The following is a 106713-nucleotide window of genomic DNA, read 5'->3' as shown; positions in this document are numbered from 1 at the left end:
TGCACTGTTGTGTTCGATTTGCTAGTATTTTGTTTAGGATTTTTGCATCTGTACTCATCAGATCTTGGTCTGTATTTTTCTTTTTTGTGTGTTATCTTTGCCAGGTTTTGGTATCAGAGTTAAATTGCCCTCATAGAGCTGTCAATGGAGTATTAAGGTCTCCAACTAGGACTGTGTTTTGATCTGTTTCTCCCTTTAGTTCTGTGAGTAGCTGTTTTGTATATTTTGGTGCTTCCTGGTTGGGTGCATATATATTAAGAAGCCTTATGTTTTCTTGATGTAGTGTCCCCTTTATCATTATAAAGTGTCCATATTTGTCTCTTGTTATCTTTGTTATCTTGAAATCTATTTTGTCAGATATAAGTGTGGCTACACCTGCTTTTCTGTGGATGTTATTTGCTTGGAGAATCATATTCCACCCTTTTATGTTAAATCTACCTTTGTCTTTGCACCTTAGATGTGTCTCTTGTAGGCAGCATGTGGTTGGGTTTTGTTTTATGATCCACTCTGCTACTCTGTGCCTCTTTATTGGTGAATTCAGACCATTTACATTTAGGGTAATTATTGATGTATGAGGCTTTCCTGTAGCCATTTTATCTTTTGTTCCCTGGTGGCTTTGTGCCTCCATTGTTCTTTTCCTTTATGTTTCTGTCTGTTGTTTTTGTTTGGTGGTGTTCCATACATCTTTCCTCTGTTTCCTCTTTTTTTAAGCTATTTGTCCTGGTTTGGGGAATTTTGTGTGTGGTTACCATTAGGTTTATGAAGAATGAAGTTGCATATATACCTTAGGTTTTTCCCTTTTGAGTGCATCTGATCATCTTCCTTTGCCAGTTCAGAACTTTCTCCTTCCCCTTGTGTGTTTTTGTTGTCACAAATTATCAAATTATCCCTGTTTTTTAAAATATATAATTTTATTGATTTCAGAGAGGAAGGGAGAGGAAGAGAGAGAAACATTAATGATGAGAGAGAATTATTGATTGGCTGCCTCCTGCACACCCACTACTCCTTGGCTCTTGGAGAACTTATTCCTCACAAATTATCCCTGTTTTTGCTGTAATTTTTTTTTGGTTATCTTACTTGTAGTGTTGTGACCTTATGTTTTTTGTTTCAGGGAGAATAACTCCCTTGAGAATTTCCTGCAATGGAGGTTTTCTGGTGATAAAATCCCTCGGCTTCTGTATGTCTGGGAATGTCTTTATTTTCTCCTTCATATTTAAAGGATAGTTTTTTCTGGATATATTATTCATGGCTGATAAGTCCTCTCTTTCAGACGTTTGAGTATTTGGTTCCACTCTCTTCTGGCTTGTAGTGTTTCTGCTGAGAAGTTGGAAGAAATTCTGATGGATTTTCCGTCGTAGGTCACTTCCTTCTTTCCCTGACTGCTTGGAAGTTCTCTCTGTCTACACAGACCACTTCCCCCAAAGAGATTTATGTTCTCCTGTCGCCTGGGACTGCCCTCGTGGGCTGTAGATAGCTCCAGAAGACTTGCCACTGTTAGCTTTGCTCTGCTCCTTAGAAAGGCCTGTATTTATTCCCAGCATCCTTGGCTCTTGGAGAACTTATTTCTTAGAGTTGTCCCATTATGGCTGTTATTTCCTCTGCAAATGATTTAGTGTGAAGGGAAGTGCTGGCATGTTTCGTTTCTAACAGTGACTTAGAAACTTCGATGTAGATCACTGGGAGGGAAATAGGCTTTCTACAAATCTGGTATTTTCCTGGTGAGCGAGGGTAACCAGGGACAGGGATTCGCACTACAGAGTGCTGACTCTGTGACTTTAAATGACAGACTTCAGCTCACTCACCTCATCACAGCCTCATGAGGGCGGCCCTGCTACTTGGCTCCCACACAATAGGCAGCAGATCCAGAGAGAAACGTGCTCCACAGAAAGGCAGGCTGGGCAGCTCCTGGTTCAGATTCCACACCTGAGGCTGCTCCCACGGGCCCTGGCCTGGCCTCGTCCCCACATCCCGCACAGAAAACACAGAAGGCAGCAAAGGCCTCCTTGGGGACTTGTGTTGTCATTGCTCGTTTCCTTTGTAGCACCAACAAGAGTGAGCCACTAGCAGTGGTGCCACGAAGCAAAACCTCGCCTTGGACAGTACAATCGAAGGGACCAGAGGACCCCCAGCCCCATGGCACAGATACCCCCACCCTATGGTCAGATTCCTCCTGTGTGGGAGGAAGGTGGGTGGGGAGCAATGGGGCAGCAGGAAGGTGGGCAAGGGGGCCTTTGAGGGACCACATGGTGAGGAGGATGTGGAGTGTGTCACAGAGGTCCCTGCTGTTGTAAATAATTTTATGACATTTGAAAGAATCAATCCCAGAAAATAGCAGACAAAATGGGATTCAACTAAGTGGGATAGGATAAATGCACCTGAACTTGGTTTCTGCAGGGCTCCATGGCAAGGGCTCAGTCAGCAGAGGAAGAAGCCAGAGACAAAGCTAAGTGGGGAGTGACTACTTGTCCTAACTCATCCAATTTGGGAGGGTGGGCTGCCGGAAGGCGATGCTAGCCACACCCTCTCTGGCATCACACACTGCAGTCCGTCAGTGTAGGGATTCCTCAGGAGCTGGAGTCTCTTCCCCGTTCCATGCATGTGCTTGCCAGGGCTAACGGAGGGAGGTCGTCACCAAACGATGAGACAGGTGCTACGAATTGAATTACACTGATCTTAGCTGCAGTAAAACCACAAGTTTTCGGTTGCATGATGAAGAATATGTATCACTTATTAGGTGTGAGGTTAAAGACTCTGGGCACGGACCCTTCTTCACGTCCCTGGGCCTGGCGTGTTGCTCTGGTTTGCAGTCTGTGTCACATGAGGCTGCAGATCAGTCCTCACTCAGGTACTGACAAGTCCCAGTGAGCTTGTGGCCCTTTAGCAGAATGACTTCTCCGGGCACATTTCACCTCCGGGCGCTGTGGTTTCCTTCCCGGACTTGGTGCCTTAGCGAAGGCTTCTTTCTCATGAGCCTCTCCAGGTACTTTTGTCTCGGAGATGCATGATGGGCGGCAACACCCACCCTTTACCTAGCAGATGGAAGATAAGAGCTCTGTTCCTAATATTTAGTTTGTATTTAAAATGTGCTCAATCAATAGTGATAGATTACAATTTAAGACAACCTTAATAATGTAGCCAGAGGACAATAGGCCTCATTCCCCCCCCCCCCACCCCCCCGCCTCGTTCTGTTAGGGACAGAAGTAGAATATTGGAAACTAGTTATAATGATAAAAAATCTTAATCCTGCTCTATTAACCATGGTGGTTCTGTTCTGATTAGAGAAAGCACGTTCTCACCTGGCTGAGAGTGTGCGCCTGGGACATGGGAGTCACATGGGAATGTGGTCCATCCTCCTTCCGAGAACTGCCTGTCATTATGGACAGATTACAGCCTCGTGGCCGAAACAACCTAGTCCGGGAGGCACCTGCTCTTTACCCCCCGCCCCTGTCACCTGTAATCTGGTCCCGGGGCACCTGCCCCTGTGAGACCCCCGCCCCTCCCCCGCAAGCCCACATGACTTGTAACCTGTAATGATTATCCTGTGCCCACTTCCCGTGCCTGTAGTTCCTACTTTCTCACATAACCTTTGCCCTTCTACCCAATATAAGCAGCCTGCTTATGGGGGTGCAGAGCAGATGTTTGTGGCTGACCTGCTGCTCCCCTGCACAGCCGGCAGGATCGGAATAAACGCTCATATATGATCCAACCCTGCCTCTGCTGAATTGGCTCCAGTGGTGACAGGCAGCCCAGACCCCTTGGCTTCCGGTTATACAACCACACCCAGGAACTCATTTTCTGGAGCTTGAGCCTCGCAGGGGAACAGTCAACCAGCAAGCACAGGAGTGGGAATGCGCGCCGGAGCGTGCTTTGGTTCTGGGGGGCACTGGGCCCTGCAGAAGGAGCAGGGCTAACCAGACAGAGTGGGGACGCCTGCTGCAGGCTGAGGGCTGGCTGGGCAGCGTCCAGGGGGCCAAGGCCCCGGAGGACCTGAAAGAAGACAAGCATGGCCGTGCAGCACCCAGACGACAAGCCTGGGGACCCCGGGCCAGAGCTCGGGCCCCCCTCAGCATTGGGAAGGGTCCCTGGGGCTTTTTCAGCACAGGAGTGACCTGGTCACACTCGTGCCAGGAGGGGCCGAGCGGGGTGACAGTGTTAAAACAACATCCGACAGAGTGAATGGGAAGATCTCCTGGCTTTATGGCCCCTCATGAGTCAGGCGGCATCCGGTCCAGCAGCCCGAAGGGTCCTGGGCTGCCCAGAGCTGAAGGTTTACAGGCAGGCCCGCGGGGCCGGGGATTATTAACAAAAGAAAAGAAAGGATTATTTCAGGGCTTGTCATGTTTGGGGGGTGGGTAGAGAAGGGGGGAGATGGGGAGGGAATGGCAGGGGTTTTATCATGCAGATTCCAGACAGTATTGATCAAGAAATTCCAGACTGACTGGTTTAAATTTCCACTCTCGGGACAGCGGAAACTGCGATCCGGTTAGTTACTGAGCTTTGGTTTGGTGACGTGGCTTAGCTCAGTGACTTCATTTTGGCCTGTTGCTGCTTCTTTAATAGCAGTGATGACCGTCTCCATGGGAACCCAGAAAGTACCGCCGCCTTCAGGTCTGTCTCAGCTCTGAGCCACAGCGACTGGCTGTACATTGTGTTCTTTGTCTAGGGATTAGGTTCATAGGAGAGAGTCTGTCCTTCTTTCTCCAGGTGGTAGCTGCTGGGCTGCACCGCTGAGCGCCACAGAAGGGCCCTGGGCCCCCGGACATGCCCTTCCCCTCTGGGGTGGGGGGGGCGCGGAGGGGGTCAGGGTGGCAGGGCTGGTTTCTCCCAGGCCTCTCTCCTGAGCTTGCTGACAGCCGTCTTCTCTATTGTGTTCTAATTTCCTCTTCCTAAGGACGCCAGTCCTATTAGATTAGGGTCACCCATATGATCTCATTTCATTTAATTACCCCAGTAAAGACCCTGTCCCCACGTTCAGTCCCTTCTGCGGTGCTAGCGGGCAGGACTCGGCGCAGGGAACGGAGGGCAGCCGGTGGCACTGCGCTCGGAAAGCCTTCCCACGTGTCACTGCAAAGGGCTCTGAGGAAAGGAACCCTCCCACTTCCTCTCCAGTCAGCCCAGCGCAGCCACCGCATTGGCCAGTGCGGGCCTCTGCACACATGTACCCCCAGCCTAGCGCGGTGATTCTCAGGCAAACGTCAACTAAAGTCTGAAAGGGGTGCCCAGGGTGGTGGGTCCTCTTCCTGCGAGGAGTGGCCACGCCGAGGGACACGTGTCCTGTGTGGCGAGCAGCTGGGAGGCCAGGCACCACAGGCCTTTCACTTCCGATGTCTTAGAATGTCTGTAATTCTACTCACGTGGGACTACAGCTTTATTTTTCATTGTCTCATGACTCATAGAATCTGGGGATTGAAAGAGAACTCAAATGTTATCCAGTGCCACCACCCAGGATTCCATAGCCACACAGTACCTGTGGGGCCGTGTCCTGAGAGCTGTAAGCCATCCTAGGAATAGGTTCCCCGGGGCCCGGACACAGAGTGTGACGGGGGCTGCAAATGACTTGCTCAAGATCTCATCTCAGACATGAGCTAGGACGGGGCACCAGCTTACAACAGGTACTGCCTGAGCTGACATTGTTTTCACTCATTTATCATTCATTGGCTGGAAAGTCTTTATTTGCAATAGCACATGTGTGTTTGTGGCTTCTGCTGGTAACTCATAAAGCAGGACAGCTCTGCACGGACGTAAAGATCACCTCCTGTGCCCACCTCTGTGCTCCTCTGCGCTCCTCTGTACAGCCACACCCCAGTTCCATGAGCCCCCCAACCAGCGGCAAGGGTTTCAGACCCTCACAATCTAGTTGCTTTGCTTGAGACGAGCTTCCTGCCACCAGCCGTGATGCTCTGGATTGGCCTTAACCCTCAAAGGGGAACAATGGGGACCCCAGCACAGGCCCTGGAGGATGGGACGTCGCATAGGATGAGCAGCAGGTGCTAATGGACGGGGCGGTCATCCTGCTCCGCGGGTGTCCCTCTACCCTCAATCCTTTCACTTTGTTTTGGCTCCTGGTTTGGTGGCCTCTGGACCCCACACTTACTCTCTGAGAAGTGGGCTTCCCCATGCCCTCTGCTTGGCGGGAGGTGGGCATCACCATCCTCCCCTGGGATGAGAAGCTTCTGGATCCCTCGGGCGCTACAGAAGGGCTCCCTCAGGGAGCCACGCCCACTGCCCACCACGCATACACTCGGCCACCCTCTCTCCTCACACCTCAGCTTCGTGTTGTGCTGTAAGTTCCCTCCAAGTGCAGGACTTCACACGCACCAGCCACTCCTTCCTCAGACGGCCCTCCTCCTCCTGCAGGGACGGGAGATGCTGTCCTGTCCTCAGGAGCGCTCACCTTCGTCAAAGCTTTTGGTCACTCGTTAAGCTGAATTCCAGTGAAAAGATTTCCTGTGATCTTTCTTATTCTGAGTTTTGAAATGTTTTCTTATCCCCTCTGTGTTCACACGGCCATGAGCTTACCTGTGGCGGCCTTTTACCTCTCCTACATGCACACATGTATGCACACGTGTTTCACGTGGGGGCAGAGTCGGTGCTAAAGGAGGACCAGGAGGCCGAGCCCTGGTCCCGTTTCTCTGGGAAAGGTAGCTCCTCGGTGAAGGCCGGGAGGACCCACTGCAGACCCACCCGGCTCCCAGCCTCCCGCTCCGTCCCGGGGGCCTCAGAGGACAGGAAAGCACGGGGACTCCTCACGTGAAAACGCAGCTCAGAATCAAGGAAGCCATCCCAGGAGTCCCAGCAAAGGTGTAGAGGGCAACACCCCCTGAGCTGGGCTGCACCTGGGGTTCAGCGAAGCACTTACCTTTGTTGCTGAGAAACCTGATGGAGGAGGCACTGCTTGAAGCGTGTTTGGGACTCGCACCGAGCCAGCGGCTCCTGCCCCCGCGGCTCCTGCCCCAAGGGGTCCCAGGAAAGGTCGTGGCTCTCCCAGGACAAAGTGTCTGCTGCTTTCTAAGATGAGTGACACAGATTTAACAAAAGCTTCAACGTTTATTCTAAAATATATTTAAATTCAAGGTTCATGTTGGAGCATTTGACGGAGGTACTTTATCCCTGTTCTGTCTTCACCATGTCACGCGCCTCCTGGGAGGCCCTGGGCACGTGGAGTGAATTCCAGTCCCGTCGGTCAAAGACCCTCAGGGGGCCTGGACCATGGCTAGTCCTCAACCCTTTATAACGTGTTTCTGCCCGTGTACACACACCTGCTCTACAGTTTGACCTGCTCTCGCGCCTGCGGCCATTACTAAGTGAGGTACAGGTGACTGGAACTCAAGCACTGAGACACCAAGAAGCTGATCTGATAACCGAGTTGGCTACTAAGTGGTCAGTGGGCGGGGAGTGAACGCAGAGCGAGACGCTGGACGGAGGTGATTCGCGTCCTGAGAGGCCCAGCGGCAATGCAAGACTTCCTCCTGGTACTCAGAACGGCGCACACGTTAAAACTAACGATTTGCTTATGTTTGGAATTTTCCATTGACTAGTGGTGGCTTCAGTTGATTGCAGGTAATCAAAGGTGAACCGTGGACGCGGAAACCATGAACAAGGAGGGCGACTGTGCCATTTCTGGGTCATTCAGCCACAAACGTGAACGATTCCTAATATTTACCGCATTCTGTAACATACAGTGCACAGCGAAGGGTGACATGTGATGTGACAGAGCAGGGACTGCAAACTGCTCCCATGCGCGGCCGGCCGTCTTTGTAAGGTTTTGTTGGCGCAGACACATTCGTTCCTTCACACAATTCCTGTGCTTCTTCTGCGTGCAGGGACCGGGAGCGGCCACACGGGGGCGTCCTGCAAGCCTAAGAGACTATCTTCCCCTTAGGATAAAGTTTGCCCAATCCAGTAATATATAAGAAATAACAGGTGATATATTAATATATATCACACATCTACAAGTAAACATAATAAGCAGTATGTGACAGTACCTAATCATTATACTTGTCTAAAGTTTGGGGATAAGATATTCAGTAGTTTGTGCAATTCAACTATTAAAGCATCTCTCTAATTTAGAGGTGTGTTTTTTTCTGTTGGAAAATCTAAAAATTGTCCTGTGGGGCTGGTTAGAATACCCAGAAACTGTTCTATCAAAATAATGACCGATACAGCCATCCCATACAATGCTGGGTGAGGGAGTTTCTGTTTCCCAAATACATCGTTAACAGATGAGTAACTTCTAAGGCTGGTCTCCGAGGACGTGGTTCAAATCGGGCGGAGAGACTGGTTCTCAGCCATTCAGAGAAGACGCCCGGCCCCCGGAGGTCACACATGAACATGCATGAACGCACAGGAACTAGGTCACACATGACCATGCATGAACGCACAGGAACTAGATCACACATGACCATGCATGAACGCACAGGAACTAGGTCACACATGACCATGCATGAACGCACAGGAACTAGATCACACATGACCATGCATGAACGCACAGGGACTAGGTCACACATGAACATGCATGAACACACAGGAACTAGGTCACACATGACCATGCATGAATGCACAGGAACTAGATCACACATGACCATACACGAATGCACAGGAACTAGGTCACACATGAACATGCATGAACACACAGGAACTAGGTCACACATGAACATGCATGAACGCACAGGGACTAGGTCACACATGAACATGCATGAACGCACAGGAACTAGGTCACACATGACCATACATGAACGCACAGGCACTAGATCACACATGACCATGCATGAACGCACAGGGACTAGGTCACACATGACCATGCATGAACGCACAGGAACTAGGTCACACATGACCATGCACGAACGCACAGGCACTCGGTCACACATGAACATGCATGCATGCACAGGAACTAGGTCACACATGACCATGCATGAACGCACAGGGACTAGGTCACACATGAACATGCATGAACGCACAGGCACTAGATCACACATGAACATGCATGCATGCACAGGAACTAGGTCACACATGACCATGCACGAACGCACAGGAACTAGGTCACACATGACCAGGCACGAACGCACAGGAACTAGGTCACACATGACCATGCACGAACACACAGGAACTAGGTCACACATGACCATGCACGAACGCACAGGCACTAGGTCACACATGACCATGCATGAATGCACAGGAACTAGATCACACATGACCATGCATGAACGCACAGGGACTAGATCACACATGAACATGCACGAATGCACAGGAACTAGGTTACACATGACCATACACGAATGCACAGGAACTAGGTCACACATGACCATGCATGAACGCACAGGAACTAGATCACACATGACCATGCATGAACGCACAGGGACTAGATCACACATGACCATGCACGAATGCACAGGAACTAGGTTACACATGACCATGCATGAACGCACAGGAACTAGGTCACACATGACCATGCATGAACGCACAGGGACTAGGTCACACATGACCATGCACGAACGCACAGGCACTAGGTCACACATGACCATGCATGAACGCACAGGAACTAGATCACACATGACCATGCATGAACGCACAGGAACTAGATCACACGTGACCATGCACGAACGCACAGGCACTGGGTCATCAAGGCGCCCTCACACCGAGAGGGAGCACTGGCTGCCCTGGGAACTGCTGTGTGTGGGGGGCATGTGCAAGAACCCGCATCTGAATGAGACAAGCCCACCTCTGCGAAACCAGGCCAAGGATGAAGCTCCCTCGGGGTGGAAGTGGGCAGCTGGCAGTCTACACGGTCCCGGCCGGATCAGCAGGGCGGGGCCTGGGAGCTGGCGGTGTTACTGTGCGGTCCCTGCTCACCCACTTACCCACCTCCTTGCTCTTTCCTCCCCTCCTAGACCTCTGCTTCTCCCAGGGGTCAATTCGGAGGGTTGGTGACCGGCGACAGTGGCTTTGGTGGTCCAGGGACAGGAGGGGCAGCGTTAGAGCGCTAACTGGAAACACTTCCTTGCAAGGGCATCGTGTAGGGAGGACGGTGCCCTTCCGCCTCGTGTGCCTGAGCCAGTGGCTCCAAGCGCCTTTCTCCGGGTTTGCGACTGGCCCGCAGCACACGCGCTCTCCACTCGGGGGTGCCGTGCGGGCCTCCCCCAGGCGGTGCTCCGCGAACCTGCAGGTGTGAAAAGCCAGGAATGAGCTTGCAGTGCACCCTCACTTCTTGCCATTGGCACCCGTCCGAGGTTTGAAAACTGCTGCGGCGGCACACCCTCTGGGGGGGGCACCTGCATCCTCAGGAGTCCCTCCGAGAAGGGGCGGGATGGGGGCCACGCAGCCTGGGGAGGGCGGGGGCTTGTCTGTGGGAGCCTGACAGGCGGAGAGGAGACGGCCCTCCAGCTGCCTGCGGACCTGGCGCTTTATTGCTCATTAATTTCCTCCTGACTGGGCAGCCCGGCTCCTGCTGAGCGGGGAGATCCGTGTCTGCCCCCAGGGCCTGGGCCTGCGCTCTCCGGGCACCGGGCACCGGCTCAGAGCTGGCAGTCCTGGCATCAGCCTTGCGAGGCCCTGAAGCTGCTGATGTTTCGAAATCCTCTTGAGCTTTGTTGTTCTGCTGTTACGCCATCACCCCGGGCAGCTCCTCATCTGGAATGATCCCCACTGGCTCATTATGCTCATCCTGCGGGGCGGGGGCGGGGGTGGGGGTGTAAGGCGGCGCGCAGGGGCGGAGGGACCGGTGACCCGCCTGCGGGTCTCCCTCTGTCTCACCGCACTGGGCGCTGTTTGCGGCCTGGTGGGCCCTGGTGGCCGGGAACCCGTGCTCCCTCCGCAGGTGCTGACAGCCGCTGCCCCACGTGAGCGTCTGGGGCAGAGAACTCGGGTCTGGAACAGCGGGGCCGGGTCTCCCCCCCCCCCCCCCCCCCCCGCCCCCCGTGAGGCCTGCTGGCCGGCAGGGACTGTGAGCCTCTGGACGCCCGGCCTGTGCCCGGTCCGCAGCCTCACAGCACCTCCACCTCGGGAAGGTCCTGCTGTGAACACGCGTTCATGGCGTCTCCCCGGCAGGCCCTCTCCCGAGCGGTCCGAGCAGGTGAGCGTTTGGCGGGGGAAACACGAGGGAAGCCAGCCCCGCGCCTGTGCCCTCCACACGCGAGCGCAGCGCCCTCCATCCGCACGCGGCTCCCTCCTGACGCGGGGCTGTGGCCAGGAGGTGCGGGAGGAGCTGCTGGGGTGACAGGTGGGAGGAGCTGCTGGGGTGACAGGTGGGATGGGCTGCTGGGGTGAGAGGTGGGATGGGCTGCTGGGGTGACAGGTGGGAGGAGCTGCTGGGGTGAGAGGTGGGATGGGCTGCTGGGGTGAGAGGTGGGAGGGGCTGCTGGGGGGTGAGAGGTGGGCGGGGCTTCTGGGGTGAGAGGTGGGAGGAGCTACTGGGGTGAGAGGTGGGAGGAGCTGCTGGGGTGAGAGGTGGGAGGAGCTGCTGGGGTGAGAGGTGGGAGGGGCTGCTGGAGGGTGAGAGGTGGGAGGAGCTGCTGGGGTGAGAGGTGGGAGGAGCTGCTGGGGTGAGAGGTGGGAGGGGCTGCTGGGGTGAGAGGTGGGAGGGGCTTCTGGGGTGAGAGGTGGGAGGAGCTGCTGGGGTGAGAGGTGGGAGGGGCTGCTGGGGTGAGAGGTGGGAGGAGCTGCTGGGGTGAGAGGTGGGAGGAGCTGCTGGGGTGAGAGGTGGGCGGGGCTGCTGGAGGGTGAGAGGTGGGCGGGGCTGCTGGGGTGACAGGTGGGAGGGGCTGCTGGGGTGAGAGGTGGGCGGGGCTGCTGGAGGGTGAGAGGTGGGCGGGGCTGCTGGGGTGACAGGTGGGAGGAGCTACTGGGGTGAGAGGTGGGCGGGGCTTCTGGGGTGAGAGGTGGGAGGAGCTACTGGGGTGAGAGGTGGGCGGGGCTTCTGGGGTGAGAGGTGGGCGGGGCTTCTGGGGTGAGAGGTGGGAGGGGCTGCTGGGGTGAGAGGTGGGAGGAGCTACTGGGGGGTGAGAGGTGGGAGGGGCTGCTGGGGGGTGAGAGGTGGGAGGGGCTGCTGGGGTGAGAGGTGGGAGGAGCTGCTGGGGTGAGAGGTGGGAGGAGCTGCTGGGGTGAGAGGTGGGAGGGGCTGCTGGGGTGAGAGGTGGGAGGAGCTGCTGGGGTGAGAGGTGGGAGGGGCTGCTGGGGTGAGAGGTGGGAGGAGCTGCTGGGGTGAGAGGTGGGAGGGGCTGCTGGGGGGTGAGAGGTGGGAGGGGCTGCTGGGGTGAGAGGTGGGAGGAGCTGCTGGGGTGAGAGGTGGGAGGGGCTGCTGGGGTGAGAGGTGGGAGGGGCTGCTGGGGGGTGAGAGGTGGGAGGGGCTGCTGGGGTGAGAGGTGGGAGGAGCTGCTGGGGTGAGAGGTGGGAGGGGCTGCTGGGGGGTGAGAGGTGGGAGGGGCTGCTGGGGTGAGAGGTGGGAGGAGCTGCTGGGGTGAGAGGTGGGAGGAGCTGCTGGGGTGAGAGGTGGGAGGGGCTGCTGGGGGGTGAGAGGTGGGAGGGGCTGCTGGGGTGAGAGGTGGGAGGAGCTGCTGGGGTGAGAGGTGGGAGGGGCTGCTGGGGTGAGAGGTGGGAGGAGCTGCTGGGGTGAGAGGTGGGAGGGGCTGCTGGGGTGAGAGGTGGGATGAGCTGCTGGGGTGAGAGGTGGGAGGGGCTGCTGGGGGGTGAGAGGTGGGAGGGGCTGCTGGGGGGTGAGAGGTGGGATGAGCTGCTGGGGTGAGAGGTGGGAGGGGCTGCTGGGGGGTGAGAGGTGGGATGAGCTGCTGGGGTGAGAGGTGGGAGGGGCTGCTGGGGGGTGAGAGGTGGGATGAGCTGCTGGGGTGAGAGGTGGGAGGGGCTGCTGGGGGGTGAGAGGTGGGAGGAGCTGCTGGGGGGTGACAGGTGGGAGGGGCTGCTGGGGTGACAGGTGGGCGGGGCTGCTGGGGTGAGAGGTGGGAGGAGCTGCTGAGGGGTGAGAGGTGGGAGGGGCTGCTGGGGGGTGAGAGGTGGGAGGGGCTGCTGGGGGGTGAGAGGTGGGAGGAGCTGCTGGGGGGTGACAGGTGGGAGGGGCTGCTGGGGTGACAGGTGGGCGGGGCTGCTGGGGTGAGAGGTGGGAGGAGCTGCTGAGGGGTGAGAGGTGGGAGGGGCTGCTGGGGGGTGAGAGGTGGGAGGGGCTGCTGGGGGGTGAGAGGTGGGAGGGGCTGCGGGGGGGTGAGAGGTGGGAGGGGCTGCTGGGGGGTGAGAGGTGGGATGGGCTGCTGAGGGGTGAGAGGTGGGATGGGCTGCTGGGGGGTGAGAGGTGGGAGGAGCTGCTGGGGTGACAGGTGGGAGGGGCTGCTGGGGGTGAGAGGTGGGAGGAGCTGCTGGGGGGTGAGAGGTGGGAGGGGCTGCTGGGGGGTGAGAGGTGGGAGGAGCTGCTGGGGGGTGAGAGGTGGGAGGAGCTGCTGGGGGGTGAGAGGTGGGAGGGGCTGCTGGGGGGTGAGAGGTGGGAGGGGCTGCTGGAGGGTGAGAGGTGGGCGGGGCTGCTGGAGGGTGAGAGGTGGGAGGAGCTGCTGGGGTGACAGGTGGGAGGGGCTGCTGGAGGGTGAGAGGTGGGATGGGCTGCTGAGGGGTGAGAGGTGGGCGGGGCTGATGGGGTGAGAGAGATGGGAGGAGCTGCTGGGGCTGAGGCTGCTGATGGGAGCAGCAGGGAGCCTGTCCTGCGCGGTGGGCTGACCGCCAGTGTCCAGGTGAGGCCGAGGCTGCGATGCTGGACAGACAGGAGGCTCACAGGCAGAGACAGGCACCCGTCCCCCGCACCACCCTCGAGTCACGGCCTTCAGACGGGGATTCCCAAAGTGGGGTCCCGCCTCGGCCTGGAGGTTCCGACGTGCAAACTCTTGAGTCCACCCGGACCTGCAGTTAGGAACCCAGAGGCCCGGGCCAGGCTTCCTTCCGCGGGCAGCGCTGTGGCTGGGAACCTGCGGGGGTGAAGATGGGGGGGCGCTCTCAAGGGCGCGGTCTCTCCAAAGGCCCGCTCAGCGCGGGAGCTGCTCCGGCCTCCGGGCAGAGGCTGCGGGATCCGAGCTGCCGGCCTTGCTAACTGCCGTCACCTCTTCTCTCGTCCTCTTTCCAGAAACAGCCTCTGTCTCCGTGTCCCCGCGGCCGCCCAGGCCGCGATGGAACCCTCCATGCCCCTCGGGCTGCGGCCCCGTGACCCGCAGAGGGGACTCCCCTGGCTGTGACCTGGCGGACAAGCTGCACCTGGGCCGCCCTCCGCCCTCCGCCCTCCGCGGGCTGTTTTGTGGGGTAGCCTCGCCCTGCCCTGGGGAGGCTGGGGCAGCTCCCCCGACTCCCACCCACTCCCTCCTCCTCCTGAAAGTCAGATGTCCTTTCCAAGACCACGCTAAACCCGGGACCGGACGTGCAGGCGGGCGGGGAGGGCACCCTGGTCCCCGTTTTCTCACTCGCCCAGACACCTGCCACCCCACGAGGCTCCCGCAGGCTGGGGGTGAGGGGGCGGGCGGAGGGCGTTAGAGGTGACCGGGGTCAGTCCGGCTTTGCACTTGAAGTGCTGCCACTGGCCGCGCGGTGCACACCTGGCGCCCCCTCTCCTGCGGGGCCTGAGGGACACGGCTTCCCCGAGGCCCCGCACCCCTGATTTCTCCCGAGGGGAGCAGTCCCTTGGCAGCCACGGCCACCAGCCGGTCCTCCAGCCGTTCATCGCACCCGGCCTGGTCTTGGGGCCCACGGCCCTTCGGGCAGGTTCTTTCGTGCACAGCGGACAATGCCACAGTCGGTATTCTAACTTGAGATTCCCTCTCAGCTTGGGGATCACGCCCCCCCAGAACCGCACCACCCCCTACTCTCAGACACAGGGGGCTCTTGCCTCTCCTCCACCCCCGCCGCTGCGCAGCCGCCTGCCTGCCCGGGTTTCCCTGGGGAGGACCCCGCAGGCCAGCGCCCAGGCCTCACACTCCGCCCCTCACGAAGGAGGCAGGCCCCTCAGCCGCTCCAGGGCTGCTCAGGTTCTGCTCATTGACTCTTTCTCCCCGTCTCCGGCCTCCTTGAAGGAGAGGGCTCAAGAGTTTCAAAACGGGCTCTGAACCAGCTCTTTTGAAAATCTGGATCTGAGTCTGGACCCTGACTTTGGTTTGCTTATCTGTTGTGTCCGGTGCTTCTGTTTTAACATCTCAGTCCAGCGATTTGAGATCTGAGTGTCCTCCAGGCCAACTCTAGCACCTTCCCTTCTGGGCAGGCTGCCTTTTCCAAACTGGCTCTTCTGCAAGGTGACCTTGACACTCCTCCCTCTGAGGGGCTGCCTGCGCCCCTGCCCTGAGGTTTGGTGCAAGGGTGACATCATTCCTACCTGGTCCCCTTAGAGCTCAGAGCTGCCAAGTAAGAAGGCCACGCTCCGTGCTGGAGGAAGGCTGGGCCACATGGAGAAGCCGTGTGTGGTGATGGGGACAGACAGCCCCAGGGATGAGCTGGCAGCTGCATGTCCACTGCTAGGCCTGGTCATGGTCTTGTCTCCAGGTGGTTCTGAGCCCAGTTATGGAGTCACCCCATAACTTTCTGATCCTCCCAGTGGAGGCCCAGAGTTTGATAATTTAATCATTCCAATCTGTCCCCTTATTCCCAGTCCGAGGACTGGACAAGTTCCTTTGTGACACCTTAGATCTCTCTTTGCCTTTTCAGTTGTGTAGTTAATAACGTCTAACTTACTCAGGAGGTTTTTATACCGAGCTCTCTCTATTCCAGCAGCGGCTCTGGCTGTGTTCTGACGTGCTGATGGACAGTAAGATTAGTGGATGTCTTTGTTATACTGGGTAAAGGAAATGTAATCACTTCATTAAAACGTTTAAACAATCTCAAACATACAGAGTTGTAAGTACAATACAAGAAATTGTTTTTATTCCCTGAGCCATGGGGAATACACCGCTGATCTGATGCCCATCACCCCCAGATGCTGTAGCGCGTATTTCCCTAAACAAGGATGTTTGACAGAACTGCAACACAGCCAGTCAAAACCAGGAAGTTTCACTTGGAGTGCGGGAAACGAGTTAAGTCGGCTCGCGTGAATTGCGCGTACTCCGCGGGAGCCGTCTTTAACTCGGTTCATATAGATTTGCGGTGGAGTGCGGGAAACGTGTAAACTTGGGCCGATTGTAACTGCGTATTACCAAATATTTGTTTGTTTGCCGTTCACAAAGATACCTACCTGCGTATGCGAACCGTTTCATACCCATTGGGGTAATAGGTATCATAAAAATCCCTGATTTTGCGCGGGAAACCTAAATAATTGCCCGCGCCATCTTATATTTTGGCGGGAAATTCACCCGACACCGTAGTGTTAACGTTGATACCTTACACGCCTCTAACCCACAGACCAATGGAAGCTTCACCAGTTGTCCAAGTAATGTCTTTTTTTTGTTATTGTTGTTTGTTTGTTAATCCTCAAGCGAAGATGTTTTCATTGATTTTTAGGGAGAGTGGAAGAGAGAGGGAAAGACAGAGAGAAACATCGATGTGAGAGAAACACATTGATTGGTTGCCTCTGGATGTGCCCAGACCAGGGCCCTGGCTGGGAGGAGCCTGCAACCAAGATATGTGCCCTTGACCAGAATTGAACCTGGGACCCTTTGGTCCGCAGGCCGAGGCACTGAGCCAAACCGGCCAGGGCTATAATGCCTTTTATAGCAAAGTGTATGTGTCACAGCTCGTTGTCCTGGCTCTTTAGTCTTCAGTCTGAGCAGTTCCTTTACCCTTGATTTTCATGGCCTTGAAACTTCTGAAGATTGCATGCAAGCTCTTTCTAGAATGTTCCTTGGTTTGGATTTGTCAGGCATTTTTTCATAATCTCTTTCAGTCTTGCATTTTTGGCAACAATACCACAGAAGTAATGCTATATACTAGCAGGTGGCACATAATTTTATTTGACCCGTTACTTATAATTCATTTGAATCTCTTAATTACACTGGGGTCTGCCACAGTTTTTGCTATAAATAACCCTCCTCCCCTTGTAATTTGTAAATATCTTGGGAGGAAGTACTTTGGAACTATGGGAGTATCCTGTTCCTCAACGTCCAATTTATTTATTTACTTGTTCTATCCCTATGAACACGAGATTTCCTCTTTTCTGCAATGGGTTACATAGTCTGCTATTATCAGCATTTATTTGATGACCAAATTAGTCTTAAATCTGGTCGCTGAGAGCCCCTTTAAGCTGGCCGCCGAGGCCTTTGCTGAACTTGCATCAGTCTTTGTTTCCTCATCATTTTCTGATGTGAGGCTGTTCCAGGCTCATCTTGTCGTTTCCCTGCTCTCGCAAGGGAGTCGGCCATTCCCCCGAGGACCTCAGGCCTCTTTGGGGCGGGGATGGCGTGTAGAGAAACGGGTATAATCATGCGATGGAATACTACTTACGCAATTAAAAAAAGAATAAACTATGGGACATGCAACCATGTGTATGGATCTCAAAAACATAAGAGAGGGCCAGACACAAAAGAGCACCTGTAAGTCGGTAATCCACACATGTAATCTATATGCTCATGTACACCACTGTCACGCCAATACAATTTAAAATAATGGAAATAATAATAATAAACCACATTCTTACATATGTGCAAAAAAAAAAAAAAAAAAAAAGAGCACTTACTGTATGTTTCGAAGATCCATGACAGGCAATCCGGAGGCCTGAGCACAGGAATCAGAACACTTGACTTAACATTTCAATTAAGTGCTAAAGGGTGTAAATTCTGCCTTTTCTCAAGGCTTCGGCCAACCATCTGTTTTTTAGAGAGTGCAAATAAAGCCCTGTGTTTTGTTTCTTACCTAGACTTCTTTTCAGTTCAGAGAAGTCTGTTTTGGGGGAGAAAGGGCTGCTCCGTGCCCGCCGTGAAAATGCACAGTAAATCTAGATTCCTGTCTGAAAAGCGGACACCGGGAGGAGGCTCAGAGAGCAGATTCCACTCCCTCAGCCCTCTCCCTTTCCCCTACTCCCTCTTCCCAGCCCCCCCACCCTTTGTTCCGCATTTCCTCTTCCTTCTCATGCAAGCCCCTGCCTGCACTGACATTGTGGAGCTGGGTTTTTGAGGACAGGGAAAAGCCCCCCATCTTCCCAAGATGCCAGCACTCTAACAAGCCTCTTGCCTTTTTCACCAGCGCCTGTCTCGAGTTTGGCGTTTGTTGTAGCAGGCAGCCAAACCCAGGTTCAGTCACAAAATGATGGAGAGGCTTATGTCTTCAAGTGTGTGGTGGCTCATGGTTTATGCATTTGTTAAAAATTCAGCTAGATTGAGCCAATTAGTTATCTACAAAGATTAATTATAGTTTTGGGTCTTGGGACCACTGAGTTGACAGGAACGCATTATCTGTAGCCACTGAGGCAATTTAGGATAATTGTGCTGTCCTGGTCTTCAGGTATAGAGGAATGTGCTTTCTAAGACCAGTATGACCACAACCAATGGGATATTCACATTACAATCAATAGGGTATTCAATCAAATGGGATGATTTATATAATTCAGAAAATCAAAATAACTTCTCTATTATTTTAGCAAAGAATAAATAACCTTTAAAATTCATGCTGAGTGCTCGCTACCTTGGTTAAGCAATGATTTCTAGATATGAAACGAAATGATAAGAAATAAAAGAAAAATGAGCTAAACTGAACTAAATCAAAAATAAAAATTTTTATGTTGCAAGTGATACTATCAAAGAAGTAAAAACAGCCCAGCTGGTGGGGCTCAGTGATTGACCATCAACCCATGAACTGGGAGGTCACAGTTTGATTCCCCATCAGGGCACGTGCCCAGGTTTGGGCTCTATCCCCAGTGGCGGTGTTGAGTAGGCAGCCCATAGATGATTCTCTCTCATCAATAATGTTTCTACCTCTCCCTCTCCCCTCCTCTCTCTAAAATCAATAAAAACTTTTTTTCTTGTAAAAAGAAGAAGAAAATAAAAGCATAATCCACAGAATGGGAAAACATATTTGTAAATTATATATCTGATAAGGAACTTTTATCCAGAATACATAAAAAAACACAACTCAATATTACAAAGACAACTAATGTGACTTAAAAATGGGCAAATGGCTTAAGTAGATATTTCTCCAAAGAAGATATATAAGCGGCCAATAAGCATAAGATTGCTGTTCACCTCATTAGTTATTGGAAATGCAGACCAGAGCCAGTGAGACCCTGCTCCACACCCACTGGAAGGGCTCACATCAAAAAGAGAAGAGAGCCCTGGCTGGTTTGGCTCAGTAGATAGAGTGTCAGCCTGTGGACTGAAGGGTCTCGAGTTCGATTCCCAGTCAGGGCACATGCCTGGGTTACGGGCTCAAGCCCCAGTAGGGGGCATGCAGGAGGCAGCCGATCAATGATTCTCTCTCATTATTAATGTTTCTATCTTTCTCTCCCTCTCCCTTCCTCTATGAAATCAATAAATATATATTTAAAAAAAATTTTTTTTTAAAGAGAGAGAAAAGAGCGAGGGCTGGCAAGCACATAGAGGAACTGGAACCTTCTATATTGCTGATGGGATGTAAAATGGTGAAGTTACTGTAGAAAACTGTATAGTTGTTACATAAATGTTAACTATATAACCCAGCAATTCTACTCCTAGATTTATACCTAAGAAAATTGATAGCCTAGACAAAATACCGGCTCTTCCACAAAATACCAACTTCTGCTCATGGGCCATGAAGTTTCAATCGCACTGTACATGCGTGCCCGCACATGGTATTTTGTGGAAGAGCCACACTCAAGGGGCCAAAGAGCCGCATGTGGCTCTTGAGCCACGGTTTGCCGACCACGGGCCCAGGTCTATGCAAAAATGTGTACATGACTGTCACAGTAGCATTATTTATCACAGCCAAAAAGTGGAAACAACCCGTACCCACCAGCTGGCAGATGGGTGACAACATTCAGTACAGCCATCGAAATGCTTCTGGCCACTGAAAAAATGAAGTGCTGATACATGCTATGACACAGATGAGCCTTGAACATGCTGAGTGAAAAGAGTCAGTCACAAAAGTTGGCATATTGCATGACTCCATGTATACTTTTACTGAGAAAAGGCAAATTTACGCAGGCAGAAAGTAGTACAGTGGTTACTTCGGGCAGGAAGGGGGATGAGGAAAGACTGTTAATGGGTACATGGCTTCTTTGGGGAGCATGAAAATATTCCAATTCGATTAGATTAGATTGTGGTGGTGATTGTGCAACCCTGTCAATATACTAAGAAAGCACTGAGTTGTACACTGTCAGCAGGTGAACTGCAGGGTGTTGAATTGTAGGGTGTAGAATTGACCCTAGTGAAGCTATTTAGAAGAAAACACTAGCGGTCCCAGCGTCTTACCACATTCTCAAGCTTACTGATTTTGACCCCAACCTGTTTGCTTCCTTGCTAGATGTTTCCCGAAGCTTCTACACAGCTCTTTTATAGCTGACAGTGCAGACCTGAGAGACATCCCTCTCTCCCTCGGGATAGATCCTTTCCGGAGCCTGATGGTCTACGGCCGTCAGCCTTCCAAGTGTCCCTCAGTCTCAAGTGACAGTCGGCCCCTTTGAGTAGCTCTGTGCTGGGTGGGGTTTCACTTTTCCATCCCCCTGAGGCCATCTCCTCCCCAGAGCCAGGCACACACCACAGTGCCTGCTTAGGGACCCTGGGACAGTGGTTCTCAACCTTCCTAATGCCGTGACCCTTTAATACAGTTCCTCATTGTGGTGACCCCCAATTTCATTGTTACAAATTGGACATAATTAAAGCATAGTGATTAATCACAAAACAATATGTAATTATATATGTGTTTTCCGGTGGTCTTAGGCGACCCCTGTGAAAGGGTCGTTCGACCCCCAAAGGGGTCGCGACCCACAGGTTGAGAACCGCTGCCCTAGGAGCTTCTGAAGGCACAATGCAGACAGCGCACCACCCTGGAGCACCCCCGTTTGTGAAAGCATTTTTAGGAGATGGTACCGGTGTACCACGAGGTCAAGAAGAAGAAGCAGAAGCAGGAGGAAAGGGCTTGGGTGCAGCTGGCACCCGCCCAGCCCGCCCAGCCCGACCACCTGCTCACCTCTTTCTATCACTGAAGGTATTTCAGTGGCCAAGTCTGAGAAGCTCATCTCAGGCATCTTCATGGAGCAACTAACTCCTCCGATGAGCAAGCTACCAATGGGTCACATGCCTTCAAGGTCCTGGGAAACTTTTATTAAGTCACCACTCAGTATTTTCTATATGTAAAGCCAATTTCTTTTGCACATCATTTAACCATTATTTAAGAACGTCTGTTCATGGGAAATATGTGTCATTCCAACATTTAATTAAATTTCATTTCATGGTTGAAAGCATTCCGTGATTTGACTTTATGCAGAAAATGATTAACCCAATTTTTGCTTTCTGAGTGGAATTGTGAAAATGTTTTGATTAAATGATAAACTAAACACTTTTGCATTATCCCAGATAATGAAATGATGCTGATCGCTGGCAGAAGTCTGGAAACGGAGAGAAGCCTCCAAACGTGGCCATTATCAGGCGGCCAGAAGACTAAGCCCCCTCCATCTTATTACCCCCCCACCCCCACCCCCACCCCAGGGCCAAACCAGAGTTGGCAGACTGGGTCGCAGTGCTGGCCTATTTGTTTTGTGTCTCTGGTCTCCCAGCTAAAGGAAATGGCGGAGGCAGCCTCAGCCTACACATTCCAAAGCTTGGCTTCCAAGTTTGTTCCTTTCCATTTGAGTTCACTTTCCTAAAGAAATGGTGTTAAAATTGGTCGTTGTGCTTCAGGCCAACGCAGAGGAAACCTTTCAGTCCATGTGTAACTAAAACATTCTGCATTTGCAAGTCTAAAACAAAACTGAAGCAATATTGGCAATTCCGGCAGAAAAACAACAAAAATGAAGAAAACAGTACAAATGTCAAACATGCACAGCACCATAACTAAATTACACCTCCAATATTTGAAGGTTCAGATTTTTCTATTTTTAATGGTAAATAGATAACAATTGGTACATCCTTGTATATATCATCATAATCTTTTCTAATTATTGTCCTTTTGATGTTGTAATTAAACATTTTTGTAAACAACACAAGAAATACTGATGACACTTATTCATGCAAAAAAATTGCATGGCAAAAACATACCAAAACAAAGCCAAAGGACTAATGATTAACAAGGAAGTATATTTGACAAATAAAGAGCCAATATCCACAATAAACAAAGACTCTTAAACTTAACAGAAAAAGATGTCCCTGCCATGAAGAGTAGCTGTATTCAGGGCAGACTTTCAGGTTCCTCGACAGGTGGGGACATCTTCTGTCCCATAATTCACAGAAAGTCAAAGGACAGGTTAAAAATGGTAGCCTGGGGCGCAGACAGCAACCCGCCCAGCTCTGCGTGCTGGAGAGCCCCGGGCGCAGCAGGAGAGAAATAGTGAACATGTGCACCTTCTCACTGTACAGGGCTACCAAGGAGGCGACTACACGTGGAGGAGGTGCTAAACGTAATGCGTTCTTACCTAGCCACTGAAACCAACTTGGTCAGAGAATTTTGGGCCTTCAACAGCCAAATAAAGGAGGTCTTGGTATCTTTCTACCATCAGAGTATAGCAGAGGGGAAATACTAGAGCTCTCTAGACAAACTGAAACCTCCTGCACTGCCCATCGGTATCCGGACGTGTTATTTATTCTCTTTGAGCGTCTATTTTATCATCTGAAATATTGGAAGTAATAACGTGTCCTGAGGATTTGTGCTGAGGGTTAAATGGGATGGCGGTGGCATACCAGTATGTAAAGCCCCCACATGGTAGGAGCTCAGCACTGTGCTGGCTGAGCCCCATGTCACTAGATGGGAGCCCAGGACGGGTTTTACAAGCGGCTGCCTTCCATGTAAATGCCCTGCTGTATCCGTAACAAGGCGGGGAAAATGAAGAACAGGGAAAGAGAAAACGGACATCACAGGGAGAGAGGCTGCGACCCTCTGGAGAGAGCTGACTCTGGGCAAGCTATTAATATAGAAAAGCTATTAATGTTTGTGGAGTATTTCATTTTCTTGGCATGCACTCAACTTTACATTCTCTCTAATGGAATGCTAAGTGGACAGAGTGGGAAAGGGATGGACGGGCCAAGAACAGCTGTCATGGGAGAACCTTTCCACTCACCCAGGAGGACTTAGGGTTGCGCGGCCTCGGTCAGCGAGCTGGCTCAGCAGCTCTCCCTCCTGAGCATCTTTGGCTGAGGCCACAGAAGTCTTGACTTTGTGCTCAAAATAGACCACCGGTTCAGAGGGCTCTCTGACAAAAGACTAAAATGGCAGAGCAAATTGTGCTGTCACAGAGGACGATGGAGGCTTTTAAAGATCTATTTGGGGGCCGCTTCTCTTCCCTTCGCAAGCTGAAGGCACCATCGGCAGCGCGGGCCTGGGGGCGCAGAGCTAGGCTCTGGGGGCTCTGTGGGGACCCGGTTATTCGGGAGCGGCGGAGGACTCACTACGTGGTGTGCTTGTCACGCATTGTGGGGCTTAGCGGCTAAAGACCTTTATTGTTGTTGCCGTGTGGAAGCGGTAGGCCTACGGAAGCTGCCGGCTCTGGATGATCTATTTCAGGAAACTGGATAGAGAATGGACTATGTGACAGTGACAATGTCATGCCCCGAATTGGAATTTAGAGGCAAATGAATGGGCTGTGAGTAACTCTTCTAGGACACTGACGTTTGTTGATTTACTCCAATGTGTCCCCTCCACAAACAGCACATGGAGAAGCTGCTGCTGAGGGGGCCCGTGTCTGTCCGGGGATGGAGAATATGTGCTCAGCCTCGAATGCCCAGAAGCAGGAGCGCCCAGCGTCCTCGCCAGAGGGCGCCGCTCCCCGCCGCCCCTCACGCCGCCCAGCACACACGTTCAGCTCAGACTCAGAGTACACTTACTGTTTTTCATTTTGAAATCATTTCAGATGTGCACAACAATTGCAAGAACAGTACAAAAACTCCCATATATCCTTCACCCAAACTCCCAGATGTTAACATTTCACTGCATTTGTCTCATCATTCATGATAGGCACATATTAGTATTATTTGAACCATTTGAGAGAAAGTTGTAGCCATAATCCTTTTTATTCCTAAATGTTTTGATGTGTGATTCCTAAACACAAGAACATAATGCAAGTACAAGGATCAAAATCAGAAAATAACATTGATATAGTCATTAACACTGAATCTCCAGAGCTCATTCAAATTTTACAAAGTGTCCCGAGAATGCCCTCGGAGCAAAGGGAACGGAGGAGCATGTAATAGCTCACACGTGGCGCTCGCTGTGATGTCTCTGAGTGCCCGTAGCCCAGTTTTTCAGAGACTGGTGTTTTTGAGGAGTACACGCCCGTTACTTTGTAAAATGCCCCTCAGTTTGGGTTCAGAGAATACATTAAAGAGAACATGACCTTTTGGCAAAGCCCACAGTAACGATGGGTTCAGACAACCGTGGCTGGTGATAGAAGCAGTCCCGGCGAGGGTTTGCTGGGCGGAGGATGCTCATGTGGTCCTAACGCCACGCCTCGCCTCGCCAAACGCTTACCGATCCCAGAAAACAGCGGCTTCGCGGGAGCCTGGCCGGCCGCCGCAGAGCCCATCAGTCACAGCTGACATCAGCGACGTTGGGACCATGACCCGGGTGCCTCCTGCTGTGATGCTGAGTAAAACACAACCTTTGCTTTTCCGGGCTCCCACCAGCAGTAGCCCGAGCTCACCCGTGCCCACCCTGAGCACACGGCAGGTGAAGGCGCCCCGGGGCGGGCTGGGCTCTGGGAGCCGCGTGTACACGAGCCCGCAGAGCGGCCACCGCGCCGGCGTGGACGGGCCCCTCGGGGCCTGCGGGGAACCTGCCGACCCACCCCGTCCGGCCCCCGGCTTTGTTGCCTCCTCTCCCCAGAGGCCGAGGACAACAGAAACGTTCATTTCCGAGTCAGGCTGCAGCTCGGGCAGTGTCGCCCTGACTGTCTCCCGCGGTCCCTGCCGTTTGCCGTCCGAGCGCCTGGCGCGGGCTCTGTGGGCGGCCCTGGCCCCTGGACGGCACCCGCTCGGCTGAGGGGCTGACCTCCCTCCCCGCGCCCGTGTGGAGGGGCTGCTGGCGGCTGGTGCTGGTCATGCTCTCCGCGCACAGGCGGCCCGGGGTCCGCGCCAGCCTCTCCCGCGGGTCCGGCTGCAGGGAGGCTGCTGCTCTGCGCCCGGCCTCGCCCGCCCCCGGCACAGGCGGCGCCCCCCGCGGTGCGAGGACACCAACAGGCCCCCCGGCACGTGGCGGCGCCCCCCGCGGTGCGAGGACACGAACAGGCCCCCCCGGCACGTGGCGGCGCCCCCCGCGGTGAGGACACGAACAGGCCCCCCCCCCCCCCAAGCACGTGGCGGCGCCCCCCGCGGTGCGGGGAGGACCTGCGCAGAGCCAGGCCCTGGCCTTCTGCTCATCTCCGGCCCGCTCACACCCCGTCTGGATGAGACGCTGACGCTCCCGGAAACGCCCATCCGGACGCCGTTCTCACCACGCAGGACGGGGCGCTTCCATCACCCGCTTCGGGGACCCGAGGGCGGAGGCTGGGAAAGGGCACCGCCGCCGCCGAGGAGGCCTGGAAGGGACTCCTGCCTCAGGGCGGGCAGCGCCTCCTTCCTTTCGGTGTTCTTTCCCGGGGCTTCCAACAACCATTACCCCAAACTGCTCCTTCAGAGGGTGACCAAGTCCCGCTTGCTGGAGTGCGAAGATGTATCTCGCGCTGAGTGAGACTCATGACATGATTCCGACCCGCACGCTTCAGCTGTATGAGCTCCTTCCCTTTCGCTGAGCGGCTCTGACTTCTCAATCAGTCTGGAGGTTCAGGCATGGGCATCCTTATCGCACGGCGTTTGGCAAGGAGAAAGGGGGCTCTGAGTCTCTTTCCTGCTTTCTTCCCGTGTCCAGCCACGGCCTCTCCAGGCCACATCTCCTCCGCCCCCTCTGCCCCACAGCGAAGAAACGGCTGAGACAGAGGCCGTGGGCTGCTTCGGACGCCGGCTTCCGGCAGGCAGGCATCCTGACAGCTCAGCTTGGTGGCTGTATTTTTCATCCCAGCTTTATTTCTTGGCAGGTGATGCAATACTTTCCCCTTCGTACTTATTCCACGTTAGCTAACTGGCCATTTTAGTATGGCCCTGCAGGAATATAAACATTTAGAGAACTTTTTGCAAGGACAAGAAGGGATTATATGTTTGAAGCCAGCAAGCTGGTTATGTTTGGGAAAATCACCATGGGATTTAAGAAGCTGCATTGATGTAATGCAGTTGGTGGCTTATGAAAACCTTTCAGACTAGCCTTGGCCAGAGAAGCCCAACCACATTCCTTGCTGGTGAGTAGCGGGCAGGGCCCAGTGGGAGCACTTCTAAGTGTTCTATTACTAACCTTGTGTTCTCTGCCTCTCCAGGGAGAGGGGGCTTGTGGGGGAGGGGAGGACTTCACGGTGACATTTTCTGTTGAAGCTGTTTGAGGCTCTAAGCAGTCAAAGGGACAATCTAGAAATAGTTCGGAAAGTGGTCATCCGTCTCCAACCTGCTCCGCTGCAGGGCGGGCCACGTTTGCTGCACCTTCTTTATGGATCTCAGAACAAGTGGGCACGTGGACGACTAGCGATCACTTGTGCAGGGTCAAAAGGTCCAGCATCAAGAGGGAAATAGTCCCCATTTGCTAAAACTGGGGAAGTAATTCCCACAATGGAAAACTCTATTCTAACAACTGAGAAAACATCTTGTCTTCTCTACATTTACATTTTATTATACTAAATACCAATAAGTAGGTTGCACTAGATCCGTGGTTGGTAAACCGCGGCTCGAGAGCCACATGCGGCTCTTTGGCCCCTTGAGTGTGGCTCTTCCACAAAATACCACGTGCGGGCGTGCACGTACAGTGCAATTGAAACTTCGAGGACCATGCGCAGAAGTCAGTATTTTGTGGAGGAGCCTGTATTTTGTGCATGAGGGGCGGTCCCTCAGGCCAGCCTGCACCCTCTTCAATCCAGGATCCCTCAGGGGATGTCCAACTGCCTCTTGCAATCCGGGACCTCTGGCTCCTAACTGCTCACCTGCTTGCCTGCCTGCCTGCCTGATCACCCCTGACCCCTCTGCCTGCCTGCCTGATTGCCCTTAACCACATCTGCCTGCCTGATCACCCCTAACTGCTCCCTACTGGCCTGATCGCCCCTAACCACCTCTGCCTCGCCCCACACCTGGGACCCAGGATTCCCTCCTCTGGCCAGTTGCAGGCACCAAGAACCCAGGCCGCAGGTGCAAGCACAGCCGCTGGGGCCTGGGACTGCAAGGCAGGTGGCTTGTCCCTCTCCCAGGCCACAGGAGCAGGTGCAGCCACTGGCGCCCGGGACCATGGAGTGGGCGGCTTGTCCCTCTCCTGGGCCACAACTCCAGCTGCTGGCACCCAGGACTTCAGGGCATGCAGCTTGTCCCTCTCCTGGGCCACAGCCCCAGCTGCTGGCACCCAGGACTGCAGGGCATGCAGCTTGTCCCTCTCCTGGGCCGTAGGCACAGGTGCAGCTGCCAGTGCCTGGGACCATGGGGCAGGCAGCTTGTCCCTCTCCCAGGCCACAGCCCCAGCTGCTGAAGCCCAGGACCATGGGGTGTGCAACTTGTCCCTCTCCCAGGCCACAGGCGCAGGCACAGCTGCTGGCACCTGGGACCATGGAGCAGGCGGCTTGTCCCTCTCCCGGGCCGCATCCTGGCTGGTCCCCATTCCTCTCTCATGAGCTCATTTGTGCCTGGCTGGTCCCCATTTCTCTCTCCCCATTATTGAGTATCTGAGCCATTACAGCGTTACGGCCTGGGGCGTGAAGACCATTTGCATATTAGCTCTTTATTATATAGGACTAGAGGCTCGGTGCATGAAATTCATGTTTGGGGCGTGGGAGGGGGTCCCTCAGCCTGACCTGTACCCTGTCCAATCTGGGAGCCCTCAGGGGATGTCCTACTGATGACTTAGGCCCGCTCCTTGTAGTTCTCTGCTGTTTGCAGGGCCCGCTTGGCTGCTCCTGGGTCACTGCAGCAACAGCAAAGCAGGCCCTGCTCTCAGCGGCTGCCCCCCCAGGCCTGGAGGACTCCAGCGGGGCTGAGAGGACTGGGCGTCGCCATCTTGTGGCTATGGGCACTGCCATATTTGTGTCGGAGTTACGGTTAATTTGCATATCACTCTTTTATTAGATAGGATAGTTGCCATGTTGTGTATTATATCCCAAACTTATTTATCCTATAATTGAAAATTTATAACCTTTGAGCAACATCTCCTCATTTCCCCCACACCCACCCTGGCAGCCACTATTCTACTCTCTATTTCTATGAGTTTGACTTTTTTTTTTTTTTTGAGGTCCCATGTTATTCATCTTTCTCTGTCTGGTTTATTTTGTAATGCCATCCAGGTTTATCTATGTTACTTCAAATGGCAGGTTTTCCTTCTTTCTCATGGTCGACCCTTAGAATATATACCCAGGTGTGGGTGTGATGGATCATAGGGGAGTTCTATTTTTGTCTCGTCAAGGAACCTCCATTTGCTTTCCATTCTCGCTAACATTCTCACCAGCACTTGTGACCTCTTGTCTATTTGGTGGTACCCATGTTAACAGGTGTGAGGTGATGTCTCTTTGTGGTTTTGATTTACACTGCCCTGATGATTAGTGATGGTGAGTATCTTTTCATGTATCTGTTAGACATGGGTAAGGCTTCTTTGGAAAAATGTCTGTTCTGGACTCATCTATTTTTTAATTGAATTATTTGGGTGGGTGGTTTTTGTGTGTTTTTGCTATTGAGTTATGAGTTCCTTTTATGTTTTATTTATTAACCCCTTACCAGGTATATGGTTTGCAAATATTTTCTCCTATTCCATAGTCTGCCTTTTCACTTTGTTGATGGTTTCCCTTGCAATGTGAAAGCTTATGGTTTAATGTGGTCCCACTTGTGTTTTTATTTCATTTTTAAATATATTTTTATTGTTGATAGTATTACAGATATCTCCAATTTCCCCTATCTTTCCCTCCTCCTCCCAGCCCTACCCATCTCCCTAGAAGTTCTCACTACCCTACTGCCTGTGTCCATAGGCTATGAATATGAGTTTGTAAGTTCTTTGGTTTATCTCACAGCTCCACATCGAGGTATGTTAGTCTGTCCCATGCCTCCCTGCTTCAGGTCTTATTTTGTTGGTCAATTCATTTTGTCCATTAGATTCCACAAATAAGTGAGATCATGTGATATTTGGTTTTCTCAGTTTGGCTTATTTCACTTAGCATAATATTTTCCAGGTCCATCCATGCTGTCCCAAAGGGTAAGAGATCCCTCTCTTTTACTGCTGCATAGTATTCCATGGTGTAAATGTCCCACAGTTTTTTTATCCACTTATCCACTGATGGGCACTTGGGCTGTTTTCCATATCTTAGCTATTGTAAATAACGCTGCTATGAATATAGGGGTGCATATATTCTTTCTGATTGGTGTTTTTGGGTTCTTCGGATATATTTCGAAGAAGTAGGATCACTGGGTCAAATGGAAGTTCTATTTTTAATTTTTAGAGGAAACTTCATACTGTTTTGCATAGTGGCTGCACCAATCTGCATTCCCACCAGCAGTGAACTAGTGTTCCTTTTCCCCATGCCCTCATCAGCTCTTGTTGTTTGTTGATTTCTTGATGATAGGCATTCTGACAGGTGTGAGATGGTATTCAGTTGTGGTTTTGATTTGCATTTCTCTGATGATTAGTGACTTTGAGCATTTTTTCTTATGTCTCTTAGCCATTTGTATGTCCTCTTTGGAGAAATGTCTATTCAGGTGTTCTGCCCATTTTTTCATTGGATTGTTTTTCTTAATTTTCTTGAATTGTATGAGTACTTTATATATTTTGGATATTAACCCCTTATCATATGTATCATTGGCAAATATGTTCTCCATACAGTGGGTTCCCTTTTCAATTTGATGCTGGTTTCTTTTGCTGTGCAGAAGCTTTTAATTTTGATGTAGTCCCATTTGTTTATTCTCTCCTTAGTTTCCTTTACCCTAGGATATGTATCTGTAAACATATTGCTACCTGAGATGTCTGATATTTTACTGTCTATGTTCTCCTCTAAGATTTTTATGGTTTCATGGCTTACATTTAAGTGTTTATTGAGTTTATTCTTGTGTATGGTGTAAGTTGGTGGGCTAGTTTCATCTTTTTGCATGTGTCTGTCCAGTTTTCCCAGCACCATTTATTGAAGAGACTGTATACTCCATAGTATGCTCTTGCCTCCTTTGTCAAATATTAATTGTCCTTAATGGTGTGGGTCCATTTCTGGGATCTCTGTTCTAATTCATTAATCTATATACCTGATCTTGTGCCAGTACCAGGCTGTTTTGGTTATAATGGCTTTGTAGTATAGTTTGATATCTGGTATTATGATTCCTCCTACTTCATTCTTCTTTCTCTAGATTGCTGCTGCTATTCAGGGTCTTTTATGGTTCCATATAAATTTTTGGAGTATTTGTTCTAGTTCTATGAAGTTATACCATTGATATTTTAATAGGGATTGCACTGAATCTGTAGATTGCTTTGGGTAGTATAGACATTTTAATTATGTTAATTCTTCCAATCATTAACATGGTATATTCTTCCACTTGTTTATGTCTTCCTCTATTTCTTTTTTCAATGTCCCAGAGTTTTCTGAGTATAGGTCTTTTACCACCTTGGTTACATTTATTCCTAGGTATCTTCTTTTTGTTGTTGTTGCAATAGTAAATGGGATTACATTTTTAGTTTCTCTTTCTGAGACTTCATTATTGGTGTATAAAAATGCCATAGAAAAACAAGTAGAAGAACAACAACAAGCACCCTTGGTGTGAGGCAGGAAAAGAATCATACATGCTATACTAAATTATCTAAGATGTTCCGTTTTTAACAAAATATGTGACATTCTAAGAAACACAAAATTGTGATTTGTACTCAGGAAAATAAACAATTGATAGAAACTGTCTCTGAGGCAGCTATTATAAATATATTTAAAGAACTACAGAAAAAAATGAACAGAGACCCCTGACATGCACAGAAAATGCACAGAAATTCACAGACCCCTGGGACAGCATCCAATGCACTATCATGTATATAATGGAAGTCCAAGGAGGAGAGAAGAGAGTAAAAAGGGCAGAAAAATATTTGAAGAAAGAATAACCTCCAAATCCCAAAATTGGATTTAAAAAGCATTAATTTACAGATTTGAGACATTCAACAAGTGCCAAGGAGGATAAACACAGAATGATGATCAAACTGTTGACAGACAGAGATAAAGAAAATATCTTGAAAGCACGAGAAAAATGACTCACTGGCACAGTGCAGTGGAAAGGAAGCACCAATTCCTGGTTCACTCATTTGAGACAGAGCAAAATTTACTTGCAGCATTCTAGCCTGCGTAAGCTGTGCAAGGTGTGGGTTTTCTATCATGCCTGGCTCAAGAGCTCAGATAGGGAAAGGTGGCATAGCTTGGATCTCAGACTGGTAAAAGCCACAGAAGACCGTGGTGGGCACCATAGCATGTGAAAGCCACTGGGGAATGACAGATCTATGGATACCTGGGGCAAGAGATTACGGGCAGGGAAATACAATAGAACACCTGTAGCGGGGAGCACACCCACAAGCCCAGTCAGGACACATGCCCAACAAAAACCTTATGCCTTCAACCCAGGCTGACATCAAGGCTTAGAACATGCAATGCTAATGAGAAAAGGTCTTCTTTACCACTCTAAAAAGACTAAGAGAGGTGGTTGTTTTGACAAATGTACAATTTTAAACAAAAGATCACAAATCATACAAAAAGAGATAAACAGGAAAACATATTCCATTCAAAGTAACAAAGTAAGTCTCCAGAAGCTGTCATTGAATAAATACAGACGTTGGACTTACTAGACAAAGACTTTAGAACAACTGTCTGAAATATGGTCAAAGAGCTAAAGAAAAACATGGATAAAGAATTTGGGAAAATAATATATTTTAAAGATGAAATACCAACAGAGATATAAATTTTTTTAAAAAGAACCAAAAAAATTCCAGGGCTGAAAAATATAGCATTGAACCAATAGCAAAGCCAGACAAAGACACTATGAGAAAAGATAGACTACAGACCAACATTTTTTATGAATACGGATGCAAATTGCACTAGCAATTTGAAAGCAACAGCATATTAAAAGGAATATACACCATGACCAAATGGGATTTGTTCCTGTAATGGAGGGATTATTCAACATAAAAAAATCAATCAATGTAATACACTGACTTCACAAAATGAAGAGAAAAAAAAAGAACACATAATCAGCTCAAATAATATAAAAAATTGACAAAATCCAGCACTCTTGCATGGTAAAAAAACAAACAAACCCTCAATAAACTAGTAATAGACGAAAACTACCTTAACATAGTAAAGGCAATATATGAAAAACACACAGCTAACATCATACTAAGTGCTCAAATATTGAAAGCTTTTCCTTTAAAATCAGGAACAAGATGAGGATGCCTGTTTTCACCACCTATATTCAACACAGTACAGGAAATCCTAGGCAGAGCAATTAGGCAAAGAAACTAAATTAAAAATATCCAAATTGGAAAGGAAGAAATAGAATTATCTCAGTTCACAGACATAATCTTATATGTAGAAAACTCTAAAGATTCCACAAAAACACTATTAGACCCAATAAACAAATTTAGCAAAATTGCAAGGTACAAAATCATGTGCATTTCTATACACTATCATTGAACAATCCAAAAGAGAAATTAAGGAAACAATTCTAGCCCTGGCCAGTGTTGCTCCAGTGTTTAGAGTGTCCACTTGTGCACTGAAGGGTCACAGGTCTGATTCCCGGTCAAGGGCACAGACCTAGGTTGCAGGTTCAATCCCCACCCCAGTTGGGACATGTGTGGAAGGCATGTCTCTCTCACATCAATGTTTTTCTCTTTCTTTCTCTCCCTCCCTTTTTCCCTTCTACTCTCTCTGAAGAAAAAAATAAGAATTCCATTTATAGTAGCATCACAAGGAATAAAATATTTAGAAATAAATTTGATCTAATTCATGAACATGGAGTGACATTCCACTTACTTTAGTCTGCATTTATTTTCTTCAGCAATATTTTATAATTTTCAATGTAATTTTATTTTCAAAAACTTTTTTGACCAAGCAATGTGTCTCTCTCACATTGATGTTTCTTTCTCTCTGTCTCTCTGCCTCCCTTCCCTCCCTCTAAAAATCAATGCGGAAATAAATGTCCTTGAATGAGGATTAACAACAACCACAAAAATGCCAGTACTACCCGGGCCACTTATGTAATCCCTATTAAAATCCTAACGACTTTTTGTTTTTTTGGAGAAAGAGAAAATTACATCCCAAAAATTCATATGGAATTTCAGGGGACCCTGAAGAGCCCAAACAATATTGATAATGAGAAATAAAGTTGGAGGTCTCACAACTTCTGATTTCAAAACTGAATACAGAGCTACAGTGATCAAAACAGCATGGTATTGTCATAATTTAAACATATAAACTAATGGAATAGAATAAAGGCCTCAGAAACAAACACTTGCATATGTGATCAAATAATTTGACAAGGGCACAAAGACCATTCAATAGGGGAAAGAACAGTCTTTTAGATAAATGGTTTTGAGAAACTGGATACTACATGCCAAAGAATGAAGTTGGACCCTTACCTAATACCATAGACAAACATTAACTCAAAATGGATGAAAGACCTACTCATAGGAGATAAAACCCATAGAAAAAAACACAGGGAAAGCTTCATTGACACTAGATTTGACAGTGGTGTTTGGATATGATACCAAAAACACAAGCTAAAAAGTAGACAATTAGTGGACAGCTTCGTCAAAATTTAAAACTTTTGTGCATCAAAGGACACATCAACAGAATTAAAAGACAACCCACAAAACGGGAGAAAATATTTGTAAATTGTGTATCCATCAAGTTACTAATATCCAGAATATGTTAAGAACTTCTACAACTCAATAACAAAAATAAACAAATAACCCAATTTGGAAAATGGGCAAATAATTTGAATAGACATTTCTCCAAAAAATATACAAGTGGCCAACAGCACATAAAAAGATGCTCAACATCATTAATCATTAGGGAAATGAAAATCAAAACCACTATATAAAATACCATTTCATACCCACTAGGATAGGTACTATCAAAAAAGAACAGAAAATCACAAATGTTGGTAAGGATACGGAGGATTTGGAGTGCTTGTGCTTTGCTGATGGGGATAGAAAATGGTGCAGACGCTATAGAAAACAGTGTGATGGTTACTCAAAAGTTAAACATAGAATTATGCTTATGATCTAGCAACCCTCTTCTGTGTACATACCTAAAAGATTGAATCCATAGATTCAAACATATTTACAAACCCATGTTCACAGGAGCGTCATTCACAATAGCCAAGATGTGGAAACAACTCGTGTGTCCATCGTCAGACAAGGGGATAAACAACATGTGGTATGTACATAGAATGGAACATTATTCAGTCTCAACAAGGAAAGCAATTATGACACGCTACAACATGGATGAAGTTTTATGGGTGAGACATTATTCTCTGTGAAATAAACCAGTCACAAAAAGACAAATACTGTCTAATTCCATTTTACGAGGTCCTAGAGTAGTCAGATTCCTGGAGACAGAAAACAGAGTGGTGTTTGCCCAGGGCTTGGGCAGGCAGAAAATGAGGAGCTGCTGTTTAATGAGTATGAAATTCATTTTGGAAAGATGGAAAAAGTTCTGGAGACAGATGGTAGTGATGTTGCATAATAATGTACTTAATGTCCCAAAACTGTATACTTTGAGTTATTAAAATGGTAAATTTTATGTTACCTATATTTTACCGAGAGAGAGAGAGAGAGAAAGAGAGAAATCTTCCTACAAAGAGAAATTCCTGATCCAGATGGCTTCACAGAATTCTATCAAGTAATATCAATCCTTCACAAACTCAGAAAATTGAGAAAGAACTCATTGTATGAGACCAGTATTATCGCAATAACAAAGCTAGATAAAAACACCACAAGAAATGAATGACACAAACCAATATTCTTAATAAATATAGACAGAAAACTTCTCACCAAAAAGATTAACAAGTGTATCCAGCAATAGCCAAGTGCTTACTCCCCATGACCAGATGAGATCTATCCCACAAATGATTTCCCCTTGAGTCAGGAACAAGCAAGGATGGCCACTCACCACACTATTCAACAGCATAGACATTCCAGTCAGAGTAATAAGGAAAAACAACCACACATGGAAGTTAATGGCATCCAGCTTGGCCCCGGCCAGTGTGGCTTGAGGTTGTAGGTTTGATCCCCAGTTGGGGCATGGGCGGGAGGTAGCCAATGGATGTTTCTCTCTCACATTGATCTCTCTTTCTCTCTCCCTTCCTCTCTTTAAAAATCAATAAAACCAACAAACAAAAACAAATAAATAAAGGCATCTAGATTGGAACAAAGAAATAAGTCTGTCTTCCTTTACACATGATATAATCCTATACATAGAAATTCCCAAGTATCTCATAGAAACCTACTAGAAATAATAAGCAAGTTCAGAAGCATCACAGGATACAAGATGAATATGCAAAATCAATTGTATTTCTATGCACTAAGCAAATAATTCCATTCATAATAGCATCTAAAAGAATTTTAAAGCTTAGGAATAAATTTAACAAAAGAAGTATAAGACTTGAACGCTAAAAACTAAGAAACATTGCTGAGAAAAATTAAAGAACTAAGGCAGTGGTGGGCAAACTGCGGCTCGCAAGGCACATGAGGCTCTTTGGCCCCTTGAGTGTGGCTCTTCCACAAAATACCAACTTCTGCACATGGGCCACGAAGTTTCAATCACACTGTATGTGCGCGCCCGCACGTGGTATTTTGTGGAAGAGCCACACTCAAGGGGCCAAAGACCCGCATGCGGCTCACAAGCCACAGTTTGCCGACCACTGAACTAAGTGAATGGAGGAGAGCTATTTCATGTCCACAAATGGAAGACAAGGTTGCTAAGGAAGCTATTTCCCCCAATGGAGCTGTAACTTCAATGCAATATCTATCAAAGTACCGGCAGGCTTTTTGCAGAAATTGACAAGTGGATCCTAAAAATTATATGAAGCCCTAACCGGTTTGGCTCAGTGGATAGAGCGCCAGCCTGCGGACTGAAACGTCCCAGGTTTGATTCTGGTCAAGGGCATGTACCTTGGTTGCGGGCACATCCCCAGCAGGGGGTGTGCAGGAGGCAGCTGATTGATGTTTCTCTCTCATCGATGTTTCTAACTCTCTATCCCTCTCCCTTCCTCTCTGTAAAAAATGAATAAAATATATTTTAAAAAATTGTATGGATATGGAAATGCCCCAGGACAGCCAAAATAATTTTGAAAAAGAAGAACAAACTTGGAGGATTCGCTTCCCAGTTTTCCAATGTCCTCTAAAGCTGCAGTAATGAAGATTCTGTGGTCTTGAGTCTCTCTCTAATAGACGCACAGATCAACAGGGGAGAGGTGAGTGTAGACACAACCGGACATGCAATCAGCTGATTGACAACGAAGGGCAAAGGCAATTCAATGCGGCCAAACAGTTTTCAGGGCGCCAGTGCGGCGGGATGTGCGTGTGCACAGAGGGATTTAGAGGTCAGTGAACTGCTCCCTAGGCAGCTGGAGAGTAAGGCTTTGTGCTCACCACCCCTGCTGCAACCACTCAGCTGTGGTAGCACATCCTGGCGTGTTCCCTTGAGGGGCAATCGGGATTTCTTTATTTATGAGTGAGGGTGAGGAAGATGTTTGCATAGGTAGACTTCATTCCAGGGCGCTTGAGCCAAAGATCACAACCGGTAAAAGAAAACAAAAACTTTTAAATGCGGGGCCTCATCATAATCTGGATGTATTTGGTGTAATGAACAATGGAGTGTCAGAGCTCGTGAGGAAGGAACAAATGCGACTGATGAGCTTCCGCGTGAAAGCAAGGCTAAAAACCCGCCGCATTGGCAATGTCAGCTCAGACTTTTCACCTTTGGAAATTAAGTAACCGCTCTGCTCTCTGCTGTCCCCTGAGCTTGGTCGCTCTTGTCAAGTGAAACAGGAACCGCTCATCTCCTCTCTCCCCGCTGTGCGGCAGCAGGGAGGCAGCGAGTCTGTCCTGGAGGGAGCTGAGTCTGGGACACTGTTGTCAGAAAGCCAAGACGCCACCACAGCGGGCGTGTGCATGTGTGTGTGTGTGTGTGCGTGTGTGTGTGCACGCGCGCGTGCCTTTGTGGGGGGAAGAGGGGGGCTGCCCCAAAGGAAATAAGCAGCAGTGACTCTGTGGTGGCAATGGCTTGAAAATCAAAGAGGAAGCCGAGATCTGGCCCCTGGGATTTGGGGAGTGTGTTCAGGAAAGGGCATGCATTCTCGGGAGTGTGCAAAGGCACGCACCGCATCTGGTGTGCAGAGGAAGAGGCCTCCTCCCGTGTGGGTTTTTAATTAATGCCGGGCGGGAGCGGGGTGAAAGAGGGGCAGATTCTACCACTATTATTGCTTTCCTAGTGGCCGGTGCACGAAATTTGTGCTCAGTGGGGGGGGGGCGGGGGGGGGACGGGGGGGGGGGTGGGGGGAGGGTGTCCTTCAGCCCAGCCTGCACCCTCTCCAAGCTGGGACCTCTCAGGGGATGTCGGATTGCTGGTTTAGGCCCAATTCCTGTGGGATCGGGCTTAAACTGGCAGTCGGACATCCTTCTTGCAATCTAGGACCGCTGGCTCCTAACCGCTCACCTGCCTGCCTGCCTGATTGCCCCTAACCACTCTGCCTGCTGGCCTTCTTGCCCCCAACTGCACCCCATTACCAGCCTTCTCGCCCCCAACTGTCCCCCCACTAGCCTGCTCACCCCCAACTGCCCCCCCCTGCCAGCCTGCCAGCCTGCTCACCCCCAACTGCCCCCCACTGCCAGGCTGCTGGCCTCCAACTGCCTCCCTGCCAGCCTGTTCACCCCCAACTGCCCCCCCTGCCAGCCTGCTCGCCCCCAACTGCCCTCCCCTTCTGGCCTGATTGCCCCTAACCGCCTCTGCTTTGGCCCCGCCACCATGGCTTTGTCCAGAAGGACATCTGGAAGGTCTCCCGGTCTAAATAGCATATTACCCTTTTACTAGTATAGATAGAGGCCTGGTGTATGGGTGGGGGCCAGCTAGTTTGCCCTGAAGTGGGTTCCGGATCAGGGTGGGGGTCCCCTTGGGGATTGGGGCAGCCTGGGCAAGGGGGAGGGGGGTGGCGAGGGTGTCTAAAAGCAGGACCTGCAAGCCGCTCTAGATGAGCACCAGAGAGCACGCCAATAATGAGCAGTTTTGGACATTTGAAGTGGACAAAGGCTTCCAGTGAGGATGGTGAAGTAGGTAAAGTGGTCCTTGAATCCTCCCACACCACATAACAGTCACCAGTAAACCACAGAATAACCATCATTCAGAACCACCTGAAATCCGGCTGAACAGAGGACCTACAACTAAGAGCATACAGAAGAAGCCAGGTGCAGACTGGTGAGAGGGATGAAGATGTGAAATGGCTGGTCCCACCCACGGGTGGGATGGACACTGACAGGGAGACTTATAATCTGATAGATAGAGCACCTGAATTAGCCTGAAAAGTAGTCATATTATTTTAAATCTTAGAACACATACTTATGTGAACAGGGGTTAAGTTTCTCATATGTGAATAGGGGGTAAGTTTTTCTTAAGTGTCCTTTCCAAGGCCTGTGCGGAGCGATTGAGGAGGTGACTCAGCTGTGAACCCAGCAAGCAGAACCGATAAACAGGGTCAGACCAACCCACCGGGAGTCAAAACATCATCCCATCAACATCATCTCATGGCCTGGCAATAGCTGATGTCTGCGGACCTGCAGGGCAGCACACAGCTGCATTCCGTTCCCAGCCTCACCCCAGCCCCTCCCCCTTTATTATCCTGACCCCTGACCTGCTGGGAGGCAGGATTTGATGCGTGTAAGCGCCCTGTCTTCTTGGCTGGCCAGCCTTCTCAATAAACGCCTGATATGGCTCAACCCGCCTTCGTTATTGGACACAGCGACGGGCAGCCCAACCAGGCTGGGGGGTTCCCGGTACAATATCTTGGCTGCAGAGGTCCCCCCACCAAGGAGTGAGGGTCCCAGCTGAGGGTTCCAGTGCCAGGAAGAGAAGTCCCCATAAAACCAGTGGGCCCTGGCTGGGTGGCTCAGTTGGTTAGAGCATTGTCCGGATATGCCAAGATCAGGAATCAAAGAACGAATGTATAAATAGGTAAACAACGAACCTCCCTCCCGTCTCAGCCTCTCTAAAATAAACAAACAAATCAACAATTAAAAGAAAACAAACCGGCGGAGATTGTGACTGAGTGGGATGGAGGCTGCTGGAGCCAGGGGTTCCTCTTACAGGCCCGCAGGCAGACTCACTGGCTCTGAGCTCCACCCACAACGTGTCATCCTTCGGTTTCAGCGCTTCTGAGAGCCACACCTACGTATTGTTGCTGGATCACAGGGATCAACAGAAAGCCCTTCGCGTGCCGCAGGCAGTTAACGCTGCCAGCCCTGCCCTTCCTTCTTTGGTTTGGAGATGGGGGTGGAGTCCGTACGTGCTTTTTAAAAATGTCTGTTAGTAGATTTTAGAGCAGCTTCACGTTTACAGGAAAATTGTGCGGAAAGTAGAGTCCCCCACGGACCGCCTCACACTGCACTCGTGGGTGCATCTGTTCCCGTGGAGGGGCCAGTACTGAGACGTTTCCGTTTGCTCCCGTCTGTGTGACACGAGGCTGGCTGTGTGACAGGCCTGGGGGTTTTTCCAAACGCAGTGTCCCGCACGCCGCCTCAGAGCGCCACACGGGGAGCTCACGGCACTGAGAGGCCCGCTCCCCGACTCCCCTTCCCGCCCCTCACAGCTGCGCCCTTTAATGTCTTCACAGTCTTGCACCGCCAGAGGGATGCATTTGGGTCCTTAAATGCGCAACTTTTCCGACTGGCTGCTCTCACTTCACAAGGTGCAGCGGAGACCCCTCTGCCTTTCTGTGGCTTGAGAGCGCCTTTCTTCTTTCCCCCGAGAATGCTCGCTGTGCAGACTCACATGCGGCTTGAATACCATTCATCAGCTGCAGTTTTAAGCACTGGAGTCGGGGCGAATTCACGGGTTAACATGACAGTCAGGGAAAAGCGGATGTCTCGGAGCGGCAGTGTAAATCTGATCGCTGAAAACAGATTTTGCTTTTGCACAGCCTGAGTACAGCAATGCTCAACGTTAAAACGCTATATATTGCGCACAGCATATAACAGGTGTTGTTAGGAACACTGACTCTCCGGATAAAGTGGAAAAAGTACAGCCATGATCCCTGTGCTGTGTCCTCCACTGCCCTTACCACACGCGCGAACACACGCGCACACACACGCATACATGCATGCACGCGCACATATGCACACGCACACACACATGCACACGCACGCACACATGCACACGCACGCACACACACATGCACACGCACACACACACATATGCACACGCACGCACATGCACACGCACGCACATGCACACGCACACACACCCACACACACGCACACGCACGCACGGACGCGCGTGGACACACACGTACACACACTCTGCTCCCCTAGCCTGGTGCTCACGCCGCACAGTGGGCTGGGCCGGCGCCTTCTGAATGTGCGCTCCTGTGAGCCCACAGCCATGGTGGGGGCTACGATATGCGCCCGTTTCCGGATGAGGGCGCAGACACACAGAAACCGGAGGCAAACCTGCTCCGTGTTCCACCACTTCCCGCGGCGGAGCAGGGATTAGGGCCAGCAGCCCGGCTTAGGTCCCAGCGCTCCACACCGAGCTGTGCCGCCCTCAGCGTCCAGTGTGACAGCAGGTAGCTGAGCAAGCCCAGGGCTATGGGGGGGTGGTTCCAGGGGCTCCCTGAGGCCACTTCCCTGGCTCCTCACAGGAGGAGGTCAAGAAGCAGGACGGTGCTGTCTGAGTGGACAGCCAGGATGCCACCTTCTAACGGGGCAGCTCCTGACCTCGCTGTGCCCCCGGGGCCCACCTGTGAGAGCGGCCACCTTACCTGTGAGCAGCGAGGTGAGTGCGGGGAAGGGAGCACTGAGCAGCTATGGTGAGCAGGGGCATGATGAGTTCTTAACTTCTCGCCTATTCTCACCTAAACTCAGGTTGTTGAAGTGGCAAGGGAGAGAAACGAATGAATTCAAATACATTTTGGGGAAGCAATGTTGGGTTGAATTTACGGGATAAGGAGGAAGGAGAAATCGGGGATGATGCTGCAGTTTTCAGCGTTAACACGTAGGAGGAGCGATCTCTTCACCGGAAAGTGGAAGAATGTGAAAGAAGACGCTGTGGAGGCCACAATAAAACTCGGTTGTGGCACATCAAGTTGGAGATGCTGCTGCAGACAGTCCTGCGGGCACGGACGCCGGGTTCCTCCCAGGACAGGCACTAGGAGGCACGAGCAGCCACGGGAAGAATATTACATCAAACACAGACGGGATGAGGTGGCAAAGTGCTTGTTTCATTGCAAAGAATGAATAGACATTATTAATGTCTGTAATTATAAAGGTTTAAGTAATTTATTGAAAGTTGTGAGGCTAAGCGTAGGAAAGTGAAATTGACTATAGGTCTTCCAAATGATCAAAAGGGAAATACCCACATTCAGAAATAGAAGCCACCTAGCAGGAAACAGAGAGAAGCATAGAAGGCAAAAAGAAAAGTGAGGTGAAGGGTTAAAGGCAAATTTAGCTGAAGTTTCCTGTAACAAATAAGGAAAAATGATTCATAGTTGAATAAAACCCATCTGAAAGCTACATATAAAAACAAAGACAAAACAGCACAGCACATCTGAAATTACAAAAAAGCAGCAACGCAGGGCACAGCACACGAAGTGTCCTCGTCAACTTCCAGGTCACAGATAATCCAGCTTCAGAGGTCATAGAGCAAAACGAGGAAAACAGAGGTGCGTGGAAATCCAGCGGCGACAGGAGACAGCTCCCCTGCCAGCTCCTGGCAGATCACGTGGAGGAAATGAAGAAGGAGTGCAGCACATGAAAGGGTTCGAACTGCAGAGTGTGCCAGGCTTCTCGGGGATGCTTCGCCCACCGCCCCTCCAGAGGCTTCCGTTCAGCAGCTCTGGCCTGAGGCTGAGGAGTCTGCCCTGAGCATGCTCTCCAAGGGGTTTGAGGCACAGGCAACACTTCAAAAGAAGAGTGACATAGCCCAGCCGGCGTGGCTCAGTGGTTGAGCTTCAACCTATGAACCAGGAGGCCATGATTCGATTCCCAGTCAGGGAACATGCCTGGGTTGCGGGCTCGATCCCCAGGAGGGGGTGTACAGGAGGCAGCTGATCAATGATTCTCTCTCATCATTGATCTTTCTCTCTCTCCCTTCCTCTCTGAAAGCAATAATAAAAATATATTTTAAAAAAGAAAAGTGACATAGAGAATCTAATCGACACACTGAGAAGGTCAATCTAACAGGTCGATAATGAACACTATGCCTGGAGAAAAGAAAACACAGCTTATTGGGATTGTTCTTGAAATATTTACAGATAGCATATATGAGGTTCAAATGAAACTTCAGAAAAAACTCTGTGAAGTAGAAGTAGTTCAGATAATATTTTCAGACCAGCTCTTCCTGTGATTGGCCAGAGCTGACCTCTGAAAATGCTTCGTGATTCACTTGATCCAGAAAACCCCACAAAATCATGCAAATGAAGAGGCTCAAATCTTTGTGTTCACTTTAAGAACACTCGTGAAACTGCCCAGGCCATCAAGGGGATGCCTGTCCGAAAAGCCACCAAGTATCTGAGGCTGTCACTTTACAGAAGCAGTGGGTGCCGTTCCATCATTACGATGGTGGGGTTGGTAGGTGTGCTCGGGCCAGACAGGGGGCTGGGCACAGGGTCGGTGGCCCAAAAGGAGTGCTGAATTGTGGCTGGTGCTTACAATGCAGAGAGCAATGCTGGACTTGCGGGTTTAGATGTCGATTCTCTGGTCATTGAGCACGTCCAGGTGAACAAAGCCCCCAAGGTACAGGGCAGAACTCACAGAGCTCCTGGCGGATGACCCCACACGACCTCTCCTGCCGCGGGGGGGATCCCACTAGAAAGAGCAGGCGGCTCCTAAGCCAGAAGAGGAGGCTGCACAGGATACAGAGACGCTCCAGAAGAAACCGAAGAAACAAAAACTTATTACCCAGCAGTAAATTCAACATAAAATAAATGCTAATAAAAGTAGAACAAAAATATTTTCAAACCAAAATGCATCAGGGAGAAATAAAAGAAAATTAACAATCAGAAAAACCCAAACTTCAAAAATTGCTTAACCTTTGGTTATACAATAAACAAATTTTGTCCCAAAGAGGTATTCAAAATCAAAATTGCCCAACACTTAAAAGCAATAAAATTTTTTAATGTATATGTCAAAACCCATGGCATTTAACTAAGTTGCACTCAGTGGAAAATTCTAGATCCCAAATACTTCCATTACTAAACAACAAAGTATAAAAATAAATGAAAGAGGGATTACATTTTATATCTTATGCTTACTTAATTTTGTACTATCTCAGTACTAGTGAGATTGGTAGATAATCTACTCACATGTTTGTTCACCATTTGCTTTTCTTCTTTAATTTTCTTCTGTTCTATCTGTGACTTACTAGTGTTTATATCTGGACTGTTAGTCTCATAGGTTCATGAAGTTATTTATGTAGCTTTCACTACCTCAAGGTCATAAGCATACTTTCTTATAGTTTTTAAACATTTTGTTATAATCTGGTTTAAAATTCAGAAAATTATAGAGAATAATATTGTAAATACCCATGTATCTGGTATCCAATTCTAACACACTTTAATATTTTGTCATTTTTGTTTGTTTTAAAGTATTAAAGTTTTCCCTGTGGGAATTCTGGAGGACTGTGTGTCAGTAGCATAGATTAGCTTCTCTTAAGAAAAAAAAGAGTAAATAGGAGAGTACAGTCTCCTCTGGTTCTCCCAGGCCACACCCCCTGAGCCCGTCTGGCTTCAGTACAGAAGTGAAGGGCATCTGCCAATCACCAGGGACCCAGTCCTAATCTGATGAGGGAACATTTCTATATCTAGAAATATTCCAGCTAGGAAATGAGGAAGGTGTGGGAATTAGAAAATTGTATTTTGCAATCAGTCCCAAATGAATTCGTGGATTAGGGCAATAAACATCATAAAAAGAGAGAGAACCCAACTGTGGTACATCTACACAATGGAATATTATGTTGCTATAAAAAAGAAGGAACTTTCATCATTTGCAACAGCATGGATGGACCAGGAGAGCATTATGCTAAGCAAAATAAGCCAGTCAGAGAAAGATAAATATCACATGCTCTCACTCATATGTGGGATATAATTACCAACATAGACTGATGAGCAAAAATAGATCCAGAGACAAAGAAATACTGAATAGACGGTCAACCTCAGAGAGAAGGCAGGGGAGGGGGGGAGGGTAAGAGATCAACCAAAGGACTTGTATGCATGCATATTAGTATAACCAATGAACAGGGACACTGGGGTGGTGGGGGCTTGTCCTAGGGGGCGGGAGTGGTGGTGGTGGTGGGGTCAATCGGGGAAAAGGAGACATGTAATACTTTAAACAATAAAAAAAGAGAGAACCCAGTACCCTGTACCCCCTGATAGAGACCTACGGCAGCAGTTATGCAGTTATCTTACCTGCCCAAATAGAACCTTCATCTGATCAAAGCTCATGCCCCAACTACCAATTTACAGGAAATAGAGGGAACAGAGATATTATCCATAAAATGTTGACTATGGGAGATTCTATAAGACAAATTACCCAAATTATTCAACAAAGAAGTGTGAGGAGAAACCAGCATTGGAGGAGGACTCTTAGATGAAAAGGAACCTAGGAACCATAGCAACCCATCCCAGCATATTTATGTATTTGAAGTCCAACTCAGAAAGCTGTTAACAAAAACCCAAACACATTCTAAGATGAGTAGGACATATGAACTCGGACTGGATGTAACTTTTATGTTTGATGATGGTATCATCTAGAAATACATGACAAAACATTTACACACAAACTGTTAATATGTGCAGGGTTATTTCAGAATGCGCTTGGGTGAACCATGTACATGGATCATGGCTAAAGCTGGCTTTTATTTCACAACAATATATATGTAAGCTTGGTTTGTTCATGGTGTTGGCTTTGGGATGGGCTGGTGGGCCAGAGCTCCGAAAGACTTGAGGAAGCTCTTCAGGGAAGCTAGGAGAGGACATCATGTTTTTCTCTCTACTTTTAAAAGTGTCTTTAAATTTCCATGATGAAAAGTTAAAAAATAATAATCCATGTACATTTATTATGAAGACTTCCAATTTCAGCTCTGACATATAAAGAGCATGGGAGTCAGCACTCCCATCCTCACAACAAGAAAAAGATGGACAACTGGAAAACCAATAGCTTTTCTGGGGCTCAGAGAACTGAAGATGCAGGGTAAATTGCCACTTCTAAATCTGGAAATAAACACAGCTAGAGAGTCACAGCCAATATCTGCTCACCTGGAGCAGGAGCTGGTGGAGCCGTAAGCAGGTAGGAAAACCCAAAGGATAATTTTGATGAGAGGCATTGGCTGAGTGTGAGCTGGTCTAAGCATGAGAAATGCCTTGGGGCTGTAGTCTCAGAGGCACCCCATAGTTTCATGTGCTTTCCCTTCAGGAATCCTAATAGGTTCTCACAGTGAAGAATGGAGAAAGATCTCATAACTAGAGCAGGGGAAAGGAATAATCAATACAAAATATGGCCAGAGTCTTTCTAGGGGGAAAGACTGCCAGAGCCCACTGAGGGAGAGCACTTCTTCCCTTCCACACCCACCCCTCCAGCCTTCCTGTCTCTTGACAGGAAAAATCAGGTGAAACTATAGTTAAGAAGAGTCAGGGTTTCAAGGACATAGGATGAGAACATGGCAGCCAGGGTAGGGAACAAGCAGAGAAACAAATTTCTCGCTGTGGGAGAAGCATTTCTGAAGGTCACAGCACAACGACACAGGCCAACTAAAAGCCTGAGACTGACACACAGTGACAGAACGCACACACTCCTACAGCCACACCAACAGGACTCCGGTGCAATAACAGTGGGACAGCCGTGCCGAGTAGACTCTCCCTGAGGAGGAGTACTTAGGAAAGCCCACAGTACTCTGATGGTGATAAAAAACAAAATGGTGATAAAAAGCAAGGCCACTATAGGAATTTTAAGTCCCTGGCATCCACAGTCACTGCAACATTAGACACAGCTCAACTCCTAGTCACATCGACAAAAATCCTCACACTAAAGCCTATTTACTGCCGTTTCTATTACCCAATACAACATAATATGTCATGTTTTCAACAAAAAGTTAAAAGGCATGCTAAAAGAAGAGAAAAACACACTATGAGGAGACAAAGCAAGCAGCAGAACCAGGGTCAGATGTGACATAGAAGATAAAAGTATTAGACAGGGATTTTAAAAGACTATGATTAATATATTAAGGGCTGTGATGGAGAAAGTAGCCAGCATAGACGAGCAAGTGGATTATGCAAAGAGATGTAACTGTAAGACAGGTTCAAGATGGAGTGTAGTAATCTACACTAATAAAAGAGAAGCATGGTAATTAGCGTATGACCGCTACCCTTCCCATTGGCTAATCAGCATATCCTTATGCAAATTAACTGTCAGCCAAGATGGCGGCCGGCAGCCATGCACTGAAGCCAGCAGGGAGGCTTGCTTGCTCCAGTGACTGCGGACTCCAACGTTCCCCGCCTGCTGCTGCCGGCCTCTCAGCTGCAACTCTAAGCAACTATGTTGCAAATATAGAAGCTAAACAAAACCCCAGAAACTGGCGGGCTTCAGCCAGCCTGACCGCAACATTGTATCAATGTTTTCAGCAGCGAGGCCTCAGAGCTAAAGCTGGCCCAGAATAAAAAAAAAAGAAAAAGAAAAAAAGGAGCGGTTGGGAGCCTCAGTCACCCGCCAGCCAGAAAACAGCCCTCAGCCCCTCAGCCAGCCTGGCCAGGCACCCCAGTGGGGACCCCCACCCTGATCCAGGACACCCTTCAGGGCAAACCAGCCGGCCCCCACCCGTGCACCAGGCCTCTATTCTATATAGTAAAAGGGTAATATGCCTCCCAGCACCGGGATCAGTGGAGCAGCGAAGCCTCCCGGCACCGGGAGCAGTGTGACAGGGGGCAGCGCCCAAACCCCCTGATTGCCCTGCAGCTCTGTGTGTGACTGGGGGCGGGACCTCAACCTCCCTATCCGCCCTGCTCTGTTCGTGACGGGGAAGGCACCCCAACCCCCTGATCAGCCCTGCTCTGTGCCTGATAGGGGGGAGCTCCCCAACCCCCTGATGGCCCTGTGGATCTGTGTGTGACAGGGTGCGGCACCCCTGCTCTGTGTGTGACAGGGTGCAGCGCCCCAACCCCCTGATCGGCCCTGCTCTGTGGGTGATAGAGGGTGGCGCCCCAACCCCCCTCCACGGGCCTTGCTCTGTGTGTGACAGGGGAGAGTCATAACCTCCCCATTGGCCCTGCCCTGAGTGTGACAGGGTGCAGCGCCCCAACCCCCTGATCCGCCCTGCTCTGTGTGTGACAGGGGGCGGTGCCCCAACTCCCCTATCGGCCCTACTCTCTGAGTGACAGGGGGAGCTCCCCAACCCCCTGATCGACCCTGCTCTGTGTGTGACAGGGTAAGGAGCCCCAACCCCCCTGATGGGCCCTGCTCTGTGCATGACAGGGGGCAATGCCCCAAACCCCTTATGGGCCCTGCTCTGTGCGTGACAGGGGATGGCGCCGCAACCTCTCCATCAAGCCTGCCTTGAGTGTGACAGGGGGTGGTGCCCCAACCCCCCAGTCGGCCCTACCCTGAGCATGACTGAGGGTGACATCGCAACCTTCTGATCCGCCTTGCTCTGTGCATGACAGGAGGCGGTGCCCCAACTCTCCAATCGGCCCTGCTCTGAGCCCAACCAGGGGCTGCACCTAGGGATTGGGTGTGCCCTCTGCCACCCGGGAGCAGGCCTAAGCCAGCAGGTCGTTATCTCCCGAGGGGTCCCAGACTGCGAGAGGGCACAGGCCAGGCTAGGAGACCCTCCTTTCCTCCCGCAGCCGAGTGCACAAATTTTTGTGCACCGGGCCTCTAGTAGAAAATAATCTAGCATAAATGAAGGATGCCTTTGAAGCCTCCTCCATACCTTTGAGTGAATTATGGAGATTGAAGACAGGCCAACTGAAACTTCACAACGTGACAAGAAAAGAGAAGAAAAAATCCAGAATATTAAAGACCTTTGCGACAATATGGAAAGGTGTAATAAATGTGTATTTGAAATGTCAAAAGGAGAAGAGAGAGAGCACGGAGCACAAATATTTGAAGTAATGATGGCCAAGAACTTTTTCGGATTAATGTTACACACCAGTCCACAGATTAAAAACAACAACAAAAAAAACAAACTTAGAGGACACAAACCAGGATAAATAACAATAAAAACACACCGAGGCACATCTTATTCAAATGTAGGAAACTAAAGACAAAGAGAAAATCATGAGAGAATCCTGAGGAAAAGTGCATCTACCTGTAAAAGAGCAAGAAGAAGAATTACCTGATAGAAGGTAACAATCTTCTCATCAGCATCCATGCCAGCCAGAATGGACGTGGTGAAATATTCTAAATGGCAGAAGAAAAACCCCCGACCAACCTAGAATGTTATGTCCAGCAAAAATAGCCTTCAAATTTGAAGCAGAAAAAAGACTTTGTCAGACAAGAACAATGAGAAAAATTCACCACTGGCCCTGCAAAAAATATTATAAGAAGTTCTCCAGGCAGAAGAAAATGACATAGGCCAGAAGCCTGAATCTATATACAGAATGGAAGCACATCAGAGAAGGCATGAAAGATGGAAAGATATTGTGTACATTTATCATTCCTCATTGATCTAAAAGATAACTGTTTGCAGTTATGACAGTAACAGTGCATTGGGTTGTTAAAGCACATGAATAAGTGAGTGTCATAGGGGGAGGGTGGCAGCCAAAGGGACCACTCTAAGGCACCAGCACTACCCAGGAAGTGGTGCCGTGTCATTTACGGTGGATTTAGATTAGTTAAAAATGTATATTGTTAATTCTAGGGCCATCATAAAATTTTCTAAGAGTTACAATTGATTTGATAAGAGAGGAGAGAAAGTAGAATCATCTAAAGTGTTTAATTAAAAACCAGAGGGCAGAAAATGGTGCTGGTGGGGTGGGGTATTAAAAAAAGAATGTAGCAAGTGCAGCAAAACTAAATGATAGATATTAATCTAATTATATCATAAAGCACTTTAATTGGTCTAAGTACACCAATTAAAGACAGAAATTTGCAGAGAAGATTAAAAAAGACACACACACAAGAAAACTCAATATTGTTTATAAGAAACCCACTTTAATGTAAAAAGACACAGAGGGATTAAAAAGTAAAGGATGCAGAAAGACATACCATGTTAACACTGATCAAAAGGAAGCCAGGGTAGTTTTATGAATTTCAGCCAACTCAAACAGATTATCAGGAATAAAGAGAAGCATGACATAATCATCAAGGTTCAGTTCTCCAAAATTGCATAATCTTAAATGTGCATGCACTGAACAACAGCGTGAGAATGCACGAGGCAGAGACTGAGGGATGGGAAGAAGAAAGGGCTGCCTCTCCCGTTGGCATTGGAGACGTCAGCACTCCTTTTTCAGTGGTTGATAGATGATCAGAGCAGCACTGTTAATCAAGCGGGTCTAATTTCCCTTATAAATTAGTCCACCCAGGCTCACATGAAATGTTCACCAAGATAGAATACATTTATCCTGGCCCACATGGCTCAGTTGGTTGGAACATCGTCCCACATACCAAAAGTTTGTGGGTTAGATCCGGTCAGGTGTATGGAAGGCAACACATTGACATTCTCTCGTTCTCTCTCACATCAGTGTTCCTCTCTCTCTCTCCCCCTCCCTTCCTCCCTTTCTCTCTAAAATCAATAAGCATACACTTAGGTGAGGATTTTTTTTTAAAGGTAGAATATATTCTGGGCTATTCCCAGACCATATTGGAGTTAAAGCAATAAACAATATAAAAAGATAGCTGGCCCTAGCCGGTTTGGCTCACTGGATAGAGCGTCAGCCTGAGGACTGAAGGGTCCCAGGTTCGATTCCGGTCAAGGGCATGCACCTTGGTTGCGGGCACATCCCCAGTGGGGGGTGTGCAGAGGGCAGCTGATCGATGCTTCTCTCTCATCGATATTTCTAACTCACTATCCCTCTCCCTTCCTCTCTGTAAAAGGTCAATAAAATATATTTAAAAAAAAAGATAGCTGGAAAATCTCCAGATATTTTGAAATTAAACAACACATTTCTAGAAGACTCCTCAAGAGCAAATTTTAAAATATTTAATGAAATAAGTAAAATTACAAGTTCAAATTTTGTGGGATGCAGCAAAAGCAGAGTTTAAAGAGGAATTCATAGCATTAAATGCATACTAGAATATTAGAAAAGTAGAAAGATCTAAAACCAATAACCAGAGCTCCACATCATAAAACTAAAGAAAGAAGAACAATTTAAGTCTAAAGTAAGTTGAATAAAAGAAATAATAAAAATTAGAAAAGAACTTGAGATTGAAAACAAGAAAACTATAGAGAAAATTGATTAAACCAGAAGCTGAGTCTTTGAAAAAAATTGATAAACAATTTAACTCAACAAGACAAAAGAGAGAAGACATAAATTGTCAATATTATAAGTAAAATAAGGGACATTGCTAATCTCATTGGTATTAAAAGGATAGTAAAGAAATATTGCAAACAACTCTATGTCCACAATTTGATAACAGATAAAGTAGATCAATTTCAAAAGATACAAACTGCCAAAACTCAGGACAGAAGAAATAGATACATACAGAGCCCTATATCTATTAAAGAATTTAAATAATTTATAATCTTCCCAGAAAAGAAAGTACTAGTCTAGATAGCATCACTGGTAAATTCCACCAAACATCTAAAGAATAGAACAATACCAATCTTTTCCATAAAATAGAAGCAGAGGGCATACTTCCTAACTCATCCTATGAGGCCAGCCAGCACTGTCACAATAGCCAACCCAGAGAAAGACGTGCTGCCCCGGGTACCAGAGGCTCCTGCAGCCCTGGGCTAGCCGTGCTCAGCAGCGGCCTTGTCCACCTTCCTGCGCAGCTGAGGGTGGCTGTGCGACTCACTTTTGAGCCTGAAATGCAGAGCTCTTGTTTTTTTTTTATTTTTTTTATTTTTATTTTTCGCTAAAAGTATTACAAAGGGTATTACATAAGTGTCCTTTTCTCCCCCCCCGCCCTTAACAAGCCCCTGCCCTCCCTTACCCCCCAGTGTCTTATGTCCATTAGTTATGGTTATATGGATGCATACAAGTCCTTCGGTTGATCTCTTACTCCCCTCCCTCCAGTCCCCCAACCCTCCCTGGTCTTCCCACTGCAGTCCGACAATCAGTTTGAGGCAGCTCTGCCTCTGTATCTATTATTGTTCAAAAGTTTGTAATGGTCTTTATTATCCATGAATGAGTGAGATCATGTGGTATTTTTCCTTCATTAACTGGCTTATTTCACTTAGCATAATGCTCTCCAGTTCCATCCATGCTGTTGCAAATGGTAAGAGTTCCTTCTTTTTAACAGCAGCATAGTATTCCATCGTGTAGATGTACCACAGTTTTCTAATCCATTCATCTACTGATGGGCACTTAGGCTGTTTCCAGATCTTAGCTATGGTGAATTGTGCTGCTATGAACATCGGGGTGCATATATCCTTTCTGATTGGTGTTTCTGATTTCTTGGGATATATTCCTAGAAGTGGGATCACAGGGTCAAATGGGAGTTCCATTTCCAGTTTTTTGAGGAACCTCCATACTGCCTTCCATAGTGGCTGCACCAGTCTGCATTCCCACCAGCAGTGCACAAGTGTTCCTTTTTCTCCACATCCTCTCCAGCACTTGTCGTTTGTTGATTTGTTGATGATAGCCATTCTGACAGGTGTGAGATGGTACCTCATTGTTGTTTTGATTTGCATCTCTCGGATGATTAGTGACTTTGAGCATGTTTTCATATGTCTCTTGGCTTTCTGAATGTCCTCTTTTGAAAGGTGTCTATTTAGATCCTAATGCAGAGCTCTTGATCCTGACACTCAGCCACACGAGTAAACGTGGGACAGTCACCCCACCTCTCACGATCTCTACTCTTCTCCACGTGTGTGAGGCAAACATCTCAACTTTAATTATAATTTAATTACTAGCCCATTATTTACTTAACTCACTTGACATGTAATTTATAACTATTTTATACAAAATCCAAAACTTCCATGGGTCTAATTTAGGGTTTTGCATTCTGTTCGATGGATTGATTGCCTTTTCCTCTGTCTTTATCAATAGTACCCTGCTTTCATAAGATACCTAATATCAGGTAGAACTATGTTTGGCTACATGTTACAGAACCCTGATAACAGTTGCTTAACTGGAGTTTTTTATTCTCATGTAACAAGACCTGGGCAATCTGGGTCAGGCATGGCAAGTCCAAGATGGCAGCTGGGACCCAGAATTCTTCTTGCGTCCAGCACTGCTTCATGTCGCCTATGGCTTTCACCCCATGGTTGCAGATGGCTTCATCACCTCTAGGCATCATATCATAGACAGAGCAAAGGGGGATAAGGCAAAGAAAAAAGCTGTATCTAACTAGAATATGTCCCTCTTTGTCAGGAGAACTATACTTCTCCCAAAAATCTCACATGGGAAACTTTACTTAAATCTAATTGGCCAAAACTATGTCAAAGGGCCACTTCAAGAGCAAGGAACCTAGGAAATTGGAAATTTTGCCTCCCCAAGTAAATCCAGACTTGTGTTAATACACAAGAGGGGAGAAGGGGTATTGGTAGACCACAAACAATGTGTGGTTTACACAGAAAATGTGTAATATTTTTATATCTGTATAGAAGTCCCTTCTCTTTTTTTAACATCTTGGGTATTCATGTACTTTAATGGTTCTATATAGATTCTAAAATCACATAGTTAATTCCCACAAAAAATTAGTTGAGATTTTTATTGTTATTTCTTAAAATTAAAAATGAAGTTTGGGAATATTTCCCTGTTTATTAAAATTTTTTCTAACTCATCCAGTATAGATTTCTCTATGTAGATCTTCCACTTATGATATTGGATTTATTCTAGCAGATATTAAAATTTTGCCCTTGTTACCTATAAATTTTTCTATTACAGCTCTGTAATTGGTACTGCCAATTGGAAGACTATGGATTTTTATAATCCAGTCTGTCAATCTGATTGAATTACCTGATTGAAACTAATAGTCTGTCAGTTGATGCTGTTAGATTTTTTAGATAGAAGTCATGTCATCTGCAACTCCTGTGGTTATTTATTCCTTCTTGGATGTCTACACCACTTTTTGTTCGTTTTTATATTGGCTAAAATCTCCAGCATAGGACTGAGTAAGAGCAGTAACAGGCTATTCTTCATTTTCAGACTTTAAGCAGCTTCTGTAAATTTACATCTGCTGTAAATTTTTATTTATCGGTTTAGGTAGTTTACTGGGTTTTTAAAACTATGCTGATTTTTATCATAAATAAGTGTCAAATTGATAATACAAATTTTGACTTTTAGTATTTTACTTAATAATGGAGATACGTTCTGAGAAATGCATCGGTAGGCAATTCTGTCATTGTGTGGACGTCACAGAGTGGACCAGAACCCTAACGAGAAGTCCTTATAAGGGAAAGGCAGAGGGTGGTGAGCTAGAAGAGGAGAAGGTGATGTGAAGGTGGAGGCAGACGGTGGAGGGATGTGGCCACAAGCGAAGGAAGCTGAGGATTGCCACAGTCACCGGAAGCTGGGGGGGCAGGAAGGACCCTTCCTGCAGCCCCAGAGCGAGCGCAGTCCCACCTACACCCGATCCAGACTTCCAGCCTCCAAACGTGAGAGAACGTTTCTGTTGTAAGCCACCAAGTCTGTGGTAATTTCTTATGAGAGCCACAAGAAACTAACAAAATTATCTATTGATTTTTAATTATCAACTCGATTTTGCCCTCAGTTTTATTACTTTGCTTTTGATTTTATAGTCTTTTGAATTTTTACCCATATTTCATTTTTTAGTTTTTAAAAAAGCTTAAAAGGTCAAACTTAACCTCATTTTCCTAAGAGTGTGTATTTGTTTTTCTGTGTAACAGTTGGAAAATGTAAAACTTGGAATTGACAAGGTCAATTAATTTCTTTGAGTTTTGCAAACATGACATAGCTTAACAAGTTCTCTTCTCTAACAACCTCAGGCTGTCTTCCACAAATCAGTGACCAAGAACAAGTGTCCACCCAAGATGCATGAGAACTGCAAACACGGTGCAGGTCGCAGCGGGCGGGAGGGATGTAGGCGTCTCCAGGCAGGAAAATGATGAAGGCAGTTTATTCGTTGTTCTCAGGGTCACACAGAAGAGACTGGGTTGCAATGTAATGTTTAACTCCTATTGTGAATCTTCCATATTATCCATATGGTTGGGATGGATGAGGTATTTTTGCAGCTTTCAGGATATAAATAAAATAGTATTTTTGGATTTATGGTGCTTTTTAGAGGGTGCCCCATGCATTCATGCCATATGCCATGCATAATGAGCCAGCTGCTCATTTCCACTCCCTTATTTGATCACTACAGAGCTGAGTGGTGCTCGCTGGCTCTGGCACGTGCCTGGCTCAGAAGCAGTGAGTAACTCCTCCAGAGAAAACACTTGCACAATAAGGAATAGGCGTTCCCACCTCTCGTCCTTCAAGTGGACAATTCTGGTTCCCTGAGGTGTCCGTTAGAATCAAGCCCCGCCCCCGAGAATGAAGCTCCCCCCGCCCAAAGTGGCAACCTCAACAAAGCACCGTATATTGACTTTACCATCTTTCCCTCACACGGATCCCTCTCTCCCACTCTTGGGATTACGTCTCAAACTGCCGGCATGTAAATATATTGCTTTTCTAAATGTTTATTGAATAAGGAGTATATAAAACCCAACCTCTCAGCCTTCCACCACCCTTACCAACCTCTTTCCATTCACACACAAACCTGTAAGAATGTCCATAATGGCTTTGTAATAACCCCAAACAAGGAACAGCCCGCGTCCCCCTGCAGGTGCTGGATTAGCGCACTGTGGTACATCCATGTGGGGGCACTGCTCAACAGCAAGAAGGAACGGGCTATTTGTACCCACAACAGCATGGATAGGTCTCAAAATACTTCTACTGATGAGAGGAAGCAAGAGAAAGCTTCTGATTGCCTTTATATCAATTTTAGACGTGAATGAATCTGCAGGAACAGAGAGGGGAGCAGTGGTGTCTCCGGGCCTGGGCTGAGGGTAGATGGGGCACCCGGAGCCTTCAGGGCTGACGTGTGTGTTTATCATCTTGAATGTGCTGATGGTGTTACAGGTGCAGACATATGTCGAGATGTATCAACTTGTACAGTTTACATAAATGAAGTTGTTAAATGTCAATTATTCAATTTTACCTCAAAAATATTTTAAAAAATCAACAAGTCTGTGTTTTCAAAGCCCAGAGAATATTGTGTAAAATGATGCACTAACGCAGCCTCTGGAAGATGAGGGGTGGAAATGCATCCTGAAATGTGTTTTTAAAAGATTAAGCTTAGCAAAGGGCACTGGAGCCAAACTGAAGGAGATTCGAGTGGCCCAAGCTGGAGCCATTTAAGCCACAAAATAATAATAATAGTATTGGATAGAATAGAATGAGTATCCATGAGTCCATACTGATATAAAAAATAAGTAAAAATCAGACAAGTGACCGCACTTCCATAGAAAAACATATGCATGTTCACCACTGCATCCGCCAGCAATTAGTATAATATTTTCTACATGACAGACATTTAATAAATGTGTGTTGACTGACTGAATGGAATAGAAAAATAAGCTCCATTTTCTGAGAGGAATTCTGATGTTCATTATGAAAGTTGTTAAAAAGTAAAATTTGATGATTATTTTGAGGGTAATCAAAATATGGCCAATCTGTAAGAAAATGTATGAGTCTTTTAAATAATCAAGACTCTGTGGTTTACTGTAGTATTTATTTAGAGACAAAGACCCCATTTTTTTTAAGACTTCCTTTTTTCAGAGAGGAAGGGAGAGGGAGAGAGAGATTGAAACATCAATGATGAGAGAGTATCATTGACTGGCTGCCTCCTGCACGTCCCCTACTGGGGATCGAGCTCACAACCCAGGCATGTGTCCCTGACTGGAATCAAACCGTGACCTCTTGGTTCATAGGTCAACACTCAACCTCTGAGCCACACCATTGGGGCAAGACCCCATTTTTTAAAAAATATTTTATTGATTTTTTACAGAGAGGAAGGGAGAGGGATAGAGAGTCAGAAACTGGAACACTTGTTCCAGATAGATACAATCAGCTGCCTCCTGCACACCTCCCACTGGGGATGTGCTCGCAACCAAGGCACATGCCCTCGACCGGAATCGAACCTGGGACCCTTCAGTCCGCAGGCCGACACTCTATCCACTGAGCCAAACCGGTTAGGGCAAGACCCCATTTTTATAAATAAACAAGCAAAAAAAAAAAAAAAAAAAAAAAAAAGGCAAGTGCTTTTGGAATAAAAAGACTTCCTAAAAGATGATTGCCTTGGAACAGAAATTTCATTTCAATTCTAACTGCCTTATTTGCTTGTATTCAGAGAACATAAATTATGAGTTATTTCAGTTCTATTTTTAAATTACATTCCTCAAGGCTCATTTCACTTGAAATTCCTTTTTAACATTGAAAGCTAATGTCTAATTCCACAAAATAAACAAAACAAGAAATGAGAAACTATAAGCTAAAAAGACAATTCTCAAGTCAATATAGACTGTCTTCATTTTGTAACTATTTCTAATGCTTTAATTATGTCAGTTCTCTTGATTAGACAATCTCCCCCAGTACAAAATGAACTCTACTCCTATGTTTTCATTTCAGAAAAAACTGTAGACTAATCTGTGTCATAAATGACTGCTTTAGTATTGTTTGTAAATTATTTGTTGATAGCTCATTGCATGTAACACAGGGGCTATGCTATAACCTGATAGATGTTTGCACCCTACTGTTGCTTGTGGTGCTGTTGTGGGTAGAACTGTGTTCCTCCCTGAATTCGCATGGCCAAGTCCTACCCCCAGTTCCTCGGAACGTGATTATATTGGGAAATATGCCTTTGCAGGGGTCATTAAGTTACAATGAGGTCATCAGATGGGCCCTGATCCAATATGACTGTGTCCTTATAAGAAAAAAAAATGGACACAGCCGTGTACAAAGGGAAGACAATGTAAAAACACAGGGAGAAGACAGCCAAGATAAGCCCAGGAGAGAGGCCTGGAGCAGAGCCCCTCACAGCCCTCAGAAGAAACCACACTTGACAAACCTGATCTCAGATGTCTAGCCTTCAGAATTGTGGGAAAAATAAATTTTTGTTTTAAAGCCACCTAGCCCATAGTATTTTGTTAAAGCAGCCCTCACAAACTAATACAGGTATTAATTCTAGTTTCTGTTCCTATAACCAGTGACTAACCCTGAGCGTGTGAAGAACTGTGAAGGGTCTCAGATTTTACTCTGCAAGCCAACAAGTTCGCCTGTTAGGGGGCCTTGGACACGAACAGAAGACACAAGATTCCTGGGTCAGAGACAAAGGCCTTTAATGCTGACGGCAAAAGCAGCAAGTGGCCATAAGTTCCTGCCCTCGCCCCGCCGCGGCCCGCCCCCCGCCGCCCCAATCCCACAGGGCCAAGCAGAGGGTCCTGACGGACACGCCTATGTGCAATGCGTTGCGTTACAGGCCGGGAGCGCGCCGAGCAGGGGAGAGCATCACTGTTACAGAGAGGCAGAGGCCTGCTCTTTGTCTGGAGGAGACATTGCCTCATCCCTCAGAATTACTCACTGCAAACGCAGCTCTGAAAAGTGGCCCAGATAAAGAATGGCCAAGCCCTTGTATTCTGGGCATACCCATAGGAACAGGCAGAGGTGCTCAGGCCAATTGAGACTTGCCTCTTCCAACAGAGCTGTTATGTGCTAGGCCTAAGGCTAGAAGAACTAGTGGTGGAGACGAATTAGACAAAAGTTAATTCCAATGTGGAGTATTAAGAGTTGTGTCGAAACACATGGAAGGGTGGAACTCCCTCTATAAAAAAAAAAAAGACAATTTTGTATAACAAAGTAAGAGTTTGTTGCTGAGGTTAGAGGATTTGATAGCTTACCTGACATTTAAAAAAATCAATAGGAATTATGTATGTGAAGAGGTAGAGGAGCAGAATGAGAGGCAGTTCTAGGCAGCATAAAAAATTAAAGCAAAGGCCAGGAGGTGAGGGAAGGATGGTACAATTGCAAACATGAGACATTCAATGTATCTGGAACCAGGAACAAAAGGGAGGGTAGTCCACCCAGCTGGAGTTGCTCAGATCACTGATCGATTCCCTGACAGGGCACATACCTGGGTTGTGGGCTCGATCCCCAGTAGGGGGCATGTAGCAGGCAGCAGATTAATGTTTCTTTCTCATCCATGTTTTTATCTCTCTATCCCTCTCCCTTCCTCTCTCTCCAAAATCAATAAAAACATATTTAAGAAATAAAATAAAAGACAAAAAAATGGAAGGTAATCAGAAGATAAAATTAGAGATAGGAGTCAAAGCCAGGTCATGCTGAAATCATAGGAAAGAACCTGAACTTTTCATGAGTACAACGGACAGCTAGAGAAATGGCTTTTGGGTGGGAAGTGTTGAGATGAGTTCTTGAGGTCTCTGCTGTGTGGAGAACAGGTTTAATCAGAGTGAGGTTGAAGCCAGTTAGGTGCCATTACAGTAGAACAGGAAAAAGTTTAGTGACCAGGAGGATGGAGTCAAGAGATCTATGTACTGAGAGAACTGAAGAGATACATAGACAATTTTACAATAATATTTAGAGACTTCAATCTCCAGTTGCAATAATGGATACAATATTAGACAAAAGGTCAATAAAATTACAGAGGCCCTAACAATACTTTAAACCAGTGGTTCTCAACCTTCCTAATGCCATGACCCTTTAATACAGTTCCTCATGTGGTGGTGACCCCCAATTTCATTGGTGCAAATTGAACATAATTAAAGCATAGTGATTAATCACAAAAACAATATGTAATTATATATGTGTTTTCCGATGGTCTTAGGCGACCCCTGTGAAAGGGTCGTTCGACCCCCAAAGGGATCGCGACCCACAGGTTGAGAACTGCTGCTTTAAACCAAATACGTCTAACAGACATACACAGAATACTCTACCCAACAAGAAAAGGATGCATATTCTTCTCAAGTGCACATGGAATATTCTCCAAGATACACCATATGACACTAACAAGTGTCCATAAATTTTTAAAAATTGAAATCATACAAGATACCTTCTGTAACCTCAATGGAATGATACTAGAAATCAATGAAAAGAAAAATTGGAAAATTCTTAAGTATGTGGAAATTAAGCAACACACTTTTACAACCAATGGGTCAAAGAAGAGATCGCAAGAGAAATTAGATAGAGGCAATCTTACCTAATAATAGACAAACATGTAAATTGACCATCCCTCTGCTATGCTCACCAGCCAATAAGGAGAGTATGCAAATTAACCCAACAAAGATGGCAGTTAATTTGCATACATAGGCATGCAGCAGCGGAGCAAAGACTGAAGGCTCCGGCTGGAGCGAAGGCCTGGGTCCCGGGTGCTGGAGGAAAACCAGTGTTGGCAGCCAGGGTAAGGGAAGGCCTATTGCATGAATCTCTTCCTGCAACAGGCCTCTAGTTAAAAATAAAAACACAATATATCAATATTATGGGATGCATGAAGGGCAGAGATCAAAGGAAAATTTATCATTGTAAACACCTAGATTAAAAAATAAGAAAGATCTTAAGTCAATAACCTACTTTATACCTTGAGGAAACAGAAAATTAAAAAGAGGGCAAACTAAACTCAATGGTAACAGAAGAAGGGAAATAATAGAGATTACAACAGAGATAAAGAAAATAGAAAATACAAAACAATAGAGAAAATCAATGAAACCAAAAGTTGGTTCTTTGAAAAGACTAACAAAATTGAGAAAATTTAGGTAGACTGACAAAGAAAATAGAGAGAAAATGCAAATAAGCAAAATCAGAAATGGAAATGCAAACATTACTACTACTAACCATACAGAAATAAAAAGAATAATAAGAGAAGTCTGTGAACAACTGTATGCCAACAAACTGGATAATATAGATTAAATGGACAAATACTTAGAAACACACAAATTACCTAAACTGACTTACAAGGAAATGGAAAATATTCAACAGACCCACAATAAGTAGAGATTGAATCAGTAATCAAATACCTTCCAAAAAAGAGAAATCTAGGACCATATTGCTTCACTGGTGAATTTTACTAAACATTTAAAGGAGAATTGACATCCATTCTTCTCAAATTCTTCAAAAAAAGATGAAGAAACACTTCCTAACTCATTCATGTAGTCAGCATTATCCTGATTCCAAACCAGATAAAGATATCATAAGCAAAAAGAAATTTTAGGCCAATCTATAATAATAAAAGTATAATATGCTAATTAGAGCAGACAGCCAAACGACCTTCTGGACGTTATTCCAGAAGTCCTTCTGGATGAAGCCACGGTGGCAGGGGCTGTGGCAGAGGTGGTTAGGGGCGATAAGGCAGGCAGGCAGGCAGGCAGGCAGGCAGGAGAGTGGTTAGGGGTGATCAGGCAGGCAGGCGAGCAGTTAGGGGTGATGAGGCAGGCAGGCAAACAGTTAGGGCCGATCAGGAAAGGCAGGCAAGTGGTTAGGGGTGATCAGGCAGGCAGGTGAGTGGTCAGGAGCCAGCAGTCCTGGGGGCAGCACCAGAGAAGCAAGCTGTGGGCTCTCATCCTGCAGGAGAGTGAGCAGGGCCTTCCCGGGACTATTCCTACAGTTGGATTTGGGGAGTGGCTTCAGGCTTCATGGCCTCCAAACTGATTTTCCAACACTCCTATAAGTTCTGTGAACTGCCTAGTATTTTGAAAATAAATGACCATTTTACTTACATTGGCCAGAACTGGTATCTGATACTTGCAACAAAATACCCTGAATTACCGTATTTTTCTGTATATTTTTCTAAAATTGTTAGACTGAAAATTGAGGGGTGTCTTTTACATGAAAGTCAGTGGAGGAGGGAGCCCCTTGGATGTGGATGCGTAGCTGCTCACACCTTGTCAAACAGGCTTCCTCTAATCAAGAGTCTTATTGTTACTGATGTCAGCTGATGCCTTAATTGGAGGTGGAGGTGGAGACTGTGCAGATGCAACAGGGACCTGAGTGTTCTGAGCCCATAAAGATGTCAAAAAATTAAAAGATAAATACCGGTAAGCAATTGTCTTACTCTGCAAAATTCAAATGGAATGTAATCAGCTGTGCAAAAGACCATGGAAATAGAGCTGCAGAGAGACAATTTGGACCTCCTCCCGCTGAGTGTATGATCAGACAGTGGAGAAAAGAGGAAGAACAACTCCTTAAGATGCCAAAAAAGAAGAAGGCCTTAAGAGGAAAACCAGCAAAATGGGCAAACTTGGAGCAGAGGCTTAAGGCTTGGATTATGGAGCAGCGCCAGAGTGGCTTATGTGTGTCAGCCACGCTTATTCAAGGTCAGGCAAGAATGTTTGCAAACGAAATGAACATTGTTGATGTTACAGGAAAGGCAAAATGGTGCTTCAGTTTCATGAGGAGAGAAGGGTTGGCCATGAGAACATGAACAAGTTAGCTCAGAAAATGCCACCAGTTTATGAGGATGATCTCACATACATAGACAGTGACTCAGAAGACAGCAGTGACACAATAGAAGTTGGAGAAAGTGATGTGCCTGGAACTAACAGTGATGAAGAAGAGAGCAGTGATGCAACAGAGGCTGCATAAAGTGATATGCTGCACAATATAGTACTGGTATGTGAACATTACTTGTGGTAATTACTAAATAAAATGTGTTTTGCTTTATTTTTCAAATATTGATTTCTTAATTTTGGGTTGGAACAGTAGGGGGCATCTTATACACGGAAAAATATGGTATATAAAAACTGGTCCTAACCTAGATCCTCAGGAAGTTAAGTAAAATATGAGGTGGATTTTTTGGACAATATGTAACGGAAGTAAAAATCAAGCCAGTCTTAAGGACAGGAGCTCTGACCTGGGTAGGCAAAGCGTGACTCAATTATCAGCTGTGGGCACGTGGAATAAAGGACTCATGAAGACTCACAGAAGAAACTGATCGACACTGTCAGAGAAGAGAGCAAAGGGCATGAAGACGGCTCGTCAAGGCTCCCGCGCGCGCGCGCGCGCGCGCGCGCGCACACATACACACACACACACACACACACACACACACACACACACACACACACACACACGGCGGGCTAGTCACCAGCACTGGGAGCCCGTTGGCCAGCAGCAGTGACTAAAATTGATTCAGCCCCTAGTGGCAGATGGATTAAAGGGGACCTGGGGCCGGGTGGGGAGGGGGCGGGGCATGGCGATGACCGGCTCCCTTCCAGCCTCCGTTTTCCTGCTCTCTGAGCAGTGGCTGCTGCAGGAAGGCCTTAGGCCGGGGGAGGGGTGCTCCGCATTTCCAGCGGCCATACGTGTGAGTATTACTCTGTCAGCCAGGTGTGGAGCAGCTTTTAGTCCAGGCCTCACAACCCTGGTCTGGGCGCCTGGAGGACATACACCCAGGAGAGATGCCTCCAGCGGACACGTGTGTGTCTTTATTTTTAATTTGTGAAAACTGATTTTGTGGCAAAGCAAGGATCTAGTCCCATTTTTGCTGTTTACAGGGGTCCTTAACAGAAGATCCTTAACGTGCGTGTGGAAGGAGTTGCTGGCGAGCGCAAGAGGCTCAATGGAGGTAAACGTATGGGAAGGGGTTCCAGAGAAGAGCAGGGAGCGCGCGCCGGGCACAGCGTGGACAGCAGGCTTGCTCTCCGGAGTGTGCGGTCCGGCGGGCACATGACTAGGACGTGAGTGAACAGGGAATTTCAACTTGTGATAGATTCTGGGCGGAGAACAGGGCTGTCGGGGAGAATGAAAAGGGAAGGCCTCCACTTTAGCTCAGATGGTGAAACTTCTCCAGGGAGACAGTGCGGCTGAGGCCTGAATGCCGGGAAGGTGCTGGCAGCAATTACAGGCGGGGCCCTGGCGCTGCCCGGGTCCTAGTAGTTCTCTGAGCGTCGCTATTGCTCTAATCATGGTTTCGGGTGATCTTTGCCCTTCTCGGACCTCTGTCACTTCCTCTCAGCAAGATAATGAAGCCACCAGGTGGAATTCCCTTAATTCCATGTCAACACACCTTCTAATTTTCTGCAGTCATCTATTTCTTTAATTAAACTTTGTATTTTCAAGACAATTGTTGATTCGCATGGAGTTGTAATAAAAAATACAGATGATATCCTCTTTCTCCGGCGGCAGTAACTCGTAAGGCCACAGGGGTAATATCACGGCCAGCAGATGGCGTGACCCGGTAGGAGTCCCGTTTCCGCGGGTCCCGCGTGTTGCTCTTACAGCCCCATAGCTTCTCCCCCGCCCCACCCCCTCCCTAAGCCCCGGCAACCATTTCTGTAATTCTGTCATTTCAAGGATAAATGGAATCATTCAGTATATTACCTTTTGAGATTGGCTTTTTTGACACAATATAATTTGTTCTGGAGATTCCTCCAGATAAGGCATGTCAAACTCAAAGGCTAATACGGGCCAGATAAACAAGGTGTAAGTGTATGTGGGCCGCAAAAAAATAAAAGCTTTAATTTTCATAGAAATGTAGGTTTATTTTGATAGAGACATGCTGAATACAAAGGACTGAAATAAATGAGTCATCGTTCACATAAAATAATAGGGCATTTTAATAAAAATTAATATTTTCTCTTGAACATTAACTTACCAGATACTGAATAACTGCCCAAATTAATAAGCGTGACGCAAATAAACCTATTTTTCTTGTTCTCTGAAAGCGAAGTATTTCCTGTTGCGCACACCAAACAAGTCAGTCCAAGACTAATGACGTGGCCATCGGCTGCTAAAATATTCGCTGCTAGTGTTAGTGGGGAGAAATGGTGCGCCTGCGCGTAAGCTGTGTAAGGGAAATGAATGCAACACAATTCTAGTAACCAGTCATTAGCAAACGTTGTAGTTTGTTATTAATAATTATGTATAACAGGATATTATAAAATTAAGTTACAGAATTTTTATTAAATCATTTCTTGCATGCCATTACATTGGCTGGGCCGCAAAAACATTTGTAAAGTGGAGCGAGAAGACTAAAAACAGGCCGTGAGTTGGACACGCTTGCTCCAGATTGTTGTGTATATCCGTCCTTCCTTTTTATTTCTGAGTAGTCGTCCCCGCTGTGAAGAACATCGGTTTGCAGAGCCGGTCACCGCGGGGAGTGCCCAGGACGGCGCCTGCTGGGTCGTATGGCAGCTGCATGCCTGGGTTTTAAGAAAACTGCCTTTCGGTTAAGAGTGCCACCTGGCACTTAGGTTCCGTATGACCCTCGGTGAGCAGGTAGTAAGTGGTGCTAATCTTGATTACCAAGGGAGAATGAGGACAGTGTCACCCTGGGAATATGGAGGAGAGTTTGATGGGCACGGGTTCCCCGGGATGCCCTGTGGCTCCGCCCACTCTTTTCCAAAGGTGACTGTCACTGACGGTCGGTAAAGGCAGGGCCCTACGGCTCAGATCTGCCAGGAAGATTGTCTGCTTCAACCCACAGCGTGAAGGGTGACTGAGGACGATGAAGACAAGGGAAGAAGGACGTAAGGAACTGCTTACTCGATTTGCTTATGGGAACTAAGGTTACAAAGACAATAACCAGAGAAGTCCCTGTGTTTTTTTCCTTAAATAAAATAAAATTGTTTCACATAATGTTGTTTTAAAACCATTAAGTAGAGTGTTCTCCTTCAGTTGTATTGAGGGAACGTATATTGGCACTGTATAGGGTTAAAGTGCACCACACTGTCACTTGACTTACTAGTACATACATTGTGAAATGTTTCTTTTTTTTTAGTCTTCTCTCTCCACTTTACAAAGGGCGTGTGGGAGCTCCGTTTAGTCCTTAGGTTACAAAATCCGGAGGGTGAGCATGTTAGAGGAAGACCTAGAGCCGCTGGGTTTGAGTGGCACGCCGGGAAGGATACTGTCTGGGGACAAGAGGAGCAGGCGGAGCGGTTTTGAAGGAAGAATACATATGCGGAGAGGACTTCTCGAGCAGCTAAAGGGTGGGGCGCAGGCACGGTCCACTCTTTCTGACCGCCTGGCATCTGAACCCCTCCTTGTATTTGGGGGGTCTGTCCCTGCTCCCACTCCTGAAGCCAAAAATGCCAGATACTCACTTCCAACTCACCTTGCGGCGCAGGCTTGCGTGTGACCTGCACTCTGTCAGTCACACACTGGTTTCCACCCACCCCTCTTCCCGGCTGTGAACTGGCAATAAAAACAAGCAGGCACCACGCAGGCTGCACGCTGGTGACGGTGACGGTGAAGGGGCAGCCGTGGCGTCTGCCGTGGTCTCAGCAGCAGTGTCCATGGCCCAGGACCAGACGTGCCCGTGGTGCCAGCAGAAGGGTCTGTGCCCAGCTCTGGCCGCCCTGCTGGCTGGCTGGCACTGCTTCTGGCTCTCGGCTGTGAGGGTGCCCTGATGCTTGCCAGTCTTGCCGTAGGCTCTGCGAGTCTTGCTGTAGAATCGTTCCGTGAAATTCTTCTACGCCGATTAACCAGAGTTGGTTCCTCTGGCTGGCGACTGAGAGCTCTCACTTGCACAGCAGGAGATGCGAGAGGGGAGTGAGGAAGGGGCTGGACTTGGGGCCCGTGCAGCGAGGCAGACGGCGGCCACTGTCTGAGCTGGTCACCCAGAAGTCACTGCAAGTCACCAAGGGGGGACAAGGAGGGGATTTGAGCCTGCTGAGTATGCGTTGCTGTGGAGCCATCCAAATGGATGTGGCCAATAGGCATTGTTAAGATCCCAGTTTTGTCCATCGGAGAGAGCTGTGAGCTGGACTTGGATTTGGATTCATGTCAAGGGCACGTGGAGCCTGGCCGGTGGAGGAGCTCCCAGGGGAAGGTGGAAAATGAGAAAAGGGACAAGGAATTCTATAGTTCGCTGATGGAGCCTGCCAGAACCTGCACAGGTTGGTGGCCACTGAGACGGAGCGAGGGCTTGGAAGCCAGGCTGGCTGTGTGCTGACCGCCCGGAACCGCTCAGTGAGGCTGCAGGCAGGGCCCTCACCAAAGCGAAGGGCAGGTCTTCCCGGCGCCTTGGCTCCCCTGGAGCCACCGCCTGGCCAAGTTGCTGAGTGAATGGAGCTCTGATGTGCAGGTGCTTTAGGGATCAGATGATGAGCCAAACGGACCGCGCTCTCGTTTCACTTCGGCTGATACGCATTCACCTAGAACTTCCATGGGAGGCGACTGCGGCCCAGAGAGGCCACGTGGTTTGCCCGAGGCCACACGGCTGGCCCAGGTGCCTGCTCTCCATCACACACTCTGCTAGCCTGTCTTCACATACAGGGTCAACCATTCGACAAATTTAAAATACATGAGATTTCAAACAAATAAATATTGGGTACTGAATCATTTGTGAGAGAGAATCAAAGAACAGACTTATAAATGAGGCTGGGTCGAGAAAAATGGTTCAAGTACAAGTTTCAAAGGAAAGTTTAAAGCGATGTAACACCTGATTGTACTCAGGAAATTACAGCAATTAGCCAATTAGGACAGCTTGCACGGGCAAGCAACAGGCTAAGATAAGGTGACCAGGTTTAAGCAAATACGTAGGATGCAGACCTGGCAGGCCGGAGCAGACAAGTGCCCGAGCCCGTAACTGCAGGTGCTAATCAGGGGAGAAATCGCACAGCCCCCCGCAAGGTTGCCTGGCAGGCACTGGTCTTGCAGACATAGCAACCTTGGCAAAGTGCGCGAATCTCCTGTGCAGTGCCCGCCACCGCCCTGGAGGAAGGTGCAACGCAACTTCAAAATGCTTTCTTGATTCCGGTTCTACCTCTCAGAACCGGGGCCTCAGGAAGTAACGCAAGCCTTCCAGTTAGACTCGGGCCGGGCCGGCAGGTGCGAGCTGGGTCTGCAGCTGTCACGTGGGCTCCAAGCTCCTCCTGCTTTAAGTTTGGGACAGGACTTAGTCACCCTGATGCCAGGCTTATATATCCATTGGCTGAAGTGGGGGCATACATGCTTACAGGTCTCCATTTTTAAAAATACAAGCCTTTTGTTTAAGCCTTGAAGAAGTACATTTAGTAAAAAAGTGCAAGTTCCCCATACCCTGCCCCCCACTCCGTGGGCCAGAGGTGAACACCCTCAGTGCTGGGCACATCTTTCCGGTTTTCTGCGTGGATGATGTCCATTTTTGCCTTTAGAAACAGGTGAGATCATGTGACCATATTCAGCAGGGGTCCTCAAACTATGGCCCGCGGGCCACGTGCGGCCCACCGAAAACATTTATCCGGCCTGCCGGGTGTTTTTGCCGCCGCTGCCTGTCCTGCTTAGCAGCCGACTCGTCCCGGGCCCGCAGTGCGCGTGTGTGGAATGTCTGAGGGACAGTGAACTGGCCCCCTGTTTAAAAAGTTTGAGGACCTCTGATATAGAGCTACTCTTGACTTACCATGTTACTGCCAGGTTTCGACACCAATATGCGAAGTGCTACTTCTCACTGGCTGCCTAGTACCCCACTGTATGGATGTGTCATCCTTTATTTAACTACTAGAGGCCCGGTGCATGACATTTGTGCACTGGGGGAGGGGTGTCCCTCAGCCCAGCCTGCACCCTCTGGGACCCCTTGGGCGATGTCCTCTGAGGGGTCCTTAGCGCTGCAGCAGATGCAGGAGAGGTTCCCACCACCACCGCTGCACTCGCCAGCCATGAGCCTGGCTTCTGGCTGAACAGGGCTCCCCCTGTGGGAGCACACTGACCACCAGGGGGCAGCTCCTGCATTGAGCATCTGCCCCTGGTGGTCAGTGTGCATCATATCGACCGGTTGTTCTGCAGTTTGGTTTATTTGCATGTTCGCCTTTTATTATATAAATTGACCCACTGGTATGTTGTTTCTAATATTCTCTCTTACAAAAAACGGTATAGTCAATAGCTTTACGGCAAATACCTCTGCTCACTTATGTGATTATTTCTGTGGGATAGAGTCTGAGAAGTGTATTGCTAGCTCTGTGAGGCAAATTCTAGAAAGTGTACTTGCAGGTGAAAAAGTGAGGGCATTTCAGCTTTTGATACATTCTCCAAAATTCTCCTGAAGTTTGTACCCATCTGCAGCCCGCCTCCCTCACACCCCTGCCTACAGCAAGTGCAATCATCCTGCTTCATTGTCAACGAATAAGTTTTAAAATGTTCATTTTCACTGTATTTCCTTCTTTATTAAGCTACTCATGTTTCCATGTTCTTCAAAGCTATTTACATTTGATTTTTTAAAATTAGTTATTCATATTCTTTGTCTATTTCACTATTGGATGTTGACCTTTTTTCCCCTGTGGATTTATGAGAACTCAACCCTTTATCTAGAATAAAAATTATAAATATTTTACCCCAACCTTTTGTATTTTAACATCGTTTGGGGGTGTCCTTTATCAAACAAAAGCTGTTTGATTTTTACTTAATTAATTATGTATATGTTTTCTTTTAAAGCCTCTGGGTTTCATGTTATGCCCTAATCCCAAGAGTAGAGACCTACTCACCAATATTTTGTTTTAGTGACTTTATGTGTAATTTCATCGCTTGAACCTCTCCATCCTGTGGGAATGCCTGTGCTTTGGGACCGAGGTGAGGTGACCCCACCACGAGGCACTCTCCCATTCTGAGCGGATGCTTCGGACCAGTTTCCTCAACTTCCATTTTATCTGCTTCTCTTTGGGGAGACTGGAAAGCTGGGCTTCCGGAAGCAAATGATGTTCTATTGTTTAGACCAGTGATGGCGAACCTATGACACGCGTGTCAGAGGTGACACGCGAACTCATTTTTTTGGTTGATTTTTCTTTGTTAAATGGCATTTAAATATATAAAATAAATATCAAAAATATAAGTCTTGCCAGAGCCGGTTTGGCTCAGTGGATAGAGCGTCGGCTTGTGGACTGAAAGGTCCCAGGTTCGATTCCGGTCAAGGGCATGTACCTGGGTTGCGGACACATCCCCAGTGGGAGGTGTGCAGGAGGCAGCTGATCGATGTTTCTCTCTCATCGATGTTTCTAACTCTCTATCTCTCTCCCTTCCTCTCTGTGGAAGGTCAATAAAATATATTTTAAAAAAATATATATATAAGTCTTTGTTTTACTATGGTTGCAAATTTCAAAAAATTTCTATAAGTGACACGGCACCAGAGTTAAGTTAGGGTTTTTCAAAATGCTGACACGCCGAGCTCAAAAGGTTCGCCATCACTGATTTAGACGAACTCGTGAGAGATTCTGGAGGCAGAAGCGAGTCATCTTCCCAGGGGTCTTCCTTTACTTTATCTTATTGTCGACACCGTTACCGTCTCCATCCCCGCCCACCTCCGCCAGCCCGGCCCCTTCCTCCAAGCGGCACCACACTGCTGCCGGTGCCCATGGTTCTCGCATATGTGCCCATGGGTCGCGCATATGTGCCCATGGGTCACGCATATGTGTTCTTCAGCTGATCCCTCCACCTTCTTCCATCCAGTCCCCCTTCTGCTCCCTCTGACAGCTGTCAGTCTGTCCATGTGTCCATGCCTTTGGTTCTATTTTGTTTGTCAGTTTATTTTGTGTTTGTTTTTTTAAAATCTTCATTGTTGAAAGTATTACATATGTGCCCGTTTTCCCCCATGGATCCCTTCTCGGCCCCTCCTCCCCAGCCTTCAGCACCCTGTTGTCCGTGGCCATGGGTCATGCGTACATGGTTGATCTCTTCCCACCCACCCACCCTGCCTTCCCTCTGAGAGCCCACAGTCTGCTCCGTGTTTCGGTCTCTGGTCCTATTTCGTTCATTCGATCCCGCGTGTGAGTGAGATCAGGGGACACTGCCTTCGCCTGCCGCTCAGCTCACTGCACTCAGCATGGCGCCGAGGCCCTCCGTGCGCGCTCGGCTCAGAAAGCGGGGGGCTTCCTTGCACCCGGCTCTGGTGCCCATCTGCGAACTTTCTGGGAATCAAGAAGCTAGGCGACAGGGACGGCTTCTCAAGGTGACGGCTATGCCCAGCTCGGACGCGTGGCGGTTTTCCTAAGTGTGAGAGGCAGCTGCAAAGGCAGTGCGTCTGGTTGCTGGCAGAGCCTCATCAGCGGCAAAGTCTGCGTGAGCCCCGGCACATTCTGTCCCTGCTGAGCCCCAGGGGCCCCGTCCGGGAGGCTCCTGCAGCCCGTCCCCCCTGTGGGCACCTCGTCCCCGAGGTGAGTCACCTGCTGTCCTGCCCGCGGCCCTGACCCAGACGCCTCTGAGTTCCGCGTCTCAGTCAGCGATGGCCCCTCAGAGGATGACGGAGCTGACCATCCCGGCGCCTCGTGCCGTGTCTGTGGCGACGCTGGTGCGCACACCGCCGCCCTGCGGCCTGCGAAAGGGCAGCACTGCCACCTGGAGTGACGGCAGCATGTGCGCTGGGCGGGTTTTCACTATGCTTTTGTCTCCGAGTGTATTCTCTCCTTATAAAAACAGTCTGCCGCGCCGGCAGCAGCCTCACACCGCTTTCACTGCGTCTCTTGACAGCATCGTTTTCTCCTGTGCTTGTTTAATCTTGTGCGGTTTATAAACGTACTGTGGGCTGGGTGTGCGGTGTCCCTAGGTCTGCAGTGGCGAGCAGTGATGTCCTAGCCCTCCGTTCACTCTCCGCCACCCACCGCCACCGGAGTCACCGCAGTCCCCAGGCTCCACTCATGGTGAGTGCCCCCTACACGAACAGGTGTAGCACTTTTAACATCCTTTACACCATATTTTTACTGCGTCGTCTCTATGTTTACTAGTAGATATGATTAGACACACAGGTGCTTACCATTGTGTTCCAGTTGCCTACAGTATTCAGGGCAGATACATGCTGTGCAGGCAGATAGCCAGGAGCAACAGGCTGCCTGTGGAGCCCAGGTGTGGAGCAGGCTGCTCCCCGGAGCCCAGGTGTGGAGTAGCTGCCCCATGGAGCCCAGGTGTGGAGTAGCTGCACCCTGGAGCCTAGGTGTGGAGTAGCTGCCCCGTGGAGCCTAGGTGTGGAGTAGCTGCTCCCTGGAGCCTAGGTGTGGAGTAGCTGCCCCGTGGAGCCTAGGTGTGGAGTAGCTGCTCCCTGGAGCCTAGGTGTGGAGTAGCTGCACCCTGGAGCCTAGGTGTGGAGTAGCTGCACCCTGGAGCCTAGGTGTGGAGTAGCTGCACCCTGGAGCCTAGGTGTGGAGTAGCTTCACCCTGGAGCCTAGGTGTGGAGTAGCTGCCCCGTGGAGTCTAGGTGTGGAGTAGCTGCTCCCTGGAGCCTAGGTGTGGAGTAGCTGCTCCCTGGAGCCTAGGTGTGGAGTAGCTGCCCCATGGAGCCTAGGTGTGGAGTAGCTGCTCCCTGGAGCCTAGGTGTGGAGTAGCTGCCCCGTGGAGCCCAGGTGTGGAGTAGCTGCACCGTGGAGCCTAGGTGTGGAGTAGCTGCAGTGTGGAGTCCAGGTGTGGAGTAGCTGCACCCTGGAGCCTAGGTGTGGAGTAGCTACACCCTGGAGCCTAGGTGTGGAGTAGCTGCACCCTGGAGCCCAGGTGTGGAGTAGCTGCACCCTGGAGCCCAGGTGTGGAGTAGCTGCCCCGTGGAGCCCAGGTGTGGAGTAGCTGCACCCTGGAGCCCAGGTGTGGAGTAGCTGCAGCGTGGAGTCCAGGTGTGGAGTAGCTGCACCCTGGAGCCCAGGTGTGGAGTAGCTGCCCCGTGGAGCCTAGGTGTGGAGTAGCTGCACCCTGGAGCCCAGGTGTGGAATAGCTGCACCGTGGAGCCCAGGTGTGGAGTAGCTGCACCCTGGAGCCTAGGTGTGGAGTAGCTGCACCCTGGAGCCCAGGTGTGGAGTAGCTGCACCGTGGAGTCTAGGTGTGGAGTAGCTGCACCCTGGAGCCTAGGTGTGGAGTAGCTGCACCCTGGAGCCCAGGTGTGGAGTAGGCTGCACCAAGGCTTGTGTGCGGGCACTCTGTGATGTTCACATATGGACGAAATTGTCCAACAAACCAGGTCTCAGAACAGACCTCTGTCCTTAAGCCACATGTGACTATTTATGATATGATTTTACATTTATGTGTAACTAGTTCTAGAATTTCAGTTCCATTTCATTGATCAACTTATCTTTCAATAATGCCACCTTGTTTTAATATCTAATATCTGTTTGAATAAATTATATAAGTTCACCACATTTATTCTTCTCTTTCAAAGTCAATTTTGTTATTTTGGAATATTTATTCTTCCAACTGAAAGTGGGAATCAATAAGTTCTTCAAAATATCCATTGAAATTTTGATTAAATGGGATTATACTTATTGGTTAATTTGGGGATATTATCATCTTTGCAATATTGATTTTTTTCACTTATATTTTGGGGATATTATCATCTTTGCAATATTGATTTTTTGTTATGTGTAATAGTTTATTTTACAAAAATCAGCTTGCACTTTTTTGTTGGCTATAGTATTCATTATTTAATAATTTTTAAAATTGTAAATATGACACTTTTCCCAATTATATTTTAAATATATTGAAGTGTGATATTTTAAAACACAATAACACTTATTAAGCACTTTGTAGGCACCAGAAATGTTAATTATTATGCTTTGCATATTATTTAGATACCAGACAGTCTGTAGGTCAACAGCAGCTTAAACAAATCTGGGTTTGCTGTCCTCACGTTCAAGAAGCCCCGATGCAGGGAACAGGTGTGACCTTGACCTCCCCCTCTTGGTCGGATGGGAGCTATGGTCCGGCATTGCGCCCATTCTTAAGGCAGGAGGAAAGGAAAACCGGGGTTACCTGCGGCCTCTGCCAAATCTTTGGCCAGACCTGTGTCAAACATCACCCCGCCTCTGAGACAGTCTGCGAAAGTCTGTGACACTTGCCAATCCACCGCAGTGAAGGCTAAGGAGGCGGATGAGTTGAGGATTAGGTATTTAGGATTAGGTACCACACTGGCCTCCCCCAAGCTCCTGTGGGCAGCAGGCTCTCAACCCAAGTGTGGTTCCGGGAGGGCTGGCCACTTGCCGCAACCATGGCGGTGGGCGGTGGGCGGTGGGCGGCGGGGAAAGGCCTCCCGATGGAGGAGCCGCTGTGTCAAACACTGACATCCTGCCCAGCGACATGACTCAATTCTCTACGGCTTCCAGGAGCTTTCGTTTCCCACCTGTTCTAGGAAGCGACCATCGGAGTCATATCTTCCTCGGAACAGTGAAATGTTTTCTGTCTCATTGTTCATGCTGGTATCAGATAATAACAGATATCATTGTCTATTTTCCTATTTAAATGTGAAGGCTTATTGTTTCACTTCAAGTGAATGATTACACTTGTTCTGAAAAGATAACTCTTCGATGTTCACTAGTGAAAATACATATTCTTCAGTAACTGGAGGGTCTTCTTTTCTAGTCTACACTTTACAATGTTTTCCTTTCATCACACAGAGAGACACCAGTGATTCTGACATGTCTGCAGTAAAGTTAACAAATGCATGTTATACCTAAAAAGAGTGCGGGTTCCCGCCCTGCCCTGCCCCACACACCTGGAGCCACAGCCCCCTAAGAGCAGTTGCTGTAAGACCAGGATGACTTCCGGCCAGGAGTGGTGCTCATCCTTCTGAGAGGAGAAAAGGGGGCATTTGTTCCTCTGCACGATTTAGATAGTTGTTCTCTGTTGCTGCCTTCAGTGGGTGCACATTGTCAGGAAACCCATTTTTAGGATTTTCTTTATTTACCTCTTCTTGGGTTCCGGGAGGAAGAAGAACCGGGCTGCCTGGGCCTGGGATTCCTGGAAGTTGGCTCCTGAGTGAAGTCCATGTGTCCGGCTTTCCTGGGAGGCAGGATCCTAGGGCTGCGGGTGCGGGCGGAGGGCAGGGGCGGAGGAGGGGCCCAGCCCAGCGCCCGCCTGCAGCCGCCCGCAGCTCCCGCCTGCAGCCACGCGGGGGCGCCGTGGTCGCGGGGCTCCACTCCCGGCACCGGCGGGAGCGGCCCAGGGCCTCGCAGCCGCCTCCCGGGCGGGCGGGGCGGGGTGAGGGTGGCTGGGTGCTGGTCAGGGAGTGGCTCTCTCACGCACATCAGCAGAAAGTCCTGTCCCCGGCCGTGGGCTGGCGGGCGCCCGGCACTGGGAACCGCCCGCAGAGGGCAGGGAGCCAAAGGGTCAAGTGGGCCCGGAGGCGACCCGCCTCGGTTAACGTCAGGTCCGGTCCGTGCTGGACGGTCCCCAGCTGCGCTGCGCCCCGCAAGGCCCCGGACCCTCTGAGCTCCCTACCGGCCAGGGCGGCTCCTGGGTCTGATTCTTGGTCCCAGCACCTCTCGCCCCTGCGTGTGATGGCGTGCGGGTGAAATGTCCTGAAATGCCTGCCAACCGCGCGGTGAGTCCAGGCGCCAACCTCCAGGCAGGGAGGCGCCCCCCGGAGATGGACACCACCCCCAGCGACCGAATCCCCCAGGAGACGGTCCCTGGGAAGGTGCCCAGAACTGGGGTGCTTTCCCAGAGCTGGGGGTCCTGGAAAGCGGTCCAGCCCCCGGACGGCCCCTCGGTGCGGGCGAAGCGGCGATGCTGTGCGCGCCTCCGCAGTCCTCGGCCTCCGCACCGGGCCCGCTAGTTTCCAGACGAGGAAACGGAGGCACAGGGGCGTCTGTGACCTCCCAGGGCTGCCTGTCACGTGGAGAGACTCATGGGCCCCAGGCCCCGGGGCTGGAGTCCAGGCCTCCCGCCGCTCCCCACACTAACTCGCAGCGTGTGACATTTGCGTAAACACGTGCTCAGATCGGCGTGTCACTGCTGGAGGCCGTGCGCCCCGCCAGCTGCGCTCCCCTGAGGAACCCGCAGGCGCGGCTGGGCGGCCACTCGGGCCTCCGCCTGCAGCGGTGCCTGGCGGCCTCCGGCCATTCTCCCGCGGCCAGACGCCCGGCCGGCCGGCTCCCGCCCGGGCCCCTCATCTCCGACCCCCGACCTTTGTGCATTGTTGGCCGGACCTTCATCCCACATCGTCTCACCTGCCTGTGGAACGGCCACTCGTCTTTCAGAGCCGGTCACGTTCCACCTCCTTCAGGAGCGTCTCCCTTCCGCTCCGGGGGCCGAGGGCGCTCCCTCGTCTGGCTTTTGCGTGGCAGCTACGCCGGCTTCTCGCCCTCCCGTGGGTTGGCCGCCTTGCTCAGCACCTGGCCGCCGGGCAGCACCGCGTTCCGTTAAGTGAGGGAGTGAATGAAGGCGCTCACAGCCCAGGGCAGGCACAGGCCTCGCCAGCTCCTCAGGAAGGCCCTAGCTCAGTGGTCGGCAAACTGCGGCTCGCGAGCCACATGCGGCTCTTTGGCCCCTTGAGTGCGGCTCTTCCACAAAATACCGACTTCTGCGCATGGGCCACGAAGTTTCAATCGCACTGTACGGGCGCGCCCGCACGTGGTATTTTGTGGAAGAGCCACACTCAAGGGGCCAAAGAGCCGTATGTGGCTCGCGAGCCGCAGTTTGCCGACCACGGATCTAGCTCATGATGCTCAGTGGCTGAGAGAACTCATGACGTGTCCCCCACCCTCCCCTGCTACGCTCTTGTGGCGGCAGACACTCGCTGGCTTAACTGATTAAACGAGGTGCCGTGTAACCGAATTCATTGTCCATATTCAGTTAGAGGGACACACTTGTGACACAGTCACACACACGTGTGCATGCACACTCACATCGGTCTCCCTGACGCCGATGGGCGGGGCTGGCAGTAATAATAACACCTAACATATCACTGTCTCGTAGCAGGCCCTCTCCTAAGCCGTCAGGAGAGCTGAGCTCAGTTCATCCTCAGAACGACTTGCTGCCACCCGCGCGGCACTGCTCACTGCTCAGGATGCCCAGGCCACAGCCGAGGGCGAGCCCATACCCTCCGCGCCCTGCGGAGCTGCTCGGTCTGTTCACTGAAGTTTCGCAGAAGGCTCGCAATGTGGTCAAGCACCCACTTCCGGGCTTCTTAGCGCCTTTGCCAAACTGGTATCACTCCTTGCATCTCTTGCTGAAACGAGCCACAGCTACAGAAAACGCGCCCCCAAGCCTGTCCGGGTGCACGGCACGGCACAGCGTCCCCTGGTGCGCGTGACCGTTGGGCCCAGAGGCTGGGTGAGCCTGCATCAGCCCGGAGCCGCAGGTCCCCGTGGGCACTGGGCGCCCTGCCATGCTGGGGAGTCCCCAGAGCCACGCCAGATCTGGTTCAACTGGCAGGTCTCAGCGGTGGGAGCGGGTTCAGAGCACGAATGACTCCCTTGAGAAGCTGAGGCCAGGAAGGCACCAGCACCCGGCCCCCCGTGCGGCCAGGCTCTGCCCAGCACGCTGCCCATGGGTGACTTTGCAGAAATGTTTAGCTAAGGTTTGCCTCAGTGACGGGAGCAGCACCCAACATGAACATGTCATCTCGGATTCTTAACAAAATGACTTTTGTGAGAACACATTTCACAATTTTATATTTCACACACTGTGACCAGCCAACTGCTGCCACCGCGCTTGCTCCATCGCTGGAGGTTTTGCAATGAACACTATTAGCTGCTCCCCAAGTCTTGACCATTTTTAGTGTATTTCCCCGTTTTTCACCTGCCTTTTTTATTAGTTTCCTTTATTTTGTGTCTTTGCTCACATATACTGTGTAACCTGAGTGAACAAAAATGCTAACTAAAATGTGTGCTCCCTGTGGCGGCTAAATTTAAAGAGGTTTCAGTTGAGCTTGCAATATTTTCTCTTCTTTTACACAGTCACCTTTTTCTGGTCTTTCCTGGGTCTTTTGGAAATATTATGAAATCTCTCAGACCACCAGCTGCTCTTGTCGGGGGAGAGCACGCAGTCAGTGTGGAGACCTCATTTCTTCCTTCGCTTGAGCGAGAGCCGTTTAATGGGCAACATTCGGCCTCCATACTCTACAGCCTGCGAGTCCATCGTGGGGAGTGTTATTTGACCTCTCCTCTTTCCCACGAAGACTAGTTCTTGAGGAATAAGGTCAAACATGCTGATGGCACTCCTGCTGGTGGAGCCCTGCGGCGGAGCTGGGCTCTGGGCGGCTGAGGGTGGAGAACAGAGTGGAAATTTCACACCCACAATGTCCAGGCTGTGACTGGGATAAGCAGGGCAAGAGGGGAGAGGGGTGGGCGTTTGGTAGAGGCAAGAATCCAAAGGAGTCATGAGAACTGGATAACTGGGGAAGGCCACAGGACAAAAATAAGACAGAATGGGAGAAAGAGAAACTCGTATAAGCACGTAATGGTCAACAGCAGGAGAGAGAAAGGAGAAGGCGCAGGAAGGAGAGGAGCTAGCTGGGGACTAGAAGTGGCACAAAGTGTAGAAACACAGCAAAGCACCGAGGAAAAGAAAGTGCCACTCCAGGGAGTTTCTGCCTAAACGCTCGATGCCTCAGGAGTCAGAGCCAAACACCAGCATGAATGGAACAGCGCAGCCTCCTGCGGTCCTGCCACATTCCGAAGCCCGGGCCGGGAAGCGAAGCCAGACGAGAGCCTTTGGGTTCCTAGACATTGTTTTACCTTCTATTTGTAATGTTTCTTTAAAAAGGACACAGGCTCCTCAGGAAGCGTAGTGTGGAGGAAGGACGATGGCCCAGGGCACGGGAGACACTGCCTGGGAAGCACCCGCAGTCCGATGGGGTTTCCTACAGTGCGATTCAGGAGCCAATGTCTAGAACAGATAGGGGGCAGCTGGCCATCTGGGCCGCCAGGTAGAGAGCCTGCCTCCAGGCGCCATGCTCCCTTCTGGGCATCTCCACAGAATCCCTCCGTCCCAGGGCACGGATCGTCCACCTCCAGCTGGGTGAGCAGGGGGCTTTTCTTTTCTTTCTACAAGCCCAACATTTGTATTATCAGATTGATCAGGCATCAAGTACTCAGTCAAATTTTTAGAAAGGTTTCTAAACACTCTCAATTTCTACTTCATTTGTTGCAAACTGGAATCCAGTGGGTGGGCAGCGCTGTGAAGAAGCCATTTCCGAGGTCTAACACTCGCTCATGGCTGCTCCCTGTCCTGCAGGCACTAACTGAGCCTGTGCCCCACCGGGAGCTCTGGAAACAGTGCCAGTTGAAGCCATGGACCCGCCGGGCAGGAGTGGTCCCTGAAGCAGCTGAGCCAGGCTGGAACGGGTAGCAGAGGTGGTGGGAGGCGGTGGCGTTAAGCCACGACTAGAAAGAGGAGGAGGAAAAGGTGGCTCAGTGAGAAGGCGCGTGGGCAGGTGAGACGGGCTGGGGGAAGAAGTCCTTCAGGGGCAGAGAGTGGCAGCTGCAAGTGACTCGTGTGCCAAGCAGGACAAGAAGGGAGACGTAAGGTTAGGAGTAAAGCTTTGGGGTCTTTGAGGTTGAGCTTCATTCTGGGGATCACAGAAGCCCTGCGGCCTCGGGCGGGACCTCCAGGAGCAAAGGTGCACGGTAGGAGGCTCCCGAGATGCTGAGTGGAGAGGCCGGACGGAGCGAGGCCTGAGGCGCAGGCCAGCGAAGGGCCGCTGCTGACTTCTGCTTGGGCCATAGGTCTTGGGCCAGCTCAGGGCGTGGCCCTTGAGGGGGGCAGCCTGGACAGGTGGACGCAGGGTGCACAAGCCTCAGGGACAGATTCTTTGTGAAAAAGAGGGAAAGAGCCTGAGGAGGCCTTGGAGCCCAGCACAGTGGTGGGTGCGGCTGCCGGCTGCCTCCCCACCTCGCTGCTGCCCCAACTTAGAGCAATTGGCTGCCAGCTGCAAGCAGGACTGCCTCTTCTCTTCTGAACAGCAGCCACAGCTCAGGATCTGGTGTCTGCAGGGCAGGCCTCCCTGTCTAGTCCGTTTCTGACGGTGCTGGGGCTGGAGAGCATCGTGCCTGAGGCTGAAATCACACCACCTTCTGCCCGCAGCAGTTACATGGCTCATGAGTCGGGTGTGTTTGGAGTTTAGGGGGAATCAAAACAGTTTGTTGGTGTCTATGTTCTGCAGGCGAAGGGCCGCACTGGGGGTGCCAGAGGTTGCTGGGTGGAGATTGAGGTGGTGTGATGGGTCCTCACCCTCCTCTGGAGCCCTCTGTCCCATCTGAGCTCTTACAGGGGCCACACAACCCACAGTGCTAGGGCCTCAGCAGGAGAACCAGACGGAGTGTGGAGGGTCCCTCTCCCGCAGCTCCTTCAGGAGCAAATTCAACTCATTGAAAGACATGTTTCAGAGCCACCCCAGGCAGAGCCAGCGCCCTGGAGAGGCGGGTGAGGGAGAGGGGGTGAAGGAGCGGAGTGGGGGGCGGGTGAGAGAGAAGGAGAGAGGCTGCGCCCCGGCTCAGGCACTGCCTACAATGCCTGGTCTCCTGCTGGAGCAGCAGAACTTTGATTAGATTTTTCCCAGTTTCTTTAGCATTCATTTCTAGGGGCCATGTCCTGGTATGGCCGTCCAAGTTGAGGTGTCCCCACCCAGAGAGGCTGGTGGTCCGCCCTTAACCCGTGTGTGATGGGTCCAACCTCGCTCTGCAGTCTGAACAGCAGCCTCAGTGGTGAGCAGGACAAGGTGGGGTCCTTCCCAGAAGGGTTCCAACTTGTTTCCCTTCCAGGTCTTGATTAGAGCCGGAAACTCAAGGAGGGCCTTGGGCCAGGAGGCCTTCTAACCTGGTGGGCCACGTGTCTTGCTTGCTCGGCCCTTCCTGCGTTGCTGGCTGACTCTCGGTTCCGAGCTCGCGGTCGGCCCAGGGGTAATGGCTGTCCCTCCTCACCAAGGCCGCCGCAACTTGGCAGCGGGGCGCAACCCCCCAGGAGAGGGTACAAGTGCCCGCCTGTAGCGACAATCAAAATCCTGGGCGAGCCCCCAAATTGTTAGAAATAAAGCAATCCCCCCAAATCAGGGGTCCTGGCAGAACACAAAGGACACTTGGGAGCCAGGCAGCAGGCAATCCCTGTCCTCCTGCGGCAGGGTGCACGCACAGGGGCCGCAGCACGTGGGGCTTTTCTTTTTTAATGATTGTTTGTCAAACTGAAAAATCAGGACATTTTACCAAAAAAATTAAAACGTCAACTTTCTTCTGAAAAACTGGAGCCTTGAGCCCCGTCACTGTGTCCACCCTGCAGCATCCATGAGAGCTGAGGAGCTCTCTACCCGGGGGCCTTCCCCGGGAACCGCCTGGCAGCTGGCCCGCCGGGAGGCCCGGCAGAGCCGGGTCCACGGTCTGGCAGGTGTTTAGACCCCATGCAGGGCAGGGGCGGGCCATCTCAGGAGGAGCCGCCACATGCTCCGCCATTCTGCTCTCAAGTTATAGCTGGCGCATTTGCTTAGCCAGAGAGCATGTGTATTGTAATAAGATGAGGCCAAACTCGGTTGAACGATGTCTTCTGCTGGTAGTTTTCACCAGTCCTTTCCGCCCCCCCCCCCCCACCTCTCCCAGCACTGAGAGGGACTGGGAGGGACTGGGAGGGAATGAGAGGGACTGGGAGGGACTGGGAGGGACTGGGAGGGAATGGGAGGGACTGGGAGGAACTGGGAGGGACTGAGAGGGAGACGTTTCCACTTCACACTCCTTTCCTCCACCTGCTGGCCCAGCTCTGCAGTCAGGCACATGCTGACGGCTTTCTGGAAGCCTCCCCAACCCAAGGAATGGTTTCCAATGTCTTAGGGTTCTGTGTTGTTTTGTTAATCCTCACCGAGGATATTTTCCCATTGATTTTAGAGAGAGTGGAAGAGAGAGGGAAAGACAGAGAGAAACATTGACGTGAGAGAACCACATCTATTGGTTGCCTCCCGGGCTGGGGAGGAGCCTGCAACCAAGGTACATGCCCTTGACCAGAATCGAATCCGGGACCCTTCGGTCCGCAGGCGACTCTATTCACTGAGCCACACCAGCCAGGGCTCCACTGTCTTTGGTTCTATGCGCCACTTCTTCGAGTTGATCTGAAGCACCTCTTTTGTGCGGGTTTTAGAATAAGATACTACAGTGGCTGCATTACCTCCTGGGTAACAGGGAGGGAGCCTCCAGGGCATTGCTCAGTGGATTCTTAATCACCAGGAGGAGCTAAAGAGTTATTTTCTAAGCTGGTGTCACAGATATCTTAGACTTCACCTGCTCTCCAAGGAAGAAGGGAATGAGAAATGATGCACAATAGCATGCACGCAAAATCTAGAAAACCCCAGGCCAAGCGGCTTTCGGTTCCCAGCTTCAGCATAAACAGCAGGTTCCAGGTTCAGAGGGTTCCTCCACTGTCACTCTGGATCGACTCCAAGCATGTTGTTTACAATTCTTGAATTTTAAGTTGTCCTGTATAAGGCCATTTACTACTCATTCTACAGTGAATTTGGAATGCTACGGAATTACTCAAAGTGCAGAACAATGTGGAGCACGTCTCGGAGGAGGGGGTGGGGGGGGGGGGTGCGGATGGGGCCCTGGGCTCCAGGAACAGGCTGCCGTTCTAACACTGAAGTCGTTACTGACTTAGGGATACGGTCTTACTTTAAACTAAGAGATTTTCAAAGCTATCATGGGCATTGTAATCGCTTGGGGGGAAAGGAAAATTATTAGTAAAAATGAGAAAAGCGAATATGAGACACCAAATTATGAATTCATTTTCATCAAGGTAGTCAAGTCTTTGGGATAAATGCCTAATAGAGGGGAACCGACCCAAAAGCCATACACGGATGTGCGTCTTGAACTGCCCAGCAACTCCCTGGAAGGTGTGTTTGGGAAGCGGTGAAGCTCACATTGCTTACCTGCCAGGCCCTGCTGGGAGACAGGCCTCCGGTGAACTGTGGGCGATCTGTGTTCTGAACCACAACACTGCCCTTGGAGGACAGTTTGAAATGCGAGTCTTTCCAAAAAACGCAACTGAAACATGAAAACATTTGGGCGTCACTCTGGGTGCTCATGAGAATGGGGGAGGGGAAAAGGAGACAGACTGAGCGCAGCAGACTTTCGGCCAGCGATGGCCGCGGGTCACAGCCGCTGGAGGTTCACTACTCTTCTCTTTGACGTTTGCTTCAAATGTTTCTTTTCTTTGTAAGTGTATTTTTATCAAGAGGAGGAAGAAGTGGAAAGTCACGGTAAGAATTCAGCCCCGCTCCCCCACAGCCCAAGCAGGGCAGGCAGTCCTCTCCGCCCGCACGTTCCCTACTGGGAACGCCCGCCAGGAGCGTGGCTCCCCGCACGGCGGCCGGCCTCCGGCAGTCCCTCTTCCCTCTGGAACGCCACGTGCCGGGCAGGCTCCAGCGAAGACTAAGACCCCGCCGCGAGGTGTCCTTCTCCCATTTCTTTAAGTCTCTTACGGAGCCGGGAATTTGGAGGTGACGGTGACAGCGTTCAATGAGGGCAGAGAGGACACTAACGAACGACCAGCTCCAGGATCAGCAGCAAATACCCCGCGCGGCGTGCCCGGCCCCGCAGCCTCGCCAGCGGGCGCAGCAGCCGGAGCACCAGCGGGGCCGGGGCCGGGGCCGGGGCCCTCCTTCGCCAGGCCTCTGACGCAGCGCCTCCAAGGCCGTCACCGGCGCCCTAATGTGCAGGGGCGGTGTTTGCGCGTCGCGCTTCTCTCCCCGGGGAGAGGCGCTGGGCCGCGTAATCGCTGCCTACGCAGCCCCGAGGGGCTCGGACCGGCCGCTCGGCCCCGGCCCACGCCTGGCCCTCGCGAGGGTTCGCAGCTCGCCAGCGCCCCCCACCCCACCTCCGCCTTGTCTCCCGAGTCGCCCACCTCAAGGAGGTGGGGGACCTCCCGCGAGCGCGCGGGGAAGGGCGCACGGAGCTCTCGGCCACGGCCGGGGCGCCGCAGCCCGCGGCCTGGTGCTCGGCCGGCAACAGGTAGCCTGGCTGGCGGCGCGCTCGGGGAGACCGAAAGGGCTTCTGCTGGGAGCCGGGGTCGCAGGGGCTATCGAGGGGCCGCAGCGGCCGGGACAGGAAAGAAAGCAGCGGGGCTGGGGGGACGCGGAGGGTTGGGGGTCTCGGGCCCCTTCCGGGCCTCGCCCGTTCCCGGCGGCAGAACTGGCGGTTGCGCAACCCGGGAGCGGGGTCCTCCCAGCACTGGGGCGGCGGCGAAGGCCGTGGAGGAGGAGGGGCGCGGGGTGCCGGTGGCGCCGCCCGGAGGGGGAGTGGGAGGGGGCGTGGCCGCCAGAGCCCGCCCCCGCCGGCCGCGGCCATTGGCGGCGGGCAGGGGGCGGGTGCGGGCGCGGCGATTGGGGCCCGGTCGCCCGTCACGGTGGGGCTGGCGGGCGGCGACGTAGCGCGGCGCTCGGAACTGACCTACTAACACACATCTCCCGGCGCGGCCACAGCGCCCGCGGACCCGCGCGCCACCCGCCTCCCGAGCCGCGCCCTCGCCTCCGCCCGGGAGCCCGGCCCCAGCCCGAGCCCAAGCGCCGCCGGGCCCGCTCCCGGCCCCCGTTCCTTCTCCCCGCCGCCCTGCTCGCCGGCCCGAGAGCAGGAACACGGTAAGCGCTCCGCCCACTGCCGACACGGCCCGGCTCCGGGCTCCCCGCCCGCTCCCGGGGCGCGCGGGCGCCGGGAGCCGGGCGGGGACCGGGCTGTGCGCGGGGCTGGCCGGCGGCGGCAAGTGTGCGCGGGGCATTGGTTACATAAACTTTTGCTGCCTTGTCGGGAGAGGGGACTCGCCACCTTAAGGTGGCTGCTTTGATTGCAGCGCCCTCGCGCCGGCACGTAGACCGGGCTGGTTCGAGCTCCCCACCCCCATCCCCTCCCCGCCCCGCCGCTGTTGCATAATGTCTCCTGATTTCGGGAAAATTGATGTTTTGGTAGAGAGAAGCGGAGAAGTAGCCGAGGCTGAGCCATCTCGAGCGGGAAGGGCAACGCTCTCTCCTTTCTCCTGCTTTCTGCGGTGCTGGCGGCGGGGAGGGGGGGCGGGGGGTTGGGGGGGCGGCTGAGTAATGGGAAATAGTCTGGATTTTCCTGTTGAGAAAGGGTCGGTGGCGTGAACAGTGACGGCACTCGGAGAATGCCTGCGCCGCGTTTGTTTTTGTCCGGGCGGTGTGAGCACAGACGTTTTCCTCCGCGTTTGTCGTCAGCGTGTGGCACCCGCGCTTCGGGAGGTTGTGGTTTGTCCTTGCACACATTGCATAATCTGCCCACGGCGAGAGGTTGGCGAGGATTACGGCTCCTCTGGGAATGTGCGCGTACGTGTGCAATGACCTGGGAATGTTAGCGCAGCGTTGAGTATTAGGTCGTTATTCACATCTGTAGTACGTCCCCAATAAAAAGGTTCATTTTAAAACATTCCTACAAAACATGAAAGGAAGACTTCCTCGGGTTGAATTCTGATCTCAGATACGACAGGGTTCGCTCCTGGTAGTATCTGCGCTATTATTTTTAAATCTGGAATGAGCCCTTGTGACGTTTACCTCCCCCCCCCCCCCCCCCGCCTAATTTTAATGCATTCCTTACGATCAGCCCGTTCCTCACCTTATTGTTGCTTTTTCAGACACGACGTGACAGATCACATCAGTTTCCTGGAAATGTTGCATTATGTAACGGCTGAATTTGCTGGCAGTGAGCATAGGAAGAGGGAGCTAATTACATGATTTTATAATCTTGTTACAAAGAAAGTAGGACAATCTCAGACTTTAAATGCCACTGTAACATTTTTTTAAGGGATAGATTACACAGGAACACAGACAACTGGGTCAGCATTGAGTTTGCTTATGCTGCCCTATGTATGTCTTTCCCCTACATGAAATGTGCATTCTTCTAAATTTAGTCCTATCAGATTTTAACAATTGCGGCCTCCCAGTGCTATTTCTGGTGTTTCTCCAGGGCTGTGTGCAAATCCGTGCTCAAGGCCATTTGCTGTAGTTTTAACTCCACGCCTTCGGAGGGCTTTGGTAAGATTGTATTTTTAGGAAGACGTTTCCCAGAGCCGGGTGATTTGCTGGATTCTGACTCGTGTATCTTTTTAGAGGACAGCTCAGGGAAGTGCTGTTCCTGCGAAGGCAGGGAGGGCCAGTGTCAGCCTCTGCTTGGTGCTTGGCTTTGTAAATAGCAGCAGCGAATGATCCCCAAGTGCTCATTTCACATCGTATTTTTTCTCCAGACCAGATCAGATTTATGGGAAACACATATAAATTAGTAGGTTGTATTTTTGCCTGGATAACCTACTTTTGTTTATGTGAGGAGAGATGAATATACTATAATGTACCCAGATTTTATGTTTCTTCCTGAACTCTAATGTGTAATATATGTATATGATGGTGTGTATATGTTAGATTTTCCTAACGTTTAAATAATTAAAAGTGCCGCGTCGTGGGGTGGTTTTGGGGGGTGTACTATAAAGCTTCACCACTGGAACAAATTATATCACCCCAAATACTAGAAGCTAATATTGCTCGGCCCGGGGTCAGACCCTGACCTACTTTGCAGCTGGAGCTGGCCTGCAGGGGGCCGCGTAGCGTCACCTTCCGCTGGCGACCTTCGAGCACGACCCTCCCTCCTGCGGGCCCGTGGGGTCTGGCCGCGTGGGGGTGGTACCCCCAGCACCCCGGGCGGCGCTTCTGCTCTGCGGCCCGCGCTCCCGCTCGCTGGGTCCCCGCATTCCTTTGTTCTGGCGCGGGGTCCGGGCGCTGCGAGGCCCCGCTGCGCCGCCCACTGGGCGGGGGCGGGCCCGGGTGGGCGCGGCGCAGCGGGCGCCGGGGGACCTCCGGCCGGGAGTGCGGGTGCGCGAGGGGTGCGCTGGGCCGATGGAGGGGCGGGGGCGGGGAGGAGGGACCCGGGCGAGGCCGCGCGGAGGGGGACGCTCCCGGGAGGGCCTGCCCCTTGCCTGCTGCACGGAGCTCCGCAGACACCTTTGTTCCCGGAGGCTTCATTGTATTTCTGAGTCGAGCGCTCTGGGTTCGTGGAATGTGAAAAAGACCTAAGAAGACCTCCAGGTGCCAACACGCCACAGAGATTGGGGGTGGGGACTCCCCAGCCCGATGGTGGTTGGAGGGTCCCCGCTGGAGTGGCTGGCTCGGTCCATGTATGTTTTAGCCCATTCGTTTATGCGGTCAGAGGCTGGGGGAGAGGACGGCATCTCCTAAATCCAGAACGCGGTGAAACAAAGCCAAAGCCCCACGCGCCTCCTATGGCAGAGGAGCTCTCATCCCCCGACACGTCGGGGCGGACACGTCGGGGAGGGTCCCGGGGCTGGCGGGGAGGTCGGCGGCGCAGCTCGGCGGACTCCCAGGCCGCCTTCAGTCAAGTGTGAAGCGCACAGGCCCTGGGTGGGCAAGAGCAAGGTCCCGAGGCCTGAGGCCCGGGCTGGATCTCGCCGGCCCTTCCTTCTATGGCTGGGGGTGAACTGAGGGAGCGAGCCCGCGGAGCTGGGCAGCCGTGAGGAGCTCAGTAGGTGCTTCCTGTGCTGTTACTGACCAGGAACCAGGTTATTTTTTCAAGTAAAAGGCGTTCGCCTTCCTTCTTCCCTGCCTAGTCTCTGCGATCACAGCAAGGACTGGAGCTTGTGCTGCACCTATGTAGTTACAGATCCTTCTAGGAACAATTTTTGTTCTAATCATGATTAACCTTTTTCTCAAAACCCTGCCATCGCGCCCAGTGGTGACTGCGCTTGAAGGGGATTCTTGGCAGGCTGGCAGGACTTCAGGCCCCCAGTCATGGGGCTGGTGTTGGGGGACTGCGCAGGACCCGAGGGTGCGCATGGTGGCAGCAATGGTGTTAGGAGTGCCACGGCTCGCTCGCCGGTCTCCTGACCTCCCTGGCAGTTGCCGTGGCCTGGAGAGTCTCTGCATCTAAAATTCTGTGGCCTGGGGTCTGGGAGGGAGGGAGGACACCAAAAGGTTGAAGCCTAAATCCCTGACACAGGGCAGGTTCTCACTGAGAGCCAGAGGGGCTAACAAGGCCTGGACTCGCCCTCCTCATGGATGCCTTGGTACCGCCCACTCCTCAGAACTGCGGTCAGGAGCTGACAGCCCCTCAGCACCGGCCTGCATGTGCCCGGCACTGTGCTGAGTGTTCTATGACCAACCCTCTTCCTAGGTCAGGAAGTGGAGGCACAGAGATGAATTAGCAGCCTGCAAACGGGGGTGGGGAGGCCTGCTGGCAGCACCCCCCTGAGCTCTTCCCCGAGTGTGAGTACAAGCTCACTGTAATTTTTGAAGCAATTTCCTTTTCTGTGTTAAAGGCTTATCTTTGCAAAGTGCAATTATAACATGACTGTGATGCAACAACCTGCAAGTTCAAACCCTTTGTTAGAGCCCTCCCGGGTTGAGCAATGCGCCTGACTCACCAGCTGAGTGGATATTTCGAGCTGACCTTGCCCGGTCCGGGAGCCAGTTCCCAGACGTGACTGATTGCGCACGCAGTGGAAAAGGTGCGGTCATGTTGCCTGGCCTTTATTTTTGCCCGACTAAAATCACACATACTTCACTATTTCCATTGTCATCCAGATGGCATTGGTGCTGTTAAAAGTTGTTTATTTTTAATTTGTATTGAGGAATGAGAGCACACTTGGGATTCAGTTCAAAATGTGACAGAAACAATGTAATTGAAGTTTCCTTTAATATTCATCTCTTGTTTTTGTAAGGTAGACCTGTGTTTCGTAGGGTTAACACATTGTTTGATATCCTGTTATTTTTCTAAATTATACTTGAGTTGATTTTTATCCAAATCGGACTCATACGAGAATGTCGAAAGATGTTGACCTTTGATCACAGACATTACATAAGAGATTTTCAGTTTCAAAATGAATTTATATTACCACCACTCCCTATTATCTCTCAGATTTCTCTGCAAATAACTTTCCTGTAGTATAAAAAGAAAATGCTGTTCTCATATGGTTTGAATCAGAGCGCATGAGCTGTTTTATGATAAGAAAGTTTAGTAAGGATTTGCTAGAAGCCTTTCGTAATGATTTGTGCAGTTTCATTGGAATCAGAATATATATAAGCCTTTTTAGTTATCAGAATATGGTGTCTTTTATTAACTAACTTTCCAGAGATCTTAAACTGCAACTAAGTAGCCTCCCAATAAACACTCAAAACAAACATTTATAAAAAACCTGCCCTGCTCCTAAGGCACATAGTAAAGCCAATGACATTTGTAGTCATCTGCAAACTGGGAAAGAAAGTGAAATTAGCCTGGCCCGTGTGGCTCAGTGGTTGAGTATGACCTATGGACCAGGAGCTCACTGGTTTGATTCCCATCAGGGCACATGCCCAGGTTGTGGGTTCGATCCCCAGCATGGGGCATGCAGGAGTCAGCCAGTAGGTGATTCTCTCATCATTGATGTTTCTCTCTCTCTCTCTTTCTCTCTCTCTCTCTTCCTCTCTCTGAAATTAATAAAAACATTTAAAAAAAGAAAATGAAATTAAAAGAAGCAATCAAACAGTCAAACTGAGGAGAACTGGAATGCTTCTTCAATATAATCACAAACATGCCAGAACTTTCCCTCCCATACTCCTCCCACCCACCCTTTTGCCCACACCAGTTTTGCCATCATGACTTGCTGTGTACTTACCCCGCAGACTGTCCTGTAACTGGATTACCTTGTGATTGGTGGTGTCCCTTAAGAGTTGAGCTTAGACTGATAAATTATTTTTCTGAAAGTGTCAAGAAAAAGATCCCCATTTTGAAATGACTGCAGATTTTTAACAAGTGCACTGCTGTTCCGTCCCCACCCCTCAGTTCCCTCCATCCTAGGGAGGGTGGTTTTGTCCGGATTTCTAATGCCCCGCAGCTGTGTTAGCCTCCTCGCAGCTCTGCGCAGCCTTCAGAATATTCTCATGTGCTAGGTTACAAACACTGGCTTCTTTTATTTAAAAAAATGCCATTATGCTGTTTTATTTCAATTCCTTCAGTTGTTTCCCTGCTATAATGAAATGCAGTTTTATCATTTATTTGAGTTTAAATCTCATTTTCAAGTCGTCCTTTGTGGAGGATGAGGAGCAAGAAACGGTCACTCGTCACAAACGCGATCAATGGTTTTGACACATTATTTGTGGATGCGCCCAAATAGGAAACGGGGCCAGTTGTCGCTGTGACGGGCGAGGTTTTAGCAAAGTGTGAGCGCCTGTTGATGTGTGTTCATCTCTCAGAAACACACATTTCTCTCTGGTTTAATGTTCAAGGCTGTGTTACTGCAGACAGAATTATATTGTTAATGGAAGGCGCCTCACTGGCACTTGGAGAGGTTTAACATAGTTTTCTCTTTTTAATTTAAAAAGCCATTTATTTTTCTGACTGATTAGAACTCCTCTTTCTTGAAACTTCAATGTTTCCTGAGTTTTTGTCCCCCACTCCACCCTTGATTGGACATGTGTATTTTTTCCTGCTTAATCTCTGCTTTTAAATACTGGCTTTCATTTTTATCCATGAAAAGAAGTAAAGCATTTTGTTGAAACAGTCATGCCATGGATTGTACACACAGGAGGAAAATGTAGGTTAATCTTTTACTAGTATTAATAGTTTAAAGAGCTGTGAATTGATTAACTTTTTTTCCCTTTCACTTAAATGGCACTTATCTCCAAAACAAGCAACTGGCTGCTTACCGGGGAGGTGACTTACAGTTGCACATAAAGGCCTTTTTTGCTGTTAATGATGTCTGTACTATACCTCTCAGGGAATAAACAGCGCATTCGAGAGAGGAGAGGAAAGATGAGATAGTTCTATAAAAATGTTTCTATATCATTGGGCATATGAAATAGTATTTCCTCTTTTATTGACAGATTTTAAAATAAAAATATATAAAAGGAACCATTTGCAATAAGCCTTCTCCTTTAGAGAGAATTAATAACAAAATTTTCCTATAATAGCTTTTAGTGTCTAAACTATTAGTAAGAGTTCAGATACTTGAAACAAAATGCTGCTTCTTTTCTTGCTCCGCAAAGAGTGTGAAATGTAGCGGTCACTTCCCGGGCGGGCGGGAGGCCGGGAAGAGACAGGCCGCGGTTCACGCGACGTCAGTGATGAGGGCGCTCCTCCAGGAGGGACTTGGCCTGGAATTGATGTTGTAAAGTTTCATTCTTTTAGAGGAATTTTCTAAGCCACATTTTAATCTTAATTAAAAGCAATATTCTGGTCACTTGTGTTAAATAGACTTTAAAACTCCCGACTTATGGATGAGAACTCCTGCCTGTGGAAATAGTGCCACGTGCTATGGGAAAGCATCCACTAGCCACAGCACGTCCACACTGGACATGGGAAAAATGTCCATTCGGGTGTGATGACGCCTGCTCTTAAATTTCTCTTTTTATTTGTTTTTAAGAAGCAGCCACATTACCTAATGGGTGTAATGAAGCTAATCATGCTGGATACACCCACATCCTAGAGTTGGCATTTAGTGTCAGTTACTCACCAGAAAGGAAACTAGAGCAGTGGCTGATGCACGCGATGTCCGTGGTGGTCAGTACAGGCGGCCGAGGCGAGTGGCTGGCACATTCGGCACCAGGGGCAGCCCTGGGTTTGAGAGGAAGCCATTGGCAGCGTGCACACCGATGTCTCCAGGGCGCTGACCTGCTTCTGCGCCCGCCCAGGCTGAGTTCATGCTGAGAGTCGTGCCGAGGCGCCGGGGCCTCTCCGGCTTCAGCTGCCCCGTGCTCCTGGGACAGCCACTCGCCTCCTGTGGTTTAGCGCCCACTCCACCCCAGGCTGAAAAGGGATACAGTGCCAAAGCTGCGACTTTCTTTTCCTCTATTTATTTTAGCATGAATAAAAGTTTCCAAGAGGTTAATATTTTAGCCGAGATAGGAAAACTTAGTGTTTTCTCAATTCATTAAATACCTTAGGTGTAAAGCAACTCTGAGGAAGCTGGAGGAAAGTTCCAGGTGGTGCCTCTGTTGCCTGAAAGGAGTTCTGGCGGCAACTAGCATTGCCATCCTGTCCCCACGTGAGTCGGCAAATGGGTGTGTATCACTGAGGAACGAGGGTGACACAGAGGAGCCGCGTGTGAATGAGACGCACTGCGGAATATACACCCCACCCCCCCTGCCGGGTTAGGAGAGGGCGCTGCCGGAGGAATGGGATAGGAGTTGGGCCAGGTGGGGCTGCGTTCTGCCACTCACCTGGCTGTGTGACACTGGGCAAGTCCCTGAACTTCTCGGCGCCTCCGTGTTCTCACCAGGAAATGGTTATTGTGGGGCGATGGAGTAACGACAGGCCAGCCACAGCGGCTGCTGCACAGTTAGTGTCAGTAAGTGGAGCCGTGATGGTGGTCTTTGTTTTTATCATCATACCACGACAAAAGCAGTGCAGCTAGCTGCAGTGTGGGAAGTGCACCAGCCCCCTTGGTCTCACGCCTCACAATCCCACTGTCCTCTCTGTCTGTCTCCCACCAAAGACCGGGAGTCCTGGGCACCTGGGAGTTCGGTGTTTCCCCCCGGCCTTCATATGCCCTGGGCTGGCTCAGTGCACAGCAGGGACATGTGTTGAATAAATCAATTAATGAATAAGAGAAGCTCTCTGCTAAGAAGTAAAACTTTTCTTTTTAGAATTTACAAAATATTTTAAAAAAAACATCAGAAAAGTTTATTGGTTACAAAACTCTCTTATATAAGGCAGATGAGTTGCTGTCAATGAAATATTGAACAGCTAATATGTTCAGTTTGTTGCTAGGATACAAGTATGTTCATTGGGCTTCGCAGTGCAGCAGGTCCTCCAGTAACGTCTTATCCCGCGTTATCATGTGTAACATCGATGAGATGCCGTGGGAGCTCCGCTCTGGCGAATGTCGTTAGCCTGCGGCAGCATTGCTCTCGCGTGGGTCCGTCGTGGAAAGTTACGGAGCCCGTTTAGGACAGCACGTGAGGCCCGAGACTGTCTCACGCTGCTGGTTCCCACTTCTCACACCGCACGGTTGTTGGGAAGATGATGTTAGAGAGAGTACCCCAGGGCAGTCTGTGGTGATTCTCGGGGAGTCACAGAGGCAGCTGCTGGGTGCCCAGGAGGGAAGAGCTCACATTCGAGCGCGTGCAGTGCAGTGCGCCCAGGAAGGGGCTCGCTCAGAAGACACGGGTTTCTGCAGGTGCGGGTGCCCCACAGCGCGTGGCGATGTAAAGTGACGGACAGCACGCAGACCCTGGGAAGAAAGGGGTTCCGAGATTGAGACAAGCGGGGTATTTTCGGTAAATGGGAGTAGGGCTGCTTTCTCTCTGCCTCGGCCAGGACTCTAGGGGACTTTACCTGGATTAGGGAGTACAGATCCTTAGAGGAAAGAAACCATTCCACGCAGGGGAAAAGCACGTTTCTGTGTCAGAAGACAAAACCCAGTGGGAATGGTGCCGTGCCACTAAAGTGTAACCAGAAAGGCCCCTCTCCGTGCCCTCACTGCTGCCGCGGCTCCTTGCCCACATTTTCCATTAAAGTTGGGTTTTCAGAAACTTGGTATTAATCCCAAATTTCGCTAAGTCGCAGTTCACTGTTTTCGTGTTGGCTCAATTTGATAACAAGAATGTGGCATTAAACCTTATTTTTATGATCCTGAAATTATTGCATCATTCCTTCTATTGCTTCTGGAAACGACACAAGAAGGTAGCAGGCTTTTCCAGCTGATGAAATTAAGCTTCATCTCATTAGTCATCAGAAAACTATGCACAGCCGAGAAGGGGCGGCTCTGAGCAGAAACAGGCCCCTCGCCAGTGTGGCCGGAGGGACGCGGGCAGCCGGCGGGCGCTGCGTCTCCTTTAGGAGGGTTACCTTCTGGAAAATGAGGTGGAGAAACCTGTCTGGAATCACAGATCCAGAAACCACCACCAAAAGCCTGTTATGGAGCCTAAATGGGTTATTATCTCACGGCAAGTCAAATTCAGGTTGTAAATATTTCGTCAGTGCAAGGGGAGGGTAATTGATGGTTTTATTTTTGAGTTTTTATATTTTGTTTGAAAGTAATTAGTAAAGTGAAAAGAAATTATTTTCATAATTACATTCTTTCAGTTTAAAATATTTCTTTTTATTTTTATTGATTTGAGAAATGGGGAAAGGGGGAGGGAGGGAGGAGGAAGGGGGCAGGAAAGAGTGAGGGAAGGAGAGGGAAAGAAACATCAGATGTGTTGTTCCACGTATTCATGCGTTCATTGGTTGCCACTTACATGTGCCCTGACGGGAGCGAACCCACAATCTTGGCATAGCAGGACGATGCTCTAACCACTGAGCTGTCGGGCCAAGGCCTAACATAATCTTAAGTTTCAAGAATCCTACTGTACTTAAAAGAAACACACCTCTGATTAGTCACCATTTATTTTAGTCCAAAGCTACTACGTAAATGAAACCTATTTTGACAGAATTTTCAGGACTAGAAAAAGCACTTGGGGTGCTTCACTCTTAAGTGGATGTTTGATAAATCAGTTAGAAGGAACCAGAGAGAGGCACGTGCCCAGCTCACAGCGCGGGAGCGTCGAGGAGCTGCTTGGCGCTGCGTGTGCTGTGCACCTGGCAGGCGGGGGCGGGCCAGGCGTGTGTCCCTGTAAGAGTCGGAGTGAAACAGCTACAACCTGGTTGTTTGTGTGATTTCTATTTAGTTTAGGGGAAATAAGAATTTACCTCCATTTGAATTTTATTCCATACGATGATAGGACTTGTTAGGGCAGTAAAGGAGTTTACTTGGAAAAGTTCCTCTTAGGAGGTTAGCGTGCTTGCTCCTCAGTGATACAAATGTTATGTGCCAGGCTGTGAAACCACCAACCAGACGGGCCGCCATCTCCTTCCTGCGAAGTGCCATCCCCACACGCCCACCCCACCCCACCTTTCCTGCTCCTGAAACAGCCTTCCTCCACATCCCCACATCCCCGCATCCCCACATCCTCCACATCCTCCACATCCTCCACATCCCCACATCCTCCACATCCCCACATCCTCCACATCCCCGCATCCTCCACATCCCCACATCCTCCACATCCCCACATCCTCCACATCCCCACATCCTCCACATCCCCACATCCTCCCATCCTCCACATCCTCCACATCCCCGCATCCTCCACATCCTCCACACCCCCGCATCCCCGCATCCTCCACATCCCCGCATCCCCGCATCCCCGCATCCCCGCATCCCCGCATCCTCCACATCCCCGCATCCTCCACATCCCCGCATCCCCGCATCCTCCACATCCCCGCGTCCTCCACATCCCCGCGTCCTCCACATCCCCGCGTCCTCCACATCCCCGCATCCTCCACATCCCCGCATCCTCCACATCCCCACATCCCCGCATCCTCCACATCCCCGCATCCTCCACATCCCCGCGTCCTCCACATCCCCGCGTCCTCCACATCCCCGCATCCTCCACATCCCCGCATCCTCCACATCCTCGCATCCCCGCATCCTCCACATCCCCGCATCCTCCACATCCCCGCATCCTCCACATCCCCGCATCCTCCACATCCCCGCATCCCCGCATCCTCCACATCCCCGCATCCTCCACATCCCCGCATCCTCCACATCCCCGCGTCCTCCACATCCCCGCGTCCTCCACATCCCCGCATCCTCCACATCCTCGCATCCTCCACATCCTCGCATCCCCGCATCCTCCACATCCCCGCATCCTCCACATCCCCGCATCCTCCACATCCCCGCATCCTCCACATCCCCGCATCCCCGCATCCTCCACATCCCCGCATCCTCCACATCCCCGCATCCTCCACATCCCCGCGTCCTCCACATCCCCGCATCCTCCACATCCCCGCATCCTCCACATCCTCGCATCCCCGCATCCTCCACATCCCCGCATCCCCGCATCCTCCACATCCCCGCATCCTCCACATCCCCGCATCCTCCACATCCCCGCGTCCTCCACATCCCCGCATCCTCCACATCCCCGCATCCTCCACATCCTCGCATCCCCGCATCCTCCACATCCCCGCATCCCCGCATCCTCCACATCCTCCACATCCCCGCATCCTCCACATCCTCCACATCCTCCACATCCCCGCATCCCCGCATCCTCCACATCCTCCACATCCCCGCATCCCCGCATCCCCACATCCCCGCATCCTCCACATCCCCGCATCCTCCACATCCTCCACATCCCCGCATCCCCACATCCCCACATCCCCGCATCCCCACATCCTCCACATCCCCACATCCCCGCATCCCCGCATCCCCACATCCCCGCATCCCCGCATCCTCCACATCCCCGCATCCTCCACATCCCCGCATCCCCACATCCCCACATCCTCCACATCCTCCACATCCCCACATCCCCACATCCCCACATCCTCCACATCCCCACATCCTCCACATCCTCCACATCCCCGCATCCCCACATCCCCACATCCCTGCATCCTCGCAACCCCGCATCCTCGGGGTTTTCTCTCACTCCTGGGGACCTCACACTGAGTGCTCCACCCCAGGTCTCCTTGGGGATTTGTCCTTGACAACCTTACAGTCTCGGAATTGGGGCACTTCCTTTTTAAGAATGCAGACTCTGAAGGAAAACGGCGTCTTGTTCGGGCCTGTGCCCTAAGTGCTCGCATAGTGCCTGTCCATAACTGCTGGTAGATAGTCACCAAATGGATAACTGTTCCTTCTCCTGTGTTGCAGGTCACCTGGACCCCACTCTGCTCGGCGGGAGAGCGGGAGACGGTCCCGGGCAGGGCAGGCGGACAGGAGGAGGGACATGGATGGATGCTGAAGCCCAGGGCGGACAGCATCTGAGAGCGCCGGGGACGGCGGCACCGCCCGGGCGTGTCTCCCATGCAGCTGAGGAAGATGCAGGCCGTCAAGAAGGAGCAGGCCTCGCTGGATCCCGGCTGCAGCGCGGACAAGGTGGTGGTGCTCAGTTCGGCCTTAACTGACGTCTCCGAAGACTTGTCCACGGGAGAGGAGCTGCTTCTGGGTGAAGGGAGTGTGGGCAAAGGCAAGGCCTCCGCGTGCCGGCGGAAGCGGGAGTTCATCCCCGATGAAAAGAAAGACGCCATGTACTGGGAGAAGAGGCGGAAGAACAACGAAGCTGCCAAGAGGTCCCGGGAGAAGCGCCGGCTGAACGACCTCGTGCTGGAGAACAAACTGATCGCCCTGGGAGAAGAGAACGCCACTCTGAAAGCTGAGCTGCTTTCCCTGAAATTGAAGTTCGGTTTAATCAGCTCCACAGCCTATGCCCAAGAGATCCAGAAGCTCAGGAACTCCGCGGCCGTGTACTTCCAAGACTACCCGGCCGCGGCCGGCGGGGGCTTCGCGGACGAGCCGGCGGCCAGCAGCTGCGTCTCGGTCATCAGGCACTCGCCGCAGGGCGCGCGGGCCGAGGGCGCCGAGGGCTCCCTGGAGCCGGCGCGGGAGGGCGCCCTGCAGAGCCAGAGCGGCTGCCCGAGTCCTGCCGGCAAGCTGCAGGCCATCAAGCAGGAGCCGGTGGAACTGGAGGGCTATGCCCGAGAGCCCCGGGACGACCCCGGCGCCTACCGGGCGGCCGTGTATCAGAACTACGTGGGCAGCTCTTTCCCTGCCTACGCACACTCCCCGCCTCTCCTGCCGGCCAGCCGGTCCTCCAGCAACTCCCCGAGGACGTCGGAAACCGATGATGGTGCCGTGGGAAAGTCCTCGGACGGAGAAGACGAGCAGCAGGTTCCCAAAGGCCCGATCCACTCGCCCCTCGAGCTGCAGCATGGGCATGCCACGGTGGTTAAAGTCCCGGAAGCGAACTCCTCCGCTTTGCCACACAAGCTCCGCATTAAAGCCAAAGCCATGCAGATCAAAGTAGAGGCGCTGGACGCTGACTTTGAGGCCGCTCACAAACTTCCCTCGCCCCTTGGCGCGACGGCCAGGAGGCATTTCGGACTGGAGAAGCTCGGTGCCCCAAGTGCGGGCCATCCCCCGCTCACGCCTTTTTCAGTGCAAGTGACTAACATCCAAGACTGGTCTCTCCGGTCGGAACACTGGCACCAGAGAGAACTTACGGGCAAAACTCAGAACGGTTTCAAGACCGGAGTTGCTGAAATGAAAGACAATGGCTACAAAGTGTCCGACCCAGAGAACTTGTTTCTGAAGCAGGGCATAGCAAACCTATCTGCAGAGGTGGTCTCGCTTAAGAGACTTATAGCCACACACCAGATCTCTGCTTCCGACTCGGGGTGAATTACTACTGACCAGCCTCTCCCGGGGAGGCGTCCCTGGCCGCCATGCGTGCGTTCTGTGTCAGGCTGTTTCACTGGACCTGTGATGTCATTTCACTGTACTGTTCACACGTCTGTCAGGTCTCTTTTTCTGCACAAATTATTATGAAGATTAGATTGTGTCATCACCCTGCCTTGTGTATAGTCAGATAGTCCATTTAAAGACTGTATATACTGAACATTATTTTTTTTGTTCTATTAGAAAGTGTGGAAGTTACCAGTTTCAATAAAGGATTGGTGACAAACACAGAATTTCTGCTCATTGCACTTGATTTGAGGGTAAAGAAAAACCATTTAGATATTAAGTATTCTGCATTTTACTTATTTAGGGGTGCTTCCCCCCCTGAGTAAGGGAAAACTGAAGTGTAAGTTCAGCAAATAATTTGTTTTTCTTCTAATTTGGCCCCGGCTATAAGTGAAAATCAAAGAGAGGGGGAAAGTGACAATGAGTTTTGTTGCATTTGAGACTACTTTGCTAGTTTGCTCCCCATTATCTGTTTTTCTTTAAAGCTAAGTTTTCTTCATATTTTTTTAACTAGAAAAATCCAATATTTTTGGCATCAGCTTGTCTTTAGTCATCTCTCTTTAAGTGTGACACATGGGTGTGAATAGTTGAGTCACTGACCCACTTTATTAATTAGAGGTTTTTTAAAAGGTGAATAAAGACTAGGGATGAAGTCATTTTTAAAATGTTATTGTAAATCTTAACAGTTCTAGTGTAGTCATCTAGGGTAGTAACCTAATGAGATTGTTTTTATTTAGTTTCCAAAATTTCAAAGAACATATCAGTTATCACATTTCATACACGGTATGAGTCTATGTAATGACTTGTGTTTTTTATGATTTGTCAATGAATATAAATAATAGTTCTAGTTCAGAACTCTTTATAATGCACAAGCCCAGAAGAAAGCCTCCTGAGTAAGTGGATGAGAAGACCGACCATCATGGTGATTTGTCGGTGCTGTCAGGCACAGGCTGCGTGTTGTCCGGCAGCCTCTGGCGCCGGCGCGGCGGGTGTGGGTGCTGTTGGTCAGGCACAGCGGCGTCCATAGCTCCGCCCTCAGAACTGTCTCTTCCCCACCGATCTCTCTCCTCCAGACGTCGGTCAAGCCCTCGCTGCCACCTGTACCTCAGGGGGCCCTCCCGAAGAGCCCGGGCATAGCGCTTCGTTTGAAGGGTCTGCAGTGTTGGCACGGCTCCACTCGCGTAAAAGCCTGGTTTTTATGTTAAACTTCCTGCACTTTCATGTTTTAAGAAAGTAGTCCTTTGACGGAAAGGCAGTGCCAGCTACACACGTGCCATCCGCTTTGTCCTTCAGGCCACAATGACCTCTTTTCTCTCTGAAATCTCCTGGCTCTTAGAGAAGTGAGTTCCTGGCCTTGGCCTCGGCCTTCTCTCGTCAGTATTTTATTAGTGACTGGGTGGGGCCCAGAGGCAAACCCATCTCTTGCCAATGTTGCAAAGCACAGGGGGGCTTAGATATTGGCTGGGAATCAGAACCCGAAAGCATTTAACCGTCTGGAATGGATGGAATGACTAACAACATGAGTTATAATAGGGATACAGTGGAAAGTTAGGTTTCTATGTTAAATGAAAAAAATGTAGGTCCCTGCACACGCAGCCTGGCATAGGGTGCTGCTACAGGACTCGGACCAGGACCGAGAGGAGCGGAAGCTGCTGCTGGGCCCACCTAGACCCCCCGGCCCCCACCAAAGCCCTCCATGGAGCTGAGCCCACTGCACAGCCTTCTCGCACAGATGCGCAGGTCCTGCTCTCCACTCTCGCCAGGACAGCCAGCAGCATCGCCGCCGCATACGCCGCCGATTCCCAGGGCACGGAGCAGCGTGAGTGCCTGGGCTGGCTCGGCAGATGGCACCCGCGCGCCTGTGCTGAGCAGCAGCCTGGCCCATTGGAAGGAGCTGCCGCCGCTGCCATCTCCCCCGTCAGCCCACCAGGCGCTGCCAGTGAGCCCACCCTGTCTCCCACCTGCAGCCTCCAGGAGGGCTGCTCCTGCCTGCAGTGCTCTTCCTCAACCCGCGTGGGCGCAAGAGAGGCGCTGCTTGTACCGTTCGGGTCCCATGAAGACAGGGCGCTTGGACAGCTCTTCTCCCGCCTTCACCCTGCCTCCCCTGGGCCCAGCCTCCCGCGGCCGGTACGGTGCCACCTGCTGCCATCACGGAGAAGAGCGTGGAGGAGGAGGAGAGCGGGCTGGAAGCCTGAACAAGTGAGGATGGAGCAGGAGGGGGTAGAACCACTGGCCTTCGAAGCCCCGGCCAGGGGGTGGGTGGGGGTCAAAAGGCCAGGGCCGGGTACGTCTGCACCGTCACTGGGAAGGAGTGAGGGTGACCACTAGGGGCCTAGGAGGGCCTTTCCCGTGGCCTCGCTCCTGGCCGTCTCCCTGACTTGGTGCTCACAGGCACCTCACGAGGGTTTGTGACCAGTGTCTGGGGAGCTTGAATTTGAATGAATTGGTTTGTATTTCTAGCACCCTGGGTTTTTACATGTTTGGTGTTTGGTTGTTTTTTTTGGGGGGGGGGGGGGTTTATCTCCCTTGATAAAGGAAATGTATTAAATTTAAAAAATTTAGAGGCTGGCTAAGTTCACAGTCGGGGAAAAACAGTAAGATAACTAGGCATATGGAGGGGCTTCAGTTCTCTACAGCTTGCGCATCACCGCCCAGTGGCACGTTGGCTATGGCAACACAGACAGCGCCCAGACACGAAGGCAGCGTCCTGCCCGCGGCCCAGAGGCGCAGCAGCCGGCGCTAAAGGCACCCTGTGAAAGAGAACGTGTTACAAAAACTTGATAAATTTCCCCCAAGAGGGATGACCCTTCTTCTCTGAGGTCCTGGGAGGGGGGAAGGCAGGGCCGAGCTCTGTGGGAGGAGGGGGGCGGGCAGTGTGGCCGCAGCCTGGAAGGCGTCTTCTGAGCAGCTGCTGGGAGCGCTGCCTAGTGAGCGTGTCCCCCGGTGCCCTCTCCTTAGTCAGTTTTCCTATGATTTCAAGAATCCAAGATGTGGTTGGGATGATGTTCAAAACGTTACACCTTACAAATAAATGGATGTCCAGCCAGCATGGCTCAGTGATTGAGCGTCGGCCTGTGAACCAGAAGGTCAAGGTTTTATTCCCAATCAGGGCACATGCCCAGGTTGTGGGCTCGATCGGTAGTGTGGGCGTGCAGGAGGCAGCTGATGAATGATTCTCTCTCATCATTGATGTTTCTATCTCTCCCTTTCCTTCCTCTCTGAAATAAAACAAAACAAAACAAAACAAAAACAAACAAACATTAAAAAAGTAAATAAATAAAAGGATGGCATAAACTAGCAATCCTCTCCCCAGTCCTTCTGTCATGGTGTGAGCTGAGGAACGCTGCGCCTCCCGCTCCGCTCGCAAAGCTCATAGACGATGTAGGATGGTTTACAGCTGAATGAACCCGTCACTGCACTCAGGCGAGCAACAGAGGCCAGAGCAGCAGAAGTCAAACACTCCCAGAAGGTGCTGTCCGGCGGGGGCACCGCGGCCTGCAAAGCTGCTGCCTCCAGGGCCGCCCCCACGGGGCACGGAGGGGGCAGCCACGGGTCGGCCGTGGGACACTGCGGCAGAAACGGTGCGTTTCTCTCCACTGCCCTGCACAGGCGGGCGGGAGCAGAGGGTGTGCGTGTGGGCTCACAGAGGCAGGCCTGCGGCTCAGCCCTGGCCCCTGTGGAGTGCAGCAGGCATCCCCACGCAGCCCCCCATCGGCACACCCTCCTGTGGCCACAGTGTCTCCTTGTTATTTTTGCTGCTGTGCCCATTCTATAAAGGAGAACATTGAGACCGAGAGGTTAACTCGCCAAAGCTCCCGTGGCAGCCAGAAGCCAGGCCCGGGAGCGGGAAAAGGCTGCGAGCTGCAGAGTGCCCCTGGCCGGGCCCTGCAACGGCAGACGGCAGGCCTCAGGGGAAGGGGCGTCGCAGGACGGGTGTGGTGGGAGAGGCCTTCTCTCTGGGACTCGGTGAAACTGCTCTCTGAACACCTACTTCCTACTTCCTGCTTCCTAAGAACTCTATCTGTTATCTTCAAGGCACAAATACTCCCCATGAGAACAGCCACGCCTGTCTCCGTTCACTTGGCGTTCACACATTACCTCTCCTGAGGCTCAGTCCCTCGCCGCCGGGCTCCCTCAAACTCTTCAACTCATTTTTTAAACCCAGACACTTTCCCTCAAAAATGAGAATCACTGGGGCTCCATTGGTTTTTGGAATGACTCACACAGTGGCCCCCTGTCTGTGAGCCCCAGAAACATTTAAAGGAGAAAAACTTGCCAAGAATGTGAGATTGAGGGATATTCAGGATAACAGCGAGGATGGGGAGAGGAAAGGACATTCAGAACGGACTGCAGTCCAGAATGTGAACTGGGGTCTCCACGGGAGGCCACCGCGTCGGCAGGCGTGTCAACGGCAGCGTGCGCACGGAGCCCTGAGACCGAGCCCAGGGCCTGAGGTGGACCGAGCAGGGCCGATGGAGCTGAGGGCCTTCCTGGCACAGAGGGAGGGCAGGCGAGTTAGGAGGTGACAGGTTACAGCATGAGGGCTTCCTGCTCAGGAGGTGGCAGTCTGCACACGGGCCACGCCGTGCAGACCGAGAGGACTGCTCAGAGCAGTGAGCGGAGTACCCCGGGCGGCTCTGACTGCCGGCTTGGCCTCTGGTGAGTCAGTGCTGTCCACGCAGAAGGAGAAGGTGACTTTGGGGAAAGTGCTGAAGAAAGTCCAAGGCTCTGAAGGGTGGGACTAGCCCTGTGAAGGCCCAGGTGCATGAACCCGGCCTGGAGGGACATGGCCTGGAGGGACACAGCCTGTAGGGAAAGGGCCTGGAGGGACCCGGCCTGGAGGGACATGGCCTGGAGGGAAAGGGCCTTAGAGGGACACAGGCCTGGAGGGACCCGGCCTGGAGGGACACAGCCTGTAGGGAAAGGGCCTGGAGGGACCCGGCCTGGAGGGACATGGCCTGGAGGGAAAGGGCCTGGAGGGACCCAGCCTGGAAGGAAAGGGCCTGGAGGGACCCAGGCCTGGAGGATCACAGGTTACAGGGAGGTGAGCAGCAGGAGACCTCCGAGTGAGCCACCTGACGCAGGCAGAGGTGTCAGTGTAACGTGGTTAAAGACCTTATTCTAACAGCTGTGCCAGGTCTTCCCTGAGAGAGAGAACTTCCTTTGTGAAAAATGACTCCGCTGTGCTCCTGAGCTCACAGGGAAACCCTGAACAGTGACTCAGCAGGTCCCGCACCCAGAGGAGGTTGCTTTGCTGGGAGAGTGAGAGGCAGGGGTGGGGGGCGGTTGTGCTCTCAGGATGGGAGCTGGGGGCTACTTTTGCAGGAAGAGGGGAGGGAGGAAAGAGGAGGGGAGCCCTGCGGAATAGGAGCAAAACCATTTCTTCCCTTTCCACCTCCCGCTGTCCTGGTCCTGCTGGACTCCCATCTGCAAGGGGATCTCTGTGGGTCTGTGGGACCCTATCTGGGGAGCACTCTGCAGAGCGAGGCAGCCCCTCTGGGAGCCAGTGCCGGCCCGGTGGCGGTGAAGCTGAGGGCAGGGTGCTTGCAGAGCTGGGATGGGGGGTGGGGGGGAAGGGGGCGCGGGAGGGGGCGGACCTGGCCAGCAGGCCACTGAGGCCCAGGGGCCCCTGGTGGACCTGGGGGTTCGGAGGCCTGCCCACCATGACACGTATAGGGACTGCCTGTGTGTGCCCAGCCTTGTGCTGCCTGCTGTGGAAACAGTGAAAAGAAACAGTGTCTCCTTTTGAAGACTTTTGGATTTGCTTGTGAGAAAAAGACCAGAACACTGAAGCGGTGCAGCCGCAGACATAGCCGGGAGGCAGGGCGCATGGGGGGGGGGGTGTGTGTGTGTGGAAGGGGCTCGGACTGCCTGCCCAGCGGGGGGCGCTGAGGATGCGGTGGGAGTGGCCTGGGCTGCAGGGCTGAGAGCAGGGCCAGCCCTAGGGGACGCAGGAAAGGCCCTCTGCATCCGGAGAATGAATTTATTTAGCGGATTGGTCAGAAAGAACTTCAAGAGGAAATGGAGAACCACTTGCAAAGGACCTTGAATCCAGCCTTAACGTGGAGCCATAGGAGCAGCTGTAGGAATGGACCTGTGATCGCAGCTGGAGGAGTGGAAGGGCTGGCTCCAGGCGCCCTCACGTCTGCAGTCAGGGGAGCCGGGGCAGGGAAGAGAGAGATTTGGGAAGGCCAGGCGGGAAGGACACTGGAAGGACACAGCAGACGCGGCAGCCTGGTGGGAGCAGGGGGAGCCGTGCGGTGCTCCCAGGTCCCTGGGCACCTTGGAGGGCAGTGTGAGCCCCCCTCCCCTGACGAAGGGTGGGATCGCTGAGCTCCCTGCCCCCTGAGCCGCCCTGTGGCCCGGCAGGGGCTGAGAGTGACAGACCAACTTGTCACAAGGTCGGAAAGGTCCCCAAGTGCACGTGGAGCCACCAACTTTCACTCGCCCTTGAGGCCTGGACTCACCACTCTGTCCGCTGGTCCTGGCCCCACACGCACCCAGATCCCCAGAGGAGAGAAGAGGAGGTGGTGTGGGGGTAGGGAGAGCCCGAGACCAGCCCAGGAGAAACGAGGGGCTTCTGGAGGGAGAAGGGCAGCCTGGGGCTGGAGGGCAGCGTGGGGCTGGAGGGCAGCCTGGGGCTGGAGGGCGCTGGCGTGTGGGACGGGCCCTGGGGGTGCAGTCAGGGAGGGGACGTCAGGGGCAGCCATGAGCCCTCCTTTGTCAGGATGCCTGGAACTCAGCGCTGCGGCCGCACACCAGCCTGCCCACCGGCGCTTAGACACAGACAGCGTGTGCTGGGCCCCAGTCAAGGCAGATTGCTGGACAGAGGGGAGCAGGCCCCCCTCCTGCCTGCCTTCGGAGGCACCTGTGCTGCCTCTGTGCTCACCGGTCAGCAGCGGGGCTCCCACATTCAGGACTAGGACCACCGAGGCAGGCAGCCACCAGATTGCATCTTTTCCCTCCGAAAACGTGAAAGCCGCTGACCATGTGACATGACAAATGGAGGCCGGAAGTCTAGCGGGAAGGGTCTCCTTGGCCCACGCACACCAGCACTTCTGGCCCTCAGCAGGGGGTAGGAGAAGATGGGTTGCCATGAGCCCCTTCCTGCTCTTCCACCAGGTAGGAGAAATGTCACAGTGAATGATTTCTTGCCCCTTCGATTTGGAGTTGCGTGCCAAATGGCATCTAAGATCATATGACATCACGGCCAAACAGAACTGGGATAATTATTTAGGTAATTCAAGGGACAGAAATCTGAGTTTTTTTGATACTGTAATGTCTTTTTCTAAAATCAAAATAATTGTCTGCACTCTCTACTTCATTCCCTTCAAATATGCAAATTAGGCCCAACTCTTGCAAAACACCCAGACAACTCATTTTCCCGGGAGGAGGGACCCCCAGAGCCTGCAGTGAAGCCGGAAGGAAGGAAGCATCACGGTTTGTGGTCACTGAGTTTGAAAGTAAATTAACCTCAGGTCGGAAGGTTCTGCGATGCAGAGAAGTGCGATCTAACAACTGGTGAGAGCAATACCCGTGGCCGAGCAGTGGCTGAGCAGACGGAAACTAGGACTTACTTTTTTTTATCACAGCCTAACATTTTGCCAAGTTCTCTGACGCCTAAAAGCATGAGTAGAGTACCAGAGATTGAACTCTGCCTTAAAAATGTGGAGACATGTACCCATGATGAAAGCAAAATAAGGATTCTACTGGCGGGTCCTTCGTGAGTGTGAGTGTGCTGTGGCAAGAGCTCCGTGTGCCTTGCGCCCTCAAAGCTCCAGCAGGCACTGGGGGGCAGCACTGGGCACTGGTGGGCAGCACCGGGCACTGGTGGGCAGCACCGGGCTTTCCTCGGCCGCCGCCCCAGGCAGGACTGCAGTGAGCACACGGCATGGATGCGCCGGCCTCTGGCTTCTCACGGCGCCACGAACGCCACCTGTGCCCTTGGAGCCCTTCCTGGGTCCCAGCAGTAGCCCTTCGCACAGTTCCTCGTGGAAACGTGAGGGGCCCCTGCGGTGTTGGGGTTCTTTAGAGAAATGGAACCTGCAGGATAGGAGGATACCCACATCGCTTTGGGTATGCCTACACCTGTGTACCTATCCATCCGTCTCCCTAGAGCAGAGGTTCTCAACCTGTGGGTCGCAACCCCTTTGGGGGTCGAACGACCCTTTCACAGGGGTCGCCTAAGACCATCGGAAAACACATATATAATTACATATTGTTTTGGTGATTAATCACTATGCTTTAATTATGTTCAATTTGTAACAATGAAATTGGGGGTCACCACAACATGAGGAACTGTATTAAAGGGTCGCGGCATTAGGAAGGTTGAGAACCACTGCCCTAGAGCGAGGGAGGCCAGATTCCTCCTGGGGAATTGCTTGTCCGTCTGCCAGCTGCAGACCCAGGAGAGCCCAGCTGTCTGCCAGGCAGTGCGAGCCTGAGGCCTGAGAACTGGGGTGCGAGGGTGTGACCCCAGGCAGGGCAGGAGGGGCTGTGGTGAGATGCCGTCTGCTGATTCCAGGGTTACCTCCTTGGAAACACCCTCACAGACACCCCGAGCCGTGTTTAATCAGGGTGCCCTGCGGCCAGGCAGGCTGATACATAAAATGAACCATCACATCTGCCCGCACTCCCAGGCCTGGCTGGTGGGAGAGCCGGCAGCAGCTTCAGAAGCCGTGCTCCCCCCTCCACCCCCCACAGTGCACTCTGTCCTGCAGCCGAACCAGCAGCGCTTGAAAAGGCTGAACTCAGAAACGAAAAGCCACAGTCAGTGCTTTGTCCCATTGGTTCCAGTGGTTCTCAACCTCCCTAATGCCGCGACCCTTTCATACAGTTCCTCATGTTGTGGTGACACCCAACCATAAAATTATTTTCGTTGCTACTTCATAACTGTAATTTTGCTACTATTATGAATCATAATGTAAATATCTGATATGCAGGATGTATTTTCAGGGGTCGCGACCCACAGGTTGAGAACCGCTGGTTTGTGCTGCTGAGCGGGGCAGGCCCAGCTCTCCCCTGACCGCCGTGCCCCGGGCTGACGGCTCCCCAAAGCCCGCAGCCAGCGGACCCTCTGGCTAACAAGTAACCGCGGCGGCTCCCTTGCATGGAATTCAAGGCCTCGACATGTTGTCGATGCTCATTTTGCAGGCTTAGCTCCTCTCCCCTCTGAATTCCAAACTGTGGGCGGCAACTCTGAGGGGCTGCCGCCGGTTCCCTGGGAACCACCACACACAGCAAGTGCGCACAGCTGTGCTGTAGTGCAGTCTCCCTGCTGCGCCCCCTGTGAACCGGAGCTGGCAGGTCCCGGTTCCAGCAGCAAAGCCGCCACGTGGTGCCGCTGTGAGGCCCTGCTCCCTGGAGCCCAGGTCCCGTGAGGAGGCTTCGGGCCATGGGGGGGCAAGGGAAGGGAGCAAAGGAAGGGTGGTCC

The 106713-nt window shown here is 50.7% G+C and overlaps 1 protein-coding gene and 1 pseudogene across 2 annotated transcripts; both read left to right on the top strand.

Moving 5' to 3' along the window:
• The first annotated feature begins 26325 nt into the window (after positions 1 to 26325).
• NFIL3 (nuclear factor, interleukin 3 regulated) lies at positions 26326 to 97507 on the top strand. 2 transcript variants are annotated; one of them, XM_070400831.1, is made up of 2 exons: positions 26326 to 26341; positions 95691 to 97507. In XM_070400831.1, the coding sequence occupies exon 2, from the start codon at positions 95844 to 95846 to the stop codon at positions 97215 to 97217; it is 1374 nt and encodes a 457-aa protein (XP_070256932.1). In that variant the 5' UTR covers positions 26326 to 26341; positions 95691 to 95843; the 3' UTR covers positions 97218 to 97507. The 2 variants fall into 2 exon arrangements, with proteins under 2 accessions (XP_070256932.1, XP_070256931.1); XM_070400830.1 differs by lacking the exon at positions 26326 to 26341 and adding an exon at positions 83443 to 83655.
• On the top strand, positions 97262 to 100660 carry LOC138998974 (ragulator complex protein LAMTOR1 pseudogene; annotated as a pseudogene).
• Positions 100661 to 106713: the final 6053 nt, after the last annotated feature.

The sequence above is a fragment of the Myotis yumanensis genome, unplaced genomic scaffold (genome assembly GCF_028538775.1).
Source record: "Myotis yumanensis isolate MYYU_CA2020_CCGP unplaced genomic scaffold, mMyoYum1.0.hap1 SCAF_21, whole genome shotgun sequence".
In the NCBI taxonomy this organism is placed as follows: domain Eukaryota; kingdom Metazoa; phylum Chordata; class Mammalia; order Chiroptera; family Vespertilionidae; genus Myotis; species Myotis yumanensis.
Note: the sequence above shows the minus strand (reverse complement) of the source record. Positions and strands in the feature narration are given on the sequence as shown.

Coding starts and splice junctions, on each gene's coding strand:
- NFIL3 (XM_070400831.1), top strand. CDS start 95,844: ATGCAGCTGAGGAAGATGCAGGCCGTCAAGAAGGAGCAGGCCTCGCTG.